At 44.9% G+C, this 144,179-nt stretch overlaps 2 protein-coding genes across 6 annotated transcripts; both read right to left on the bottom strand.

Annotated features, from left to right (window-relative positions):
* Nucleotides 1-10,040: 10,040 nt before the first annotated feature.
* Skil (SKI like proto-oncogene) lies at nucleotides 10,041-39,028 on the bottom strand. Of its 4 annotated transcripts, XM_076573941.1 has the most exons (7): nucleotides 38,860-39,028; nucleotides 35,582-37,298; nucleotides 21,671-21,768; nucleotides 18,752-18,984; nucleotides 15,854-16,083; nucleotides 15,408-15,632; nucleotides 10,041-14,439 (listed from the first exon to the last, which is right to left on the bottom strand). In XM_076573941.1, exons 2-7 carry the CDS (start codon nucleotides 36,668-36,670, stop codon nucleotides 14,281-14,283), a joined length of 2,034 nt encoding a protein of 677 aa, XP_076430056.1. In that variant the 5' UTR covers nucleotides 36,671-37,298; nucleotides 38,860-39,028; the 3' UTR covers nucleotides 10,041-14,280. The 4 variants fall into 4 exon arrangements, with proteins under 4 accessions (XP_076430056.1, XP_015856207.1, XP_076430055.1 ...); XM_016000721.3 differs by lacking the exon at nucleotides 38,860-39,028 and having other exon boundaries at nucleotides 18,890-18,984; XM_076573940.1 differs by lacking the exon at nucleotides 38,860-39,028 and having other exon boundaries at nucleotides 21,671-21,764; nucleotides 35,578-36,817.
* A 42,678-nt stretch (nucleotides 39,029-81,706) lies between these two features.
* Nucleotides 81,707-143,157, bottom strand: Prkci (protein kinase C iota). 2 transcript variants are annotated; one of them, XM_076573938.1, is made up of 18 exons: nucleotides 142,885-143,157; nucleotides 117,310-117,431; nucleotides 108,978-109,067; nucleotides 107,584-107,634; nucleotides 104,835-104,920; nucleotides 103,367-103,507; nucleotides 102,240-102,294; nucleotides 100,894-100,952; nucleotides 96,868-97,044; nucleotides 96,354-96,451; nucleotides 95,794-95,880; nucleotides 95,395-95,530; nucleotides 92,627-92,714; nucleotides 91,216-91,341; nucleotides 90,029-90,108; nucleotides 88,281-88,370; nucleotides 87,638-87,753; nucleotides 81,707-84,419 (listed from the first exon to the last, which is right to left on the bottom strand). In XM_076573938.1, the coding sequence occupies exons 1-18, from the start codon at nucleotides 142,983-142,985 to the stop codon at nucleotides 84,332-84,334; spliced, it is 1,791 nt and encodes a 596-aa protein (XP_076430053.1). In that variant the 5' UTR covers nucleotides 142,986-143,157; the 3' UTR covers nucleotides 81,707-84,331. The 2 variants fall into 2 exon arrangements, with proteins under 2 accessions (XP_076430053.1, XP_076430054.1); XM_076573939.1 differs by lacking the exon at nucleotides 142,885-143,157 and adding an exon at nucleotides 142,499-142,694.
* Between the last annotated feature and the right edge of the window lie 1,022 nt (nucleotides 143,158-144,179).

Below are 144,179 nucleotides of genomic sequence, written 5' to 3'. Positions count from 1 at the left end.
TTCTCCCATTATTCCAGTTAGTGTGGCCAACAGCATATGGCAAAATGGCCACATATCACTTGAGAGGCAAGGTTACGAAGATGTACAGTTAAACAGGTCAGCAGTGACGAAAATGGTGGAGTAGGAAGCTGTAGCCACTGGTTCCCCCGAAAGAAAGAGAGAGAGAGAGAAAGAGAGAGAGAGAGAGAGAGAGAGAGAGAGAGAAAGGAAGGAAGAAAGAAACAAGGAAACAAACAAAGAAACAAAGAAAGAAGCACTTGTCAGAACCAGCATTTTCAGAGCTCTGTGAAACAGGGAAAACTTTGCCGCAGCTGAGCAAACACAGCCAAGAGGGAAATGCCACCTTCAAAACGACAGGGAAGCCCTGTAGAGATTCCACATCTGGCCCATCCCCCTACCCATCATGGCAGCCATAGTCCAGTCCCTCCCTCAGACCAGAGGAGGAACAGACCTCATTGAAACGTGGTGTGTGTAACTGTTGTGATCTCAGAGCAGACACTTAGAAATTGCTTCTGTTAGAGGGCACTGACTCCTCATATAGGGCCCACAAGGGAACTAAAGTGGGGTGAGCACCCAGGTGGTACTTGTTCTTTGGGAGTCACCTGCGTGACTCTTTGTAGGTTAGGTATGTCAATCACTAAGGTGTGACTGTCTAAAAGCCTGTTACCTAACCCTTCTCGTGTGGCGCAAGAGACAGAGATAAGAGTACCTGAATCAGCAGCTTTTACAATGTCCTGGGTCAGACCCCTGAGAGATGCCCGAAGCGTCCCAGTCACTGTCCTAAGCCAGCACTCACCTGACATTCCAGGAACGGCAGAGCCTGCAGACACATCACCAGGAAGGTCAGCCCCACCGACCCCCCCAGCCCGCCCAACCCCCCCCCCCCCAACAACAACCAGAAGCTCATTCCTTAGGGATTGGTTTATGCCCTCAAGCAGTAGGACTTCTTCCTTCAAAGCACCCTGTAAAACTGGGGCTGAGATACTGATCAAGCAGACCCACCTTGACCAAGGCCACTTAGCTCTGCAGACCAATGTCTCAAGGCTGGACTGAGGAGGTCACTGACCTCTGCATCTGTACTTCCCAGTCTGGCAATCGCCATTAAGTCTCTGCAGTGGCTGGGAGATGGCTCAGTCCATACAGTGCTTGCTGCACACGCAGGAGGACCTGAGCTCAGACCTCTAGCACCCACGTCAAAAGCCAGGCATGGCAGTTCCTCTCTGTAGCCTCAGTGCTGAGGGGATGGAGACAGGAGGGTCCCAGGGGCTCAGTGGCCAGCCAGCGTTAGAGACTGAGGAAGACACCTAACACCGACACATGCACACACCCAGGAACAGGTGTACACACACCCCTCCATTCGTGGCTTTCTACCATTGTTTTAATGGGTGTGTTTGCATGAGTGTCTGAACCTAGTGCTGGGCCCCCCAGAGCTAGGGTTTGCCATAAAGTTAGCGTCTCTCTGGGGTGGATGTTTGATGACACTGTAGACGAGGTGCACAAAGGTAGACTACATGCTCACAGATGCCCGAACAGAAACACAGCTGGTAGAAACACTTGAGAGACCCCCTTGGTGCTAGAGCTACAGCCTGGTTGGTATAGTGCCTGCCCAGCAGGCACGAAGCCCTGGGTCCAGTCCCCAGCACCTCATAAACTGGGCCTGATGGTAAGTGCCGTAATTATAGCTCTCGGAGGTAGAGGCAGAATCGTAAGTTCAAGGTCACCCTTGGCTTCATAGCAAGTTTAAGGTCAGCCTAGGGTACAGGAGACCCTATTTTTGTTTTTTTCTTGTATTTTGTTTTTGTATTTTAAAGACTACCTAAGGACTGCAGAGGTTGGAGAAAAATCCTTCTGGCAAACAAGACATTCGAAGAAACTGTGTTTCTTAGGGAACTAGGAAAGCAGCACACATGCCCAGGCAAGACACACACCCAGAGAAGCCCTGAGAAAGCCTCGAGCGTTCATCTTGGGTGAATCCCAAACCTAAGGCAGCTGCAGGCTGACCTTTAGGATCTCAGCTGAGAGCTGAAAAGGCGCCCAGGCACTCCAGCTGCGGACTGGGGGACGCAGTTGGGCGGTTCTTAATCTGTTTTGGTTTTCTGTATTTCTTCCTTGTTTTCTGGATTTTTGTTTGTTTGTTTTCTTCTTTCTTGGCTTAGCTTCTGTTCTTTAAGAAAACTCATCAAAGCCTTAGTTAAACATGAGAAAAATTAATAGAAATTTCAGTAACGTGACCCACATGATAAATAATCTTTATGAAAGTCGTTTAGGGAAGATCAAGACAAACAAATCAGTGTGGCTCCTAAAAGTTAAAAAGAGAAAAAAGCCAGGTGGCGCACACCTTTAATCTCAGCACTTGGGAGGCAGAGGCAAGTGGATCTCTGTGAGTTTAAGGCTAGCCAGGTCTACAGAAGCTAGTTCTGGGACAGCCAGGGCTACACAGAAAAAATCCTGTCTCAAAATACAAACAAAAAGCCAACAAATTCTGGAGAAAAAGGTATCTGATTTCCAGAGTTACCAAATTATAATTTTTCACATACCCAGATGGAAACAAAACTCACTAAGACATACAAAGAAACAGGGAACTATTACCCATTCAAAAGAGCAACCATCTGCCCGACATAAAGGTGCCCGCCTTTAATCCCCGCACTCAGGAGGCAGAAGCAGGAAGATCTCTGTGAGTCTGAGGCCAGCCTGGGCTGCTCAGGGAGAACCTGTCTCATAAATAGAAGCAGTCACCAAAAGATTAATAGGAATCATCCCTAGAGAAACAAAGATATCAGAAGAAGACTTGATGTTATTATTTACCTTTTCATTCCTGTGACCAAAAGACCTGACAGAAACTCAATAGAGGGGTTTATTTGGGCTTCAAGTTCAAGGAAAGAGTTGATCCTGTGGAGAGGTAAAGGCCCCAGGAGCCTGAGTTGCATGGGCACCCTGTGACTGTCGTCACAAAGTAGACAAGTGGGGCTGGTTTCTAAAGGTCCTCCCCTCCCCCCAGCGATCCACTGCCTCCACCAAAGCTCCACACCCTATGGGTTCTACAGTCTTCCATAACAGAGCCGCCAACCGAACACCAAGTGTCCAAGCTTGTGAGTCCACGGGGTGTGTCACATGTTCAAAGGGGACAATAAAGTTGAAGCACTGATGGGCACACTCAGGAGAGACTGAACTTGTAGACAGGACAGCTGAAATGATAAGACATAAAGAGAAGCAGAGAGATGCTTTTGAATGTGGAGGAAAGACCATGGGAAGTGGAGAGGGAAGGAGGGAGGAGGTGTCCAGAGGGGGTGGAAGGTCAATAGCAAAGCCGTGCCCTAGAAATGAAGGAGGGAAGGAAACCTGACCAAACAGAAACCTAATGGCCTTCATCACCACCAGACTTGACCAAAAAATGCTAAAGGGAGTTCTTCAAATGGAAAGAAGAGGATGTTTTATATGTATGAAAATATAAAACTCACTAGAAAAATTAAGGGCACTTCAAATTCAGCACACTCAAGTACTGCAAGGGTGGCATGCAAATAAATCATCCATTCATTGTTGATAAAAAGCTCAAAGCACAAAACTATTAAAATTAATAAAATCTGCAATAATTTGTTGAGGGATATGCAATGTAAAAAATGTAGTTTGTTATCAAAAACAAAATGTATGTGATAGTTGATAACTTAATCAAATATTAATTTTTAAAAGTTTCAACAAAGATACCCTGTGTGAGTAGATTAAGCTGCACCCAACAGTCATGGGTTATTAAACAAAAAACCCAGAGTCAGGGGTGGGCCACCTCCCTATAAAGTGTTAACTAGGAGGCCCAGAGGCTCCCAGAATAATAATGCAGGCAGTTCTCATTGCTATTGGTTGTCTGCCAGCACTTGGTAGTAAGACCCTTTTGCTGAGGACACCACATACTTTTGTTTCAGGACATAGAGCAATCAAGCTAGAACTGGTCTGGAAACGTCCTTTCTGCTAGCTCGCCCTCATAGTGCCAGGATATGCTACGCAGACCCCTGGCAGAGAACGGCCATCAAAGTCTTGTTTCATGATTTGCACAGTTCTGACCACCTAGGCAAGACCAACCCACCGGGGCTAAGCGGCAAGACTGTCACGGAGGCAACCAATCACTTTGAGGTTAGATTTCAGGAAATTCACATCTGGTGCTGTAAGCCAACCAAAACCCAGTGGCTGGGAGGGGATAGGCTGACCAGGGCAGCTACCGTAGTTCTGCTCATTTGACATGGTGTACCTGTCAGATTGCTTTCTAAATAGCCATGTTTGCACTTGTAGGTTACTAATGCTGTTGTTGGCTTTGGCCAGAGAAACTTTTTCTTTTTTTCAGAATGGTGACTACAGAGACTGATAGCTGGTCACAGTGCTGATAAGTAACTGTTGAACTCCCAACCATAACGGGACATCCATATCCACTATTACCCCCTCTAAGGCTCAGTGAGCACAGTGGAAAAAAGAAACAGAGTAAGGGAGAGGGAGGGAGGAAGAAGGGCTAGGAGTGGAAGCAGAGTTCTCGCTTCCAGGCATGGTGTGGTGGAGCACTCCGGAGTCCACAGCAGTGATGGCCTACACGAGGCTCACAGGTGTGTTTGGTTTGTTAATTTATTTTTATGCGTATGAATGTTTTTCCTGCACATTTGTATGTGCACCACACCACTCCCTGACCCCTACCAACCAATAGAGCTTGAATGTAATGATTTCAGTTCTCCAATAAAAAGACACGGGGCGGGGGGGGGGGGGGGTGTCTGGAGAGCTGACTGCTTAAGAATGCTGCTGCTCATGTGTCTACCTGACCCCAAGATGCACCCCTTCTAGCCATCTCTTTCCTTACTCTCCTCCTCCTCCACTCCTCAACCAGTTCTCTCCCGTTCCCATGCCCACCTGCCCCCAGTCCACCCAGGAGAGCTCTTCTATTTCCCCTTCCCAGGGAGATCCAAGCATCCCTCCTTGGGCCCTTCTTCTTACCTAGCCTCTCTGGGTCTGTGGATCGCAGCATGGTTGTCCTTTACTTTGCAGTTAATATCCACTTATGAGTGTGTACATACCATGTTTGTCTTTCTGGGTCTGGGTTACCTCACTCAGGATGATTTTTTTCTAGTTCCATCCATTTGCTTTCAAATTTCCTGATGTCACTGTTTTCAATAGCTGAGTAACACTCCGTTGTGTAAATGTACCACATTTTCTTTATCCATTCCTCAGTTGAGGGACATCTAGGTTGTTTCAGGTTCTGACTATTACAAATGAACTGCTATGAACATGAGTGAGCAAGTGTCCTTGTGAAATGATAAGTGGATGAGGGGGCAGGATGGGAGGAGGGAGGGAAAATTTGTTAATCAATTTAAAAATTCAATAAACGTTTATATGGGTGTTTTTCCTGCATGTGTACATGCATGGCGTGCCTGGGGTGCCAGAACCCCAGGAACTGGAGTTACAGTTGTTTGTGAGATGCTATGGCAGTGCTGGGAATTGAACCTGGGTCCCCTTCAGGAGCAGCAAGCACTCTGAAGAGAAGCACAGGCCTCTCCCCAGGCCCCATGAATACTTGCTGCTCTTGCAGTAGACCAGAGCTCACTTGCCAGCACACACATTGTGTGGCTAAAACTTCCTGTAATTCTAGTTCCTGAAGATCTGACCCCTTTCCCTCTGGTACCTGCTCATTACCTCTCCTTTCCTCTCCTCTTCCCTCCCCTCCCTTCCTCCCCTCCCCTCCCCTCTCCCTCTCTCTTCCTCCCTCCCTCCCTTCCTCCCATACACACACACACACACACACACACACACACACTCTCACACATACAATTTTGAAATAAGATAAATCTTTTTACAAAGAGATAGGGTATCTCAATGGATAGCGCTTACTCATTTCACCTTTAAAGACACTGACTGAAAATGTTCAGGACGACTAAGGGGTGGCTCAACAGCAGACAGTGTCTGCACAGCACGGCAGCCCGGTTCAGTCCATAAGGCACACATGCAGACATGTACACAAGGAAGAAAGGAAACGGAGGAAAACCAAAATGTAAAAACAATCTTTTCTCACCACCATACTGTAAAACTAGAAATCAGTAACAGGAGAAATTGCAAAAACTTCCCAGTTTGTGGAAACCAAATATAGTTCCTAAAATAAAAAGTAAAAACAAACAAAATTCCAGTGAGTCAAAAAAAAAAAAAAAAAAAAGGAAAATTAAGTATTTTTCACTTGAGATAAATGAAAACAAACCGTTTGCCGGGACTCCCCATATGCAGCCACAGCAATGCTAAGAAGGGACGTTTGTGGCGATCCATACCAACATTTAAAAGGACTCCTTAGGGCAGCGAGGCCTGCCAACCTGAGCTTGATCCTCAGAACCCAGAAAAAAAGCGGAGAGAACCAATGCCACAAACATGTCCTCTATCCTCAAATGACCACCAACACTTACACGATAATAAGTATTTTTTAATCTGAAAGATCCCAAACAACCTAACATTTTATCTGCTGTCTACAAGACGATGACAGAGAGAAGCCTGAAATTTGTAGGAAGCACAGGGTAACACAGAGGAGAAAGGATTAAAAGGAGACCAGGAAAGTGACCTAAGAGGTGGGGACACCCTCGGGGCTGGAGAGATGGTTCTGAGGTTCGGAGCACTGGCTACGCTTCCAGAGGACCCAGGTTCAAGTCTCAGCACCAATGGTAGTTCACAACTGTCTAGAACTCCAGTTCCAGGGGATCTGGCACCCTCACACAGGCAAAACACCAAAAAAATTAAATAAATTATTTTTTAAAAAAAGGTTTGGATAGCCCTGTTAGAGGAAAAAAAAATCAATAAAACGTCAGCTGGACGAAGTAAAAAAGACAGGACTCAAAATGAAAATGTGTTCATTCCAACCAACACGACAGAGATACAAAGGATGGTAAGATGAAGTGCAGCGGCTGCATGGTGATACACTGGACAACCAGGAGAAAACTGTGTATTATTTATCCACCATTTATCCACCAAGGTGAAATCATGAATAGAAAAGTTTGAACAGACCAGTGGTAAGAAGACTGAATCATTAAAGTCTGTCATTAAGAATGATGAAGGACCTCAGCCACACACACACACACACACACACACACACACACACACACACACACACACGCACCATACTCATACACTACAGAGAGAGAGAGAGCATGAGGGAGCTAATAAATCCACTCAGCAAAGTGCCAGGCTACAAAATAAACATAAAACTCAGTTGCATTCCTATGCCCTGAAAAACAAAAGAACCCTATATGGAAATTAATTTAGTCTATGCATCAAAAGGAATTGTTTAGGGATACCTTTAACCAAGAAAGAGAATGACTTATGGACTGAAAACTACAAACAATGCTGAATGAAATTAAAGACCTAAGTGGAGCGACACCTCAAGTTCACATTCCGTAAGATTTAAAATTTCAACAGAATGGCACGACCACACAAAGCATTCCCTAGATTTAGTGCAATCCTATCAAAATCACAATCATTATAAAACGGGTATGAACCCAAAGGACACCAATTATCAAAGCAGTAAGAATGCAAATCTAAGGCCAAGCACGGTGGTACACATGATCCTAGCACTGGAGAGGCCGAGGCAGGTGGATCTCTGTGAGTGCCAGGCCAGCCAGGCCACGCAGTGAAACTGTTTTAAAAAGAAAAGAAAAGAAATTTATAAGACTCACAAGTCCTCATTTTCACACTTACTTCAAAGCTCTATGTCAAAACAGGGTATTTCTGGTGTGAGGACAGATACAAAAGAGCCAGAGATAGGCTTACGTGGTACAGTTGAGTGATTTTTCAAATACGGGTACCAAGACCATTTGATGGGACAAAGAGAGGTAGGGTTTTGTGTTTTGTCTTTTTTCAACAAGAGGGCTAGGAAAACTGGATATCCACATGTAAAAGAAGAGAGGAGGAAGGAAGAAGGGATTTTTGCACCATATACAAAAACCAAATGAAAACTGATCAAAAACCAAGATTAGTGACACTGAATTTAACAATTACTATGACACCAAAAAACACAAGTAACAAAAGTAAGTTGGGTTATTAAATTTCAAAACTTACTCATCAAAAGTATGATGATTCCCTGGGTCAACCTAAGATGCAGGCCTCAGACTGAACAAAAAGGAGCAAGCAAGCTGGGCACCAGCAGTCAGCTCTCTACTTCCTGACAGCAGACACAATGTGACAAGCTGCCTCTGACACTAGCTTTCTTCATGTGAAGGACTGTATCCCCTGAAAGTGTGAGCCAGAACAACCCCTTCCTTCCATAAGTGGCTTTTGTCTGGTATTTCATCATGGCATCAAGCAAAGTAAGACTACAATGAAAAAGGCAAATCAGAATGGTAGAAAATATATGCAAGTCATATTCTGACAAAGAACTAATATGTATGCTCAGCATGCAAGAGGCCCTGTGTTCAATTTTCAGCACAGGAAAGAAACCTTGACTATGACAAAGGACTCACACCATTCAACAAGGCACAACAGAAGCCAATTTTTAAAATGAATAAAGGGCCTGATGATATGTCTCCAAAAATATACAAGTGGCTAGTAAGAACAAGAAAGGGGGCTCAAAATCAGTAGTCACTTTAGCAATGCAGATCAAACCACAAGGAAACCACATTTCATATGCCTGTGGATAATTATTATTGATAAAATAAAAAGTCCCACATTCTCACATCTCAGGATGTAGAGCAGCTGGTGCCTTTCTGGTGGACATGTAAGATATAGAGCCCTGTGGACATTTCCAGCTCCTTGAATAGGTGAAGCATGAACTTAAAAAACACAACTTGTAAATTAAGTCAGGTAGTATTATTCAGAGCTACAAAGAAGAACAACCCAATAGCCACCAGCAGACAAAGGCATAGACAGACTATGGTATAAACATGTAAAGGAGTACTATTCAGTGGTAAAAGGAATAAATTTGGATGTGTGACATGTAAATACTGAAAGCATACCAACTGGTTAAGCCAGACACAAAGGACAAATATTTTCACTCCATCCAAGTACAGAAGCAGCAAATCAAACACCAAGTAAAGCAAAGGGCGTGATGGCTCAGTAACTGATAGTCTGGAAATAACGACTGCAACACCGAATGTGCCCAGTGGCACTGACACCCTTCAATGGCTCAGTGTGTCTACGTACGCCACAGAAAGGAAGATGTGCAGAAGAGTATCACTACCACACTCTACCACGACCTCGGGTGACTGCTGTCTTCTGGTACGTGTGCCTTTATGAAAACTCCTCCTGTTGAGTATGAGCTGGACTCAGTGACCATTTCTTTTCTTTGTTGGTTTTTGGTTTGGAGACAGGGTTTCTCTGTATAGGCCTGGCTCTCCTGGAACTCAAATTGTACACCAGGCTAGCCTCAAACTTCAGAGATCCATTCGTCACTGCCTCCCAAATGCTGGGATTAAAAGCATGTGCCACGGCCACTAGTGACCCATTTCTAACAAACAAGGAGAGGTAAGTGACTGTGTGACTTGGACTCTTGGTCATAAGGAAACAAGCACTGCTTTCTTCCCGGTCACTTATTTGGGTAAGTCAGGTTCCACGCTGCCATGCCATCAAGAGCCACGAACACATCCCCATGTGGAGGACTGCCGTCAACATTCACACAAGCTCACCTAGAGCAGGCCCTCCAGCCTAGTCAAGCTTTGATGACATCACCCTTCTGTACCCCAAGTCAAAACACCCAGCCCACCTACTCCTGGCTTTGACTCTCAGAAACTGTGGTGATAAGAAATAACATGCCAGGGACGTGGGAGCAACGTTAAAGTGAGGGTCCGAGGGGCACACCAATCAAAAATGCTCAAGTATTATATAAGTTTGTAATTCCTAATAAAATAATGTTCCATGTTAATCTGTGCATTATGAGTAAGGTACAGAAAGAGGAACGGGGCTGGAGGGACAGTTGGGCAGTCAGGTACACCGGATGCTCTTACAGGACTCCAGCTCGGTTCTAAGCACCTATCTACAGCCATCTATCTCTCTTGCCTCCATGGGCATCAGCCATTCACATGGTAAACATACATACACATGAGCACTCACACATAAAAACAGGTAAGTTTATTTAAAATTAAACGAAAATGTCCATCTTACAGGGACAAGAAAGTCAGCAGCTGATACTGAGACAACCTGAACCAAATCTCATTGGCATTAAAAGCTTTTATTGGGAATATCATCCACAATCTATACAAGTTATGTACAAGGCATGAAAATGGAAAACAGCACAAAATACAATTGAGGTATAAGCTAAGAGCACAGTATGTCATGTTTCAATAAATATAATCCAAAATTTGTAAACTAAGTAACCAGATAGATGAATATTTTTTTTTAGTAAAACCATATAAAATATTTATTTCACGTGAGGTAGAGGACAGTTTTGTGTGTCATATAATGCAACCAACCACAGCAATTTTAATCATAAAACTATACACATTGGCAAAATTACCAGTTGAATTATGCTCAATCTAGTCAATGTGCTTCAGTAGTTGCAGAAGGGACCTTTCACGTACTGCCTTCACAGGTTGGAAACTGAGGAATAACTGAGGACTGTTACGCTGCCTTCAAACTACCAAGGGAAGGACGCCAGCAGAAGCTAACGGCAACTACGTTTATCACAAACTCGAACAACGCAAACCAGGTCGCAGGTCCAGCAATTACTTTAGTAGGGTGTCTGCATGAGAAGTACTGTAAGTGTGCTGTGCTTTCTGTTTTTTCAAAGTGAGGTATCTATATTGAAGAAAAAATCTTATAAATTTCTTTTATACTAAACTAACTTTAAACACTATTTTGTTTTCTGGGCTTAATTTTAAAATGTTTTATATTTGATCACTTCCTAATTCCAAAACAGTAACACTATATATGACATTTAATTCTATTTCTAAACAGGCTTCAAATTGTATTATGCATTTTTAAAAGCCATTTAAGTGGGAAGATTAAAAAAGACTGTCCTTTTAAACAAGATACAATACAAAATACCCATATATGTTTTTCTCCCAACAGTGGAAATGCTTAAGTATCTTACACTAGAAAAAGAAAAAATTAAGTTCTGTTTAAATATCTCAGTCCACAAGGATAATATATAATGCAGCAGTTCCTATCACATATTGCTGATTGCTTCCATGAAACCATTAACAAGCAGACCTAAGAGCCAGAGCAGATGTACAGGAAGAACACACTTTGTCATCAGTTTGTAATGTCCGCCTTAAGGATTGAAGACACGATGGACAAATGAAAACCAGCGTCCTTCCCTACTCACTCAAGCACAGCAGAGCGCACCTTCCGGAAGCGGGTCGAAGCCCTTCAGAGGCGGCCCTGCAGCTGCTGTCCGGGAAATACCTCGGCCCCTTCCTACGGCTTGTGTCCCCTTTCATTTTGCTTTTCTGCAAACAAGCCACAGACACACGAAGGGACTGGTTGTTCTGAGGTGACTTTCAAAGGACACAGGAGCCTGTGAACAAAGTGTGCTCCCGGTTTCATCCACTCCAGTCTGCCTTATAATTCACTATGTACAAATGAGTTTTTTCATTATGCCTTCCCACCCCTGTACAAAAGATTTTACATATAAACAGGTTATATATTAAATGTTATAAAATCAGCTCAAGAAGCATAAAACATCCTTATTCTCAAAAACACAAGAAATTCAAGCAAAAGAATATATTTCAAAAATATTAAAGCCCAAGCCAAACCTAAGTTGTTGGTCAATCCTTCTCATGTTCAAAGTCTTGGTTGTGATTGGCAGGTAGTTAAGGGTCTCCCTGACAGCAGGAGCTCCCAAACTTGGACCACAGAGAGAAATCATCACCACACAGCAAGCATCACTCATCTCTCAGTGTAAAGCTAACACGGTCTTTCCTCCACTTGAGCAAACTCTACAGTCCACTCCTAAATACAGCTTTCCAGAGTAAATGGTCTCATTTTCTCCTAAACAGAATATGAAGTCTGAGGAAAAATCTGCTTGCCTAGTGAACTTGGCACAACACACAAGACCTAACACCAAAGCAAACTTTAAGTTAGCAACCAGCACACAAAATGAACATGCATAAAATAAGTTTCACATGGAAATTTAAGCAGCAGTCACTTCGGGAGTATTACAGAATTTCATTTTGTTTTTAAGCTATATGGTGCAATGTAACTTAAAGTTACTTTTAACAGTAGTAGGTATAATATTTACAGTTGATTAAAAATTATTTTTAAGGAAGTTCAGACAGAAAACTATGGCACATCCTTTCATCTTCTGGAAAGTAAAGACTATGCTATATAATGTCATGAGGCAAGTTTCACTGAAAGACTAGAAGAATTACATTTACTACAGTAGCACATAAGAACAGTCTTGAGTCAGAAAAATAAAGGTGTAAGTCTCCGTCCCACATAGCCAAGCTGCGCTATAACTAACTGATAACTAAGCTAAAGCTATTTTACAAATGTCTGCTTTTTCTTTCTCCATATCTAAATAAAATGACATACATGGGCCCTGTGCAATTCAACATCTGCTTCTCCTCAAGGAGGTTACAAAGTCAACACATTAAATTAGAAAGCTCACATAACGGAGTAAATCCACATTTATGTCACAACATATTTAGAAAGCAAACTCCCTTTTGGAAAGTAGAAAAGCTGCTTGTCAATGTATCATGAAACAAAATATGACCACAGCAGGCACATGCTAACGAGGGCTCTGATGTCCCACACCACTAGAGTAGTGACAGCCTTAACTCTAAGGTACTCCTGAGCACAGACGTCAAGTCTCTTCACGCAGTGACACGAGACAGCTTGGGAAACACAACACCGACGGCGCGGACGCTGCCTTCAGGAAACTCCCTAAAAGCCACCACGGCAGGTGTGGAGGCCCGCACCTGTGAACCCAACACTTGGGAGGCAGAGGCGGGAGGAGCAAGCCCTGCGATTTGGAGGGGAAGCAAAGACAAAAGAAAAAACACAATGTAAATTTCAAGGCAAGCATCAACTAATGTGAAACTTGCTGGTAAAAATGTCAGACTTTAATGTGCAAAAAAATAAAACAAAGTGCAGAGACTGCCCTTCCCCAAATCATGGAATTCTATGTCATCTAAAAATTATCTAAAATTCCTGCTAGTAGCAGATACTTCAATTGTGGATTGTTAACCTATCAGATACTATTAGCTGACTGTAAATTCCTGATTTTAAGATTAAAGAGTCATAATGGTCCATTCGTGCAAGTTTTAACATTTAAACATACAAAAGTCCAAAATAAACTTCAAGATATTTAATATTTTATAATTTAAAAGAAAAAATTCATTATATAAATCTCAGTAAGACCTTTATAAGACTACATATAAAAACTATACAAGAGGATTATGAATTACATAGGAACCAATGTACATCAGTGGAATCCATTTTCCTCATAAAGATGAGTATTTTTACACCACTATTAATAAAAGTTCAGAAATCATTTTAATTTTCTGAAGTCACATACACATATCTAGATATAGCCACTCTTAAACCGAAAGACAAATTACAACTGCTTCTTGTGTGCAGCATCAGGGCAGGGCAAAGCATGCCCCTCACCAATGGATGTTAGGGTGGTGGTACTCTCATTCCATCAGTAAAATTCCTCCTAGGAGGAACCTCATCCCACAGCCTGAACAAAATAAAAAGAGACTTGGTATATAAAAAAAAAAAAAAAAACGAGGAGATTCAGCCTGGCGGTGGCATCGCACACCTTTAGTCCCAGCACTTGGGAGGCAAAGGCAGGCAGATCTCTGAGTTCGAAGCCAGCCTCGTCTACAGAGTGAATTCCAGGACAGCCAGTACTACACAGAGAAACCCTATCTTAAAAAACTTAAAAAAAAAGAAGATTCTGTCGTCATAAGATATTCCGTAATGAGAAGGAAGACACAGAGTTGAGTAGCTCTGTATCATAAATATCACCACCGTATCTAAAAATCGAGCCTGAAATATGCGTAACAGAATCGACACAGCTATTTCCCACCACATATGCAGCTTTGAAAAGCATGTAACTGTTAGGCTTGCCTTAGAAAGACAGGCAGACCGTCTACAGCTGGAATTACACAGGCTATCATTACCAAGCTGACTGGAAAAGAACAAAGAAGCATACATTTCATTCATTTGGAAAACGGAAAAATTATGTACTAATAGAGAATCTCTTCACTTTGCTGCCCTACAAATGAACAGAGTATCTAGTTATCTTCATGCAGATAAAGTAAGACGACAGAACTCAATGTCCAAAGCAAGTGACAGACACAAAGCCCTGTCACCAATGCAGACGCGTCTCTCCTCCGGCTCCTACTCCTTGGTGGTCTTTGCTGATTTCACCATCTGTGCCTTCAGCTCCTTTATCATCAGCTCTAACTTCTGCCTCGCCTCCCGCTCCTGTCTCAGTTCATCCTGGAGCTCTTGCCGGTCCGCTTCAGCATGGTCTAGTCTCTGCCTCAGTTCTGCCAACTGGAGGATTTAAAGACGGTTAGTTTTCCATCACTTAGGATTTCCCATTTCATCATCTTACCATAGTTACAAAACAAACTGTCTTTGCTCTTTACAAAATGAACTGTTTTCATGCAATCTCGGGACACCTAGTTCTTCTGACACCGACACGCTAGGGAACCGTAGGGATGGGAGTGTCAAGAGTGTGCAGCACACTCACAGAGGCTTACGGCATCACCCCGCCCCTCTCCACAGCTCATCTTCATATTCGTGATTGTAGTGACAAAGTGACTCATGCTTGCTAACTGGAATAAAAGCTCATCTTACTATAGCAAAATAACAAAAACTATATTCTATTTATTTATTCATTTACGTGGTGCTAGAGATTGAACCCAGGGTCCCATGCATGTTAAGCAGGTGTTTAATACTCATCCATATCCCTAGCCCAAAAAGATGCAAAACTTTATACAGAGAGTACTAGACATTAGTAATTGAGATAACCAAATTACAGAATCCCAATTAAAACTGAAAATAATAAAGGTTAAAAAATCTTATTGGAGGCAGGTGTGGTGGTGCACATCTTAAATCCCAGCATTTGGGAAGCAGGCAGATCTCTGTGAGTTAGAGGCAATACTACAAATTGATACCCTCTCCCCATAGCCCCACCAAAAAAGGGGAGGGGAGAGAGAGAAAGAGAAGGAGGTAGGGAGAAATGGAGGGTGGGAGAGAGAAACAGAACTATCTTAGTGGAGATACACAGCTGCGCTTAAACCAGTTTTCCCTTCTGAAGGCCAGCTGGCTGGGCAAAAGGAATTCCTTGGCAGCAAGCATCCACACCTGCCACGCTAGCAGACCGGCCACGCTAACAGACCGGCCACGCTAGCAGACCGGCCACGCTAACAGACCGCCACGCTAACAGACCGACCACGCTAACAGACCGCCAAGCTAGCAGACCGGCCACGCTAACAGGCTGGCCCGCCCACTCTCACCTGTGCCGCGTACTCAGCCTCCTTGTCTTTCTCTAAGTTTGAGTCACAGGTGCATTTCTGCTTCATCACCTGCTCCAGCTTCTTCTCTAAGTCTCTCTGTTCAGTGTAGAATTCCTCCATCCGCTGAGCATGCTCATTCTGCAGAGACTCAAGTTCTTTCTGGAGACTCTGCTGCTCTTCAGTGAGCTCCTTCATTGCCTTTGAGCTGCTCAACATGTCCACTTCCTGTAACAGAGCCACAGTTCTTTATTTCCATCCCCTTAGGAAAAAGTAAGTCACAAGGCATTTAAAGCTCAGCTATGGTAGCCTGTGTATATAGAAGTGACTGACGTCAAGAACTGCTTCTTAGTATAAAACGGAACCACCGAGTCCACTGCGGTATCTCGTTCTGACTCTGTTATCATGAAAAGCTATCGTAACAATGACTATTTCTTAAGGCAACTTACCATCTGAAGCTGTTGCTTCTTCTGCAGAATTGAATTCAGCTTCTCCTGCTGTGTTACATAGGTTCTCATCACTTCTTCCATGATCTTCCCCTTGTCATCCTCACAAGTACCATCTCTGACCGGAAACGGAGAGACAGCTTCAGCAGCACGCTTGCTGACGTCTCTCACTAAGCCGCAAACAGGAGACTCAGATTTCTTTTTACTCATAGAGCTATTTGAGATCAGTGGATCTTTGGAAAGAAACAGAAGAAGAAGAAAAAAGGGTTACTACCAAGGGTAAAAGGTCACCAGAACAACCCCTAAGTGATTCACTTATTAATCAATTCAGAAGCAATGCAACACTCAAGGAAGGGATTAACAAAGGCGGTGCCACTGTGGACAGCGACGGTCACAGAGAAGCTGACACACGAAGACAGAAGCCCACGCTCACGGACTACAGACTTAACCTGCTCAGTGCAATCCACATCAAAACCCCAGCACAGAAACCAACTAGCTCATTCTAAGATTCATACTGAAACGTGAGCAATTCAAGGTTTGCTCAAACAACCTAGAAAAACAGTCATCAACTTGGGAGGGCTCATAAGCCCCAGCCTCAACTCTTCCTACAAGCTACAGAGATCACAATGTGTGGCTGGCCCAGTGCTTGCCACCTAAGTGTGAACCCCTGAGTTTGAGGCCCCAGCACCCTCGTACAGCCGTGTGCAGGGGCACACTTTTGTAACCACAGCCTTCCTAAGGAAAAAGGCAGATGCACAGGGGTCCCAGAAGCTCAAGAGACAAACCTCAAGGGCATCTCAAGGTGGGAGGTGAAGACCCACTCACAAAGTAGTCCTCTAACCTCCAAATGCCTCCACACACAAATCTATATGTGTATATGTACACAAGACACACTGTACACACATACACAATCACAACTCTGGTGCTGACATAAGACTAGACATTAAATCAGCAAAAAGGAACTCAGAGTCCAAGTGCTCACTTCAACAGCATGCATCCATGCTGAAAGTAGAAGGATTCGGAATTAGACATGGCCTCTGAGCAGGGATGACATGCAAACCTGTGAAGCATTCCCTATGGTTAGTGCAGAGTATAATGACATGGATGTATGATAATATAATGGAGCCTAGAATTCTGTGTGGTAAGTTAAAAAGATAACGAAAAAATTCAGAATCCAAGCCAGGAATTAGGTAAGTGACAACATACACCTGTGATCCAACACACAGGAGGTTGATGTTGGTCACAAGCTCAAGACCAGGCTGGTCTACCAGTGAAGATCTTGTTTCAAAACCTCAATTCTCCAGAACTCGAGTCCAGAAATAAACCCATACTTTTATCAATTGCCATTACTATTGTTCCAAGACAATTCAATCAGCAAAGAACAATCTTTTCGACAAATGAACAGCAATACTAACATGTAAAGAAACAAACAAAAAAGAAATGGGACTCCCCACTGTATATAAATATTAATTCAAGGTCAGGCGGTGGTGGTGCATGCCTTTAATCCCAGCACTTGGGAGCCAGAGGCAGGCAGGTCTCTGTGAGTTCAAGGCCAGCCTGGGCTACCGAGTGAGTTCCACAACAGAGAAATCCTGTCTCGAACCTCCCCCGCCCCCACCAAAACAGTATAACTATTAACTCAAAATGACCTAAATATTAGATCAAGGAATTAACTGTAAGAGCTGAAAACATTAAGTATAAATCTTCCAGGCCTTGGACTAGACAATGCTTTCTTAGGTATGACACCTGAGATAAGAAGGCAAATTAAACAAACTGAACTGTGTAAAATTGCAACCTCTTTTGATCTAAAGTGTCCAGAATAAGCACATCCACTAGACCACATAAGAAGCCAAAGGGAAAGGAGAATGGGGTGACTGCCAGAGGGTGCCAGGGACTCATGTGGGGGGCATGAAAATACTCTGGGATCAAACAGTTGTGACGCTTTCCACAACATTATTATACTTAAGACAGATAAATCACACACTTTTAAGTTCTATGGTATGTCAAAGGCACCTCACGGTTTTTCAGATTTAGTTTTTATATGCACGTGTGTTTTGCCTGCACGTGTGTCTGTATATCATGTGTATATATGTATGGTTCCTGTAGCAGAGATTAAACCCCCTGGAACTAGAGTTACAGGTAAGTTGTGAGCCACCATGTTGGTGCTGAGAATCAAACCCAGGTCTTCACTTAGAGCAACAAGTGCTCTTAATTGCTGAGCCATCTAATAAATAGGAAAGCAAACAATGCAAATGTAATGACACGTGAATTATTATCACCAGTTCAATTCAGAGGAAACGGAGTCACAGCATCAAAAGCTCGAATACCGGAGGCTGAGGACTTCCCCGCAAGGCCCTGAGCAAAGCAGCGGGCTCAGCGGCCCACAGCAGCCATGTGCACAGCTCTCCGGTGCCCTCGGCATTCTTAAAGGCACAGGACACACACAGGTTTGCTTTGCGATTCCAGCCTGCACCTGCACCACTGCCGTCTGTCTGCCTTGCTTTACTGTGTCAGCAGCCCCAGTCTGCATCTCCTGAACCACGAGTTCAATGTCAAATACTTAACATCAGGTAAACGGCATCTCAGTTCACACAAAGTCGGAAAACAAGACGAGGAACTGCTGAAAAATTCTACCAACAAGAGCACGGAGCAAGTGACAGGCATATGCACTGAAGCCATGCACTTCCTCTTTCCTCAGCCTCCACAGGCCGCCGCCACTCTAGAAAGCTCACCACTGACGTGTAAAGAAATCACCCTGAATTTTCCAAGTTAGAACTGTTTGAAAGTAAAAGCTGTGATTATATGGGGGAGGGGGTACCTTAAATAGGAAAGGCTTTTAAAATACTGATTAAATGTGTTTTTAACTAGCTGATTTTAAAGATAGAACTTCTAAATACTTACCTGAACGAGTGCATAAGTCTCTACTTGTTTTCAAATCCATTTTCTCCTGTTCCTCGAGTGAGACGTCTGGGTAAGACACTGTTTTCTGATGTTTACTACTACCACGAGTCTTTTCTGACTGTTTGGAGAGGAACTTACTTGTCTCTGTCTTGGTAATCTCTTTAGACTGGGATGCAGCAGATGTGAGTGAGACATTCGGTGCAACCACTTTATCACACATGTACAAGTAGTAGCTGAAAACAGAGGCAAAACAAAACACACATTACATATTATGCTTAAGCATAAATTAAGATGTGGCATCTTTCTATAAACCCAATTCTATGCTACTAAACAATCAATGTAAAAATACAAAGACTGGAGGTCACAGAAAAGATTTCTTAGAAAAAAAAGTCAGCACTTGCTGTGGGATGGTCTGTATGTCAAATTGCTCTGATTGGTCAATAAATAAAACACTGATTGGCCAGTGGCTAGGCAGGAATTATAGGCGGGACTAACAGAGAGGAGAAAAGAAAGAACAGGAAGGCTGAAGGAGACACTGCAGCCACCACCATGACAAGCAGCATGTGAAGACACCGGTAAGCCACGAGCCGCGTGGCAAGGTATAGATTTATGGAAATGGATTAATTTAAGCTATAAGAACAGTTAGCAAGAAGCCTGCCTCGGCCATACAGTTTGTAAGCAATATAAGTCTCTGTGTTTACTTGGTTGGGTCTGAGCAGCTGTGGGACTGGCAGGTGACAGAGATTTGTCCTGACTGTGGGCAAGGCAGGAAAACTCTAGCTACAAGCACTTAAATTAAGGACAGCAAAATTCTGAGGGATTTTGTTATTTTAAGAGTAATTTCAAAATACTAAAAAGATACCGAAGGAAAAAAAAAGTGAGTCTCTTCCTCTTCCCTCAAAAGCACTTCAGAACTGAAACCATGAAACACCAGCTATGATCCCTCACATTTATAATCCCAAGACCTGGGAGCTGAAACAAGAGGGCTGCCATGAGTTAAAGTTAGCCTGGGCAACATAGAGATTCCCAGGCATGCTTCCCCAGGCTGTACAGTGAGATCCCATCTCAAGACACGAATAACTATAGGCATGGAGTTCTTCATGGAGCATCTCAACAGCTCCGCTTCAGTGAGGCTTGCTGCAGAGAGTGAAGAGGATGTAGGCTATTCTGGGCACCTATCTGCTTACCCACAGGTAAGCAGTGTTTGACAGTGAGGCTGAATCAATGAGGTAACCCCAAGGACCTTCTTATACGCCTCAGAGAGAGAAGACATTCTTGAACTATTGCCCAGCTACCAGGCAATGCTTCCATCAAAACCTGTCTAAGTTAGGGTTTCTATTACTGCAATGACACACCACAATCAAAAGCAAGTTGGGGAGGAAAGGGTCTATTTGGCTAAAGGAAATCAAGACAGGAACCTGCAGTAGCTGATGCACAGGCCATAGAGGGGTGCTGCTAACTGGCTTGCTCCTCATGGCTTGCTGAGCCGTGTTCTTATAGATCCCAGGACCACCTGCCCAGGGATGGCACCACCCACCATGGGCTGGGCCCTCTCCCATCAATCACTAATTAAGAAAATGCCTTACAGCTGAATCTCATGGCGGCATTTCCTCAACTGAGGCTTCTTCCTCTCTGATGACTCTAGCTTGTGTCAAGTTGACACAAAACCAGCCAGTACAAAATCCAGAGCAATCTCTTAACATTCTTAATAAAACAGCAATGTTAAACTACAAAATTAAAGCTGAAAGTACTGACCTTTCTCAAAGTGGACATAAAATTACTCAGTAGGTCATCTGCAAGCCCTACATATAAATTTGAGATATTCACATAGTTTAATCTATAACCTAAGTAACCTTCCATGAAAAGACATGGCCATTTAAGTAACCCTGCCTACACTTTCATCTCCTTTGACATCTCCCTTTCCTTGTGCAGGACACCTACGCTACCACTCTTTATCTGCTCCTGAATACTCAGTATTCTGCTTCCCAGTTAGACACAGAACCTCTCAAGGGCTTTACAGCACCCTGAAGACTGGATGGAAACTATGATGGTAACTGTGTGCTTGTGTGAATTATAAAGCTAAGACTAACAGCTGGGATACACTTTTATTGAAATATAAACCCTAGATAGTTAAGGATGTGGTTACTATAAAATCTCTCCAAGTTTCAAAACCATTTGTTTTTAAAATTATCAAAGTATGGCCAGGTGCAGGGATGAACACCTCTAATCTCAACACTCAGGAGGCAGAGGCAGGTAGACTTCCATGAGTTCAAGGCCAGCCTGAACTACCTAAAGAGGACAGCCAGGGCTATCTAATGAGAACCTGTTCCAAACAAAAAAACAAAGTAACACACTCTTGTAGAGTCAGTTTACTTCTTTTTTTTTTTTTTTAAGATTTATTTATTTATTATGTATATAGCCATGTATGACTACAGGCCAGAAGAGGGCACCAGATCTCATTACAGATGGTTGTGAGCCACCATGTGGTTGCTGGGAATTGAACTCGGGACCTTTGGAAGAGCAGTCAGTGCTCTTAACCTCTGAGCCATCTCTCCAGCCCCAGTTTACTTCTTAAAGGTAAATAAAAAAAATTGATTGAAAGTAGAAATGTTATATTTCTAGGAAAACAAACAAAAGATTATTGCAAATATTCAATACAATTTATAGTTCATTTCATTTTAGATTCTTTGATTTTTTTTCCTAATAAAATATCTAAACAAGTTCCCTATGACTAAAAACAAGCAAAAAGTGTGTTCAATCCTAATGTACTTGTCTAAAACAATTCGGAATCCTCAAAGGTAATTAATTAATAAGGAAACCTAAAGGTAAGTGATTTAAGTTTTAATCCCAGAATCGTACCTAACAGATAGCTGTTAATAAATGAATCTCAAACAAGCAAACAAATGAAAACTCACTTACCTGGGGTGTAAAAACGAATGTGTCTGAGAAACATGGTCACCTTCCTGTTTTATAACCGGGTACCAGGATGGCAATTCCATTCCTGATGGTGTATCTGTCTGTAGGAGTACGTAGAAAGGAAAGTTACTGAGGGGAAAGATGATTTCTCTTTGTCTAGTGTGGCCCTGGCCATAATAGAAAGCATGCCAACCACTGGGCTTCACAGCCATCCCCTGAAGCTAATCTTATGCCCACTTGGCAGGGCCATAGACCAAGTGTCATATTTTTAAGACATATCTACTAAGTGCTCTACCACAGGGCTATGTCTCATCCTTAAAGCTCAGCGATCACCACTACCTGGTCCCAAGTTTTAATATGCACATTCAAATGACATGGCTTAACAGACACCATTTCATACCTGGGGAATCGATTTCAGACAATAGAACAGGACCCTGAAAACACACAGCACTTTCCAGAATTTTAACTAGACACTTGTCTACAGCAGTAAGTACTCTGGCCAATTCAATCTAAAACTACTGTACTTGCTAATAAGAATCAGTAAACCATATTCCTCATATTAAAAGCTTTTTAAAAGCACCTATAAATAAAGAAACGGGGATAATAACCAGTGATTTCATAAATATTACTGGCTGAAAATGTTACACACTCTGCTTAATTCTAATAACTGTCCCCTCCATTAAGAATGACCATTATCCCACTCACACTTTCAAAACAACTTTAAAAGAATGGATTATCTATGGTTCCCGCATCTTCCTTATTCTGGCTTGCTTTATATTTTACCCTCCTCACCTACTCCATTACAGTCATTGCCCTGCTCTTGTGGGAAAACAGAAAGCAAGGGTCCCTGACAGAAAAGGGAAAGAGGAGCTGAAAGGTGCCAGACTGAGGCAGATGCCAGACAGGATGTTGACAGATCCAAGAAAGTGAGTTCAAGGAAGGCCAGCCTAGAAGGACACCTGGAGGCTTTCCTCAACTCTTGCCTGAGAGGCTCCGACCCCTCCGACCCCATCTCCAACTCAGAAGTCCATGGAGAAGCTCACAGTGAAAACACAGGACCGTGGCTGTAGCTCGGTGGAGAGGACTTGCCTGGCATACGCGAGACTCTGAGTTCAATTTCCAGAACCACACATAAAAAAGTCCCTCACCCAAGGGATGATCGCCAACACTAAGAATTGGGGAAGCTGGTAATATGTCCCAGTATTTTAGGTTAGGAAAGAACACAAAGGAAAGATATGCAGTTCTTATTAAAAGTCAAATCAACTCTGAACGGTCTGGGGGCTGGAGTGGAAGACATCTTACTAATGGAGAAAACAATGTAAATGAAGAAACTCTGGAGAGACCAGACAAACAGCCCAGTGACCAAAACAAAAAAAGCCAAAACCAGAAGGACTAATTCCTAGAATAAACATTCTTTACACAACTTCACAATCCGAAATGACTTTAATGCCAATAAAAAAGTTTTTGAAAACAAAAAACAAAAAGCAAGGCTGAGTGAGGTGGCTCAGTGTGTTAAGAGACACCTGGCACTAAGCCTGAGATGCTGAGTTCAACCTCTGGAACCCATACAGTGGAAGAAGAGAAGTGACCCCACACATATGACATGGTACATGATCTCCCCCAAATAAATAAACACTATTTTTAAAATTCAGGAAAGTAGCCGGGCAGTGGTAGCGCACACCTTTAATCCCAGCACTCAGGAGGCAGAGGCAGGTGGATCTCTGTGAGTTCGAGGCCAGCCTGGGCTACAGAGAGAGTTCCAGGAAAGGGGCAAAAACTACAGAGAAACCCTGTCTCAAAAAACCAAAAAAAAAAAAAAAAAAATTTCAGAAAAGTAAAAAATGAAAACATGGTCATTTGTATTGCTGAGAGATCTGTATGTTTTCTAACAATTATTGGATGAGGAATTTAAAATACAAATAAGTACAAAATTATAGGGGTAAAGAATATTTATAAATCAATCTTTATTTTTTTACATGTGTATAAATATTTTGCTTGCATGTATGTCTGTGGATCATGTGCATACATTATCTGTGGAAGCTAGAAGACAGCTTGAGATGCCCCGGAACTAGAGTTACAGATGGTTGTAAGCCACCTTGTGGGTAGTGGGAATCAAACCCAGGTCCTCAAAAAGAGCAACCAATTAACTGTTGAGCTATCACAAGAAAAGAATACTTTAAAGGGGTTTAAGAGTTGGTTATCCATTGAAGACTTCTATGTAAATAGACTATTTTTTTTCTGAAAACTTTACAAAGCTGGTAAAATGGTCATAAGATTCAAATAAACATCACAATTCTGATGTATAATTCAGGATCTGGGCAGACTCAACCACTTATTTACAAAGTAAACCAATCAATTGTTTGCAGTTTCTCAGCCTACAGCAGATTAGAACTGACTTCTGGCAACAAATACTAAATGAGAAATGTCCACAAACAGCTGACAACCTGAGAGAAAAGAAAATTACAAAATATAAACATGAAAATTGCTATAGAGCAAGACAATCTGAGGGTGTTAGCATAGATCAGGACAAGTCATTCACTACAGTTCGATTGTGTATGACTCACATAGTACTTTAACTTACTATGGTTAACTGGTACTTAAGTCTTGAATTCAGATGACATCATCAAATTATATTCTGTATACTACTTAGATCTAAACTTTTGAAACACTTCCATTCATCTTAAATGTTTACATTTTTAGGGATCTGAAGCATGGCTCAGCTGTTAGAGCACTGGATGCTCTTGCAGACAACCTAGGTTCACCCCGACAACCAAACAGAGGCTCACAACCATCTGTGACTCTAGTTCTGGGGGATCCAGCTCCCTCTTCTGATCTCCAAGGGCTCCAAGCACATATGTAGTGCACTTACATCTATACATCCAAACAAAATATTCATACGCAGAAAAAAAATAAACCTTAAAAGTTAAAAAGGGGGCGGGGTTGCGCAAGCCTTTAATCCCAGTACTTGGGAGGCAGAGCCAGGCGGATCTCTGTGAGTTCGAGGCCAGCCTGGTCTACAGAGCGAGATCCAGGACAGGCACCAAAACTACACTGAGAATCCCTGGGGGGGGGGGGTGTTTAAGATGGGTGTGGCTGCACATACCTCCAAAAAAACACTTTGGAGGCAGAGGCAGGTAGAGCTCTGTGAGTTCGAGGCCAGCCTGGTCTATATAGTGAGAAGCCATCTAAAAAAAATAACAATAATAAAAGTTAAAAAGAACCAAATGGCACATTTATTTCCAAATTTTTTATATTTTTTTAAATTGTGATTCTTAAAAGAGCAGCTTAACAGACAAAACACTTGGCATTCCAGCTCCATTTGTAAGAGGCGTTGATGAGCATCAGTAAATTAACAAACCATGGGAATCTAAGACAGCGTGAATTAAATTAAATGTTTTGGTTAAACTCACTTTAAAAAATCTCCTTAATTGGTCTGATATATTAAACAATTCTAGATATGCTGCCCACTAAACCATTTTCAGACTGACTTTTAAAAGTTCAAATCACTCAAGTGGACCACATATTGAAAAGGGTTTCCTAGTATAGATACTGGAATCTGAAATCTTCAGAATAACTTGCAAAAGTTTTTCAAAAACTCTGATTTGGAATCTGACAACTTTAAGTATTAAGTTCATTTCAAAACTCTACTTTGACTTGTGTGATAATTTTATTCAATTTTATTTTTGAGACAGTGTCTCATTATGTAGGTAGACTAGGCTGGCCTTGAACTCTGAGATCTAATTGCCTTTGCTTCCCAAGTACTAGGATTAAAGGCTTGAGCCACCGTGCCTGGTGATGCCTTTATTTCAGCAATTTCTCTAATTCTGAAACATCACCTTAAGTAGCTGCATTTGTTTATTTATAAACATTCATTCTCAATTTCTATTCTTTATTTCCTATTCTCACATCAATCTACCAACAGAACCACAGACCTATTTCTCCATTTCTATTCTTTATTTCCTATTCTCACATCAATCTACCAACAGAGTCACGGACCACAGGTTCTGAGCAAATCCCATGTCCTAGACCGCTTTCTGCTACTCTGCTAAATCCCATGACTAAAAGCAATTTGGGGAAAGGATTTATTTGGCTCACACTTGCAGTTAGTAGTCCATCACTATGGGAGGTCAGGACAAGAACTTGAGGCAGGACTGAAGCAGACACCCACAGAAGGAGGCTGTTTACTGTCTTGCTCCCTGACCTCTGCTCAGCTCGCTTTCTTATATAGCACAAGATCTCCTGCCTATGGCTGAAACTGCCTACAGTGGGGTGAGACCTTTTACATCAATTAGCCGTCAAGGAAATGCCCCACAGGTAAGTCACACACAAGCCAATCTGATCTGGACAATGCCCCAAGTGAGGTTCCCTCAGATAACTTGAAGTGCGCCAAGCAGACAACTGAAGCTAACTAGAATACTCCCTTTAACGATTATCTGGTATTGTCTCTAGCCAATGTCTAAGTCCCAATTTCACCCTAGTAAGTGGCTATCCAGATTCTGAACAGTAACTTCAGGTCAAGCACATTTTTGCTTTTGTATTTCAATGCCTAGCACCATGCCTACCATGCAGTATTTGCTGAGTGACTGTGAATGACGGGGTAGCTCAGTGACTCAGGATAGCACTGTACAGTTATTGTGGCAAAGAGCTAGCTGCAATGGTTCCATGGCCGAGCATCTGTCTGCCTAGCATCTGTGAGGCTGTGGGTTCAACTCCAGCACCAGCAAAGAGGAGAGGAGGCCAGGACAAAGGAGGGAGCAGCACACGGTTACTGACCACCAACTCCAAAGACAGCCACATCGGGCACCTTCTCCTGCAGGAAGCACAAGGGAGCTGAACATGTTTGGCTGCATTTTCTCAGATGTACAAATGAAATAATACAAATCCTAAGAAAATGCACAATGCCAGCAGTGATAAAGTACTGCAAGTTAATTTTGCCTAAAATGCTGTGGTAAGCCATAAACACATCTAACAAATTATCCTAACTACATGTTAAAAACAATTAAGCACACATTACAAAACGAAACATTCACAGACACGCCAGATTTTCTCTCCTAAGCCTACATTTGTGTCAACATACAAATTAGGTTTTCGGAAAAAAGAATACAATTAAACGGAAAAGCAATAATGCTCCTGATCTAATACAAATTAGATATCAAAATGGGAGCCTTTTATCTTACCACTCAACGTGGGACAATTCACTCCTTTCTGTACTTAAACATTAAAACAATGTGCACTCTACAGTTGGCAGACAGAGAAGGACTTCATTTAGCAGTTTAAGGCAGTCTTTCTATTTTAAAATGCTTCCACCACTGAACATCCCTACCACCGTCGACCTCAAAATGAACAGATGGTACCCTTTCACACACAAGCAAAGTTTCAAATACATTATTTCAATCCAAAGGTTCTTTTTCTACTAGACACCAAAATAACACCTATGAAAGCAAAATTTAAAGGATCCCAAAATATTTCATTTTTAATAAATAAAACGGGAAAAAATTTCAAAGTTTCCCTAACCTTCTGCATTTTAACTCTGATATTTTATTCACACAGTCCTTGCATAATTAGATAGCCTAACAAATGATGCATGCTTACAGTTTCACAATGACATAATTTAAGGAAACTGACTTCATTTTTTAAAAAGAATTTTTGGTACCACTTTAAATACAAAAGCACATCTACCTGCTCAAAGCTATTTGTATTCAAACTGCACTGAAGTCTTTATGAGTATTAGAATAAACTTGGCTTTTAAGATGTATGCTCGATTTTAATTATAACATCAGATTAATATTATACTCTTTAATTTGTAGTGACGAACACTGATTATCTTTTTAAAAAGAGGGACAATGCTTTAAAATGTTCGTGGGACTTCCAAACCCCCAATAAAAATCAAAAGTAAGACATTTTTAAAGTTTTTAATGATTTTACATTTAAAATGTGAAACTATGTGTTAGCATTCAGATCCACACCCCTTGGGGACTCGGCCAATAAGCAGGCAATACCTAGGGCCGCCCAGCGTCCTGATGTCATCTTGTGTAAAGTCCCCTTTGAGAAAAAGCTCCTCCCCTCCCTCCGCCTCCCTCCCTCCCTCCCTCCCTCCCTCCCCAGGTGGTGTGTACCTCCTCTTCTTTCCTCAGCCCCTGACCTTCTCTGTCTTCTCCCTTCCCTCTGGCCCTTATAAAAACTTCACTTTGAGCACCATCTGCATGGTGGGGGTGACTTCCTGCCATACCCCTTGGCTCCACCCGCCAAGGGGCCGCCACGCCATATTTAAAATACAACAGTGTTTGTGTGAGTTGAATGTGAGTGTGTGTGTGCGTGCGTGTGCATTTTCAAAAGCCAATTTTCAGGAGACAGTTCTCTCTCACGTGTGTAACCTGGAGACTGAACTCAGGTCATCAGGTCGAGTGGCAAATGCCCTTACCTCTGTCATCTTGTTGCCCCCTCCCCCCAATCTTTTAAAAGCAGTTTTTTTTTAAATGCTACAGACATGCTAGGCAGGCGCACACCTTTAATCCCAGCACTCCAGAGGCGAGGCAGGTGGATCTCTGAGTTCCTTGGTATGAAGTGATACCCCTGGCACTGGGTCTTTCTACTCTACATAACAAAGACATTCACGTGGTCAATAAATGATTTCAGAAGTATACAAAGCACCTCCTGCCCAAGAGCTGCCAACAGCTTTTACTAAGAGAAACCCAATCCCTCAGATGGTATCCAGTTCCCTCAGGGTGGCCAGCACGCAGTGAATGAGCCTGTCAACAACAGGAATAAAACTGTGTTACGAGGTAGCAAATAGCGACTCAGGAGCTTTCAGGCTTAGGTTTCTGCCTCCCTTGTTTGAGAATGAACCTGATGCAAGACTGAAGCTCCCTGAGCTAAGCACCTGTATTAACTTATCAAGGGCTGATCCCATGGATCTAGGAGTGACATGAGTGTCTACTCACACTGAAGAGCACACTCTCCACAGCTTTTGACAAAGCCCAGCTGGAAAGCAAAGGCTACTACTATAATAAGTATGTAGTCATCATCTTAAACTTCATGTGGGTGGTTAGTAACCCAGCTCTCCTTTGCCACTTGAACTGGTAAAACTCTTGTCAAGAGCCGGGCGGTGGTGGCGCACACCTTTAATCCCAGCACTCGGGAGGCAGAGGCAGGTGAATCTCTGTGAGTTCGAGGCCAGCCTGGTCTACAGAACGAGACCCAGGACAGGCACCAAAACTACACAGAGAAACCCTGTCTCGAAAAACCAAAAAGAAAAAAAAACAAGAAAAAAAACTCTTGTCAAGGAATTAACAAAGAAATTAAGAAAATAAACTTTACACAGGATACTCCAAACATCAATGTGCTGCCCCTCCCCCAAGTGCTTTGTCCACACCAGTCAAGCATCCAGCACTGAGCCACATCCTCAGACAGTCAAGCAGAGTTCTCCTTTGTTTTCTGTCACTGTGACAAAACACTGACCAAGAGCAACTTGGGGATGAAAGCAGGGGCTTATGTCCCTCTTGCTTCCAACTCACGTCCATCACTGGACACTACGGCAGGCAGGAATCGCAGCCGAGACGGTGGAAGCAGGAAAGCTGACTGGCTCAGCCTCCTTGCTTCCACAAGCCAGGAACATCTGCCCAGGGGGGGCCTCCTACATCAATTAGCAATAAAGAAAATGGCCCAAAGACAAGCCACAGGCCAAAATGACTGAGGCAATCCCCCAATTCAGACGCCTTCAGACAACCCTGGCAGCTGAAGCCAGCTAGGAAAAGCAGCAATCTCAATGCCATAACCATATTTTACTGGAATATCTGTCAACATGTTTAACATGTGTGAATCTAAGGCTTTCTGCATGGACGGATGGGTACCAGAAGGGCAAAGGGGTGATGGAGCCTCTGGAACTGGCTGCAAATCACCATCTGTGGGAAACCAAACCTAGGTCCCCCGCAAAAGGAGTAGATGTTCGAACCCGAGCCAGCTCTCCAGACCCAAAATAATTCTTCATAAGACTTCAGAGGTGCTATCTTTTTCAGTGCTTCAACTTTCACTTCACTGACTCTGTATCTGAAATCGCTTTCTTTTTATTTGTTTGTTTTATGGGCATTGGTGTTGTGCCTGCATGTATGTCTGTGTGAGGGCGTCAGATATTGGAGTTACAGACAGTTGTGAGTGACCATGTGGGTGCTGGGAATTGAACCTGGATCCTCTGAAAGAGCAGCCAGTGATCTTAACCAGAGTCATCCCTCTCGCCCCTGAAATGGTTTTCTTTTCAGTAGTACATAAGTGTGGTACTTTTAGCCAATCTAGTAAATCTGGCCATTAACTGGGGTGTTTAGATCATTTACATTTGCTATTATTAATATCACTGCATTCCATCTACCCTCTTATTATTAGTACTCCATTCGTCCCCATTCTTTTAAAATTAAAAATAAATGTAAAGCTTTATTTTTCTTAGTTGAACACACATGCATTTAAAAACATGGTCTGATTTGAGCCTTCAAATACTGTTCACTATCAATACAAAAAGAAAATTGGCCTTACTATGTATAATATCCCAAATTTTCTATTTTTTTCTATTTTATGTTGGTTTTTTAAATGCTAATGACCTACTAAAATGACTTCACGCTCCCACCTTCTGTCCTTCTCCACTCACCGTATGAGGTGAACTAATGTGAACTAACCCTTTTCCGCACACTGAGATGGTACGCTCTTCACTCTTCCCAGGAGAACTGACAAAGCCAGCTCCCTGGGCAATCTCTGCAGGGCTTACTTCTCTCTTGGAGCCCCACATGAGAAAAAGTACACAGATGAAAAGTTGTAGTGAAAAGGAACTCAAAATAAAAAGAATCAATATCTAACTTTTTTTTTTTTTTTTTTTGGTTTTTCGAGACAGGGTTTCTCTGCGTAGCTTTGCGCCTTTCCTGGAGCTCACTTGGTAGCCCAGGCTGGCCTCGAACTCACAGAGATCCGCCTGGCTCTGCCTCCCGAGTGCTGGGATTAAAGGCGTGCGCCACCACCGCCCGGCTAATATCTAACTTTTTTTAGCATGTCTTTTTTTAAAAAACACTAACAATTCCATTTTAGATTGAAAAATTAATACATCCTATTTTTATTAAAACCATGGGAGTACTATTCCCAAAGCATACTAAAACTTTACAATAAAATCAAGGAACGCCTACTATTAAAATAAACTCTGAAAACTCATCACTATAAACTCCCTATCAAGACTCACTGTCCAAGAAAACGGTGTACCAAACAAACTCTGACCAATCCAAACATGTCTGTGCTGGGCTCCATTGTCCAAAACCTCAAGGTGATCTCAACCAGACTGGAAATGGGCACCATCTCCAAGGAACCAATCCACATACCTGCTTGGGTTGCAGTCTATCAGTCTATATAATTTTTAAATATTTCTGTTTCTTATGACAGACCTGATTCACATGTTTGGTAAATGAAGATGTTTGGGAGGAATTTCCATGTACATATTAATATTTCAGTAATCATTCAATACCATCTGATATTTCTATATAAAAGGGCTTTCAACTTCCAAAATGCTTTCACATTCATTCTCTTATTTGATGAGTTATATTAAGTTGTATATATAAACTATAGACATTTTCAAAGGTTAAGCCATTATTTAAAAAAAAAAATCCTGCTGGGTGGTAGTGGCACACGCCTTTAATCCCAGCACTCAGGTGGCAGAGGCAGGCAGATCTGAGTTCTATGCCAGCCTGGTCTACAGAACAAATTCCCGAACAGCCAGGGCTACACAGAAAAACCCCATCTTGGGGGAAAAAATCCTTGGGCTAGGAAAGTTTCCTACCCCAGTGGTAGAACACATGTCTAGCAAAGGCAAAGCCTTGGGTTTGATCAAAAAATTAATGAATACCAAATATTTTTAAAAATTGCTTCCATCATTAGGGTTATAACAAGAAACATGTTTCCTAAACATCCAGCACCCTGAAAGAGAGGAGAAGTATGTTCCAGTGATCACCGAAGAAACAAAAGTGCAAAACTAAAGGAGTGAAACATTAATGCTGTTTTCGGGGAGGGGGACCTGTAGCTCAACCCAGGGCTAGCATGTTCTCTACCAAGCAGGAGAAAAGACTTTCCAGTTGTTTATCCTTCGGACATCTGTCTGCATCACAGATAACCTAAACACCAATATTCCCTTAGTTGCATAAAGTAAAACTATACTATTGTGCTCAGAGTAGATGAGTCTGACTTAGAAAACTTTATTTTAATATACTGCAAGGGCATACACCACCCTTTTTAAAATTTTTTATGTGTTATGTGTATGAGTGTTTGTTTGAATATATTTATGTGCCTGCTGCCTTCAAAGGCCAGAAGAGGGCTTTAGATCCCCTGGGACTGGAGTTACATATGGTTGTGAGCTGCCATGTGGGTGCTGAGAAACAAAGCTGTGTCCTCCATAAAAGCAACCAGTGTTCTTCTCACTCCAGCCTGGCATACACCATTCTAACTAGTGAATTAGAGATGGTCAGTGCAGTGTTACAGTGAAGAATCCCTACAATTCTGTTATCAGCTAACTAAAAATGACCTCTTCTTACCTGCTTGAAAATAGTGTTAAGCATCACCCTTCAGGTTTGTCTGCCAATGGCGTACTTGCTTAGCCTTGTTCTAAAAGCAGAAACTCAGTTGGTCTGATTCTCATCTGTCTGAATACCGACTTATGAGGTGAAAAAGAATTAGGAAAACAGTATTTTGCATATTAGCTACGCATTCTAAAACACAACAACCATTTTTTTTTAAAATAAAAAGCACACCAAAAAACCCTATCATCAGAGTCTGGAAATACCTATTCTATAGTGCAACCTGAGCATATCGGAATTATATGCCCTTTTTTTTCTTTTGAGACAAGGTCTCATGCAGCCCTCAATCTCTCTCTAGCCAAGGATGACCCTCCTACTTACACTTCCCAAACACAGGGACTGAGGTGCCATCACCACCCCTGGCTGATGCAGAGCTGGGCTCAAACCCAGGGCTTTGCCGGGTCAGGCAAGCTCTCTACAACCAAACTATGAGCCCAGACCTATCATGCATATTTCTGATAACCTTAGAAAGGGTCCAAAATATTTTAGTTTCTACAAAGAATAAACTCAGTTCTCCTCTAAGAACACTTAACCTTATCCCACTTTATCTTAGAATCTAAATATAGCTAACTATGCAAATTAAATAGTTATGCAAATAAGTAGCTTGTTGATCATTACTAATATATTTCTGGCCTTTAAAATAAGTTGCTAGATTTCCAACAAGTGCCTATATTTTTAGGTTTCTTTTTATTTTAATCCCATACCAGTATTTTGACCACATAAACCATATCAAATTACACTGGTCACACTAAATATAATTTCCTTCATATAGAAGGTTAAAATATTCAGCACAGTCTCTGTGTTAAACAAAAGACTTGATTTTGTTTTAAATGCGCTTCCTCATCCATTTGGTTTGTCTGACAAGCAACAACTAAAGTTCCCTGACTCTCAGAATGCTGACACTCGCTCTCCAACCCTACTCCTTTCCCATGTAAGTACTTCAGTCGTGGAGTCCAGACAGATTGAAGAGGAATGCACGTGCTACGCTAAGCTCTAGTACTATTCCTCAAACGCAGCCTCTGCTGCTCCAGGGAACTGTCTAGCCTGGGAGTCAGATCTCCTTTCAGTAACACACCAGCCACATCTGACAGGAAGAAGATCCAGGTCACTTCCCTCACAGACCCTTCAAAGCTACCTCTCCATGTCTAGAAGAGGAGAGTTTCAATGTTCAGTAACAGCATTTGAAAAACTGCTTAAGCAGGTGTTAAAAATACAAAGCTCAATTTTTTTTTCTAAAAGGTTTGATGAATTTTCTTAAATTCCCCTAACTTTCATCAATTCATGGAAAAGTGGAAACAACATGGTACAAAACCTCCAGCAAACTCTGAAAAAAAAAAAAAAAACAAAACAAAATAACTAAGAGAAGAAGGAGGGGCGCTCTCATACCTTCCCAAAACCAAACAGAAATGCATCTGTGTTACTGTACCCCAAGGGAAGGGGTACAAGCTTTTTATCTTTTCAAAACAAACGCAGCGGTATTTCTCAGATGGTTTCACCCAAGCACAGAACAGGTGCTTCTAAGATCGCTTGTCAAGAGTAGCGAAGACCGGAGCAGGAGTTCCTGGCAAACACTACGGCCGCCGTCAGACATGTTAAGGTAGTGGCCTAATTAGCTGGGGAGACAGAAGCACCAAGGGAGCATCCTTCACTTTCAAATACAGATCCCTGAGCAGGAACTGCAGCGCTGCACAAACAGAGCCATATAGACGAGTCTCACACTCTGAAGTAATGGCATCAAGTCAGTCCTGCTCTAAACCAGTTAACACTGCGTCTGAAGAGTAAAACTTACCTAGTGCCCACCAGGAAGATTTCAGAGATAACTTTTGGGAAAGCAGCAAGGTACCCTAAGGAAAAGTCTAAATTTAATTCTCTCCATGTTGAGCAAACCACTGCCTTAGAAGACACTGAAGTTCCCTCAAAAGCACAAGCACAGAACACCCAATATTAAATTATAATTTAAGCCTACCTAGTTCTGCCGTGAACAACCTAGAGTTAGTTAATAAACTTTCTTCTGTAAATAGAAAGTGGTATTTCAAATGGGGGAAAAAAACCTAAATAGTTGAAAACTTTAAAGTTCTTAAAAGGTGGCCAATCTTCTGCCACAAGAATTCAATAAAATTATACATAAAAAACAGCTCCAAGCTGGGCGGTGGTGGCGCACGCCTTTAATCCCAGCACTCAGGAGGCAGAGCCAGGTGGATCTCTGTGAGTTCGAGACCAGCCTGGACTACCAAGTGAGTCCCAGGAAAGGCACAAAGCTACACAGAGAAACCCTGTCTCGAAAAACCAAAAAAAAAAAAAAAGAAAAAAGAAAAACCGCTCCAAAGTAATGCTCAATACATTTTAAAGAGTACTAGGTATATGACATACGAATTTTAAAACAAGCAGAAAAAGATATAGTTACATCAAAGCTTACCACTCCAAACCTTGCCTTTCACCCAGGCATTCAAATCTTAATTTGTTATCTTAGCCTGCCAGCCAATGCTGTGGAAAGGGTAACGCATAAATCTCTTGGCCGATAGCTTGTTATAGTAATATTTCGTTAATCTGAAATAACCTTTATTCTGCTTCTATGTCACAGTTTTTCAAAAGCATTCCTTTCTTTTGTATTAAAAACAAAATCCTAAACCAGGTGGTGGTGGTGCACACCTTTAATCCCAGCACTCAGGAGGCAGAGGCAGGAGGATCTCTGTGCGTTCCAGGCCAGCCTGGTCTACAGAGGGAGGAGATCCAGGACAGCCAGGGCTACACAGAGAAATTTTGTCTCGAAAAACCAAAACCAAACAAACAAAAAACACCATAACCCTGGTTACTAGTACCAAATTACTCAGCTAAATGCCTTAATTTGACTTGAGTACAGATCACTCCTCAATCTCCAAGCACAAAAACATCAAAAGTCACTGGTGTAGCTTGGAAAAGCAGAGTTCTGAGCCTACCACCAGACCACTTTGAGCTAGCTGTATCATTTGCAAATGGAGATAACAGAACACCAAAGTGCAAATGATTTTGAGTCCTAGGCAACAGATTTAGGCAAGAAGCCGGATGTGTGAAAGAGATCGTCCAAAGAGGCCACAATGCCTCCCAGTTTAGAAAGAGTCACTTGAGACTCGTTCTCTTACCTGTAAAATGGGAATGATTCTAGTTCTCTCAGATGAGGAAATATACAGAAAAAGACATCATGGCTAAAACTTCGAAAGCATGACGCTCACGGGTTTCTGTTGTTACATGACTTAGCTGAAGCATTACCTTCATAATACCAAGCAACAGACACAAAACCATTACCACTATTCAAAATCACTACCTAAAAAAAGGAACTTGCCTTTGATTGGGTTCTCTTTCCATTTCTCATGCTAAACTTCTCCTTCATTTCTTCTAAAATTATCTTCAGTTTCTTTTCTTCGGGCGTCCCTAGGTATTTTTGGTTCACATGAAGGTAACAGTGCCACTTGGCCGACTCGAAGCCCCAGTGGCAAGTTCTCTTGTCGGGGGACCTGTGAGAATGCATGACGAACGTCTGGGGCGCAAACATGCCACAGCACTCCAGACACTGGATACAGGGAGCGTCAGGCTGGACATAGAACTGAGGTGCGAAGAGGCCCTGACATTTGCCTAGGCATTCGTGCTCGACTTCAAAGGCACTGCCGGTTTCCCTCAACTGAGCCAGAGAGGTTTTAGCAGGAAGTATGCTACCATTTTGAGGAAAAGTCCGTGGCCGCAGTAAAGCGTTACAGAGTCTTTGTGCGTCAGTCAATGTGATCAGCCCACAGGATGGGGCATTGAATGGAAGTATTCCGAGGACCTTTAAGATATGAAGCTGGTCTGAAGTACACCTTGAACAATATATGTACAGCTCATCACACACTGTGTTTATCTGCTGGAGTGAAAATTCTCGGAGGACAGAATTCAAGACCTGGGGCAAGCAGAGTCTCTTTTCCCCTCCAACTTGAAAACAAGAAATAGACTCCCCTTCCAAAACAGTCTGGGTGAGCTCCGTGGAGCTATCGGAAGGAATGAGGAGAGGCCCGGGGAGAACCTGAGGAGACGGAAGAGGCAGGAACACAGTCGGAGACATGCTTTCCTGGGAATAGCGAGCGGAGAACGCTGCCGGTCCACCCAAAGAGCTCTGACTACTTAGATGGAACTGCGCCAGTGTGTGTTTCAGACTGGGGTTTAAATTTAAAGTCTCATGAATGGAAGCACAGTTTTGCTGAGCATGCTCTCCATCGGCCTCCACTGCTTCGTCTCCACAGTCGTCCAAATGTTCCTTCTTCACCTTGGTTAGCATTCTCCCATTGGCATGAATGTCTGTCATCATTTTTTTCACAGGAGGGCTGCCATCGTCCTCCATTCCATTCAGTTTTTTACTGGAACCCTGAACTAAGGAGAAACTGGATTGTAGGTTTTCCATGGCTACACTGGTGTTTTAAATAATTAAGTCTGCAATTGGCATGTTGCACCCAGTTGCTAATTTGAAGAGAAAGGGGCAATGTATACAAATACTTATGACTCCCTTAAAAAATGTTTAACTTTCCGAAGATGAATTTCCTTACTCAACAGATTTGTGCAAATTGGTTTTGGTTTAGTTATACCTTAGGATATAACCGAAAATAACACAAAATTTCTCATTTTGCTTCTAATAATAAAGAATATTAATCATAAGCTGACTTCTGAGGACAATCTTGTTTTCTTGAGTTCTTCAGATATTTGTATTAAAAGAATGCTAATTTCTCAATTCAAGACGCCCAACGTTCAGTGTGATGTTGAGTTTGGTGGTTTTGTCTTTTAGGCAGAGCACGTGGAGGTTTATGCCATTACTGTATCCTAAAACCACACCGACCATGAGTTACAATGGTGTAACATTTAATTTTTGCCAAGGACACCAAAAAAGAAGGGGTGAAGGTAGCTTCACCGAAAATGGTGGTCTGCTGCTGTCAACAAACTGAAGACTTGTCTAACCCTCCACTTCACCTCACTTCTATCGTTAAAAAAAAACTGCCCAGTTATCTTCAAGAATTACAGTTCTTCTTTTAATTGACCTGGAAGAAGAGAAAGGGGTGGGGAAAGTTACAATTGAATTTGCTCCAGAGGCCAAAGGGTCAATTTAAAACCAGTTCTTAATCTTAAACTCAGTTCACTTTACCAACGGTAATACTTGAGTGATTTCTTTCAATCTAACACCAGTGATCTCAAAGAAACTTCATTTACATAGGAAGCAACCCAGGAAGGGGGTAACAGGAGCACTAAGTAACATCCCTCCAAACGAGGGAGTACAAATTTAGAATACAAATAAACAAAACTCAGTTCGAGGTTTTCTCAACTATGCCATTTTAATTAAAAAATATTTTCTCTCACTAAAGAAAAAAAATCTGTAGTTTCAGCTCTCCAAAAGAAGCAGCTACATGTTAATATACCTACCATATGTAACTAAGTTAGTCTCAAGTGGATTAATTCATCTAGTCAATATAAGCTATCTTTCTGAATCGAAGGAAAAAAATTAAACTTTCCCTTTAAAAGGTTAGCGAATTTGCTTAATGGAAGCCAAAAGCTGTTAAGACTCCATGCCTGGAAATCTCCATCCTTGAGCAAGACTAATCCGGGACAAAAAAGCACAAGGCAGACAGACCTCACAAAGAATGCAAATGGAGGCAGAATGGGGAAAAGAGAGTCTTCCTCCACTTCCCTCCGGGGAGAAGAGCCAGTAAAAGCCGATAAATAAAAACCTTTGCCTTCTCAACTCCCAGCAATTCCTGTTCACACAAACCCAAAGGATTACCGCCGAAAGCCATCCAGCCGCCGTACGGTGACTTTCGCCACTCCAGGGACACCTCAGCGAAGGCGAGCCAAGGCAGAGGGCAGGAGGCATGACCTAGACCGGGGGCGCCCCACAGCCCCGCGCCCACGCGGACGCCCACCCAGCCTCACCCGGAGGAGGGGGACAGGAGAGCAGGGGACTCCGGACGTCGGGGGAGGTGCGAGGGGCAGGGGGAAGTCCAGGGAGGAGTCCTCCCAACCCCCACCCGAGACTGGGATCACCCCGAGTGCCCTCCCCACATCGCCCCGCTGCGGGGGCCGCCGGTGGAAATCCCCCGCGCAGCCGGTCCGCGGGAACTTCTCCGGGGCCACCTCGGCGGCCCAGGGCTGCGCCACCGCCTTCGCCGAGCCGTGGCACCCCGAGGGGCGCGGGCAGGTCGGGCGCCCAGCCCGGAAGCCCGCGAGCCCGCGCCGCCGGCCGCTCGGAGCTGGGGCCAGCCCGGGGCATCCCCGCCGAGCGCAGACGGCCGGGGGATGGCGGCGATGACCGGCGTCCGGGTCGCTCGGGTCCCGGCCGCTCGGGTCAAGTGCGGCGCTGCTGTCCCCTGCCAGCCGACCCGTCCCGGGACCCGCGAAGCCCGGGACCCCCGTGGGGCCCCCGCCGCGCGCCCCGTGCCCGCGACCCCGCCCGGGACCCCACGCACCCCCGGACGCCCCACTCCGGCCCTCCGCGCCCCGGGAGGCTCCACGGGGGTCCGCGGCCTCCCCATCACCCCCGCCGCCGCCTCGGCGTCCCCAGAGGCCGGCCGCACGCCCCTCGCGTCCCCTCGCGACCTGCGGCCGCACCTGTGCCCGCCGCCGCCGCCGCCGCCGCTCGCCCGCCGCCTTCGCTGTGCCGGCGCCGCTCCGAACCCCACACACATCGCTACACACAGCCTCTGACGTCACCCGGCCCTCGGCCCGCCCACGTCACTGCGGAGACACGGCTTCCCGCAGACGCCGCCGCCGTCTCCGGCCGCCCGGGGGACAGCGAGGGCGGCGGGCGGGGGAGGGGAGGGGACGAAGCCGGCGGCGCCGCGCGGCCCCGCGCCAGCCGGCCCCTCGGGCGCGCGCGCCGTCTGGCCTATTGTGGCTGCTCGCGGGCTGCGCGCCCCCGCCCCGCCGGCCCCGCCGGGGGCGCGCGCCCCCGCCGCGCACGCGCGTGCGCCCGTCTCCCTCCCTCCCTCCTCCCTCCCTCCCCCCGCCCCGCTCCCCTCCCCGCCGCGCGCGTGCCCCGCGCGGCTGGCCCGGCGCGCCGTCTGGGCGGCTGGCGCACGGCGCTGTCTGCGGTGCCCGGCGCAGACAGGATGTTCCCTGGGCCCCACCCCCGCCGCCCTCCTTCCTTCCCCGAGTCGCCCAGCCGGCTGTCTGGGGCCGCCCCCGCCACGCCCGCCGCCGTGTGGAGACGGGCCAGCCCCGGGGGCGCCCTGGCCGCTGGGGCCGCCGCGCGGCCGGGGTGGGGAGGGAGGGCGAGCGGGGGGAGGGGGCAGGGCGCGGCGGGCTGCACTGGGCGCGACCCCGGCAGCTGGCCGCGCCCGAGGTCAGCCTCGGCCACCACCCCCACCCCGCCCCCGCGGCCGCAGCTGGCCGCCCGGCCCCGCCCCGGAGGTGGCTGCGGGCGGCTCCCCGCCGCGCCCCCCGGGGTGAGCCCGCCCGCCCGCCCGCCGCGCAGACGCCCCCGCCCGGAGGCGGCGACCCCGCGCCGCCCCTCCTCCCCCCGCCGGCCGGCCGGCTGGCGCGCAGACGGCGCGGGGCCCCTCGCCCCCGCGGGGCCTCCCGCCGCGGCCGCCCTGCCAGCTGCCGGCGCTGAGCCCCGCCTGGGCGCGCCGGGGTGGCCTGGGCGGCCGCCATCGCCGGAGAGGCCGCTGCTTTCGCAGCGCCGGGGCAGACCCTGCGGCCCCGCGCCCTCGCCCTCCTAAGTGACCCGTTCTAATCCACCGAGCGCTCTGGTTTGGGGTTTCCAGGGTTTTCTTTTTCTTTTTTTTCCTCCAGAGACGTGGGGAGGTGGAGAAAGATAACCACTTGAGAGCTTTCGGCTGCCACCCCGGCGGGGCGGGCGGCAGGGGGCGGGTGGGGGGACTTCCTAGCCGACGTCCCCAGGAGAGTCAGTTCGAATATTCAGCTCCGTGGAGCTGGCCCGTCACATTTCGAAACACCAAGAAATCCCCTTTCCTCCACCCCACCGCAGGATCAGGAACTGAAATAGCGCAGTGAGTAGCACTGCGCAGACTTGGGGAACTCAGGCTTCGGCGGCCGCGCTTCCCCCCAACCCCCACCTTTTTTTTTTTTTTCCGCCCAGTTTCTATTTTACCGCTTCGGGCTTACTCATGTTTGGGTCCACATTTGCAGCTGTCCAATTGGGAGTACTTTGGTGCTCGGAGGTTTTTCTCCCATCTCTCCCCCACAATAGGTCTGACAAATGTTCACCTCTCATCACCGCCCCCGCCCCTGTCGGCCCCCATCTCCGTGCTCCCAGGTCATGCCCTCTCCCACCTCCTACCCTCCGCTCCCTGACTGCTTGCCTGTGTGAACATGAATAATTCCACAGCACTTCCCATCTGTTATTACCATAGAGACAGAAGCTCGGCACAGATAATGATGTTCTGTGCGGAGCCAGTGTGGGGAGAGCAGCATCTGGGAGTCTGGGGGAATAGATGTTCTAACCGCCAGAATATTCAGAGGCCCGCCTGGAGAGCCGAGGTGAAAGCCAGGACAGCCCTGAGACAAGCACCTGGTCACCTTGCACCTGGCTCTGTATCTAGCCAGAAGAAACAAATTTAGAAAACAAGATAACTGAGGTGTGTGTGTGTGTGTTTTAAGCGATTCTGAAACTTCAATTAATGCTAAGTATTTAGTAGTCCTCTTACCATCCATAAAAGTAATTACTTGCTAGCATGGCCAAAAGCCTAAGAAACAAAATTAATTGGACAATAGATAGACTTTTTAGAAAAAAATCAAATACAATTTCCCCTCTGTTCTTTCGCTCTCTCCAGGAATCTGTTTTTGAGAGAAGGATCTTTTGTGTCTGTGATTTTATGTAAAGCTGTTGAGGAACTAGTCCGAGCCGTGTGGCTAGCACCGACCAAAACCAAGCTTTGGGGGCATTTTCAGCATTGTTCTAAAATTACAAAATAAAATTCACGTTGCCCTTGAATTTCCAAGATCTCAGCCTAAAAGTACAGCTTGGAATGAAACACAGCCGGTCTGCATACACAGCAGACGGGTAGGCTTTTTCTAAACCACACCTTTGAAGACTACTTCAGGGTTTTCAGAATTATCGAAAAAATGTATAAATGTAAGATTAGAGCTGTGGATGTAGCCTAGCTAATAGAGTGCTTTTGCCTGGCCCACATCAAGTCTTGGGTTGAACCATAGTACTGCATAAACAGGTGACCCTGGCACTCAGGAGGTGGAGGCAGGAGGGTCAAAAGTTCAAAGCCATCCTCTGCTACATAGTGAGAGGCTAGCCTGCACTACAAAGAGACCATATCTCAAGAAAAATAAAAAATTTCAATTAAAGACACTGAAAGCAAACGATGATGGTTCACTATTCCAGAAACAGATCTGAACAAAGAAAAGACAGGCCTTAGAAAAAGTCATGGGGTTGGGGAGAGAGCTCATTTGTGTAGTGTCTACCTACACAAACATGAGGCTCTGCATTTGGTCCCCAGGACCTATATAAACCAGGCACAGAAGTGCTCATCTCTAACCCCAGCGCTGAGGGAGGGCAGAGACAGGCAGATCCCTGCAGCTCAGCCACCCAGACTGGATCCATAAGCTCCAGCCTCAGTAAGAAATCCTGTCTCAAAAAGTGAGGTGGGGAGTCTGGAGCGAAGACTCATCTGAGCCATGCTGTTGTTACAGAGGACCCGAGTGTAGTTCCGAGCGCCCACACAGTGGCTCTGTAACTCCACTTCCGGGTTATCAGGTGCCCTCTTCTCACTTCCTGGAGCACCTGGCATACAGTGTGACACACATGCCTACATGCAGGCCAGACTCTCCGAAAATAAGGTGGAAAATAATCAAGGAAGGTTTTGTAGTCACTGTCCTGTCGCTGTGAGGAGACACCATGACCAAGGCAACCCTTACAAAAGAAAGCATTGAATTGTGGGCTTGCTTATGGTTTCTGGGGCTTAATCCATTTTCATCATGGCAGGCATGGTGCTGGAGAGCTAGTTGAGAGCTACATCCTGATTGACAGGCAGAGTGGGAGATCCTGGTCTCAGGCTTTTGAAATATCAAAGCCCACCCCCAGTGACACACTTCCTCTAACAAGGCCACACCTCCTAATCCTTTCAAACAGTTCTGGCCCCTGGTGACTAGGCATTCAAATGTATGAATCTATGAGGGTCATTCTTATTCAACCACCACTGAAGAAGATACCCATTGCCAATCCCCAGCCTCTACATGCAGATGTACACACGTGCACATGCACCTGCATACAAGAGAACATGTCCACACACAAAAGAAAGAAAGAAATATCACAAGGTAATGCACATTATGGTTACACATATTGGTAGTCTTCATCAGCGTTGAAAAGTTAAGTACTGCATTTTACTCTGTCAACAAACACACATGCATCTGCCCAAGCATCCTGTATCTTTGTAATGATGGACTTCTCCCACTGTTGGCGAACCTTATTCCTATTAAGCCTAGACTGTGTTCAAGTTTTCTTGTTTTTTGGGGGTTTTTTTTCGAGGGTCTGATAAGGAATTTGTGAACTCTATCTTTAGTATATCTTTTATTAAACTGCACTGTTTTGTTTAGTCAAGGTAAATAAGTATGTATTTGAATAACTTGGTGTGTCCTGAGTGTTGTGGTATGAGAAGCATCGTGGTCTTTCTACACTAATGAAGTGCAAATAAAATTTTGTATTTATGAATGACAAAAAAAAAAAAGTTAAGTATTGGTCAGTAAATAACCATTAGATGGATCACACTTACCTTCATGGCTGCCCGCTGGAGCTGAGCATGATTGTGGTGACCACATGCCAGTGTTCTGAGAATTCAAAATGGCGGGGTGGGGCCTTGCCCAGGCTTTGGTTCTCTCCCATTAGATGGTAGGTAGAAGCAAGTGCAGAAAAGATCCAAGAGGCCTGGGACTAGGTACCTTAGAGTCCCCTCATCAGTAGTTGTGGCTGTCTGGTAGTGACGGGAACTAAGAATCTAGAGGCTACAAATGTCCTGTTCTCATGGCAAAAACCGAGTTTAGGGTTAGAAGGAATGTTAGGGCTAAAAGAAGGAGGTTGGGAACACCGAGGAAGGTAAATAAGAGGCTTAGAGCTGGGTAGGAGAGAACCAAGCTGACCAGATAAGAGGAAGGACAGAGCTGACCCGTGCTGACAGGCTGGCTGGCTCCGGCCACACCTGCCTGAAGCCCCCTGAGGAACACACTCAAGTCACGGTCTTCCTTTCATGCATTCCTGCTTCTAATGCAGATAACTGTGCAGACGACATCATAAGAAAGATTCCAGAAAAGAGGCCATAGGTAGAGAAGGAGCTGAGGGGAGCGAACCAGTGAACTACAGCCACATCTTGGTACCCGTGATAAGTGTTAACTCTCTGTAGACAGTGGAGGGAAAGGCCCATGATAAACTGTAAGCTGGCCGTGAAAATAAGAGGGAAAAGTGATAGAATTCTGCCCTTACTCCAGCTACACATGCTCAGCTCAGGGTCTTTCGTCTTACGTCATCACCGGGCACTGGAGACTACATGCGGGCATCGTGGTCACACAATCTGCACCTTAAAAAGGCCGGACGCAGACCCCACCCTCTCTCTCTGCTCTGCTTCCCCCCACCCCACTAGCTTTCTCTCTCTTTCCTCCCCAGGCCTGGTCCTTTTATCCCCCCTTCCTCCTTATAAAGCTCTCTGCTACTAAGTAACGGGGTTCTGTCGTGACGGTGACCTTTCCGCCTGTAACCAGTGCCGCCACCAGCACCATTTATCATTCTTTTCAAAAAGAGCATAGTCAAATAAACCGCTAGCAGACCCCACCAAGGACACCTGCATTGTTAGACTAGCAATGCCTGTCAGTCAATGACCAGGAGTCAAGGTCAACAGCAAGTCAGAGCTGGACAGCAGAGGGCCTCAAACTGTGACCTCTCCCTGACTGAGCATGTAGGTGTGAACAGTACCTGGTCACCAGTCTCTCGGGCTGGGTCAGGGTATGGACTCTTCATTGGCGCAGATTATGTTGTGCTCAGAGTGTTAACCAATCTGAATGGAAATTTCCTTTGTCTAGTTTGTGCCGTGAGAAAAAAAGAAGCCAGCGAGCAAGCGTGTGCCTTACACAGACATCTCAGTGGGTTTGGCTCCCTTGCCTGCCTCGAGCTAATCTAACCTTTGCTGGGTGGCCTCTTGGGCTGCGCTTGCTACCCAGAGCTCTGGCTCTGTACTCGTTCTTCTTAAGCTTCTGTCTGTGATAAAAACTACCTTGTAAACTTGCTCTTCTTACTCTCTGCGAATTTCATTCTTTGACTTTGGGAGACAAGAACTCGAAGGTTTGTGTGACCCTGAGCATTCCAGGACTCTGCACACCTGAATCAGAAAGTCCCCTTCACACTTGAGGACGGCCCTTCTCCCTGCTTCACAATGACCTAATCGTTTGGGGCAAGTGCTTCCCCTTTGTCTTAACTTACTGATGATTGTTTTTCTTGGCCTTTTAGCTAAGATCAAGTATGCTTATCTACCGAAGCTATGGACTAGGCTCTAAGTCCAAAGGTGTTCTCTCACTGAGACTTCCAGGATCTGGTATTCAGGAATTTGGATCTGGTATCCAAAAAAATTGGATCAGGGACACACATGGGTATTGATAGAAATGGAAACAGGATTAAGTAAGAGAAAAGCAATTCCCAAAATGGAAGTGGGCTAGAGAGGAAGGAAAGGTCTTTTTAGGTCATTTACATGTAGCACCCGCCTTCTCCAGATGCCAAGGGCTCCGGAATACCCTGTTTTATGTATCCAGAGATCTGTGGTGTCCAGTCCTACTCTGTCATTCTCTCATAAGAATCTTGATGCCTCTCCCCTCCCCCACTCTCCCACCACATTGACAATGACCTAGTAATATTAGTTAAAAGGAATATAAAGGTGAGAAAGGACAGGGAAGAGTGTGACATAAATCCTTTTTATTTTTATAATGGTGGTGGAAGAGAAGTCAAATGTTAATAAACAGTGATTTGGCTTTCAAAAATACACCTTTCAGTACTGGGTAGTGATGGTGCACACCTCTGAGCCCAGCAATCAGGAGGCAGGGGCAGGCAGATCTCTGTGAGTTCAAGGCCAGCCTGGTCTAAAGGCCAGCCTGATCTACAGAGCTAGTTCCAGGACAGCCATCTATCCGTCTGTCTGTCTGTGTGTATGTATGTATGTATACCTTCTGCTCTTTTCCAAAGAGAAGTCAGCTGTGGCCTCAAGTCCTCCCTCCCCTTCCTTGTTCCTTGCTCCCCAACGACAGCGTAAACCATCGGAAAGACTGCTCGAAGCAGCGCCAGTGCTGGGAGGTCCTCCACCATGTTCTTTTCCATCTCGTCCATTTCTCCTGTAGCTTTTCGTTTATCGATTGGTTGGGCTGACTTGTGAGAATGGTGTGCTTTCCTTCCTCACAGCACCCTCCCCTTCCTTCTCACCCAGGTTTCTTCAGCGCTGCAGTCCTCAGCAGTGAGAAATCCCTTCCCGTCACTGCCCAGGCTTCCTTCCATGCACGGCCTCTTCCCTTCTGCCAAGTCAGCGGTGGATTAACAAGGTCCCACTTCTTACTTTCATGCCTTAAAAACAAACAAGCGATGAAAGCCTCCTCTCCCTGAACGCTGCACAACAGGCTTTCCCTCCCCGACGTGCCCCCCCCCTCCGCCCCAGGTCTTAACTAAACATTATAAACTAGAACGGAAGGAGGAGAAAACAGACAAGGAATAGCCAAAAAGAGAAAATCTTGCTACATGTTAGACTTCTCCATTTTTTTAAAAAATTTTATTATTCTATGTGTGTGAGTGTTTTGCCTGCATGTATATCTGTGCATCCCATGCAAGCCTGGTGCCTGAGGGACCTGGAAGAGGGCATCAATCCTCTAGAACTGGAGTTGCAAATGGCTGTAAGCAGCCTGGTGGTGCTGGGAAGCACACCCCGGTCCTCTTAGAAAGAACAGCAAGTGCTCTTGACCATGGAGCCATTTCTCCAGCTTCCAACTTCTCAATTTCTAAACTGAAAAACAAAATCTAAAATTAGTGTAACAGTCACATTAAATGCAAGCTATTGTTAATTCCAGGGATTGCATAACTCTGTGTGTGTGTGTGTGTGTGTGTGTGTGTGTGTGTGTGTGTGTGTGTGTAGAAGCCTGAGGTCAACCTCAGGTATCCTTCCTCAGATGCCATTCACCTTGTTTTGGGGGTTTCTTCATTGTCCTGGGGCTCACTGCTTAGGCGAGGCCGCCCCAGGAACCTGTGAGCGCTACCTCCCCGGTGCTAGGACCACCACACCAGTGTTTGGGGGTTGTTGTTGTTCTTGTTTGCTTTTTTATTTGTTTGTTTTGTTTTTAGATGGGTTCTGGACTTCAAACTCAGGTCTTTGTGTTTATAAGGAAAGCACTTTATCAACCTAAGTATCTCCCCAGCCCCATAAATCAAACATTTATTCCTGATTTTTTTAATCTGAAAAAGAGTAGGGATCATAATTGGCCCCATGGCATTGCCACATTACAATATGCCACCTGTAGGTTGAGAGATGTTTTCCTCCTTCTCCCCTCCCCTCCCCCCTCCCCCTCCTGCTCCTCCTCCTCTTCTTCTTCTTCTTTTTGGTTTTTCAAGACAGGGTTTCTCTGTGTAGCCTTGGATGTCCTGGAACTCACTCTGTAAACCAGACTGGTCTTGAACTCACAAATATCTGCCTGCCTCTGCCTCCCCAGTGCTGGGATTAAAGGTGGAGAGATATTTTCTAATTCATGAAGCTGGACTCAATAAGTAACTTAAAATGCTTCACATATTCTTCCACAATATGTACTAGAACTTGACTCCTTAAACTAAAAGGAAGTTGAGGGAGAGTTCAGGTCATCTCCTGAAACTCAGCCACTCCTTAGTGGCAAAACAGGAGTTAGGACCATATGCATTTGACCAGCACCAGGGCCGTTCCTGTTTTTCATTCCCTCTCTTCTTAGTGAGTATTCAAATAAGTGGCAAGGACTGATTTGTATTAGGTAAAAAGACAAATACTGAAACTCATGGGTTGGGCACATATTTCATAGCTGTCTCAGGTTTCTATTGCTGTGAAGAGACACCATGACCACAGCAACTCTTGTAAAGGAAAGCATTTAATTGGGGCTGGCTTACAGTTCAGAGGTTCAATCCGTTATCGGCATGGCAGATGGCATGGCACCATGCAGGCAGACACGGTGCTGGAGAAGGAGCTGAGAGTTCTACATCTGGATCCACAGGCAGAAGAAGCAACTGTGTGCCACACTGAGTGTTGCTGGAGCGTAGGGGACCTCAAAGCCCCCCCCCCCCCCAACAGTGACACACTTCCTCCAACAAGGCCACGCCTCCTGCTAGTGCCACTCCCATGGGGCCATTCTCCTTCAGACCACACAGTCGCCCACAGAGATACGCGCCCTTAGTATGTACTTGTTGGTTGGTGTTTCTTTTTGCATTTTTTCTAACTGTTCACTGGGATGTATAGATATTGGGTTCAAGTGAGTGCTTGTTTGAAGGGCTAAGTTAATCTACGTGTGTGATACTTTATCTGAAAGTTGTTTGTTTTGTTTTTTTATTTTACAATAAAGTGATTTTCAAAAAAAAAGATGAGGGCTGGAGAGATGGCTAAGAGCACTGGCTGTTCTTTCAGAGGACCTGGGTTCAATTCCCAGCACCCACATGGCAGCTTACAACTGCCTGTAACTCCAGTTCCAGGGGACCCAACACCCTCACACAGATATACATGCAGGCACAACATTAATGCATATAAAACAAAAGTAAATTAATCATTTTTCAAAAATTTTAAGTAAAAATGAAAGTGTCTCACTATGGTACCCCAGCTGGAAGGCAATTTGCTATGTAGATTAGGCTTGCCTGGAAGCTGCAATAATCCTCCTGTCTCTGACTCCCAAGAACTAGAATTACAAGTGTAAACCACTCTGCCTGACTTATTAAATGCTTTATGTTTTTTTGGTGTGTGTTTTTGTTGTTGTTTTTTGTTTATTGTTGTTCTTTTTCATTCTGTGTCTTTGCATTTCCATTCATTACCGACACATTACAACTTAAAGTTTAAGAAACCATAAATTAAAAAAATAATTTAATTGTTAACACTTACATGGTGTTTCCTCTGCTAGGCTCTGTTTTGAGCACTCACATACAGTAACGAATTTAATTGCCATGACAATCCTATGAACCTGATGCTATTAGCACATTTTTTACAGAGCTGGATATTGGCACAGAGTTATACTCAAGATCATTCAGTTTGATAAATTGTTGGGTTTTTTTAAATTTATTTATTCATTTTACATCCCGACTGCAGTTTCCCCTCCCTCCTCTCTTTCTATTCCCTCTCCCCTCCCATTCCCCTCCACCCTCCCCCAAATCCACTCCTCCTCTGTTTCTGTTTAGAAAGGGTCAGGTCTCCCATGGGTATCAACAAAGCATGGCATATCAAGTTGCCTTAAGACTAAGCACCTCCCCTTGTATTAAGGCTGGGTAAGGCAACCCAGTATGAGGAATAGATTCCCAAGAGACAGCCTAAGTGTTAGGGACAGCCCTGCTCCCACAAGTAGACCAAGCTACACAACTGTCACATACATGCAAAGGGCCTAGGTCAGTGCCATGCAGGCTCCCTGGTTGTTGGCTCAGTCTCTGTGAGTCCCTATGAGTCCAGGTTAGTTGATTCTGTGGGTTTTCCTGTGGTGTCCTTGACTCCTCTGGCTCTTGCTATCCTTCCTTTGTCTCTTCAGCAGGATTCCCCGAGTTGGGTCCCATGTTTGGCTGTGGGTCTCTGTGGTTTCTGTGGGACTCTGTGGTTTCTGTGGGACTCTGTGGCTTTCCAGGGGTCTCTGTGGCTTTCCAGGGGTCTCTGTGGGTCTCCATGGTCTCTGTGGGTCTCTGTTCTTTTCCATAGTCTCTACAGTTTGATAGATTCTTACCATGGAATATGAGAATAGTTTACCCCTGTTTTTCATATCTGAATTATAGACAGGATAAATTTGGTGATATTTTTTAAAATGCTACAGGGCTGGTGCCATGCAAGCCCATTGACTTGAGTTCGAGCCCTGGAACCCACATAAAGGTCGAAGGAGGACCAGCTCCTCAAGGCTGTCCTCCGACGTCTTCACATGGCCATGGCACACACACCATACACTCACATAACCACACATTAATATTTTAAAGGATATGGAACTCTGTTCTGTGGTTTGAGGATCACTAAAATAATCTATGTCTTACTGCATTTTAACACATGCCAAATCCCCCGAAGCCATGTCAGTTTCATTGACATACAGATTAAACTGAAAATGTGTTTATTAGAAGGAAATAAGTGTTTTTGATATTAACTTTTATTACTAGTCTCGAATCCCCAATTCCAGGTATTCTATTTTGTTTTTGTTCTCAAGACAGGGTCTCTGTGTAATAACCATGGCTGTCCCAGAACTAGCTCTATAGACCAAAGTGGCCTCAAAATCCACCTCCCTCTGCCTCCCAAGTGCTGGGATTAAAGGTGTGCGCCACCACACCTGGCTCAAGGCAGGCCAGTGAGGAAACTGATGTTTTGGGCTCCTGAACTGCGTTCTTCACTGTAGTTTACTGCCTGTATCAGATAGATGAGTTAGTCACCTAGCAGCAGAGTCCTGCTGTAATGGACCACAAGATGAGGAAACCTCCATCAAAGGAGACCAGAGAGACACACTGTACAACTCAGAAGGGAACTCAGGGAAGGCCCAGGTCACCCAGAGACAGAGTGAGCACTGTGCTCACCTCCCGTGGGGTCTCTACCCAAGCCACATTCCCACCTGGTCCCTTTCCCTTGAGCCACGTAGACATAAACAAAGAGCTTCATACAGCTAAAGTCGATCTTGTCCCCAGTCACGGGGACTCAGAGCAAGACGCACACCTAGGCCACCCTAGGCCATCAGTACCTTGTCACCAGTGTCTGGAATGAACGCTGAGAAGCGCAGCCTCCGCCTGGCTGGTCTGTGGAGTGGAGGAAATAAAATCTCAGGAGCTTTGGTTTGCTGTCATGAGGTGGGAAAGTCGTAAGCCAGTTTGCCAAATGTGACCAAATGAGGCAGAGTTCAGGACAGAGAGAACAGGTACCATGAGTGTTTATGAAGTGGAGATATATCATTTATTCTAGAGTAGAGCTGATTTGTACCCTTGGGTGCTTCCGCTACCTCAAACTGAATCAAAGTGACTTTCTGCTATCTGTATCCTGAAGAATCCTAAGTAACTAAGGGGTCAGGACCCAAGAAAAACCTGGAAAGCGGGCATAACAACATGACGCTGCTGTGTGCTCCTTCCCCGACCGGCACTGGGGACCAAATGCAGGGTCTCCGGTGTGTTTGACAAGCCAGCCCACCACGCGGCTGCTCCTCGGTGGTGCCGCTTGCCTCTTGTCACGGATGAAGCCTGTGGACAGTGAGAGCTGTGCTGCCCAAGTGGAGCTCCTTGAATCGAAATGAATTCAACGAAAAATACCTTCTCTTCATCACACACGTCAATGTTCCACACCGCCCAGGGGCAAGCAGCTCCACTGCACGATGCACAGGACACACCGTTAGCCCCAGAAGCTCTGTTGGGGAACTCGGGTTTGGAGACGCCCACATTGAAGAAGAAGCGCGAGGGCTGGAGGGAGAGCTTGAAGCTAAAAGCACTTGCTGCTCTTGCAGAGGACTGAGTTTGGTTCCTGATGGTTTTAAAAAATAATAAGTGGCGCCGGGCGGTGGTGGCGCACGCCTTTAATCCCAGCAATCGGGAGGCAGAGGCAGGCGGATCTCTGTGAGTTCGAGGCCAGCCTGGTCTCCAAAGTGAGTTCCAGGAAAGGTGCAAAGCTACACAGAGAAACCCTGTCTCGAAAAACCAAAAAAAAAAAAAAAAAAAAAAAAAGATAAGTGTCACTCGTTACGTGCCACGACAAAACCCAGTATCAGAGCTTTGGGGGCCAGAAGAACCAGGCCCGGGGGAGATGCACGTGCAGAGAGCAGAGAGAGAGAGAAAGATGGTGGGGGAAAGAGAGAACAGAAGAGAGAGAGAGAGAGAGAGAGAGAGGGAGGGAGGGAGGGAGGGAGGGAGGGAGGGAGGGAGGGAGGGAGGGAGGGAGGGAGGGAGGGAGGGAGGGAGAGAGAGAGAGAGAGAGAGAGAGAGAGAGAGAGAGAGAGAGAGAGAGAGAGAGAGAGATCTGTGTCCGGCTCTTAAGGATTCTTGTGCACATGCGCAGGCAGGCTTACCAAGCTACGCCAAGCGTGCGTGCATAGCACGCAATCACCAGCGCGCACTGATGACATAAGACACAAGACCCCTTGCAGTCCTGCAGCTGGAGTGCGGCAGAATCCCAACAGTTCCTACAACTCCAGCTCTGATGGCCTCTTCTGGCATCCACAGTCACCTGCGTGCATGTGCACATACATACAAACACAGATATATGCAAAGATAAAAATGAAACCTCTTAAAAATAAAATAAATATGAAAAACCTGAAATCTTTTATATTCTATGCCAAAGGCAAAAGAAATGGGGTGTTGTGTTTTAGTTGAGCTTCTTTTGGTTTTCTTTGAAAAGTGGGTATTACAGAACCACTATGGGGTGCACTAACTGACCCAGCACCACACTGTGGGATAACTGTGCACTAACTGACCCAGCACCACACTGTGGGGTAACTGTGCACTAACTGACCCAGCACCACACTGTGGGGTAACTGTGCACTAACTGACCCAGCACCACACTGTGAGGTAACTGTGCACTAACTGACCCAGCACCACACTGTGGGATAACTGCACTAACTGACCCAGCACCACTCTGTGGGGTAACTGTGCACTAACTGACCCAGCACCACACTGTGGGGTAACTGTGCACTAACTGACCCAGCACCACACTGTGGGGTAACTGTGCACTAACTGACCCAGCACCACTCTGTGGGGTAACTGTGCATTAACTGACCCAGCACCACACTGTGGGGTAACTGTGCACTAACTGACCCAGCACCACTCTGTGGGATAACTGTGCACTAACTGACCCAGCACCACACTGTGGGATAACTGTGCACTAACTGACCCAGCACCACTCTGTGGGGTAACTGTGCACTAACTGACCCAGCACCACACTGTGGGATAACTGTGCACTAACTGACCCAGCACCACTCTGTGGGGTAACTGTGCACTAACTGACCCAGCACCGAAAACTATGTCCTAACTCTAACTCCATGCAGTAACTTAGAAAAATGAAAAATGTGATGGTGCTGGGACTTAGGACCTCTAAAAGCCAGGTGGAGTTTTAAGCCCATTGTGAGGTACTAGAAACACCACAATGTCTACAGAACCTGTGGGGGGTGTTTAGGTTTTTGTTGGACACTAGGCATGCAGGCTCCCATGTTTGGGTGCTGATGGCTTCATAAGGAGAGAGGGAGAGACCAGGGAACACATGTATGTCCTCTAGTCTCTTCCCAGGTGGTACTCCTCATTGCCTGAGAACTCTGCCACCGAGAAGGCCATCTCCTGCCTCCTGCTCCTGAGTGCTGAATTAGGTGTGCACCATCCCATCCACCTGAAACCAGCCTGTGGTGTCGTGTTCTTAGTAACAGGGAATGGATTAATAGAGATGGCTTTCTAAGAATTACTAGTAAAACCAACAAAAAGGAGAAGAAAAGGGGAGGGAGGGAGAGGTGTGGGGTGGGGTAAAGTTACTTTTCTGTTTGTTCCGTGTGCCCTGTGCTCACAGGTGGGGAGGCCAGAGGTCAGTCTTGGGTGCGGTTCTTCTGGTGCCATGCATCTTGCTTTTTGAGACAGGGTCGGATGCTGATCTGAAACTTGCAGAGCAGGCTACCCTGGCTGGCCAGGGGCCTGGGATTACCTCTCTCCCCCTCCCCAGCTCTGGGGTTACAAGTAAGCGCTACCATAAGCTTTCTTATGAGTTCCAGGGTCCTCATACTTTGCAGGTGCTCTCTCCTGGGCCCTGCAAAATCACTTTAAAGAGAGAAAATGATTTTCTTCTCAGAGTGAAATTTAACCCATTGCATTAACAAATTCACAAAATGAATGTACCCCTCAGAAGAGGTGAGTCAGTTTGCAAGGTCAGGAATGCTATCTCAATTGTGGAACTTCATGAAACAGGCCCAGTCTCCTCAGAAAGCAAGTTATGTGTTTAACTTCCCTTATTCTAACTCCTTGGCCACAAAGCAGCCTTCTGATTGGAATGGGGCTTCCCAAGCCACTTGTGTGCAGGGAGATTCCACATTAATGCAAATGTTCTAGTTCCTTCGCTAACTATAAACAAGCCTGTGACGTGAGGCTTGTGTGTTCACGGTGTTATGAGTTTGGTTAATGTGAACCTCGTCACAGACCAGATTCCATCTTGTTTGTTGACAAAAAGCGGGTGTCTGTCTGAACCTACAAGGCAATAAGCCAGGTTCTAATTAACTCACGTAATGCCGGCTTGCTCAGGCCCCTGGCAGGTGGCCAAAGACCTCCCCACCAACGCTGACCTGTCACAGGGACATACCATCAAATTAGTGTTTCCTAACACAGCAGAAGGGGTGGGGACTGGAGACTCTAGATGTATTCTGGAAGGTCCTGATAAGAACAATAACAGCAGGGAAGGACCATCAGATCCGTGGGTTAACTAAGGATGCAGAGTGTGCACCCCAGCTACTCAGGAGGCTGAGGCAGGAGTTTGCTGAGCCCAGAAATTTGTGGCCAGCTGGGATAACATAGCTTTAACAAGAAGAAAAAGGAAGAAGAGGAGGAATGTGGGGGGAGAGAGAGAGAGAGACAAAGAGGAAGAGAGAGGAAGGATCAGCAGCAGCATTCTCGTCTGGAAAGGCTGGGGATCGAGCCTCCTCAGCCTTTGTAAGGAAGGTGTTTGCTGAGACCTGACTTGGTGATAGAGTGGGATAGCCCACGTTTTAAGTGCACATGTGCAGGTGTGTCCATATGTGAACGCTAGAGGACAACCTGAGGAGCCATCCACCTTGAATTTCTGAGACAGGTTTCTCACTGGCTTTGAACTCGCCAAGCAGTCACTGAGTCCCAAGGACCACCTTTGCCTCTCCCTCCAGGGCTAGGATTTCCAGCCCACGCCACCACACCCTCCTTAAGAAAAAACAAAACCAAACAAAAACCACAACTGGAGCCTGGAGATGGAACTCAAGTTCCGATGCTCGCAAGGAAGTACTCTCCCCACTGAACAAACTCCCCAGGCCCGTTTTAAATATTTGAGACTCACTGTGCTGCCCGGGCTGGCCACAAACTCCTGAGCTGGTCTCCCAGACCTCAGCTTCCTGAGGAGCAGAGAGAACAGGTGTGCACAACCACACCCAGCTAAAACCTGACGTTTTTAAATAGAGAGCGTTTCATCTGGATGTCTTCTCACCCCACCCCACCCCACCAACCCCCCCCCCAAAAAAAACCATCTATCGAGTTTCCAATGCAACATCTTTCAAAATGAGATTTCCCCCAAAATTCCAAGGAACATATTAAAAATATGAGTTCCTAGGATGCCAGAACTTCCAGATTAGAACCTCTGGGGTCAGGATGCAGGAATCTGCACTTTCTGTTAGCTCCAGGTACCCTTCTGTCCCCTCAGCTTGAGAGACTCAGCAACCCAAGTAAAGGGTGAAGGAAAGGCAGAGAAAGTTCTCGGCCTGTAGGGACGGCCCCGGCCGAAGCGCAGATCCTCCAGACAGGCCCCTGGGGCTGGCAGAGCTGCAGCAGAGAGACGGACTTACCTGAGGGCGGGCGGCTCTACCTCCGAATCTGTCTGAAGTTATGTTGTCCTGACAGCAGCACTCTGTACTCGTTCACAGAACCAGAAAGGTGAATAAAAAGAGCACCCGGGTCTCATTCTCCCCGATGCTCTGGATTCTTCCCTCCCTCACAGCAGTCAAGCTGCCCTAACCTTTTCTTGGAGTAGAAAGCGGTCTAGGGATATGACCATTTCCCCAAATAATACTGAAATTCATTCCTAAACAAGTCCATAGAAAAACAACGAACAAGCCAGGTATGGTGACGCATGCCACTCGGGAGGCAGAGGCAGGTGGATTTCTTGAATGTGAGGTCAGCCTGGTCTACAGAGCAAGATCCAGGACAACCAGGGCTACATAAGAGAGAAACCCTGTCTCAAAAAACCAAAACTAAAACCAAAAAAAAAGAAAAACAAAGTGTTCAAGCTAAGCTAAACATAAAAAGAAAAGACTGGAACAAGGTTGTGAGGTTGAGGTTCAACCACATATGTAAGTTGATCAACAAAGTCACACTTTGGGGCTGTGGTTTATTTGCCTAGCACATGCGACACCCTGGGTTTGATCCCAGTATAGAAAGGGGGGGGAGATAAAAACGTTTATTTCCTTCATGTTTTCTCACATGGAAAAAAAAGGAATATCATATTCATGGTGTTGTTTGGTAAGTGAAATAGGACTAGAAAAATACAAGGCTGGACAGATATCCCAATGAGTAAGAGTGGCTTTCTGTGCACACACGAGGATCTGAATTCCCATCTCAGCACCATCTGAAAATCCAGATGTGGTCACTCAGATTCCTGTAAACCCAGTGCTGGGGGGGTGGAGACAGGAGGATCCATGGGGGTTGCTGACCGCCTTCAGGTTCAGTGAGAGACCCTGTCTCAAAGGAATAAAATGGAGGGTGATCAAACACAATACAGACATCTTCCTCTGACTTTATATCTGCACACACGTGTGTATACACCGTCACATACACACAAATTAATTAACATGAAAACTATAACAGTAAAAATCTGACAGGACAGGGATCAAAATTAGCATTTTTCCATACCCTCTGACTCTGTAGTTGTGCTTTCGGAATTCACCCTAACAAAGCCACAATACTGGCATTTTTTCCCATGGAGAAAATCAGAGATGTATCATACAGAACACATCACTCCAAATGCTCAAGACTCCTCCTCTAACAGAAACCACCCTGGCCACACAGTCTCTTGCTGAATGAAGAATGGCATTGAAACGATCAGGAAAAGGGTCCTGAACCATAGGCTGACCAGCCTGGACTTTACCTGACCCAGAAAGCCTAGCTGAATGGTTGGTACTGGTTTGGTCAGCCAACCAGACTTTCTCTTCATGACCTTATCAAGTCAGTTGGTCAACTGGAGTTGATCTCTCTCTCCTTTCTTTCTCTACTCGTGTATATGTTCATATGAGTCTGTATTCTTGTGGGTAAAAATTGTAAGCGTATGCATGTGGAGGCCAGAGGCTGACTTCAGCATCATTCTTCAAGAGCTATCCACCAGCTCTCCCTGGACCCTGGCTACCGTACTAGACAGGGCTGGCTACCCAGGGAGCCCAAAGGACCCACCTGTATAGTCTCCTGTGGTGAGATTACAAGTCCTGACATTTTTATATGGGTGCTGCGGCTTGACCTCAGACCCCATGTTAGTTTAAGAACGCCGTACCCACGGAGGCATCTCCCTAGCCTGAAGTACACCTTTTTAATAAATAACATATGTTTACTAATACACAAGTAAAATACTTACCCAGGCAGTAAAATAGTTACTTGTAAATGTGCTAATATATGTATAAAGCTTTCTGAGGAAGGTACTAGCAGCCCTGTGGTTCTGCCCATCAGCCCCTCCATATCTTATTAGCAGTGGTGGGTGCTCAGCATATGCTTTTGATGGATAGCATGGGAAATATGTGTGGGACAATGAAATCTACTCATGAAGTCCACTGTCCTGGATTTTTACATTCACTCAAATTGCCTTCTGTAGGAAATCAATGTTGGTTCTGTACTCAAATCAGAAGCTCAATTTCTAATGAATAGATTTCTTTACATAGGTAATATAGATTTTTAAGAAACCACATGGGCTCATTAAAAGTTAATAAAAATGTGAAATTAATACCCTGAATTTCCCTCAGCCACTTTGTTGATTTTGAAACAAATCAGTCTGTCAAATAAAGCTCTATATAATGTTTACCTCCTGTGCTTTGGTCTCCCTCTCTTGGAGGGACAAGGGACAGAGATTCGGTATTCAATATTTAAATATCTAACATGTTCAAAAATAGATAGAATAAACACTACCTAATTTTAAGAACGTGGAGAACTTGCTAATAGGTGTTAATATTTACTCAGCTGTAAGCAGTTGTCTGTACTGAGGCACACTCCTAGGGCCATCCATGAAATATACACAGTAGACATCACACCCAGCCAAAGTAAATAAAAAAGGAGTGTCCAGTTCCCTACAGGCCTCTGTGACCTCACCAGCAGTGCCACGCCTGTTCAGTGTCCCTTGAGAGCTCTCCCTGACCTGAAGCTCCTCTGCTGTCCCCTCTCCAAGTTCACCTTCTGCTCCCCGAAAATACCAACTACCAGAAACGGGACCGCCAATGGTCAGGTGTGTCAAACTTCTGCCCTTCAGGATTGGCGTGCGTGCGTGCGTGCGTGCGTGCGTGCGTGCGTGCATGCATGCATGCATGCATGCATGACCCACTGGATGAAGCATGCAGAATGGGGGTGGGATCAAAATCACTATCAAATATTTTCCTCAATCACTTCTCCAAGATTTGTTTTTTGTTTTTCAGACAGGGTCTCACTATGTAGCCCTTGCTGGTAGAACTCTCTCTCTGTAGACCAGGCTAGCTTCCAATGCATGGAGATCCTCTTGCCTCTACCTCCTTGTAGAGTAAAATATCCAAGTCTACTTCCAGGTTTGAAATCTACCAAAACCCACCAATCCCTGAGCACAAAATCCCACCAGTCCCCAGATTTGACTTGAAACCTTGCCAATCCCTACCTTGGAAAACTCGTCCCCACAAGAAACCCATATAAGCCCACCTCCTGCTCAGTTTTCTGCTGCTTCTCCCCAGCAGGGGCAGCCACCCTGCTGGGTCTCTCCCAATAAATCTCTTGTGTGAGGTTTGGTGTGCAGTGTGACTTTGTGGTATTCCTTGGTTCTGGTTCCCTCAGAGCTGCAACACTTACACTTCTGAGTGCTGGGATTAAAGATGTGTGCCCGATGCGGGTTCCACCTTACTTTTCCTCTCTCTCTCTCTCTCTCTCTCTCTCTCTCTCTCTCTCTCTCTCTCTCTCTCTCTCTCTCTTTTTTTTCAAGACAGGGTTTCTCTGTGTAGCCCTGGCTGTCCTGGAACTGGATTTGTAGACCAGGTTGGTCTTGAACTCACAGAGTTCTACCTGCGTCTGCCTCCAGTGCTGGAATTAAAGGCGTGGGCACCGAGCTCAGCCTTACTCTTGAAGCAGTTTCTCACTGAACCTTGAGCTCACTGATCAGTTTGATTGACTGGCCAGCAAGTCCCAGGAATCCTGTTTCTGTCTCCCCAGGTCGGACTTGCAGGCAACTCACCTTGGTGCCCAGCTTTTTTTTACATGTGTTCCAGGGATCTGATTTTGGGGCCTCCCACTGTTGTGGCAAGAACTTTACCCACTGAACCATCTCCCTAGCCCTTCCTTGCTTTTGAAATCTTAGCAAGCACATTTGTGGGGAATGGTATTTGATTCATCAAGGATGTCCTGAAGAAAGGCCAGCCACTCCTCCAGACATGCTAGTTTCCTGGCTGGAGTCTTTTCCCAGACCATCCAAGAGGTTCATACATAAAACAGAGAAAGCTCCTGCCTGAAGAGGATGCTGTCTAAGGAAAAGCTGCGTGTAATCTGTTGGTATTCCCTGCATGAGGGCTTTGTGGGAACTTTTTTTGGGGGGGTCGGTTGTTTCTGTCCCACTGGTACTCAGAGGATCGCGATTGAGCCTTTTCCTCCAGAGTTCCTTAGCTGTGTAGCCCTGTCACACACTATCTTCCAGCAGGTTACATGTTGATTCTACCCAGGGACGGTTGTAGTTCCGACAAATAAATTTTCCATTGCTCATTTCATCCACAAAGAGTAGAGAAGGCGAGGTATGGGGGAGGGAAATCCAAGGCAGAAGAAAGGAAGGCTGGAGATGCTGGTGAATGTGGGATCTGCGTCCCTCTTGCATGGAAATGTCAGGACAGTGTCCACCTTGGAAACATTAAGATGGTTTTCAGGGGTGGGGGTGGGTATCTCCAGAATGTCAAAGGAAGATTGTATCGTAAGGGTCTCAGAAACAAACAAACAAAACAACGTATTACTTACTATTTCCGTTCATGCTCTCCATATGATGTAATGAGATAATCCGGTCAAAGTACTTCAGGGTGGGGGATCATAAAGGGACTTGTAACTGGAACCGGAAAGTCTGCAGGCTCTCAGTGGCCTATCACAACCTGCTTTTCTTTATTTATATGTGGTACTAGATCTGAATTCTGTGTCCCTACATTTAAACCGTCAAAGAGACTGATTGGATCCGACTGTAACTCGCTATACCAGACCATTGCTATGTCAGGGATTACTAAACGCTGGGTCACCTCTTTCCAACCTATTGGAAGGACAGGGTGTGGGCATGGAAAGCTCTTCAGTTCAGAGCTGAAGATGTGGTTCAGCGGCTCAGCATTTGCTTAACTTGTGCAAAGCCCTGGTTTTGAACCCTAGCATGGCAAGGAGTTTCTCTGGAGGGAATACACCGGACACATCCAGTTACTGTGAAGGAATTAGACAGAGGAAGGAATTCCTCACTCTAAACCTTCAGGCTGCCTAGCAGGGCCAGAGTCAGTTCTCAGCTCCACCGAGTCTCAGCCCGACCCCTTTGAGCATGAGACCCTGTGTGGAATGGGGAAATGTGTATAAGCGTTTTAGGTTATTTGGTGTGATTCTTCAGGCTTCTATGTTATAAAAATCTGCCAGAGCAAATTCTCCAAAACCATGTCCTCTGTGGAGCTTGGTCTGGTTCCTTTAGATGGAAATCTCAATCCGATATTTGGTCTTGATGATACAAAATTTGATACAGTCGGTCTCCTGCAAATCCAACACATGAGCAGTAATTTCTATCTGGTAAAACCACAAAAATCTGAAAACCCTAATTTGTTTGCCGTGGCTTCGACCCACTTTCTGCTATTTCTCTAGGATTTTTGGGAGACTCTCAGGATTTCTTTCTGGCTTTTTGTTTTGTTTTTGCTTGTTTGTTTGTTGTTGTTTTCATTCATGTGACAGGCAGAGGACAACTTGCTGGACAAGTTCTCTCCTTCCAGCGTGTCGATTTGAGGGATCAAATTCGGGTCATCAGGCTTGGCAGCGGGCACCTTTACCGGAGAGCTGTCTTACAGGACCAGAATTGTCTTCAATGAAGTGAACACCACTCACGGGTGTGTGAGCAGGTTCCTGCCTCTTCCTCCCACTCTAGTCCTTACCCTTCGCTCCCATTCAGAAGCCAGGCAGGCCTCTGTGACCCAGAAATCTAGATCTGCTGCCCTTTGCCTGGGTCTAAGAGATGCCCTTTGGAGCCAATCGATGTGGCCCGAGGCCAACCGTCCCGACTGGGAAGCCCTGCTCTCCCCCCCAGGAGAGACTTCCTGTGCTGGCCGACAGCCTTAGTGTACAGATTCTTATCACTAAAACCAACACAGTCAGGCTCCCAAGGGACAGCTTCTTTCCTGGTAGAGTGTTTCCTGCCCATTCTTACTTTGTCGCCTTGATAAGTGTGCTAATTTTTTTATTCCACCTTGACTAGGCAGTGGAGTTTTGTAGTGACTATCAAAGAGATGAATGTGCTCAACAGCTGTTCTTCCAAGAAAAATATGGATTTAATTCAAGTATAACTTTATGTGTAAGCAGGGATCATGAATTTGGGCAGAAGACATAGCCTGGGGCTGTGCTGTCTCCAGCCTGTTTCTGTCCCTTTCTCTTTCCTCCTCCTCCTCCTCTTGTCTCCATCCCTCCCCACCCCACCCCTCCTTCCACTTCCCTCTTCCTCCATTAAACCTGACTGCTTTCACGTAGAGGTTTCTCTTTGATTTGCCCTGTCACCGGCCCAGGCAGGCATTTTCATACCCAGCAATTAGTACCAACCGCAAGAGCCAGCTACCCTGGATCTTCTTGGCTCTTCAGACCTAGGCTGAGCCTCAGGCCAACAGAACAAATTGTCTGACAGGACGGAGAGGCCTGGACCCCGCGACAGCTTTCCAGTTCACCCTGGGGGTAACACTCGGTGGAACCAGAGTGCCAGGCCACACTAGCTTCTCTGTGCGCTGTAGCTGGAAAACAAGAGGTCTCCATAAACTCGTGTGAAGTGCCCATGCTACTTTCAGTGGTTAACAAGGATTCAGTAATATTTTAACATTTCTTATTAGGGTTCGGTTTCCTAACTATCTCTTGAAGACTTACGTGTTTGTCTGCTTTGTTTGTTTGAATCACACTGCCCATGCCCAGGTTTCTTGGGGCTCTTAATCTACCTGCCTTCTTGTCCTTCCCTTTCATTTACTGAAGGGGCCATGGTCCTGTAGAAGTTCCTACAGTCTGGATAGTTCTGCAGGCTGCATCTTTGTGGTGTCAGGTACCGTGCCCTGGCCCCCTCTGATTTCCAGGCTAGTGATATAAATATAGAGACTTTCCCTCGTGGATCCAGCCCAGCTGGCCAAGTGCTTGCCTGATGTTCATGAGCTCTGGGTTCTGCTCTCAGGACTGCAGATACTGGTGGGACAGGCTGATCCCAGCAAGCAGAAGCTGGAGGAAGTAGGATCAGAAATGCAAAGTCATGCTCAGCTCCACGGAGATTTCGGTGCCAGCCTGGCATGTGTAAGACCCTGTTTCCAGAAAAGATTAGGGACCTTGTCGGGCTCCGTGCACTGTGAGGAGCAGGAATATCTAACTTCAGTGGTTTTCTTTGCCTGTGGGTTACAAACGACACACAGTGACTGCTGCCTCTCCATTTTGTACCACTAAGAATGATCAACGTGCTCAGGTGTGGTCAGCCTGAGTCCACTATAAAATTCCCGGTTAGAGCCCAGCAGTGGTGGTGCTCGCCTTTAATCTCAGCACTCCAGAGGCAGAGGCAGGCGGATCTCTATGAGTTCGAGGCCAGCCTGGTCTACCCTGTGAGTTCCCGGACAGCAGGGGCTACACAGAGAAACCCTGTCTCAAAAAAACAAAACATAAACAACAACAACAATCCCACATCAGTTTTCAACAGCAGATTCAATAGTCACTGATGAGCATAACCTGGACCCAGGATTTCCCGAGTGGCCACATCATTTGTTCCTTCTTCACTGCTTACCTAGAATTAATTTTTTTAAAACGTGCTTCCTTATCATTTACTGGTTGCCATAAAAATAATTGTTGTTCTTATTTCAGGAAAGGCAGACTGCTTGGCTCTTTCCTTTTGTTTATGGGTTTTCAAAGTCTCCAAGCCTCCAAGAATGACCAAAGAATTTTTTAATTTGGGTTTTTGTTGTAGTTGATGTGGAGTTTTGTTTTATTTTTATTGTGTGTGCTTGCGTGTGAGAAACAAGGCACCTGTACGGGCCAGACAACATCTTGGTGGGGGTAAGTGCTGCTCTTCTACCATTTGGGTGCTGGGGCTCAAGTTCAGATCATCAGCCTTCACCTCTACCTGCTAAACTACCTCAGAGACTCCATTTTAGTGCCCCCAGCCCGTGGGACGATGGCCACATTCTGGGTGGCCTTTCCTCCTCAACTAAACTTCTCTGGAAACAATCTCATCCATGTGCAGAGGTCTGTCTTCCGTGTGACTGGAAGTCCTGTCAGGTTAACGGTCAATACTAACCATCACATGTGCCCTCAAGGCCTAGCGCCTCCCAAAATGTCTCATGAGAAGGCTTTGCTGTGATTGGCTGTGTTTGGTCCTTGCCAGTACGCCTGGCTGCTCGGGAGGGCGAGGCAAGGGATCCCGAGCTCTAGGCCAGTCTGCCTGGTTTATAATGAGACCCTGTTCACAGAGGGAAGGGGGACTGGGAAGAGGGAGGGAAGATGAGGAAGGGAGGGACAGACAGACAGAGGAAGGGAAGAAGTAGGACGGGAGCGATGTCACCCTGGGACCCCACTGGACTCCTGTCTTTCTTAGATCTGTGCATGCTGTCCTCCTTGGGCTGCAGTGACCTCCTCCTCAACACCTCCTCCATCCTGCAACCCCTCACCATCTCCACTTCCGAGAGACTTGGAACAAACCTCCGAGCTCTCGCTGAAATTTCAGAGACCCAAGAAGGCACCAAGAGTGGCGTGAGCCCGCCCTCGTCCTTGTCCCAAACGGCACCTTCCCGGATCTCTGCAGTGCGGCATTCACAAAGAGCCTCCCCGTTCATTCCCTGGAGCAGCTTGCCTGGGGGGCACTGCAGAGGACCCTGGGGGCTCCAGGGCGTCCTTCTTACCTTGTTAGCATCTGTAGCGCTGGCTTCTGCTGCGCTTGCTGGTCTGTATGCTGTTAGTTACCTGTATCTGCTAACATTTCTTTGTTGAGGGCATGCGTGCACACAAATGGTCGTCAGAGGATAACTTCAGGAGTCAGCTCTCTCCCTTCACCGTGTGGTACCGGAGATGGAACTCAGCTTGTCAGGCTTGGCAGCAAGGCCTTAACCCCTAGAACCATCTCATCAGTCTGTAACAGTTTTTGTTATAACTGCTTCTCTCCAATCACCAAATTCTTCTCCCCAACAGAGCGTGACAAATCGGGCCTTGACCTCATCAAAAGTTATTTCCAAGGTGGCAATCTCCAGAGTGGTCTGTGTACAGCCCAGGGGTGTACACAAGAATCCTGGGGTGGTCTGTGCACAGCGCAGGGGTGTACATAAAGGTCCTGGGGTGGTCTGTGTACAGCCCAAGGGTGTGCATAAAGATCCTGGAGCAAGTAGAGGGAGATAAGGCCTTGTCATATATTTTCTCTCATTCTTCCTTGTTTTCAATCACGGGTTTTCCGGGCGGTAGTGGCTTGTGCCTTTAATCCCAGCACTTGGGAGGCAGAGCTGGGCGGATCTCTGAGAGTTCGAGGCCAGACTGGTCTATAGAGTGAGCTCCAAGATAGGCTCCAAAGCTACACAGAGAAACCCTGTCTCGAAAAAACAAACAAACAAAAACAAAACAAAAATCAGTCACAGGTTTTCTAATGCACATAAAATATATTTACAAACATACAATTATAAATTTGGTATGGCATTTTCAGACTTTTAAAAGTAATGGTCAGAGGTATTTGGAGGCAATACTGGTCAGCAAAAGCATGGGCTATCCATGCGAACTTCTGTGACTTTAAACCTGTAAACGCACGTGTGTGTGTGTGTGTGTGTGTGTGTGTGTGTGTGTGTGTGTGTCTGTGCACACTAAGCAAGCGCTTTACCAAGTGAGCTCCAGCTCCAGCCGGCAGTTCTGAGATTTAAACTACACGAAGAGCACACTTAGAAGTATGTATTAAATGCCGTGTGTTTACTCTTGTTTCCGTGCGTGTGTGCTTTCGTGTTCCTGCGCATGTGTGATGCACATTGAGGCTGGAAGGTAACCTCAGATGTCATCCCCAGGGAAACGTCCATCTCCGGCTTGGAGATAGGATCTCTCCCTGTCTTGGAGCTTACCTATGAGGCTAAACTGGCTGGCTAGCCCCGGGGATCTGCCTGTCTGTCTCCCCAGTGCTGGGTGTACGGATGGAGGTGACAATGTCCTGGGGACTGAACTCGGCTCTTGAGCTTGCATGGACGCCCTTTGCTGAAGAAGCGACCCTCCGCCCTCTTCTATTTGCCTATAGCAACTATGCCTTGATTTCCCGTGAAACATCGGACCAACACGGCCAGCAAACACGGCCAGCACTTTCTTTCTTTGCCAACAGAAAACCCCAGAATTGATGAACTTGAAATATGAACCCTGTGTCTTAAACGTGTTCTTATTGGCTAGACACTTCCCTTAGTGCAGAGTCTGCTGAACAACATTCTCGTCCCTCTTCTAGAAGCTACTGGCTCACTCCCACCGCGCTGTTCCCTGCCAAGTGCACCTTTAAAGAAAGGGCCAAAGGAGTCTGTGCAGTCAGATGGATACCAGAGAGCTTGCCTGTCCTCCGGGAAGAACAAAAAATGAAGGTTATCCCTGCCGTCCTTAGCCTTCTCACACCCCCCACCTGTGTCCTGTCTGGTTTCCCAGCATGCCTCTCTACTCGGGCTTCTCTGCATGAAGTCTATCTGTAGTCGATTAATTACACTCTGCATTGATTTCGCACTTCTAAGAGAGTCATATCCTTGAGACCTCTAATATGAATTAGTAGAATGTTTCCCCCTTGCAAATGTGATGCCTGGAATGATCCTGGTCCTCGCAGGCATCTCCACTCAGGCAATATCCCCCACACACCTTCCTAACTTTCCCCCAAAGACCCCACAGCAAGAAAAGAGAACGGAGCTCAGGTCATGTTTCTTTAACAGGGCACCGTTTATGCACCCTGGCTGTCTTGCTTGTAGATTTTCATTTTTGCATCCTGCTAAGTGCCTTGAAGCAGTGTTGTTCCTCTTAATTAGTTCATGTTTCTAAGGCACCACTCCGGTCACAGTGGCTGTGTCAGGGCTAAGTGTGAACAAGCGGGAATCCTCACTCTGTCCATGTCCTTTATCCGCACAGATACAACACACATCGTGAGAGATTGGGATTTGGAGGAGGCTTCAGCGTTCCCCCACTGGGCTGCTGACCCACGCGTCCGGGAGGATGGAGAGTGGAGTTAATGTGGTTTTCTAAGCCAGGTGAGGCGGGGAGTGAGACAGGAGCATCATCCCCTTGGTGCTGCTTCTGTGGCTGGTCCTGCCCTTCCTGAGACACAGCAAATAACCTCTAGCTGATCTTCCTGTTGTGGTTTCTGTTTCTGGATGATGTGTGGATGGTGAGTACAGTGTAGCTTCATTCCCAGTGTGTCTGAGAAGGAAAAAAAGATTCATTTTAAATTATAGCATGTTCCATTAGATGTTGAATAATGCTTTCCCAAGAAACATTTTAAACACCGGTTTCATTTCCTTCTGCTGGCGTGCTCACAAGACTGGGTTTATTAAATTTCCAGTGTGTGAAGAATTGTGTTACACACCCTTATTAAGACATCTGATTTCATAACTGCCTTTACAAACATACACATTAAGCTTGGCTTTTTTTTTAAGAAGGCCTTTTAATCTTTCTTATTTTCATGATTTTAATAAAATTTCTAAACTAGGTTGACATTTAAAAAAAATAAGAAAACTGATTGGAATGAAGGAGAGAACATGAAGATTTTTAATTTATTTACCAATGAGGATTTGTAAAAAATGTGAGTAATAATTATTTAAAAAATAAAAATATATTAAATTTAAGCCAAAAAGCCATTTGATGTTTCCTGTCAAATTCCCAAAATGGCTGTTGCCGCCAAATAATTGACAGTGATGTCAATGTTATTCTGATTGCTCCATATTCTCATTCTAAGGCCAGAGCAAATTACTTTCTCTTCTAACTGCTTCTCACTGGAAGAAAATCCTCATTTTACGTTGATACTCAGGACTCCTGAGTGTTCCAGCAGGTTCCTCAGCCAATGTAAATTTACATAATTCATCTTCCACTTGCTCTCCTATAATTAGTGTAGCTGTCGCCAGGGAGCCACGGGCTTGTGGGCAGGTAGCTATGGGTACAGCAGGCAGGCTTCAGTCAGACGCCGCCTCTTAAACCATCCTGTCTGTTGTTCCTCGCATTACACATGCATGAGTCAGGTCCTGTGAAGGGGAATTTTTTTTCTCTTTTTTAACAGCTTTCCCTTTGCAAATTTTGACTCTCCTTACCAACTTACAATTTCTTCTCCAGGTCCCGTTTTCCAGATGACGTAAATAAGGCCCTGAAGAATTTCTCCATCAGGTCAACGTTTAGGATGTAAATATGACATGTCTCCTTACAGCTTTCATGTGTGCCGGGCGTGATGATCCACGCCTTTAATCCCAGCACTCGGGAGGCAGAGGCAGGCGGATCTCTGTGAGTTCGAGGCCAGCCTGGTCTACAGAGCGAGTTCCAGGACACCTGGGGCTACACAGAGAAACCCTGTCTTGAAAAACCAAAAAAAAAAAAAAAAAAAAAAGTAAGAAAGAAAGCTTTTGTGTTTTAAGCCAGATAGGTTATTATTTTATAGTTAGTTAGGGGCCTAAAGATGTGGCTCAATGGGCACAGTGCCTTCCTAGCATATACAAGGCCCTGGCTTCCATCACATTAAACAGGGCATGGTGACATACATCTATAATCCTAGCATTTAGGAAGTGGAGGCCGGAAGATCAGAAGTTCAAGGTCATCTTCAGCTATGACACAAGGATTTAAGGCCAACCTGGGCTACATGAGACCTTATCTCAGAATATCAGCAACAACAAAGTATATGTAATGCTGCTGAAAATACAGCCAAGTCATAAATCCAGTAGCAAGGGCTGGGTGTAGCTCAGTAGCTGAACGCTAGTGTATGTAAGGCCCGGGTGCCACACGCAGCACTGAGTGATCTTCAGAATAGGACAGTAAATACCTAGCTTTCTCTTTTTCTTCTATACCTGTGCTTAAATGGTCTTAAAACATTTGATACCATGATTAAAAGAAGAAAAACCAAGGTAGGCTTGGTGGTGCAAGCCTTTGATACCAGCATTTGGGAGACAGAGGCAGGGAGATCTCTGTGAGTCCAAGGCCTTTCTGGTTTACATCATAAGGTCCAGGACAGTTAGGGTACACAGTGAGACTCTGTTTCAAAATAAATGAATAAATTAAAAGAAAGGAAAAGAAGAAAAAACAAAACTTTTTCCTACTCTTACATACAGTTAATACGGTACTCAACACAGATCCCCTCTGGGCACCAACAAGTGTGGTCCTTGCCAGTAAGGGACCAATCAGTTCTTCACACACCCACTCGGTTACTTACGGTTTATTTCAACCCTGACAGGATCTGCTTGGGATTAGGGTTCAGCCCCACAGGATTAGGACTCAGTCTGCTCCTATTTCAAATGCCAGCAGCAAACTCCAGGTTGCAGCCCAGGCTTCTGACGGACTGGACGCAAACTGTCTATTAGTTTCCTAGGATCAGTCATGTGTTATTCCAAACTCAGGCTAACGCTTTGCTCCCCTATTTATCAGAAGGACATTGTAGGTGCCAGGGATGTGGTTCCGTTGGTGCAGGGCTTGCTCAGCACACACAGAGCTTTGCATCTCATCTCCAGCACTGCATAAAACCTGGCATGGTGGGACAGTGGTCTCCACACGCCAGGAGTAGAGGCGGGAAGATGTGAAGTTCAAAGTCCTTTTTGGCTACACACTAGTTTGAAGCCAGTCTGAAATATACAAAACCCTATCTCAAATCAATAAATACATAGGAAAATAAATAAAGAAGGATGGCAATCGCAAGGAATACAGATAAATAAATAGCCAGGGGAGAGTGGTGCACAGGGCGGGGCCTCTCTTGTGAGCTGGGGAGTATGGGAAGGCAGGCGGTTGGGGCATGACGCCGAGGACATCCTAGACGCCTTTGGGCGCTCAGCTCCTTAGATGCTCCCTGAACCGTTGGATTTTCTTGGAGACTCCATCATCTCAGCAGGATCGGTTCCCTCCTTGGACACTGGTGATCTGCTCAAGGCTGAGGGCTAGGCTGAAAGTCCAGCCTCTGATCATGCTGCAGGAGTCTCTGCCATGACATTATCATAGAAGGGGTAATTCACAGTGAACAGGAACTGGTTCCTCACAGCTCCCAAAGTGGCCTGGGGTGGGGTGTTCCTGCCACATCATTCTGTAGTGGAAGGGTAGGGAGAGGCCTGAAAAGACCTGTGAGAAGGAACTTGAGCCGGGTGGTGGCGGCGGCGCACGCCTTCAATTCCAGCACTCGGGAGGCAGAGCCAGGCGGATCTCTGTGAGTTCCAGGCCAGCCTGGTCTACAGAGTGAGATCCAGGACAGCCAGGACTACACAGAGAAACCCTGTCTCAAAAACCAAAGAAAGAAAAGAAAAGAAAAGGAACTTGATGTAGTCATTAGATAAACCTTCTTCTTCCGTAATGTCAAGAATTCAGCCCTACTGCACCATGGAGTAGCTTCTGCCTTTTGGGGGGATGCATTCAAACCATACCATACATCTTGGTCTTTTTGTCAGCTAGCCCCAGATCTCTGCCATGTCATTAGCATCTGTTAAGTTTCAGAACTGAAATGACTCGTAAACGCCATGTGTTTAAACTTGGTCATCAGCCTGTGTCACTGGGTCCTGGAGCCTGTGAGAAGTAGGGCCTAGGAAGAAGGACCTTGGGAGAGTGTCCTAGAAGAGGGTACTGGGACCCTGCCCCCAAGGGCTCCTTCCTAGGTGACCAGACCTCCTCTCCCGAATACTCATTATCCTGATATTTTGTCTTGCCACAGACCCAAAGGCAGCAGAGCTCTGCATGGGGAGTGAGACCTGTAATTGTAAGCCTAATAAACCTGTCCTCCTTTTAAATTGACTTTCAAGAGGGCTGGGGAGATGGCTCAGTGCTTAAAGCATTGGCCAGGCAATCGTGAGAACTGGAGTTTGGATCCCCAGATCCCACAAAACCACTAGGTGGGCACGGAGGCCTGTCTCTAGTTCTAGCTTCAGAAGGCAGAGATGGGAGATGCCCTGAGCAGGGTGCCTAGCAAGACCACTCATAGCTGGAAGCTCTGGGTTCGGGTGAGGGGCCCTGCCTCAGTGGACAAGGGAGAAGAGTAATGAGAACTGACTCCTGACGCCAACCTCAGGCGACAGTCACATGCACCACGGCGCCCTTCACTTGCGTGCCCACTCACACAGCACGCACACACACATGCACACACATGCGTGCACACGTGCACATGCACACAAATCGGGGAGAAAGAAGGCTTGAGGATGTAGCTCAAGGACCTAGAGCTTGCCCAGCATTTACAGGCCCTGAGTTCAATCCTTCGCATCCTAAAATTTAAATGAAAAAAATTTAAAGGCAAATCAAATGCAGGCGGAAAGAAGGTCAGGCGGAGGTGAGAGAAGCAGGAGATGTTGTCCTGGGGGAGGCTCTGCAGAGCCACATCCTGGGCGTGGACAGCAGGACAAGGGCTCAGACTCCCAGCGCTGCCATGGAAAGGCAGACGTGAGCCAAGAGTCAGGAGGTCGTGGTGGCTGAATCGGAGGCCTGGAAATGTTGGTGAGGTGGGGCCGTGCTCAACAGGCCAGGTAAGGAGCTGAAGAAGGAAGTCAGAGTGGGACCTGAGGGACCTGAAGTGTGGTGTCACGGTCCCCTGGGTTGTGACTTTCAGGCCTGTCCACCCACTGCTGTAACCTTAAACTTACGCCACTGCCCTTCGCTGGTCAGTGCCAGGCTTCTCCCCACTCCGCTCAGTGGGAAGACTCTGCTCCGGTGTGCTGCAGCTGCAGGACGCCAAATCTATGCACTCCCCCTCCCGGGCACACGCATGGCTGACATTCCTCGGCCTCTCATGCTTAGGAGAAGCCAAAGCCTAGGTGAAGCCGGTTAGTTCCAGGCCTGGACTGTCACGCTTCTTCGGGTATGCATTCCAGCCTTTCCACTTCCTGGAGACCACAAGCTGGCAGCCACTGTTGGTCTCAGCTCATGGCTGTCAGCGGAAGCAGGCATCTGTCCTGGACTCTGAGGAGAGGAGGAACCAAGCCTGCATCCCTTATGGGTCTGTGTGTCCATCTGAGACTCACCCTAGGTCACTCTCAGAGTGCCTGCAGGTTTTCCAGGGCCACAAGAGGGTTGTCATAGAGAGAAATGCCACAAGGCACTATCTTACGTCTTATGTATATGAGCCCTCACGGACACACAGAGACTGTTTTCATAGTAATATTGCTTGTCTTTTATTTATTAATTATTGTATGGGGCAGGGCGCATAAGTGCCATGACACAAATGTGCAAGCCAGAGACTAACGGGAGGGAGTCGGTTCTCCTCTTCCAGCATGCAGGTCCGTGATGAACTCTGTCCTCCTGTTTCTGCACCAGCGGCCCCTCAGTCGGGCTCTGTCCTCCTGTTTCCGTACCAGCGGCCCCTCAGTCGGGCTCTGTCCCCCTGTTTCCTCACCAGCGGCCCCTCAGTCGGGCTCTGTCCCCCTGTTTCCGTACCTGCAGCCCCTCAGTCGGGCTCTGTCCTCCTGTTTCCTCACCAGCGGCCCCTCAGTCCGGCTCTGTCCCCCTGTTTCCTCACCAGCGGCCCCTCAGTCCGGCTCTGTCCCCCTGTTTCCTCACCAGCGGCCCCTCAGTCGGGCTCTGTCCTCCAGTTTCCGTACCTGCAGCCCCTCTGTGCTCTCCCGCACCGTGTGTGCTTCTGCTCCCTGTAAGGAAAGAATGAAAACAGCAATTGGAAGTGACTATCAGAAGTGACTTCTGCCAAATCAAAATTAACGCAGGGGGAGTTTGTAAGTCTCTCCATGTTTAAAAGGAGGCAGCTGGTCCTTTAGGTCCCAAAGCCCAAGAATCATGCAATGTGGAGAACTTAAATTGTAAACACAGCCATGGGATGAGCTAGCATAGGATGTTAGTCTCAAGGATGCAGGATGGTTTTGTTGGGTTTGTTTGTTTGTTTTTCGAGACAGGGTTTCTTTGTGTAGTTTTGGTGCCTATCCTGGATCTTGTTCTGTAGACCAGGCTGGCCTGGAACTCACAGAGATCCTCCTGGCTCTGCCTCCCGAGTGCTGGGATTAAAGGCGTGTGCCGCCACCGCCTGGCTGCAAGATGGTTTTTAAAGGAATTCAGAAGTGACAAAATTAAAAGAAAATTCACAAATAGAATTAAGGCAATTCCATTTTCCCTCTCCTTATCAACCTGACAGTTTACCCCCCTGTCATGGCGGCAGAGGCTGTAGGAGATTGGACATGTTTGTAAAGCCAGAACCCTAGGAGGCTGAGGCAGGCGATCTCAAGCTCAGGGCCAGAACAGGACACTTTTCAGGACGGCCCTGAAAAGAAGGAAAGGCGTGGGCAGGGAAGGAACCGTGAGTGCAGCAGAGAGAGGGAGGCAGGGTGTGTGGGGAGGTGGGAGGGGGTTCCGGTTGGAATGTCTATATTAGATGTCACCCACGTGAGAACCCCTGAGGCCTGGATGCTGAACCAAGGCACAAAGCCTCCATTTCCAACCCCGCGACTCCAGCCCTGGAGCAGGTGAAACTTTTCTGGACTCTGAACACTGGCCTGGAAGAACTCCACCCCTCCCTCCCTTCCTCCTGCGCCCAAGTTCCGTGGGCTGATAGCAGAGACAAATGCACTGCTTTTGAGAATAACTGTGGGAGGAAACAGATGTCTTCTGGGTCAACATCTCTTCTCTGAGCAGAAATGAAGTCTGTAGGCCAAGGCCAAAGAGCAGGAAGTCTTGTTTGCCTCCAGAAGTCATCTCAAGAAGTCACTGGATGGTGGAGGCAGAAAGATGGCTCAGTGTTTAAGAACACTGGCTGCTCTTCTGGAGGACCGGGGTTCAATCCCAGCACCCACATGGCCGCTCACAACCGTCTGCAACGCCAGTTCCAGGGATCTGATGCCCTCTTCTGTCCTCTACAGGTACTGCAGGCACACAAATTGTGCACAGGAGGACGTGCTGGCAAAATGCTCATGCACAAAAGAAAGTGAGAACTAAACATTAAAACATAAAGATGTATTTTCAGAAGAAGCCACACAGGATGGAGGTACTGGAAAGAGGGGGACTTCCAAGAGCCAGTGTTCCCCAGATGCTCCACCTGCATCAGGTTCCCATCCCAAATCCTGAGCCAGTGTTCCCCAGATGCTCCACCTGCATCAGGTTCCAGTCCAAGAGGCCTTGCAGCATTTCTGAGAACCGTATCTATTGCTGACGTAGGAAGCATCTGCCATTGAGGGTTTTCAAGTATATTGATCTGGTAATGTAGCAAAGGCAATCTATATCCTGAAATAGCTCTGCTCCAAGACTCACAAACAAGACAAAAACTAACAGATCCTAAGGTCACAGCACAAGGCAAAACAGAACATTGACAAGGAGTGAGAATCCGGCTACAGTTTTTCAGGCGTCTCCTTTCCATTGATCTCCATGATTTCACCTGGGACACCCGGGCCTTGGCTGAGGTCTACATTTGCCTCTGTGCTGGGGAATGCCACAGAAACCCACAGTGACTCACTTTCCTGGCAGAGGCAGGTCCAGCCTAGGTCAGCATTTGCTGTGTGGGTGAAGCTTTTCCTTTGTGCGGTTTCTTTCCCCCAAGCATTATCAAAGTATCCAAGCCATCTGGGTGGTCTGCTGATACCGCTGCTTCCACAGCTCGGGCCAGCTGGAGCAGCGGAAGGTTTCCTACCCCGCTCTGTCCACGGTGGAGGCCTGAGACAGTGGGGCCTCTTTGCAAACCCAGCAAAGACATTTGTCATCCACTCGTTTCTTTATTCATGTATAGGTAATTAGGGAGTGTCTCTGTGCCAAGCATTATTCTAGGTTCTGGGACTGCAAGAGAAAAGAAAATAGACAGGGCCAGTGAGATGGCTCAGCAGGTGCCTGCAGCCAAGTCTGCTGACCTGAGTTTGATCCCTGAAATCCCAGTTGGTGGAATGAAGAAGCCAGCCCCCACAATTATCCTCTAACTACACACACACACACACACACACACACACACACACACACACCCTGAAATCCCAGTTGGTGGAATGAAGAAGCCAGCCCCCACAATTATCCTCTAACTACACACACATACACACACACACACACACACACACACACACACACACACACACCTAAATAAATAAGACAGAGTGAGGAAGTAGATGAGTCAAGAAAATGGCATGGTTGCTGTTCTGTGTGAAGGTGACAATACAGAATTGCACACGGGGAGACGAAGAAAAGATGCCTTGACCATACAGTGACAGAAAACAGTGGAGGGGACCCTAAGGACTACAGCAGGCAGGGTTCTCAGGGGACGTGACTCACCTGATCAGTTGTGTTCCTGAGGAAGGGTAAAGAGGGTGACACTGTGTGGTAAGGTACTTTGGTGTCAATGAATGTGGCTGGAGGGAACGTGGACTTTGCTGTTTGGAAGGTTTGTGTGTGTCCTGTTTGGCACTGAAGCTGTCAGGAGTGGTAGGCCGTGGGGGAGAGCAGTGTGAATTAGGTACCAAATCTTGCTCAACTGAGAGGAAACAGGCAGGAGTGGGTTTAGGAAAGGGCAGAGCCATGTAGTAGAACACGTAAAGGGTGTCCCACAGAGGTGGGGAAACACCAGTATGCTGGGGGAGAGCATGTTGAACCCTGGGAAACATCCTGAAGATAAACAGCCTCTCTAGAGAGACAGCAGCAAGGACACCTCAGAACACACTCGGGGACCAGGGAAGGGCGATGGGTAAGCTGGGGTGCAGGTTCCCATTTGCCCCAAAGAGGGGCTACTGGCCATAGGAGACGTGTTAGGGGAGGGGGGGTTAAGCTTGGGGAGGCCTGAGCAGAAAAGAGGCTTCAGGGCAGCAAGGCCACGGAGGGAACGTCTCAGATGGACAGATGGACAACACAGATAATCTGCACATGGGCATGACTTCTCCGATCTACGGAAGAGAACCTAGCACTCACCCATGTGGCACCCTGGTTTCTCAGAGGCCAGTAGCCACCTCGGTTCCTCTAGTCAAGGGAGCCAGGGTCAGGTGAGGCAGCCGGTAACAGGACTGTTGTGTTGAGTGTGCTCAGGCCTGGTGTGGACATGAAAACCACGGGCTGACCAAGGTGTGCTTCGTGGGACTATTTCACAGGAGGCCCACACTGCTTCAAGACCCAAGTGTGGGCCAAGACTGGCAGGACTGAGTCCATGCAGACCCGGAGGAAGGGCTGATGTTTGGACAGACCCTCAGGAGTGGGCATCCAGAAGTAAACGAGGTTAAGACTGTGCTCTCCACTCTTGGAGAGAAAGACAAAAACTTAGAGAAAATCTGAGATGCTCTTGTGCGAGTTACTGGCCATAACTGGAGCCATATTGACCCTGAGTCAGTTACAATTGCCTGCTTCTCCATGTGTACGGGGGATAACAGTGTGTGCTAATGTCTGGGATAGTAGGCCTAGTACTCACTCCAAGATTCAGTGGTCCTGGGGCCGACAATACTTGTCAGTCTCTTCGGGATTAAATGAGAAATGTGCAGAATGTTTAACAAGTCATACGGCACTGCAAATGCACATGGGCTAGCCTGCTCCAGAAGGTAAACAGAGTCTGGCCTGGTTAGTACTTGGGTGGGAGGAAGAAGTTATGTGGAATGGAATAGAAGTCACAGTGTCTGTGATGACAAGGGCAAAGTAATTCTACCGAAAGCAGACTTCCTGCTGAGGTATAGAGGATTCCTTCTGAAGGTCATTTCAAATGGCATCTTGATCTGAAATGCTCACTTTTAATATATCTCAGCATCCTGGTCATCACTGTAGCTCACCGGTTCACAGCTGAGTAAGACTGTTGGTGCTCCCCAGCCCCAGTAGGCTACAAAACACCTTCCATTACCTAAGAGCTAGCCAGCAGGGAGGAAGCTTCCCGGTCAGTCCCAACGTGATTTCTTCATGTCCTGTAACCAAAGCGTGTGGTGTCTTCAGCAACAGCATCTTACCTTTACTGTCAAGTTCTGGTGGGCAGCCAACACCAGTGGTAATAGTGTGGATTGTTTGGGGGTCCCCAGGATGCCTTTAACCAACAACTCAAGGAGGAGTGTCCCTACACCTGCCTTTTCATTGGTCAACCATGACTTCTGGGAGAAGCATAACCCCGTGTATGGTAACTCCAATTCAACTCTTTGATGTGCATGCGTCGTTAGTGTTAGTTATTCCCCTCGCCCCCTTCTGCCTACCTGTTATCACTCTCGTGTGAATCTTAGTGTCAAATCTTCAGGTCTGTGTCTTTAACTTGGAGCAGTTGTAGAATGCAGGATACTAGAAAGGGACCCCTGGTGGGGACGGAGAGGTCATGGAGCGCACAGGGAACATGAGGGGGAACAGAGGGGAACGGGAGGAGGGTAGGTGGGAGTGGTATTAAAATCCTCCCTCTTATACTGGATTACAAAAGGCCATTTTCTCTGTTCCTGGCTCACACTGGTTTTGAACAGTTCTACAGAGTATTTACAGATGTACAGTATTTACAGAGTATTTACACATGCCAGGCCCTGATCAGCTGTAATCATCTGTAGTGATATTTCTACTTGGGTGGCCCTTGCGTGAGGAATGATGTCCTTTGGGAAAAGTTGGGTGTCTGTAGCAGCTCTGAAAGTCAAATACAGGTCACAAAACACCAGGCCTTGCTAATAAAATACAAGCGCTGCCCTCTGCTTTAAAAGAGGAAACCTGTACTGCGTTCGGGAACCCTCTGTAAGTGGGCGTGGTTCATATTTACCACTCACTCTTCTCACAAGTGCAGATCATAAAGTGCTGTCAACAACACAACAAACCTGACAATTCCTTGATGAAAAACCTGGGAAGGAGAAGGTGGGAAGCTGTTCAAAGCAATTTATGGCCTATTTTACAATCAGTTCTTTTGGGCAATGAAGGAAATAAGCGCTTTGAATTGAGGAGTGGCAGGAACGATTGTCAATGGGGCTAGAAAGAAAAAAACATCATTTCTTGGCAGCTGGTTTAAACTATTCCATGCACCACACAAGCATCTCACACAGACTATTAACACGGGGGCCAGCATGGTAGCCGAGGGTAGCAGCCAGGCAGCCTGGCAGTTCCATCCCCGAAACATAGAGTGGAAGAAGAGAACCACCTCCTGGAAGTTGTCCTCTGACCACAGCATGCAAACTGACACGCTCACACCCACACCTAGCACACATACAATATGGGAAAGTAAAAAATTAAAACCCCAGGCAATGCTTCTGAAATCACGAGGGTTCTTTTTCTTTCTCTTTCCTTCTTCCTATCTTTCTCTTTCTTTCTCTCTCTCTCTCTCTCTCTCTCTCTCTCTCTCTCTCTCTCTCTCTCTCTCTCTCTCTGACCCCTGGAATCGGACTTGTAAATGGTTGTCGCCTCCACGTGAGTGCTGGGAGCTGAACCCAGGTCCATTGTAGAGCAGCGAGCGCTCTTAATACTGTGTCATTTCTCCGGCTCAAACTGGATTGTTTTTTGTTTGGCTGGGTCTTTTCCTGCCAGTCCCAGGGATTAAAACCAGGGCCTCATGCAAGCTATACCCCAAGCTAAAATCAGGTTTAAAACTGACAATCGGAGTGTCTGAATTTATGGGTTAAATTTGTAAAGGACATCACTTTAATGTCATGTGACATTTGATACAGAAACTTCACAATACAATTCCTTGGATTGTTTTAAACTGAATTCCTGTGTACATCAATAACCAAATCAGCTCTATATCTACCTATCTACATACCTACCTACCTATCTCTATCTATCATCTATCTGTCATCTATCTATCTATCTATCTATCTATCTATCTATCTATCTATCTATCTATCTATCTATCTATCTATCTATCTATCTATCATCTATCGAGACAGGATCTCATGTAATCCAGGCTGGAGTTAGAGGTATCTGCCATGGCTGCCTCAGCTCTCCCTGGTTTTATTATCAACTAGAAGTATTCTTCATAGAAAAACATGGTGTAATTAAATCCTCATATATATTTCTTTATTGCCTAACACAGAGGAGGTTCTCATTTACAATTATGATTAATATAGAAATTACAATATCTAGATTAAAGATGGCAAAAAAAAATCGTATTGAAGCCAGACTTCCAAATAACGCAGATTTCACTCTGAAGAGCAATTTGATTAGTATGTTGACTTTCAATAAAATCGAGACACAGATAAACACCAATAAATCCAGAATTTATTGGCCCCTGGTCTGCCAGCGGGTATGAAACACTTCGCAGGGTAAACTCTGGCCATCATCAGGCGAGAGACTGACCCCTAGTGGTGGTGAAGCACAACGTCATCGTTCAGCCAACCAGGCCCAAGGCCGTCAGCCCCCATTTTCTAGCTCACGCGGCCCCAAACCACACTGCTGGAGAAAGAACATTTTAATCCAGGAAATACCTGCTACATAAACACATGCATATGCTTAAAAAAAAAAAAAAAGCTTTAAGCCAACTTTTCTGCAACACAGTCGTTCACAATATCAAACGAAAAATCCCTTAAGATTGCACTTCCACTCCCGTGAACGAGCCTCCAATCAGACTTGCAGGACCACGGTGGAGGGCCAGGTCGGAAGGGACTACCAGGTACGGATTTACACACCCCTCCCCACAACACGCACCAGAACCCCGGGAACCTGCTAGAGCAGGAGGGATCCGAGCAGCTGCGCCAGCAACACTCCACAAATGTGTGCGGCTCTCCACCTTGACCGAGAGGTCCTTTTTACAGTGGGCATCAGTTAATGTGAACTCAACATTCAGCGTGCTAAGAACAGACGATAAATGTGCTCGGCCACAAACATCTGACATCGGATCAATACCCCAACCAATCCCAAGATCAGCAAACGCCGCAGATGAGGAGGCGGGAAGAACGTTAAGGCCGGGGGGGGGGGGGGGGGGGGGGGGGGGGGGGATGGGGAGGCGTGCTGCGAAATGCTCTTCTGGACGTGACATGGCTATTGTACTCGAACTCACAGCTTTAACTCACCTGCTTGTAAGACCTGTACAAGATCAAGCCAGTCAAAATCCCGAACCGGATGCGCGGGCACGGGTCGGGGAGGGCGGCTGGCAAGGCCTCGCCCCAGCCCAGGAGCTACTGGCGGCTGGTGGGTGCTGAGGGAGGGTCGGGGAGTCATTTTTCTTTAGGGGTGTGGTTACTGGTAGGTTGCCCTGTGCTACCTTGGATGGAGCCATATGCATATGGGCCCCACTAAAATGGCTTATGAAGCAGAAGGCAGGCAAGTAGGCAGCCGTACCTGCGGGGAGGGGTCTAGGTGGAGGTGGAATGGAGAGTGCAGGGTGGATGTTCGAAATACATTGTACACGTGCATGAAATTCTCTAATAAAAAGACATTAAAAATCTCCCAATTAGCCAGGCGGTGGTGGCACACACCTTTAATCCCAGCAGAACTCTCTGTGAGTTCGAGGCCAGCCTGGTCTACAGAGCGAGATCCAGGACAGGCACAAAGCTACACAGAGAAACCCTGTCTCGAAAAAAAAAAATCCCAATCAATGCATAAGTTATATTTTAAGCTTAACAAAATATGCAAGGTTTAGAAAACCATCAAGGCTGGCATGGACTCTGACTTCAGTGCTGTTTCTCAGCACTTGCCCTGTATGTATGAAGCTGCCCTGTATGTGTGAAGCTGCCCTGTATGTGTTTAGCTGCCCTGTATGTATGAAGCTGCCCTGTATGTATGAAGCTGCCCTGTATGTGTGAAGCTGCCCTGTATGTATGAAGCTGCCCTGTATGTGTGAAGCTGCCCTGTATGTGTGAAGCTGCCCTGTATGTGTGAAGCTGCCCTGTATGTTTGAAGCTGCCCTGTATGTATGAAGCTGCCCTGTATGTGTGAAGCTGCCCTGTATGTGTGAAGCTGCCCTGTATGTATGAAGCTGCCCTGTATGTATGAAGCTGCGGGTCAAAACAGTAAAAGTGAGTCAAACTATCCACAAATACATACCCTTCTGTACATCAAAAAATCTGCTTTAAGTAAAACTCCAGTGACAAGAAAAAGGTTTGCGTAAGATTTCTCCAGGCTAGGTAGGCTACAGCTCAGAGTTAGGAGTGCTTGCCTAACATGATCAAAGCATGAGACACCCTACCTATGAGTCCATTAAAATTTAAAGTTAGGCTAGGTTAGGGAGCTGGGGAAGAAAGCCATAAAGTGATTGCCTTACAAATGTGCGTACCTGAGCCGGGTGGTGGTGGCGCACACCTTTAATTCCAGCACTCGGGAGGCAGAGCCAGGTGGATCTCTGTGAGTTCGAGGCCAGCCTGGGCTACCAAGTGAGTTCCAGGACAGCCACCAAAGCTACACAGAGAAACCCTGTCTGGAAAAAAAAAAAAAAAAAATGTGCGTACCTGAGTCTGAGTCTGATGCCCTGACCCAAATAAAACTGCAAGAGAGGTGCTATGTGTTCGGAATCTCCAGGGGAGATGAAGGCAGGAGGGTCCATGGGGCTCACCGGCCAAGTAGACTAGCCCACTTGGCCAAACTCTGAGTCTACAAAGTGTCTGCCATAGAGCAACAAGAAAGTCAACTCATGAGCTTCATGATGTTATGTGATAGCAATCACTATGGTGATATTTTATTTGTACTAAAATGTGATTTGTATGTTAATAAAGTTGTCTGGGGGTCAGAGCTAATAGCAAGCCATCACAGAAGCCGGTTGTAGTGGTACACGCCTTTAATCCCAGAACTTGGTAGGCAGAGCTAGGCAGATCTCTGTGTGTTCAAGGATACAGCTAGCATTGGAGACACCCGCCTTTAATCTCAATACCAACCATAGAAGACCTGGAGGTCTGTACAGACAGGCAATGACGAGGTGGTCATGTGGTTGGGTTTACAACCAATGAGAAGGCAGAACAGAAAGTCTTTATAAAGACAGACACACAGGAAGTAGGTCTCTTTCGGAGAGGTAGGACCACTGCAAGAGGAAGGGTAAGGTTTTTAGCTCTTAGCTCTGACTTCTTGGCTTTCTTCTTTGGATTGGTTCCGTGTTTCTTATTTAATAAGACGGTTGGTTACATCTACAAATCACAGCCACACCATGTGTATTTACTACATTTCCTTGGCCTTTCTCACTGCAAGTGTGTGTTTCCTATCAGTGTCAATGACAGAGGTTCGGCTTGATTAGCCTTATTTAGCATGACTCAATGTGGTGCAGCAGATTGGTGGCTCCGCCTACTGGGACTGTGTAGTCTCATGTCTCTGATTCCATTCTTTCCTAGAGCAAGTCTAGGAAAGACCCCAGCTCCACCACATGCCACACTGCTTGGTGTTGTTCAGAAACAAGCTGTCAAAGTTTCAGGGACTGGAGATCTGTTTCACCTTTTAGGGGACAGCTGGCTGTCCCAGTGACTCAACGTTTCATGCAAAATTCCCCTAAAACTCCAAGGTCCTTGTTGGACTGCCTGGAAATCTCACTAGCACTGAGTGTTAGTGATGCTACCTGACCTCACCAGCACTGTCTCTAACTGTTCAAACAAGGGTTGCAATCAGGATGAACTCAAGGGAAGGCTTTCACTGTACAGTTCCATGCTTTCTGTGGATAAAGGCACTGAAGATGTAATTCCCAGGGAGAACGGACAGTTATGGTGGAGACTACTCATGGACACCAGCTATTACCCCCAGAGTGGAAGCACCAGCCCTTCAAACACAATAGATGAGTGTGAAGCCTAATTAATACAGGAATGACCCGCTCTGAATGTTTGGGTAAGCTTCAGTTCTGTGTTCAGCTGATTTCTTGCTTTTCACATGAAAAGACCTACTGAGGAACAGGTTTAAAATGTACTAAAATCTTTCAATCCCCCCAACAGAATGTTGTCTGAATTATAGAAATTCTGGAATAGTCTAGTTTGGGAACTTTTTTTTTTTTTTTTTTTTTTTTTGGTTTTTTTTTTTGGTTTTTTTTTTCGAGACAGGGTTTCTCTGTATAGCTTTGCGCCTTTCCTGGAACTCACTTGGTAGCCCAGGCTGGCCTCGAACTCACAGAGATCCGCCTGCCTCTGCCTCCCGAGTGCTGGGATTAAAGGCGTGCGCCACCACCGCCCGGCGGGAACTTTTTTTTTTAATGTGGCACTTGTTAAAATTGGTGCACTCCTCATAGGTATTAAACATTTTATTTAAAGGTTTTAATGTAAAAAAATTATACAAATACAGATTACATTATAGTGAACAAGGCAGTATTCTACATGACACAAATTAAAACAAATTTCTAAACTAAATGTACCGGCACTGAGGACACATGGAACTAGACATCCAATCCAGCTGCATGTGATAAAACTATCTGACCACAGCTTATGCAAAATAAATGCTTTCTAAGACACCAAATGCTAACCACTCTGCCCGTCCATACCGTTATCCTGATGAGTATTCTGACAGAACTTTTACACGACATACACAGAGCTGGCATGGCACGTTAGGACTGAAAACCAGAACTCAATTAAAGACATCTACAATAATTCTGTATAAAATACACACAGTAAATCTTATTTAAAAAAAGATTTAAAGACAAAGACCACCATTAATAATGGTTAAAACCTCATCATAGAAAAATGCTCATCATTTGTACAGTATTGGCAGAAACCAGACAGGTTTTATTGGGGTGAGGGTAGGGAAGATATGTAACTTGAATTAATCCATCTAAATTTGTTGACAAATGTGCATGATAATTCACTGATTATCCCTCTTAAACTCTTTCACCACAAAAAGCAGACTCACACTCCAGTGAGAAATAAGGTCACATACATAAAAAGAACAGCTTGAAGAAAATGTTTCTCAAAATGAAATACAAAATCTCAAGAGTATTACGGTAGGTCCAATGATGTGCATTTTTAAACAAACTCTCAGTGATTATTCTATATTCCAAAATGCCCCAAGGAAAACAGCACCACTTAAAAGGTAATAAACATACCGACACCAGAATTCTCTACAAGTTTATGATGCGAACACTGCCTTTTGATTTAAACTAAGTTCTAAGTGTTAGGGAAACATATATACCTCTCAAACATGAAAATGCACAAAAGCAATTGCTTTCTGATGTGCATTTCCTGCATTTATTTGGCTGCCCCACCCCTACACATTTATTTATTGCAGGGGAGGGGTGTGCATGTGCCATGTGTACCAACTTGTGGGATCTGGTTCTTTCCTTTACCACGTGAGTTTCGGGCATCAGACTCAGGTCACGAGGCTTGGCAGCAAGTGCCTTTCCCTGCTGAGCCCCCTCACTTGTCCCTTATTTGGCCTCAATCAGTGGAGGTTTTCAATGTTCTCAGCCTTAAGTTATTTGAAGAAAAGAAAATACATAACACAAACCTGGGGAAACTTACACTTCTAATGAAATGTAGCGTTCCCCAAAAGATAATTTTCAAATGCCTACATGGTTTAAATCATTATAAGCAGAACACTAGAGAGCATTCCTAAAATTAAATTTTACTGATTTGATAACTGTAGTTTATTTAGATAATTATTTTAAAGTTCTTTATATAAAAATATTTAAAATAAACAGCAGAATGATGCCAAAAATGGTACTTTTTTAAATAAAATGTTGCTAACTACTACTATTAATAAAAATATTGTGGAGAACTAAATAACTCTGCCCCTGAAATGCATTCTATTATGATTACATTTGTTACCTAAGACATAAAAACTCAGGAAGAGCTAGAAGTGTGATGTGAGTACACATGTGTTATACTCAAGTTCTTTTACTATTGTTCTTGATTTCACTGCAGACATCATTAACAGGTCTCAAAAGTACAAGAAATGTACTTTGAGGAAGGAATCAAAAGTAGTTAAGACATTCTGCTTAGAAGATAAATTATTTTCCTATACACTAAATAATAAAATATGTATGTACATTCTGCCTCCCCTGAGTGAATGGAGTGCTCTTCTAGTTGGGTAAGAAGTGAGTGTCTCCTCACTATTTAAACCAAATCTCAAAGTCCAACTGTAGGATTAATTCACAATAAGAAATAACACACCATCACTGCTCTTTCTGCAGCTGCTTTAAATGTCTATTTTCCTTTATATGTACTGAGCAACTGTCTATTCATGTGCCTTCCGGGTCTCTGAACTACATGTATCAGCATGCTAGTTTTCACTGAAAAGGCAAGCTCAGAAGCTAACCCCTTAGTCTGAAAAAAAGAATTTTAAAACACAAAATAAATAAATCATTGTGCCAGTTTTTCAAACATGGCTACTAATTTATAACCCAATTCTTAGTAAAACTAGTCAACTGTGTATCAATTTGATAACTGTTCCTTTAAATAGCAATAATTATCCTAGTAATGAGAACATTTATAGGAGGATTCTTAAACTCAAGGAATTCTGAAACTAGGAATACAAGATGAATTGTGAATTACCCTCCATTACACAATCAAGCCTTCAGCTGACTTAACACAAGATGACACCAGCTGTGGGAGACTGATGACGTCATCCCACTGTGTGTCACAACGCAACAGAGACTCTTTTTGAGAAGCTGTGGTATTTCCTTTAAACAAAAGACAGCTTCCTCACTCATTCCTAGGCCTCTGGAGAGCAAGTGTAACTGAAGTCTGACCTGACTGTGGGGAAGCTAGTTTCATTTTTTTTTCTTAGCTCTACTTAGCTCTATGATTCCTGTCGTCTCTAACAGGATAGTGAGAGTTCTCAGACGTCAACTGTGACCAGGCTAACAGGTTGATCCATGCACTAAATGACAGTAAGCAAATGAGAGCTTGAAAGGAAGGGTCAGACACATTCTTCTGCAGACATCAAAAGAGGGTTGATATACTCAAAACCTTCAAATTCAGACTGATCAATCTTCCTCACGATGTCACTGTTGAAAGAAAAATAAATTCATTGTCATCATAACCAGGACTCTTTCAGCCTTTACACAGTGAGATACAGGTACAAAGAAAACAGAGGGCTAAATGACCTTAACTGTGGAAAGAGAACAAGCCCTTAGCTTCATCACAAAGTCACTTCTAGAAGAACCAGGAAAACCAATAATCCCACAAGCAGCCGTTGAGCCAAGAGGACGCAGAAGCAGACCGAGGGTCTTTAAAGACACAGAGACTATCACAACCCCTGAACTTGTGCCCAGTAGCACTCTTGATGGAGGTGGACAGCCAGGCAGATGGGGAAGGGAAGGGAAGAAGTGGGCCTAAGGAAAGGGCAGCAGAGACAGGAGACCTGGAGCAGAGGAGGGCTGGCACTGTGACCCACTGCACACCTAGCCTAACACAAGCGAGCGCAGAACTGCCAACACTCCAGTACCAAAGGGACATGCCACACTGCCAAGCACCAAGTAGAGCTCTCTCCTTGAAGGAGCAGCATATACTGGAAAGCCCTAAGAGAAAGCAATGTCTGCTATATTGCGCGCGCGCGCGCTCGTGAGCTCCCGTGCACATGTGGTCGACAGCAGGTGGCTTCCTTGGTCACTGCCCACCTTACATTTTGAGCAGCGTTTCTCACTGGACCTGGAGCTCACTGGTCCGGTGGCTGGGTAATGAGCTCCAGGTCCCCAGCATCTCTGCATCTTCAGTACTAGGACTGTAGATTGTGCTGTCACACTCGGCTCTTTACACGGGTGCTGGAGATCTGACCTCAGGTCCACAGGCTCGCATGGCACGCACTTTACCAAGTGAGACATCTCCCCAGCCCACTGTCTGCTAATTTCCTACAGTGTAAGCCCAGTCCTGTTCTAACCACACAACAAAGGGAGGCGATATCGAGCTGGAGAAATCATACGTTCATCATACAAGCACGTGGATTGGAAAGACTGGGAGGTCTGGAGAAATGGAGAAACCATCGGCGGTGGAGCCGGGAACGGAAGGGTGCTAAGGGGGAGGTGCTACTGGAAGGACGGCTGTGCTACATCTAAGACTCTGACGATCATCCCCGCTGATCAAAGGTCTAGTCGGAAAAGTGAGAAGATCTCAGTCAGTAAAAATGACAGAGGAGATTAGAGACACAGCAGGAGAGAGGGAGAGCGTGACACCCACCATCAGGGAGTGGTAAGGGATAGACTGACTGCTCAGAACACCCTTTGTGTTTTAGTGAGATGGCTAAAGGGAAGGCAGGGACAGAGGTGGAGGGTGCGGACAGCTGTTACCTGGGCGGTTTCTGATTAGGGCTGAAGAACTGAACAGTCCTTCATGAAGTACACTGACTAGGATGCACAGTAAAGAAGGAATCGACTAGCGGGCTGGTCCTATGCCCTTGGAACAATGTGAATGAGACTGGATCTAGGATTAAGACAACAGGAGAAGAAAAGAAAGCTCAGGTCCAAGCACTAAAGCAGAGACCTCCCCAAGCCGCCTCAGCGTGGGCACTGGAGGACGTGGTGGGGGAGAGACCTCCACAAGCATGGCTGAATCTGGCCGACAGGATGGGTGGTGGTGTGACAGGCAGACTCAAGGTGTGACATCAACCGAGGGGCAGCACAGAGAAACTACAAGGTCATCAACTAAAAACAACTCTGGTTTTAGACTCCAGTTATCGAGGTGTTTTCTGACAAAGTTCAACAGATGGAGGTGCTCAGGAGCACCACGGAGGGGCAGTGGGCGCTGCTCAGAAAGCACTCTCACTTCCTCTTCACAGGACCTTGTGAGGCAGACGACATGAGGAGGAACAGGTCAGCAGAGAAGTTAGCAGTTCCACGGAGTGGCACAGCCAGGGAGAAGGACATGGACTCGAGTGTCTCTCTTCTGATTAACCCCACGCTATTCTGATTAACCCCATGCTCTCTCTAACTCAGTTCGGTCTCAGTGAGCTTTTTGTGAAATCAGGCTGTGATCATCTATGAATGACACAGGCCTTTTGCCCCACAGCCATCTGCCCATTTGGTTAGTAGTCACTTAAATAACTAGCATCCACCATGCAGGGCCAGCTGAAGTCTGCAAAGTACAAATGAAGACAGCAAACAGAAGGCTGCCGTGTACAGAACCACACAGCATCCTGGTCTCCGGATGACACTGTGCGGAATGCCACACCTTTCACAGACATCGGGGAGATGAGGACTCACCGAACAACGCTCTGAAACCTAGAAATGAGGAGACCAGCCTGACCTGCCAAAGTTTAAGAAGCAAGTCACTCTACTAACGTCTGGAAGACAACAGAAGGCAGGAACGCTGGCCACGCCGACAAGAGTCTGCCAGACACCGCTTCTTCCTTTACTAAGAACACGACAAGCATTTCTCTGACCATCTGAAGACGGAAAGAACGAAGTGACAGAGAACATGGGGCCTCAGAGGAGGCGGCGAGTCCGAGGAAAAGCAAACTAAGTGTGTCTTTAGGCAGGAGGAAAGTGCTGGAAAACCAAGGTGGTGACGCAAGGGGAGCTGGAACCGGGGAGGGCGGGACACAGGCCAGGGCTAGGAAGGAGAGGGTGGCCTTCTGGGAATGAGGGCTTTCCTGCAGGAGGAAGAGAGGCACAGTCCTGAGACACAAGTTGCCTGAGGTCATCTGCACGAGAGAGAGAGAGAGAGAGAGAGAGAGAGAGAGAGAGAGAGAGAGAGAGAGAGAGAGAGAGAGAGAGATCGCGAGCGAGCGAGCGAGCGAGCGAGAGAGAGAGAGAGAGAGAGAGAGAGAGAGAGAGAGAGAGAGAGAGAGAATATCAAAATAACCTCAAGTTCCTCTAAGATGTATCTGTAAAAGATGTGACACCAACAACTCTTCCGACCCCTGCTGGCTACACTAGAGCCTCGTGTCACTTTCATAACAGTGTAGCCCAATGTAAACTACAGGCCCTGGCCAGTCAGCCATGAGTGCAAATGCTGACACCTGTGTACCTCTGCTTAACCTCTCTGAGCCTTGGTTTCTCATCTGTAAAGTGAAGATGACAATACCCACTTTCCAAGGCTGTTGTGAGAATGGGATAATGCATACAAAGCAAGGAGATATAACCATTGCTAGAGTGTTAATCAGCATAATGGATCCAAATACTCAGCAATGGAATGGCTAATATATAATATTTTCATAAACAATTAAATAGCTTTGAGATTTAGATTTCAAAAGAAGTTTAAAAACATTTTAGTGTGCAGAATTACTTACTCATCATCTGGAGTGAGCTGAACTGGTTCATTAGTAAACTGGGAGTCAAAGTTATCCAAACCAAACTCTCCAGAAATGTTTGGTTTAAAGGGCGGCACCACCTGCTTTTGCTCCATCTAAAAGGACACACAGATGAACGCTCAGGTCTGCATTCATGAACACTGACTACGCCTCTACGTCTGACTCTGTTCTCTAAGTCTCACCAGGCATGCTGCTGTACAATTCCAGCAACAAGCAACCAGGGCCACATCTCAGCAATCTGAACACTGATGTGGGCCTCCGTAATATTACATACTGCTCCAGTACATTAATATTCTGTTTTATTTCTAAAGTATTTTGTTTCTTGTCTGTTGTTTGTTTTTCAAGACAGGGTTTCTCTGTGTAGCCCTGGTTATCCTGGAACCCACTCAATAGACCAGGCCGGCCTGGAACTCACAGAGATCCACCTGCCTCCGTCTCCTGAGTGCTGGGGGTAAAGTTGTACGCCACCACTGCCCCGCTCTCTTAAAATTTTTTATAAGTACCATTGAGTAGTTTTAAGTTATTTAAGCTATCATATCTTAGCTTTTCAATAACTTATTAATGTAACAAAAGTTGGTCCTTAGTTACAATAAAACCCAAGCAAGGAAAAAAATTTACATACCATGTCCCAGTCCACGTTTCGGAAGAATGGGTGTCCTTGGATGTCAGCAAATCCAGTTTGAGGATGACAACCCAATCGTTCCTTTGGGTCCTATGGCAGAAGCAGTGTTTCAAGAGGTAGATGAGTGAGGTTCCTACCTGATGATGCCTTTGTTTGAGAAAATGAAATGTCTAGCTGTTTCTAGAAAGCCCCCTACCAGACCCAAGTGAGTCATCTAGAGTTCACAACAGGGAAAGTTTCCTCCCAGCTCTTCATCAGCTTATCAAGGCAGTAAGTGGAGAATATGACACCAGACATAATCCCAGCACTCAGGAGGCAGAGGCAGGCGGATCTCTGTGAGTTCGAGGCCAGCCTGGTCTGCAAAGCAAGTTCCAGGAAAGGCACAAAGCTACACAGAGAAACCCTGTCTCGGAAAAAAAAAAAAGAAACCTCTGAACGTTACCACACTTACATTTAGCTCAGTGTTATAGCCTATGCTCAACCACAGCAACAAACCCTATTTGTCTAAAACAACAACACAGCAATTATCTGATCACTGACTGAGATGGAGGCTGGACCTACCTCACAAAGCCTTGGCTTTTATTCCTGCTGTGAATAGATAGAGGCATTTTATTTTATACATTAGCATCTCTCAATTTCATTTCTCATTGTGTGAAACATAAGCTTTCCAGTTTAAATCTTCCCTCACATAAAATAGCCATCCAGGGACCAGAGAGATGGCTCAGTGGTTAAGAGCACACTAACTGCTCTTCCAGAGGGTCTGGGTTGGATTCCCAACACTCACATGGCAGCTCACAACCAACTCTGACTCCAGTTCCAGGAGATGTGATGCCCTCTTCTGGCTTCCTTGTGCAACAGTAGTGCATGGGATACACAGATATGCATGCAGGTAAAACACTCCTGACACACAAAATAAAAAAAATAGCCTTCTAAACTAAGTGCCAATTTCCAGTTTTATTAAAGTTCAACCTTATCTGCTCAAGGAGGTAAATATAACCCATTTTCTACCTTCATTTATTTGAAATAAAATTTATGAATCCCAAATTCACAATCTTAGATCCTAAACCCTTCTGGCGTACTAACAACTCCAAGCAATCAAGTGATGTTACATTTTAAGATGCCATTTCACTTCCTCTGAATTTTATCTAAATACTGGGTTCTTAATATGAAACGGATAGCAAACACTACTGATCACATGCTCAAAAAAATACATGGTGATGAATGGGTTTTATGGATAATGATACACAGAAATAGAACTGAAAATGCAATTATAGCTAATCCTAAAGCCTCCATTTTTCCTCCACTAACATGATATTATGTATCACTTACATTAAAAGCATCAAATGCAGTATCTAGTTGAGGGCAAATTAAATTGGCCATGTGGCAAGGATAAACAGGTCAGGATTTGATAGTGTCTCATTGGTTATGAAATAAAATTCCATCATAACTGAAAAGTTACATAATCACACTGCCTGAGCCTCCGCTCACCAGGCTGCACATCCGCTCACCAGGCTGCACATCCGCTCACCAGGCTGCACATCCGCTCACCAGGCTGCACATCCGCTCACCAGGCTGCACATCCGCTCACCAGGCTGCACATCCGCTCACCAGGCTGCATATCCGCTCACCAGGCCTGAGCCTCCAATTACCAGGCCTGAGCCTCCGCTCACCAGGCTGAGCCTCCTCCGCTCACCAGGCCGACTTACACAGGTAAAGAAATCACATTAGATTTTACACACAATTCTTACCTTGTTGAGAAAACTCTTCAGTACACTTGCTGCTTTTACAGACAGAGAACGTGGTATGCGAATTTGCTTTTCCAAAATAACTAGAAAGATAAGAATGACAGTACAATTTTCAGCTTTTTATGTGGCCTGGACGTTTAAGTTTTTTCTTTAGATTCTGAGCTATTTAAGGTGTTCCAGCAGAAAACCATTATCTACATAACTGAAACACTTTATGTATTTTCCTAATCCCTTGACCCTCCTTCTCACAGCTGGCCTCTTATCTGAACACTGTATTTACTATTTACAAACATGTTTTACTTTTCACTATCTAACTGTGCCTCAGTGTTTTCCTCTGTAAACAGAAATAGAAACAATACCTGCTTCAGTGTTCTTATGACACACGAAAGTTAATAATGTCAAGTTCTTGCAAACGTAACACAAAATTGCACTAGGAAATGTGAAATTATTCTCCAAAGCCACTGTCAACTCCCCACACACACACACACACACACACACTAGCAGTCCTGAGAGCTCCCGCTGCTCATACCCTCATGAGCACTAACCAGTTATTATCAGACCAAAGTCTCTGTCAAATGCATAGGCATGAAACTGTAGCACATTAACACTTAGTGTGTATTTTTCTAATTCCTAGTGAGCCCGAGGGGCTTCTCACAGTCTTAATGGCCCTCTGGTTCCCTACAACATTAACCATCTCTGCATCCTGTGAGGTTTTAACTACTAAATGCAGAATTTTGTGGCCATTGTCACACTTTGTGGTAAAGGTCCCTGGGCGTGGCTCCTGCTTCTGTTCCGTTTGACTGTTAGCAAGCAGTTCTCACTGTGAGCGCCCCGAGTCCTTAACAGCGCTCTGAGCTCTGACATCTTCACACTCTACTTTTCTTGAACTTGGGCACGAAGCCGAGGGCTCCTGCACCAAGACTAGTCTCTCTAGGCAGTAGATTCCCTGCTTCAGCATCCAGGACAGACAAACTCAGCTGCGTCGTTAGGAGTTTGATGTGGGAAGGAAACTGTGAATGGAAGTGCAGACTAGAGAAGCAGGGAGGGTGCATTTAAAAATTATCCAAACTATCACAAAGTCAGGAGTGCATGTCCAAATTATTTTTTTTCTTACTCAGAATTATAATTTGAAAGCTGTAATTTTGCTCTAGGTCATTCACAGAGAATCTCTACAAAATACTGGGAATTACCTTGGAATAGATAATCCTCTGTATTTTGATCGGGGTTATCGGAGCTCCCAACAATATCAAACGGAGACCTTCCCGCCATCATCTCAAACATGAGCACTCCAAGAGCCCACCAGTCAACACTGAAGCCTTTGGAAAGAAATTTTAAATAATAAATCTTCTCTGTATTCATGAAAAGGCAGCAATCAGGAATTTATCATGAGATGAAAATGTAAACATGATGAAGAAGTAAATTCTAATTAGATTATAAATAGAGTGGTAGGCACTAAGAACTACAGAAATACTTGGTCCAAGCCTAAAAGGAACATCTATGTAAGAATCCCTCCTCCCAAGAGAGGGATCGTGGTGAAAGAGGGTGGAGACTATAAATGCAGGAGGTGCTGGACCAATACAAGGGAACAGAGCTTCCAGACCAGCAGGGCAGCTCTGAGCTCACAGCGGCTGGGAGAGCACCCACAAGTCCCGGGAGACTCCAGTCAGGCTGAATGCCAGCACGTAAGGCAGGCAGACACGAGGAGCTACGGCGAGCGAGAGCTGCTGGGGAGGGGTTTTCTCTAAGAGAGCTGCTCCTTCTAAGCTGACCGTGCTCCCGTGGGCAGCACAAACCGGACACCAAGAGGGAAAAAGAGAAAGACACAGCTGGATGAAGGGAAGTCGAAGGTGGATTTGGGAGGAACGGGAAGTGGGAAGGTAGGATCAAAACATATTGTATGAAATTCTCAAAGCACTAACAAAAATAATAAATATAGATGAAAAAAAATTAATGGAAGCCAGATGTGGTGATGCACTTTAATTCCAGCACTCGGGAGGCAGAGGCAGTCAGGTCTCTATGAGTTCAAGACCAGCCTGGCTACATAGCAAGTTCCAGGACAGGCAGGGTCATGTAGAAAGACCCTGGCTCAGGAAAAAAAAAAAATGTAGTGTCTGATGCCTGACAAGCACCCAGCCTCCATCGTTTAGACTCCTAGGGGAAATACCCAGGAACCTGAACAATCTTCTAGAAGTTCAAGACACTGGCTTCACACAGCTGATGGTTTAAAAGTATGTGGGACTTCCTGGCTACTGTGATCTAGGCATATTATTCAAACTGTTCTGTACATCAGTTTCCTCATTTGTAAAATGGGTCAGTAATGCTGACCTCAGGTTTATAAGAAAGCTTAGAGTTAACTGTTTATAGCAGTTCTGGCCATGCTCAGTGTTTGTCACTAGTAAAGTATTTAAATGTATACTCCCCCAAATACCAAACTCTTTTTGGCTTTGGTTTCAGAATCTGAGGGTTTTCATGTAGGTTAACAGAATCAAGAAAAGCTTATATTAATGAGTAATAAAATGCTATAGCATATTACACTGTCATTGGTACCATATTAAACCACCAATATAGCAATAGCTAAAATACCACCTATTTATTTATTACCATAATCTTCTCCTCTTAAAATTTCAGGAGCAATGTAATTGGGAGTTCCACAGAAAGTGCTAGTCGTATCTCCAGGCCGTAATCCTTCCTTTCATAGGGGGAAAAAAGCAGGAAAAAAAAGATACAAAATTTACCTCTTCCATTTCATCTGTCTAAATTCAGCATGTATATGCAATACATTAAACCTAAAAAACATCACTAGAAACAGTTACTTTATTATGAAAACTGTCATTGTTACTAAATATCGTAATGAAAACTTATTCACCCTAGATGTTGTTAAAGTCAGTTTAGCAAGAGGCAGGTGGATCTCTTCGACTTTGAGGCCAGCCTGGTTGACAGAGTGAGTTCCAGAACAGCCAGGCCTACACAGAGAAATCCTGTCTCAAAAAAACAAAAACAAAAAGCAAACAAAACCCCACAACAACAACAAAACCCAAAGCAAACCAAACAAAAACCTGCTTTTAAAATAATATTTGTTGGGCTGGAGAGAGGGCTCTGCGGTTAAGAGCACTGGCTGCTCTTCCAGAGGTCCTGAGTTCAATTCCCAGCACCCACATGGTGGCTCACAGCCGTTTGTAATGAAATTTGGTGCCCTCTCCTGGCCTGCAGACAGAACACTGTATGCACAACAAATAAATATACAAACAAATATATACAACAAAATATTTGTTAAAATTCAGTACAAAATCGAATTCACGTGACTAAAATTAATCATCTTACACAACTGTTGTCATGACAATGCTCTGCTGGTCACTTTTTCTTTTCTTTTTTTTTTTTTTTTTTTAAGATTTATTTATTTATTTATTAAGTGTATACAGTGTTCTGTTTGTATGTATGTCTACACACCAGAAGAGGGCACCAGATCTCACTACAGGTGGTTGTGAGCCACCATGTGGTTGCTGGGAATTGAACTCAGGACCTCTGGAAGAGCAGTCAGTGTTCTTAACCTCTGAGCCATCTCTTCAGCCCCCTGGTCACTTTTTCTGCGGAGCATTTCTTCTGCTTTGGTGAACAATTAAGGCACAATACACACACAAGTCAAGTAGAGAAAATACTCAATAATAAATGGAACAACCATTAAGAACTGAAACAAATATACATTTTTGTATACCTATTAACATATTCTTTAAGAATAAAAATGAACATGTTAAGAAAATGTCATGGTCTTCAATCATGAGATCCTAACATTTCTATATCAGAAAATATATCCCACACACCAGTAACTAATAAACAGAGAAAATGTTAGATTAAAAATTGAAACTAAAAAGAAAAAACTAAGCATGGTGCTACACACGTAATCCCAGCCTTTTGAAGACTAAAGCAGGAGGATTATTAACTCAGGGACAACCTCAACTACACAGGTTTTGAGACCTTGTCTCAAATGAACAAAACCAAACCCACCCAAACAAACAGGAAATAAAACTAATCCAACAACCAAATATGTTACATGTACCCATCTACATGGTTTAAGTATGGTTAAATTCATCTGGAAAAGGGAAGGACAGAGAGTTATAAAAGAAAGACTCCTTGAAGGCTAGGGAGATGGCTGGGGGTAAATTCTTGCCAGGCTGGCCTTGAGCTCAGGACCATCCTGCTCCAGCCTTGCAAAGGTGAATCATCATGCCTCTGCCTCCTTGTACAATTGGTAATTCTAACTAATATTCAAACAGTGACTCAAAAAAAAAAAAAAAAAAAAAGAAAAAGAAAAAGAAAGAAAGAAAGAAAGAAAGAAAGAAACCACTGTCCTAATTTGCAGATTAATACTTTTCATATTTTTATTTGCTCTTGAAACTTAAAAGAATCCACTATTATTGTGATTAGTTAGTGTTTTTCAAGACAGGATTTCTCTGTGTAGCCTTGGCTGTCCTGGAACTCACTCTGTAGACCAGGCTGGCCTTGAACTCAGAGATCCACCTGCCTCTGCCTCCTAAGCGCTGGGATTAATTTTTTTTTTTTTTTAACCAGAGAGAAAAAAAAAACACTCTAGGGGGGTAAAAATGGCAGAACAAAACAGTATCCTGAATGTAAGTGAAGGATACATGAGTCCACTGACTAAACCTTTTCCCTATTTACAAACAAAAATTTATGTAAGAGAATAATTTAAGGTGTATCATAGGAAAAATGGTCTTGAGTTTTATACATTATGTGAAAGTAACATTAAAGCCTCAATACCATTTGAGTGTTTATGAATGTAAGAATGTGGAGTCCTGCTCTGGTGCAACCCTCCAGGTGGATGAACACAATGCACACTCACACACCTGGGGTGTCTTGTTGGAGCAGTGTTACTAAGTAGAACAGTTCTCTAGACACATCGCGGGAAAAGACCAGACCTCCAAACGAAACAGTGCTGCCAAAGACTCAACACCAACACAGACAAAGTGAAACGCTTACTTGACTTTTATCATACTTTATGTCAGAGATTTGAAATTTAAGGACAAAAACAGACTCCCAAGGAAAATCTGCAAAGTAGGTTCAGGGTCTACTAAAAGGTGAAAGATTGGAAACTGATATAAAAGTACTGTGTTAACATAATGAGGACTGTAGGCAAATTTTTATTTCCAACTTTTCTTCAAAAGCATAACAGCTTTCAAGACAAAAAGTTACAATCAATTAAAACAACTAACCCTACATAGCACACATATCCCAGATGACATGGAATTTTGCGGATGGCCAGGGTGTACATTCATCCTAATCAAGGCAGTGATCATTTCCTACCCAAATACGAAGTTCCTTAACTGACAGTCACAGCTGTCTGGAGGGTCTCTCACCTTACACATGCCATAGTCCGTGAGTTTAATGTGTCCTTCAGAGTCCAGCAGCACATTGTCCAACTTCAAATCTCTATAAATGATCCCTCGCTCATGAAGATAATTTAGAGCTAGACTGATTTCTGCAGAGTAAAACCTTGAATTGAAAAAAAAGTATGATTTTGTTATGAACAGCCACCACCTGAAAACCCTAAATATACAATGGACACAAATAGCAGATTATAATATGTAATAGGCATATTACAATCTACTATGTAAATTAACTAGTCCAGTCTCCTCATGACTTACACAGAATACAGGGGCAACAAGGTAACTTGCTGATGGACTGTTTTTGACTAGCAGCCCCGAAAGGTCAGGCAGCTCTAAGGAAGAGATCCAACTCAAACAAAGCTCACTTACCTGGCATGCTCTTCAGGAAGCTTTCTCTGTCGCTGCATGTGGAACATTAGGTCCCCTCCATTGACATACTCTATGACAAAGAACAACCTGAAACAGGGAAAACCACACAGAGCGAGTCAAAGCGAGTCAGACAGCTCAGGCATTTTCAATAGGACAGCGATCGCCACAGCAGAAAGGTGTTCTGAAGGAGTCAGTCCTCGCCTAAAACTCAGCTGCAACAAGAGGCATGGACACAGGAAAGCAGCCCAGCACGGCACAACTACACCGATTCCACTCTTGGGCTAAGGAGCTATTTACTAGGTGAGACACGTTTGAATGTCACCTAAGGTAAAGAAGACATTATGTCACAGATGAGAATGTGCAGGCCATCAAGGGCTGGCTAGCCATGCTGTTTCTTAGGGGCCCCTTCCCCCTCTCCCTCTCTTTCCTTGTTTCCTACTAGTGACTGGTGTCAGATCGGTATTGCTGATTGTAGCAGGAAGTTCTGAAGTGCTCCCACAGGAATTACAGGAAGCACATGAAATGAAGCCCAGTGACATTCTGTCACCTTTTAATCTTACCTGCTTTCTGTCTGGAAGCAAGAATGCAGCCCAACAAGAAAAGGGTGATTGGATGCCTGCTCAAAAACATGCTTCTCTGTCTGCACCCAGTCAATATCCTATTTCAAAGTTCAAGGAAATCTATGTCAAATGAAATGACCAAAACTCATGATAAATTTGTTCTTAGTAAGTCAATGATCACAAATGTTAACTGATTAGACTAAATATCAAAACCACTTACTGTCACGAAACAAAACTTATATAAAGAGAAAATACCATTAACAAAATGTCCAATATTATGAAACAGTCTTGAACTCTTAGAAAGCTCAAGTACTTCCCTTGACAATAATATGCCTTAGCCTTGACTTTATTTTTACCTAAGGCCTGTTCTTAGAAAAGTAGACCAAAATAATAATACAGAAATGCTGAAGTGGTGCGCTTTGGTTATGTCTGTGTATGTGTGGTACTCTGGATTAAACCAGGACCTCCTGCACACTGGGGTTTGTCTAGAAGTAGAAAAAACATCACCACTTACCTCATCATCATTGACAAGCTCTTTTTTCACAACTTTCATTGCATAAATGCGATCTGTTTTTTTTAATCGAACCAACAGTACTTTGGCATAGCTTCCTCTCCCTATAACTCGAAGCAAATCGAAATCCTGGAGACCCAGACTTGATGACGCTTTACCACTTTCCCTGGTGTTGGTCGCCTGTTGAAGACATTTAACCAACAAAGTTTTACCTGGAAATGTTTTCCTCAATATTTTATATTTCTAACAAACTGTTCTAACTACAATGATTTTAAAGTATTTTCATAACATAAGATATTTTAAGTTCTGAACTCTTTTCTTATCTCTCCTAAAACCTTCGATCTTTAAGAGACAGGATGAGCTTGTGAGTTAAAAAGGAGAAAGAATGGACTTGAAATCTAAGCAATGCTAAAGGATGCTTTAAAGAACCTGACAAATTTTAAGGACAATCGTGTGTATCTGTTTAGTTTTCCAAACAGAATTAAAGTTAAACAGAATATCAAGATGGAAGAGTCTGCTAAGAATCTGGTAAAAGTTAGATAAATGTAAGCTGAGCTGTGAGGGGACACACTCCTCACAGTATAGGAGATGCTACAGGCAGGACATGAGCACGAGGCACTACAGTTGACAGATTTGGTATTAAAGGGATGGCAAAGTAATAACCTCTATAATTCATTCAAAACTAGAAATTTAAACTTCTGACAATTTATGTAGATAATTAAAGATAATCTTTTATAAGATATCTGCAAATCCAAAAAGAATACCTTCAGGGACCATGCCGATAGCTCAATACTGCAAAGTCACCAACATGTAACCACAAATGTCCCACAAGAATAAAGCAGGAATCCTCTGGTGAAAAGTGTCAAGGAAAGAAAAGGAAGATAGGAGAGGGAAGGGGAGAGGGGGAGGGGGGGAAATAAAAGCTCCAGATCTGACTCCTTGGCTTCTGCAGGCACCTGCACTCACACAGACACACCGACACAGACACACACATACAAATAATTAAAAACAATAAAAACAAATTGTTTAAAAAGAATGGTCATGGGCCTGGAGAGCTGGTTCAGAGGTTAAGAGCTGTCGGCTCTTCTAGAGGATCCTGGTTCTTTTCCCAGCACCTACATGGCAGCCCACAGCTGTCTGTAACTCCAGTGCCAGGGGATCTGATGCCCTCTTTTGAACTCCACAGGCACCAGGCACACATGTGGCACACAGACATATATGCAAGCAAAACACTGATACACATAAAATAAATATATCTAAACCCAAGAGCTCAGTTTAATTTAAAGTGCATCTTCTGGAAAATGATCAAAGTATCAACAGCTTGTATTAAATCTTAAGGCTACAAGGTATATAAACCAATAATATCATGATAATCTTAAAAACAAGTTTAGAAAAATCATACGTGGCCACTATCTCCACTCAAAGGACTGACTTAAGACACTGACTAGACCACGCAGAGAAGAATGAGGAGCAGCTAGATCTCTCACACACTGCTGATGGGACTGTGACCATTGTCTCTTGCAGTGGAATGTACATACTACTCATGCCCCGAACTCGTTTATTTACTTATATAATTAATTCTTTGGGGAGTGAAAAGTTTATTTTATGTAGTACTAAGAACTGAATCCAGGACCTGACATATGCTAGGTAAGTGTTCTACAACTCAACACTTTTCCAATCTTTTTTCCGTTTTGAAACAGGTCTTCACTAAGCTGCCGAGGAGGCTGGCTCTGTGTTCAGTGGCCAGGCAACCCTTTACCTTACCCTCCGACCTCAGCCTCCTGAGTGGCTGGATGACATACACGCCTTCATCAGCAGGGCCACTTGCCATGTCATATTTATATATAAGATTGTTTCCTCCTAACTTATCAAAATAATTCCAACTGAAAGGGAAAACTGGAGTGGGACAGATAAACCGAAATGATAAAATAACTGAAATACTGCTCTGTGTAACATGCATCTATTTTACATGAAGGAAGTCAGAGACACGAACACTGTATGAGGCTGTTTCTACAGCGGGAACAAGAGCAAATCGAGGCAAAGCTATGTGAGGGGCACAGACAACGGCTACTTTAGCAGAGGGGGAGGGGGACTGCCAGTGAGCAGAAGCTTCAAGACAGGCTCTGCAGTGAGGGGGGATCTTCCTTTGGAGAGGCCACCACACAGTGCTCACTGTGTGGAAACTTCATCTAGCTATGTCTCGTCGTCTGTCACTTAAAAGGCATAACAACCAAAGCAGTAATAATGATGACAACGATAAAATGCCAACGACCGTTTCTAAAAGGAACAAAAAGGAGTCCACGAGCACCGAAGAGCAGATTAATACAGGTCCAGAAGAACAGAGGACTCATTCTTTATTACTAGGGTGTTCTTACTTTGTCTGACTCATTCAGTCTATGAACAAAACAAGGAAGATGTGGTCACAGTGGCAGGTGGGTTATAAATGTTAACAACCTTAGTAATGTAGAAGTAAATATATAGCCTTAAAAAACAAAACTGAAAGAATAAGGTAGATAAAACAGAGTGCAGACATGGGTGCAGCTGGGCTGGACAGGGCAGTGAACACATCTGGAAGGGAGAGAAAGAAGGATCCTCAGATATGCAAGGAGTTCCAGGACAGCCTGGGCTACATGAGAACTTGACTCCAAAGAACAGAAGAAAACAAACAAAAGGTACCTGACTAAATCAGAGCAAGACTCTAAGATGTCATATTAAAAACATGGGATGGCCGGGCGTCGGTGGCGCACGCCTTTAATCCCAGTACTCGGGAGGCAGAGCCAGGCGAATCTCTGTGAGTTCAAGGCCAGCCTGGGCTACGGCGCAAAGCTACACAGAGAAACCCTGTCTCGAAAAACCAAAAAAAAAAAAAAAAAAAAAAAAACATGGGATGAACAGATGCACTTCAGAACTCTGCCAGAGTAAAGCGAGTGAGTGACAAGATCATCCACTCCTGTTCAGTTACTTTAACTGGGTAGTGCTTATGGGAGGGGACTTTGCTACCATGTTCTGTCTGCCACTTCTGTTTCAAATTTCCGTAATAAAACGTTGGAAGATTAAACAAGAAAAGCCTAAAATAACATACCCATCAAACACTAGAAAGAGAAAAGAAAAAAGGCAAGGACTGATCTTCCATGGCCAGAAATACACACGTTTGAAAAACAGAGATTTAGGTACTATTCACACAACTGGAAGAGGCTAAAAGGGGCTGTCTCCAAGACAACACATGGAGCAGGTAAGACATGAAGTTCTTTTTTACCAAAAGCTTTTCTAAAACTACTTATTGTTTTAATTAATTTCTGTTTTAGAACAAACTTCGGCTGGAGAAACAGCAGCTCAGCAGTTAAGAGCACTTGACGCTATTACAGCGGATCTGAGTTCAGCCCCCACCCAGGCGCTCACAGCAGCCTGGAACTGCTCCTCCAATGACTTGACACACCCTTCTGGCATCCATGACCACCTGCACATCTGTGGCATTTTCTTACACAGATACACATAAAAATAACTATTAAGTAAATTTTAAGTATTACAGGAAGGGTTTGCCACCCAGACCTAGCACCCGAAGTTGGATCCCCACAAGCCATACCCAGGTGGAAGGAGGAGAGTATCAACTCCAGAGTTGTCTTGACCCCCAATGCACATGGCAGCACGCCATCCTATTTCTATACACCACACACACAACAGTAACAATTATATTTTAAATGACAATTAAAACATTTAACCATTTATACTTTAAGCAAAATGCAAGTGTCTACATTGTGTTTCAAATAATATTTTCAAGTACTAAATGCTATTCCTGTATAATTTTTGCTTATCTATCTAAAGTGAAAATAAATTTTCAAATTATTTCATAATTAAAATTACTTAATTAAGCAATTAAATCAAAATAATACTGTAAACTCATTAAATGTCTTCCTTGTATTTTACTGTTACAATATAATATGTAATCAAGTCAAAGTATTATAGTCCTAAAAGATTATGTCTTTCTAAAAAGCTCAGTGATGCTGTACACAGTAGGACAAATTATCTTACCTCCTTTTCTTCACCAACTTGGTCCAAACTTTCATGACTTGAAGGATTATATGGAATTACTAAAAATTCAAAACCAAATATTAAAAAAGAAAAATAACCAACAATGAATTTGATAAACATTTTTCTTTTCATGTTTTTTTCTTAGTTTTACATATGAGTAAGTAATTAATTAAAGCTTAACATTTGTCCCAATTTATCTATTAAGAGCAGTGAAGGGGGCTGGAGAGACGGCTCAGCAGTTAGGAGCACTGGCTGCTCTTCTGGAGGCCCTGAGTTCAATTCCCAGCACCCACATGGTGGCTCACAACCATCTATCGTAGGATCTGATGCCCTCTTGTGACATAAAGTCATATATGCAGACACAGCACTCATACATAAAATAAGTAAGTTAATCTTTAAAAAGTATGGTAAAGAAAGATCACTTTTTAAAACACAAGAGTGGTGAAGGCAGAGAGGAAGCGCCACTTGGCAGTCAACTCCTGCTTTTTTCCTCTTCATTGTGAGTAATTTGTCTTCTACAGAGGACTATAAATTCTACTACAATGCTTTAGTACCCCAAGACGGAGACGGCAGGCCTGGGGTTTATATCCCATCTCATCTCAAGAATGCCTGACTATCACAGAGATGAAGAGATGACCAGGTCAGGGCTTCTGCTCCTCAGAGCTGATGGGAGTCGGGAAGTAAGAGCCCTCAGCCCAGACTTTCCAAGCTTCTTTTAGGACCAAGCGACCAGTCTGACCTTCCAGAAAATGCTTTTAGCTTCAGAATTCCCCAAATACACGCTTAGGACTTGTTCCTGTGTGACACTTAACTCACGCCCATGGTCAGTTTGCTATGCTGTGCCTCGACATTTCCAGAATAAGGATCTGAATAGAACAAAGTTGCTTCCACAGTCAACACAGCTCCAAATTCAGTTTTGTACTTTCTCACTGTGGAAAAGAAACTTCTGAGGATTTAGAGATCCTCAGAAGAATTTGTTTGAACTAAGAAAGTCAACTGTTAATTTACACAGTTGTTTTTTCAAATGCTAAATATGTATATTAAAATATTGTGACAAGTTTTACTATCACAAAATATGCTTAGGTACATTATGTTTTTAAACTTAGGCTTAAAAAAAAAGTTACCACAGTGGAAAGGAGGGTCCTGGGGTCAGAGGGCTTAAGGTGGGGGACATGTGGGAGAAAACCGGGAAGGGGAAGTAGCAAAAGTTTTACTTGAAAATGCTATAAGAAAACCTAATACTCTATATGATAATTCAAAAAATAAAAAAAGAAATGAAGTCTAATATGAGAAATTACACTTAAAAAAGCACCCCAAAGCAGTCTCCAACTGCTACTCACCCTTACCTGTCTGTGCATGGTCTGGATGCATGGATGACTGGTCCATTGGCATCATTGGTTCCTACAAACATTTCCAAAGACACAGTAATTTAGAGATTCCTTTTAAATCCTCAAACCTCTATAAATCCAGAAATGACAGTATTTCAATGAGACGTATCATACTAAAACTTAAATGTGAAAAACTTAAGTGCTGTGAATTACATTATTATAATACATAGCTATATAAAGCCGCACAATACTCCTATGAATCACATAATAACACAGTTTACAGAATAAAAGAAGAAAACTATCTACTGTGATCCCACTTCTACATTACCTGTTCTCCCCGAGCTCCCTCTGAAACCTAGGAACAATCTCCCAAGTTACTCTCTGACCTCTAGATGCTGTGGCACATATGCATCACAGCTGCATGAAAGAACACTCACACGCACAATAACAACGAAGAAAACAGGTAACGAAGGGGACTAGAGAGACCGCTCAGCAATGCCTCAGCTCAGTGCCCAGCAGCCACACTGGGCAGCTCACAACACTTGGAACTCCAGCTCCAAGGGATCTGACACCCTCTTCTGGCCTCCAAGGACAGAGCACACACAACAAATGCTCAAATAAACACATACACATAAATAAAAACATGTATGAAAAAGATGACCAAATCATATTGTTCAGTGAGAAAAATTACTTAGAAAGGGATGGACATCAATGACATCACTTTACTAAAAGTATGTAAAAAAGAGACACACTCAAAGTAATAAACAAAATTATTAAATACTTTAAATGACTAAAAAGCAATTGTTTCTCCTACAATAAAATTCTAAGGAGAAAAACAGGTGGGAGAAAGGAGGAACCAGGAATTTAAAAAGTATAGAAGAAACATCAATCAAGAACACTTTGAATCCTGATTCAGAATGAAAAATTCTAACTTTTATCAGACAACTAAAAACGTGAATACTGCCTGGATGACATTTGATATTGGCTATTTCAAGACTTCCAAGGTGTACGTATCTTAAGTGGAATGTAAAGAACTCCTACACATTGTATTTCCCAAGATGTGGCTCTATAATACCTTCCTGCTTTAACCCTGTTAAATGAAGCATGCTACACACATACATAACAAACAAAACCCGATGCCTTACCGGTGGCAAAGAATGCCGCCCACACTCAATTGTGACAAGCTTGTGGCACTTCTTATGAACCAAAAGTTTGCAATTGATGCACTTGTATCCTTGTCGTCCAAGTCCCCAGATTCTGTCTGTGCAGATGGCACAGTGAGCACGCTGCAAAGAGGAAGTTCAAGAACTTTTATCACAGCCAGGCAGTGGTGGTGCAGCATACCTTTAAATCCCAGCAATCAGGATGCAAAGGCAAGTGGATGGCTGGAGTTCCAGGCCAGCCTGGTCTACAGAGTAAGTTCCAGGACAGCCAGAGGTATACAACCTGTCTCAAAATACAAACAAACAAATAAAAATCAAACCAAAAAAAAACAAAAACAAACAAACAAACAAAAAAAAAAACATAGTTATTTCCCAACAGCTTGCTCATTATGCCTTCAACCTCAGCATTCATAAGGCAGAGGCATACTGATCTGTAAGTTCAAAGCCAGCCTGGTCTACATAGTGCCAGGCCAGTAAAGGCTACATAGTGAGACTCTGTCTCAAAAAAGCAAAACAGGGCAAAATCAAATGAAACAAAATTTTCTCACATGATTTTTCTTCAAAGGCTTCTACTGAAGATCAGTGGGGGGAAAAATGAAAAACAGAAGACAGTAGCTTTCAGAGATATGAATATCTTCACAAAAATTTCACAGTAATGAACACAGGAAAAATGGCTAATAAACCACATAGCCTTCCAGACTATGCAGAGGGCAAACCCTGCTTTCCTAGAGAACTCAGTGCCCAAAGCCTTGGTAATGCCAGGGTCACTGGCAATAAGAGTTTGGGGATCTTGTACATTCATTTCTATTGATGAATTCAGGAAATAATATTAATTGTAGAAATGAAATCCATAAAAGTACAGTTAACAGAAGAAGTTAAACCAGGCACTCCCACACTCAGGCAGACAAAAGGGACTGCCATGGGTTCTTGGCCAACTGTAGCAACACGGTTAGAACCTGTGTCGAAAAAGGCAACATCAACAAACTGCCTGCTCGCAAACTCCAGCTTTGTACTTACTGGCTGAAACATCTAAGACAAGACTTAACTTCATTTTTCTTATCTATAAAATGGAAATACCGTACCTGTTTCACAGGGCTGTTGTAAGGATTTAGTGCGTCAGCACAGGGAAAGCACTCAGGAAACTGCCTCGTACACAGTAAAGCTAGCCAAGTGTTTGCTACTATTACTGCTTTCTAAATAGTGAATTAAAGGGCTTTCACAATAAACTCTGATCATCTCTGCCTTCTTTGAATTATACTTAAACATAATTTCCTTTAACTCTAAAAATTCATGTTTTTCAGGCCGCCGCAGACCCGAGGCCTTCCTGCTTGCTTGCCTCCCTTAGGAGACTCAAGACTTAATTAATAACAAACCATCTTTCTCTCACAGGAAGGAAAAAACAAATACAAATAGATGTCTCAGAGCATTAGAATCCAACAAAATAAGTTACCCTGTTGAACCGTTTGGCTTGAAAAGTGTGGCCATTTGCACAATAAAGCTTTCTCCACCGGCGGGCCCCTCTTCGGTAAATGGATTCTGAAGAGAGATTCAAAGTTTAAAGAGAGTAAGTCTGAATAAAAGCTACTTAACTACACCTGACTTTTCCGTATTTATTGCTGGAAAAAATACAGTTACACACACTAGAAACTGAAACTGTAACATGGGTTCACTAAAGGACTAGCTAGAAACACACACCAGGGGCACCAATTGGAATAATTAGTACTGCTTTATTTTAAAGAGATTTTCCCCTAACATCTGAAAAAAACTGAAGCTCTTGGATAAGCTAAAGAAGTAAATACTTGTATCCTTTGCCTGCTTTACAAGCTACCACTTACTCTTTTGTTAAATGTTTATATATATATATATATATATATATATATATGGGATCAGATGCTCTCTACTTCTCAGGCATCTGCACCGATATGAACACGCACAATTAAAAATAAAATAAAATATTGCTATTTTTCCTTATGGCATTACATCAAAGAGGCATACAAATGTCAGAATGACAGTGCTCACTCCAAGGAGTAACTGTGCATCTCTTCTTCACTGTAAAGGTGCATTTTACTTCATGGAAGTTGTTTGTAAGTGATATTTCATAGAACTCCATCGACAACAAACTTTTAACCTTTTCCGTTTGTTTTTGGTATAATACTGGATGTTGAACCCAGGATCTCACACATGTTGCATAAGCATTCTACCACACAGCTAGACCGAGGTCTAGCACTTCAAAAGTTTTATATATCTATTATCCTTTTTAATTTTTTAAACATTTATTAGAGTTTTGTGTGCATGTATGTATGCATACCATGTGTGTGCCTAGTCCTCTGGAGGCGTGACAGGGGAGCTGGATCTCCTGGAACTGGAGTTAGAGATGGTTGTTGGCCACCATATGAGTGCTGGAAACCAAACCCAGATCCTCTTGAAGAGCAGCAAGGGCTCTGAACCTTTGAGCCACGTCTCCAGCTCCTAGAAACACTTGTTCTTCTTTTTTTGAAACAGGGTTCTCTGTGTTAATAGTCCTAGTTGTCCTGGAACTCCCTTAAACCAGGCTGGCCTCAAACTCACAGAGATCCTCCTGCCCCTGCCTCCTGAGTGCTGGGATTAAAGGCATGCGCCATCACTATTCCTAAAACACATCGGAAGACATTCTAAATAATCAAACCTAATCCATTTGTAATTTTGGCTCTCCATCACTATGACATGCACTGTGTAGTAATCTCTGGAGTCTACTAGGCCCTGAGATGTCTACTGGTGATATTCCTCACTGGTACTGACTAGTATGGAACATTTCTAAACTACTTTAAAGCAGAAGGAGCACTGACTTCACTATTTCAAGTTAAGATAGAAAGTACCAGCCACCATGCTCTTAGCAGTCTTTTTTCTGCTTGCAGAGCTGGGGACACAGTGTGCCAGGGCCTTTCCCTGCAATGGAAGAAGCCCTGCCGCGTGCCTCCTGACCCTAACACAGGGGCTTCTGCCTGTGTCTACACTCTCTGGAGAGACCACAGTCATGGTTATCCATTTCCTCTATACTCTAGTTCAATTTTTACTTTCCTGGGGAAAGGTGGTGTCAGACTTCCACCACTAATTTTAAAAGGTAAATGAGCATGCGGTGTATGGGAAGCCTAGAAACGGCATTTTACCCGGAGAGCGTGTTGCCATAACCTACAATGGAGCTCTGCACAGGGTGTGCTACAGTGTCAACTCTTCCACCATTCTGGCTCTAGGCAGAGAAGACAGCCCTCTCCCCAGCAGCCTGCAAAGACAGGCAGCATGGCGCTAACTCTGGTACCGCCAGCTGACTACAAACCCGCGTCCTCACTACCACCTCCTGCTCGCCATTCCTTCTCCCCCATCTTCCTGTGTAACACATGACATCATTCTAACTTTACAACTCTTTGTTTTCTCTGTCCACTAAAGGGCATTAAGTCACAACACTAGAAGCTTAGACTTGGAAATTTCACATAAGTCAAAGTAAAACATTCACTACTTCTTTGCTCCTGAAGTCATGGATACGTGCAGAAACCATAAATGAAAATGAGATTCTATAACAATTCCTAAGAATGTGACATCTACAAAGCTGTCTAGAAGTCAAGTGTCAAGGCAATCATTCTCACATTATATGGTAAGCACAAGAATACAAACAAATGAATGAAACAAGTGGGTTATTAGATTCAGAAGTCATGCATATGTGTACACACAAACAAGTACAGAGGTAAACAGAAAATGCTAAGTACTGTTAAATCTGGGCAAGTGATATGTAGGTATCTTTTTTCAAAGATGTTTCAAAATTTCCACAGATTTGAAAATATCCAAAATTAAAAACCATGAAGCCATATGACTTAATTGTCCTTTTATATGCACAAGAGATAATTATGTAAGATGCAGCTAGATGAATTCCATTTGGCAAAAGCAGAGCTCAGGCAGCTGCTAATATGTTCTAAATTAGACTGAGGAAACAGAATGAATCAAACAAATTAAAAGTTCATCTCTTAAGGGAAGCATGGTGCCACACACCTTTAATCCCAGCACTCGGGAGGCAGAGGCAGGTGGATCTGAGTGGAGGCCAGCCTGGGCTACACAGCGAGTTCCAAGATGGCCAGAGACCTTGTCTAGAAAACAAACAAAACAACAAGTTCTGTTTCTTTTCATTTTGAGTAACTCTTTCAAATGTACAGAGTACTAAAAACACTCACTGTCTTCTCCTGGGCAAGGCATTCCAGGACGTTCTGGTACACAAGGAAATACTGAAACAAAATTCATTAAAATTAATTAATAGCATAATCACAAAATACTAATTAAACAGAATTAAAATTGATCCAAAATTCAAAGTGACTTGTGATTCCCAAGACAGAAAGGATTTTGTCACATGGCCCAAACTAGTCTACTGAAGGCACTCACTTTTGCCAAGCCTGTATGCAAAGCAACTTCCTGTGGAAACAAGTATGTCTACAGGGTAGCATACTGGAAGCCTGGTTTACTAATTCTAGTCCCTGTGAATAATTATCTTTTCTTCTTCGGGTCCTTAAAGAAATTAACTACTACTTTTTAAAGTGCCTGTTGTAAGCCGGGCGGTGGTGGCGCACGCCTTTAATCCCAGCACTCGGGAGGCAGAGCCAGGCGGATGTCTGTGAGTTCGAGGCCAGCCTGGGCTACCAAGTGAGCTCCAGGAAAGGCGCAAAGCTACGCAGAGAAACCCTGTCTCGAAAAACCAAAAAAAAAAAAAAAAAAAAATAAAGTGCCTGTTGTAGAGAACTTAGCTACAACAAAGAACTAAATGACAAAAACCAGAGTTTTTAAAAGATGTGTACTCAATTTAGGAATGAATGAATAAATATCAGAAACAGTACCCAAACTCCCAAAATATTAGCTTATATTCCAGGCTATACGTTTATAAACATACCAAACAAAGCATGTTTATAATGAGGAACATCGTGTTCACTGACTGTACTTTGGTGAATTAGGGCCACAACTGAGTAAGAGCACCTGGAACAGGAAACAGTTTACCAAGCCCAGGACTCTGCTAGGCAAGTCCTCTACAACTGAATTAACTCCCACTCTCTCTCTCTCTCTCTCTCTCTCTCTCTCTCTCTCTCTCTCTCTCCCTCCCTCCCTCCCTCCCTCCCTCCCTCCCTCCCTCACTCTCTCACCCTTTTTTAAAGGCATGATCTCACTATGTAGCTCAGACTGCCCTGGAACACAAGATCCTCCTGCCTCTGCCTCCCAAGTTGTAGGGTAACAGGCAGCTGCTAACTGCCTGCCTGAATAACTGATTGTTTCTCTAACATTTTGTACTAGGAAAAGGTGGTCCTTGCCCCGCCCCAACCACACACCCACACACACTCTCTCAAGCTGTGCAGGGATGAAACAACGGGAGATGAGGAGATCACACTTTAATATCCTGGAAGACTATGCACAGAGAATGCATTTCTCCTAGACTATAAAAGCAGAATCATCTTAGCCGCTCTAGCACAGGAAAAAGAGACTGGAGGACAACTACCTAAGGAAGAGGGCACACATGATAATGACACCCACGCTGTCTTTAGTCACGTTTATGCTGCAGCTTTGGAGAGTCAACAATGGCTCTTACCATGGATCAAGAGTTCAGAATCCTTGTTCAGCTCATAAAGCCGGAAAGCTTCTTCTAATTCCAACTGAGAAGACACTGTACACGGATCCCCTAAAAACACAAAAGTACAGCTCAACCTTCACCCTGAGTACGATAACTGTAAGCACACTCTATAAATAATCATGGAGGGGTATTTACAGGGACAGATGTTTAGACACTTCCTTAGACATTCCACTCTCTCAAGTAGATGACATCACATCCATTTCTAGTTGTACAGAACGAAACACGGGGCCCAGACACCACATTTCACACATTTTCTAACCAGGTTCTGCACACAGGCGCACGCACAGGCACGTGCACACACGCACGCACACACACACCAGCAAACCCACTCTGACGACCTTCAGGTTGGCACAGCTCACTTGGATGGGTATGGTTAACAGCCAGGCTGCTGCCTCCTCCTTGTCCCCAGTATTGTGGATGGAGCCCAGGACCAGGCCTGGCAAGCACTCTAACTCCGAAGTATAGAGCCAGCCCCACCCACGTTTTATTGTTTGGGGATGGGGTCTCCGTAAATTACTCAGGCTGGCCTCAAACACACAATTCTCCTGCCTCAGTCTCCCAAGTTCTGGGACACAGGCCTACATCATCAGGCCTGTTTACTCAAGAGAGGAGTAAAGGCAGCTCCACTGCTCACTATGCATGGCTGGAATCTCTCTCCTCAGAGTGACTTTGTCACAGATTTCTTTCACATCGCAACCTTGCTCAACTAAGTCTCAGGAAGGAAACCACTAAAGCACTCCGGACTAAGTCCCGCTTGAGCCACCTAAACATTTTTCTAAGATTCGTTCATCTGATAAGTGTTTTGCTTGCATATATGAAAGTGTGCCACCGTGTGATGTGGCAGTCAGTAGAAAGGGGTCAGATCCCCTGGGACTGGAGTTCCAGACAGCTGTCCACTGCCTTGTGGGTGCAGGGACTTGTGGGTGATCTCTGCAAGATCAGCCAGTGCCCTGGACGACCGAGCCATCTCTCCAGCCCCTGCTTTCTCTTTCCTTTTTTCTATAAAACATCTTTTACTCTTTGAGAATTACACACATCTAAACAATGCATCCTGACCACGTGCGCTCCAAGTCCCCTTCCCCCAAGGAGCCTCGATGCTTCCCTCCGTTCTTCCCAGGCACTCCAACATGTCTCTCCTTTCATGACTCTCTTTGCTAGGCGCCCTCTGAGACTGCCTGCTGGAATGATGTCTGGTCTTGCTGACTTGCTCTTGTGTATATAATCACAGCTGCGATGAGTTCATGGGTACAAAGGCCATGTCACAGCCCAAAGACGGCATTCCACAGTGCTCCTCCCATCCTGCACCGCTTACGCTCTTTGCGCCCCTATTCTGAGATGTCCCTCCTCTGACATGTCCCCTGAGCCTTTGGTGAGAAGGACGTTACAATGTCCTACTTAGGGCAGACACCAGCTTGAGCTACTCTTAAATGGAAGTGCTGAATTTCAGTAACCCACATGGACGACAAGGAAATACTTCTCCTGACTACCCAGCCAAAGCGCTGAGTCACCCTGCAAGTCAAGAGGTGGCACATAACAGGACACTGACATTCCTCAATGAACAAGGCACTTAGAGCCAAGCTGGGGCCCGAACTGGGTCCACCTTACTAGTCCAGTGCTCCCTCCTCCATCTGTCTAACCTTCAGTCACATGCTGCGGAGAACCCAGCTTACCATCTGGGAGAGGAATATGAGGTCATTTCCTTTCTACGCTATCTCAAAGAAAACAGTGTCTCCTCCATTCTTTCCTCAGCTCGGCTGCTGAGGCCTTGCTCCCTTTTATCTTCTCTGGACATGTGTAACGTTGGCCCTGATTACTCAGAGCCGTGAAAAGTAAGACTCCAACTCACTGAGCTGTAAGGAAGGTAGTGAGTGTCACACAGCAACAGATAACCAAACCGGAAACTGGACAAAAGGAAGAGGAATTACATGGCCTTCTCCATCTGCTGACAGGCAGAAGATGGCAGTCACGGCCTGTTGGTGAGGCCTGAGAGCAGAGGAAATGACTTGGGAAGTGGACACACGAGTGTGGCAACACTGTCCCTGAGGGGAATCCAGAGAACAGACCTAAAGGAACATGGCTGCAAACAGACAGAACGACTAGGTAGGAGGCCTCAGATGGTTTCTTTTTAAAAATAATTTATTATTTTTACTTTATGCACCTTAGTGCTTTGCCTACATGTATGTCTCTGTGTGAGGGTGTCCGATGCTCTGGAACTGAAGTTATGGACAGTTGTGAGCTGCCATGTGGATGCTGGGACTTGAACCCAGGTCCTCTGAAGAGCAGTCAGGTGCCCTCAACTGCTAAGCCATCTCCCAAAATGGCTTCTTTCAACATCCTATGTAGATATGGGTACAGAGAAATGTCAAGAATGAACTTTAGGTAAAAAAGTATCTAAAAGACATTTCCCTGCCAAGCCTTGCTTGGTTTAAAAATAAAGCTGCCCCTCCCTTCCACTTCTACCTATAAGTCATAAAAATAAGAAACACTCTCAGGGCAAAGATCGGATGCACGGAGCCCCAAGACTTCCTAATAAACTCTGTCTGTGGGGCTGGGCATGTGCATCTGCAGTGCAGCTGTCACAGAGGCTGGAGTTACGGGCAGTCATAAACTGCCCCCGTGGGTGCCGAACTTGGCCCTCTACAGAAGCAGTATTTACTCTTAACTGCTTAGCCATCTTGCCAGCCCGACATCAGGGTCTTAGGTAAGCATAAGAGCCTCTCAAACCTCATGTACATGGGATCTTGTCTAGAAGAGATTCTTGTGGGTATGTCTATTACCTAACGGAACAGTTATAACTTGACTCATTGCTGTGGGATAATGCTTTTTTTTTTTTTTTTGGTTTTTCGAGACAGGGTTTCTCTGTGTAGCTTTGCGCCTTTCCTGGAACTCACTTGGTAGCCCAGGCTGGCCTCGAACTCACAGAGATCCGCCTGCCTCTGCCTCCCGAGTGCTGGGATTAAAGGCGTGCGCCACCATGCCCGGCGGGATAATGCTTTTATATGCTGGTTTAATAAAACACTGATTGGCCAGTAGCCAGGCAGGAAGTATAGGCAGGATAAGCAGACAAGGAGAATTCTGGGAAAAGGAAGGCTGAGGCAGGAGACACCAGCCCACCGTCCAGGGAGCAGCACACAGGTAAAGCCACGAAAAATGTGGCAACATATAGATCTACAGAAATGGGCTGAGTTTAAGTGTAAGAGCTAGTCAGTAGTAAGCCTGAGCTAATTAATAAATATAATTAATATAAGCCTTTGTGTGTTTACTTGGGTCTGGGCAGCTGCGGGACCAGGCGGGCCACAGGAAAACTTTTAGCTACAAATGGCGCCCACACATGGTGGCAAGAGTTTCTACCTAAAACCTGAGAAAGCTTTAAAAAAAAAAAAAAGATTATAAAACGGAGCTAAAAACAGCTTCCTAGTTGTATCTCTCTGGCAAGCTGTGAGCCACAGTATGGCAGGTTCACAGCGGCGTGTGGGCTTGAGTGCAGTGTAGTGGATTTCTGCAGTGGTACACAGTGGCATCTCCAAGCCTCACAGTGCACTGCATCATGACAGATTTAGCTTTTGCTAGTACAGAAAAAAAAAAAAAGGTTTCTGGGCTACATGCTGCTGGGTGGAAACACAGACCCACTGTGTCACATGGTCGGCAGTGAGCCTGGTTCCCAGAGCTGGTGTTAAACATAGTTCCCCCATGTTGCGAAGCTGAGGAGGGCAGAGCCAGCAGCCAAAGCTGCCATTTCAGTCCCAGTAATATTGCAGTTTAAAGCAATAGATTCACAGTGAAACAGATTCAGATGAAATAAACCTCTAAACAGTCTACAATATATATAAAAATATATGTAGACTTGGAAGAGAGAGGAAAAAGAATATAGACAGTTATATAAAGAAATAGAAAGTTTTAAAAAATAAAGTCTTTAAAGAGAAAGTAAAAGCATTATAAAAAAAAATAAGCCACGTAAAGATAGATATCAAACAGAGATTCTGGATTATGTTATCTTTGGGAATTTTAACTGCTGAACGCTGGTCCTACATAATCCATATTGCTCTCAGCATATGTCTTCCAGGATCCTACTAGGAGGCCTATTTAACCCTGCTCACAGCGCATTCAATGCTTCGAGCTGCAGAAACATGAAGCAGGGATTCAACTGGCACTGGCAAGGCTGAACCAGAGGTTGAAGCCACAACTCAAGGAGTTTTGGGGATACTGGATTTTGAATGTATTAGCTGCTTCCTGCAGTGAATTTCTTATGTGTGTTATTACAGCTTTCCCAATTGATTCTTTTCCCAAGAACTTCTAACAGTGTGGTTGATCATTTATTAGGCACGATTCCCCCTACAAGTTTGGGGCCTATGGATGACATCCCTTTGACTATGTTTGAAAACAGTCACACAAAGACCCTTTCCCCACACTCAGGCCTTTGTTCCTCTTACTCTAGCATAGAGTCTGCTTTTCTGTAATTGTTTTCATTAGCAGACATCTGGCCAGGGCCATCTCCAGACAAAAGAATTTCATCTGAGATACTTCTCAAACATCCAAGGACAGACTGCTGATAGATGAGCACTAGCATGCCCTGAACTCACCTCTCCAACAGGTAAGAGAAACTAACCTCACTAACCTTAAATCCTTACTTTCACCCGGGCTTATTAACACAAGGCCCTAACTTAAGTGATTTACTGCTTGCAATTACTGGGATGGTGATTGGCCCTCTGCTAGTTACTGATATAGGTAAATATTCCCATTGACTCGCTGTAAGCCACAAAAAATATAGAAAGTAGGATTTCAGCTGATTATGGCAAAGCTAATACCTGGAAGAAGCCAAGGGCCTTCCTGAGGTCAAGCTGAGGCTCAAGGAGCCTTGGTGATATTTGGCTTTTGATCATCAGTCGTTTCCTGCTATGAATTTCTTGTGTGCTATTGTAGCTTTTCCAGCATTATTTGGGCACCATTTCCCCTCTACTAAAGGAATATTGAGATAACCTGCGCTGACAGCTATGCTCAGCCAGAACCCCAGTTCAAGCCTCCCTATAATTATCATCATTGGCAGTATCCGGCCAGGTCCATGCCCAGACAAGTCCATGACTCTGTACTCTCTAAGAACAGACTTAAGCATCCAGACTACTCATTTGAGAAGGCCTAGCGGATATGCCAATTAAGCTTAACTTCCTGCTTTCCAAAATCTTACCTCTAGTTCCAGATCTCCCTTTAACTATCACCAGAGGCATCCAGCTGTACACAAGTTGCCTCGTGACCAAGCACACTTTCTCCCACCCTGCAGAAAAAAACCAGCAGATAGCCTGGACAGATAGGAGCCACAGGAAAAGAGAAGACAGTTTTATTTTCTCCCATTGACCTAGCAACTAATAGATTCTTAACATTAAATGTGATCTACCAATCACATTTAAGATTATAGTTGTGTACATAAGATCCCTCTTCTTAGATAATACCCGAATTTAGCCTTTAGTTAATTCATTAGTCATTTCCCTTTTGGGTTGCCAATGATAATTAACAATTACTGCCCCTCTATGTGATTCTTATCACCCCTCCATTCGACCCTGGAAGCCTGGTGGTCATTGCCTGAGGAAAATTCTTACCTACCTTTATGACCCCGTAGAATTCAATCCTGGTGACCTTGCTCAACCAGGGGATTGCTATTGCTTGGGTTTATAACTAAACTACTGAGAGACTTGGGAAGGAATGTGGAGAATTTAGAGACGAAGAATGGAGAGGAATAAGGAGGATTTTGACCACAGAGAACATGTGGATGAGATGGAAAATGAGGACGAGTCAGATGGGGAAGTACTAGCTGGGTAAGAACAAGATGAGAAGGACCAAGATTTAAGGCAGAATCAAGACAAGAGAATTAAGATAGAACTTAGAGGGAGCAGTGGATAAATATAGAGAGAAATCAGGCAAGAAAGGAGGTAGGCATGAGAACAGAACTGAAGCTGGGTAAACAGGAATGTTATCCCAGAGGAATTAAAGTAAGTGGACGATAGAGCTCGGTGTGCTGAGATTCTATTTCCCAAAAATAGTCCTGACCACTGTCCGAATTCCTCTCTCCTGAGCCCCTGGGATGTATAATATTAAGGCTGGTCCCGATAATATTATACAAGACTGACCCAAAGAGACAACCACCAAGGCCAGGCAATGATAGGTGCCAAGCTTTGTTTCTTGTGCAAATTAAGCTTAAACCCTCCTCTTTTATCCCATAGCCTAGGTGTTATCACTAGATCTAAGGGTTCCCTTTAGCAACTGACTCAGAGTGAAAGTGCTTTTGCAAACCACATGCTACATGCTGTTACCCAGGTTGCCTAGTAACTGAAAATACTTCCCGTCCGGCTGGAAAACAGCGCTGCTGAGATCGCTGAACCGGCGGTGACAAAGGGAAAAGACAGTTTTACTTTACTCGTGCCTTATACTGACATACAGACTCCTCACCTTTCACCTAGTCACTTCTGAGAATACAGTCTGAGCCCATAAATTCCTCCTTAGATCCCCTAATTGATTTTAGCCCTTAGCTGACCCTACCAGAGAACGTCCATTAGTCACTCCTGCTTTGGGTTGTAAATGAAAGCTGACAATTACTGCTCTATGTGTGGATCTTACCACCTCTCTCTATGACCCTGAAAACTTGAAGCCTCACATTGCATTGCCAAAGAATTACTGCCTGTAAGTGTATATAACTGGTACCCGGTGACACTTGTAGAACTGATTTAGAAGAATAAAGTGAATGGACTGAAAGAGCTCCGTGTGTGCATATTCTTTTTTTTCTTTTTCTTTTCTTTTTTTTTTTTTTGGTTTTTCGAGACAGGGTTTCTCTGTGTAGCTTTGTGCCTGACCTGGAACTCGCTTTGTAGACCAGGCTGGTCTTGAACTCACATAGATCGGCCTGCCTCTGCCTCCCAAGTGCTGGGATTAAAGGCGTGCGCCACCACTGCCTGGCTTCTTTCAGTATTCTTAAGATTAGATTCTCAGCTGGTTGTAGAGTTCTTCCATGGACCCTGGGGCTGGACCTCAATAGCTCTTGTTAATTCAAATGTAACTTTTCTAGTCCAAAACCCCAAAGTCTTCTAAAATTCTTCAAAGAATAGGTCTTGTCTGTCACAGCAACAGTCCCATTCTTAGAGGACCTGGGTTCCCAGTAACCACATGGCTAACAGCTGTCTGTAACTCCAGTTCCATAGGACCCAACACCCTCTTCTGGCCTGTTCAGACACTGTATGCACATGGTGCATAGAGATACACGTAAGCAAAACACGTATACACATTAAACACACACTCACACACAGACACAAAGAAAAAACATAACACTGCAACTCATAATCATATATATTGTCAGTTAAAAATAAAAAATTTAAAAGCTATGCAGAGAACTAAAAATAAAGTAAAATAAAATCCTATCTGTCATTCCCTGGCCCGTGCAAGAGTATGTGGCAATGATGGTTACAAAATTACTAGCCACCTAAAATATTTTGCTACTGAGGCCTGATAGCTCACATTAGGAGACCAAAGAAGGGGGTCACTGAAAGTTTCCTGTCAGCCAGAGCCACATAACAAAACCTGCCTTATTTAAAAAAAAAAAAAAAAAAAAAAAAAAGCCCATTAGGGGCTGGAGAAGCGGCTCAGCAGTTAGAAGCACTTGTGGTTCTTGCAGAAGTTTAGTTCCCAACACCCACACGACAGACCACAACCTTCTGTAACCAGTTCCTCCAGGGGATCTGATACCCTCTTCTGGTCTCCTTAGGCACCAGGTACACTTGTAGGCAGTAGATGGTGAGAAGCCTTAATTCAATGTCTTCAAACTGAGGAAGCCGCCCATTCTATCATTCTATCAGCCCTGGTCCTTAAGAGCACTCTGACTAACACACATGCCCAACTGTGATGAGCCTCTGAGTTTGAGGACAGGCAATGTCCATCCTCAAGACAGTTCACAAGGCTTTGTGAGTACAAGTCACTAACATCACCCTGAAGTAAAATGATCACAATCACTATGACTGCTTCTACAACATTTTCTTTAAGGTATATTCAGTTAATAACAGGTAAGCTATTATATTAAAATATAAACATTTATATTAAAAAACACGACACACTAATGAAACATTTGCCTCCCTCATTTTGAAGAGGGAAAGACAAAGACTGTGTACTTTGATTTAAATCTTGCCTCTTAATCTAAGGACTCAAGCACAGCATTCCATTTCCGCTTTATCTTTCCCTCCTGAATTTCTTAGGGCTCTTACTTCTCTTAAAGCAAAGGCTCACCCAGGCAGCATCCCTTCTCCCAGTCACTCACCTTCCTCATCTATCCATTTCATGGTGAAGGGCTGTTCATTGTCAAAAGAACACATATCTCGAACCTCACTGCAAAGTCCCTCAAAGGAGATGGAAGGCTCAAAGTGTGTTATCATAATGTCTCTGCAAAAGAAAAAGAGTTTTATGCTTTAAAAGTTTTATGTGTAAAGCCATTCTGATCTACATGTGACTGAATACCTGGCTGGTGACAGACTAGTTATTCTGTGTGTACATGAAACATTAAAACGTTAATGAAATAAAGTTACAACCTGAAAAGCACTGGAGTTATGCAAAACCTACCTCAGTGCGCTGCTGTCACGGAGAGAACCACCCTCACTGCTCCAGCACTTCCGGAAGGCCTTCCAACTCCACAGCCACTCTCTAAAGCATGCGCCTTGGATCCATCTAGAATCTGTTTCAAACTCCACCCCCAGATTTTCCTACCCCAGAAAGTCTACCATTCATCCCTCAGCTTGTCCTTCTGTTACCCTGGCTTCCTTAGCCTTGACTTATAAAATAACCCACCATAAATCTGTCAATCATTCTTTGTATCACATGATTTCTACATCTCTTACCTCATCTTCAGCTTTTCCCCAAAGAACATGTTTTCTAAAAATAGCTTTAAAGCAACTTCCTTTAGTATAGGTAACCTTCTTCCCCAATCACTGGAATATATTTTTATTAATGAAAGTGTTAATATAAAGTAGTAAATAATATATACTAATTGTATTAGCACTAGATGAACAATTTAAATAAATCCAGTAAGCAGCTCTTCCCTGTAACTTGACACTTGTTAAGTGTTTTCGAGCAGAGGCCTGGTGTTCCCCTAGGCAGCCCTGGAGAGGTCTCCAGAGCTCTCACCTCTACACAGCAGCAGCTTTCACACAGCACTCTGGGGGGGACCAGTTTGAAGGTTTTTATAAAATTAACGCAGTCCACGTCCTTCCTGCTGTAAATCCAAGTGCAAAGTCTCTCATGCGGTCAAGTTAACGTCCCCAGGCAGGTGGGTGGTCAGACGCCGGCTAGAGTCACCTGGGAAGGGAGCGGCATGAGGACCAGTCTAGCCAGGCTGGTCCGTGGACAGGCTGAGGGATTTCACGGCTGCTGAACTAACCGGGGTGAAGAGAGGAGGTGGGACAGACTGAAACCTGAAGCAGTAAGCTCAAACAACTCTTGCCCTCTAGCTTGCTCCATCTTGGTATTTTACCATAGTAAGTGGACAGAAAACGAGGGCACCAGGGTCTACAGGCCCACAGGAGCTGTCCCGGGCCACCTCCCGAGCTACTTCTCTAACGGGCAAGTAAGCATGTGCTTTTACTCTATCTACTCTCTGTCCCAAGTGGAATACAATCAAACTTGGGGAAGGGAACGCAGAAACATTTCTTCACTATACTCCCAGAGGGCAATGCAGATCAGAGGACAGGATGAACACTTAACTGTCAAAACAGCTCTGACCTCAGAATAGGGAGAGAGAGATTATTCTGGAGCCAAATATGAGTGCACGGCCAGGGGACACAGATTCGAGCTACCCCAAACAACATTTTCATGAAGTTCTCACAGCAACAGAACAAAGGAAATCTTCAATCAAATGCACTTTTCTTTTTTTTCTTTTTTCTTTTTTCTTTTTTTTGGTTTTTCGAGACAGGGTTTCTCTGTGTAGCTTTGCGCCTTTCCTGGAACTCACTTGGTAGTCCAGGCTGGCCTCGAACTCACAGAGATCCGCCTGGCAATGCCTCCCGAGTGCTGGGATTAAAGGCGTGCACCACCACCGCCCGGCCAAATGCACTTTTCAAACACACCGGTGGAGCATCCGAGAGGTGGCTTACAGCAAAGAGGACCATCTCTGCTATCGGCCTGGATGCTAGCTGATGATGTTCTTAGCTTTCTGGATAATGAACATCAATTCAGTTAATACATTCCAAAACGTTTCACCCATGAGACACAAGGATGTTAAGTCAGACACAGAGATGGGCAAGGGAATGGCTATTTAGGGAGCTAAAACAGCCCAAGATAAATTGTTCTTAGGTTCTGGACCTGCAACATCACAACCTCTCCAGTCACAGAAGTTCTCATCGGGTGAACAGGCTTGTAGAAGATTTGGTGGAAGGTACTGTTCTTTCCAAGAACGTTCACTCACACAATAAATAAAAGGAAATGACAATAAACAGGAACTGTGAATAGATATGGGTAGCTGAACACAGAACACAGAGGCTCTTTTTTAATTAACACAGCAGCCACGTGTTATCTGCCAAAAGAAGTGACAGCTACAGTGTTAAGGAGCTACAGCAGTAAGCAGAGACCCAGGCAGAACAGAAATCGAATGGCCCTCAGGACCTGACAGTCTAAGTATTTCACACGCTCTGCCTGTCCCCTGCCATGACTTTTCATAACAATATGCTTCTTGGTGCTCCACCTAGTATTCTGAACACTTAAAGTCTCCTTTGTCTTCAATCCTAAGACACAGGAAGTTATTTCTACTGAAACTTTTTCCTACAGAGGACACCAGGAGAACATGGTCCACACAATCAACAGGCAGGGCTCACAGAGGCTCAGGGACTCTGAAGAGACAAACACGAGCCCTGTGAGGGCTTGAGCTAGGTCCTCTGCACATACCTTACGGCTGTGTAGCTTGGTGTGCTTGTGGGACCCCCAACATGGGAGGGAGTAGGGGTGTCCTTGATGGTTTTGCCTGGCTTGGGACCCCTTTCCTCCTACTGGGTTACCATGTCCAGCCTTGATATGAGGGTTTGTGCCCAGGCTTATTAGGCCATGTTTGGTGGATCTCCTTGGGAGGCCTGATCTTTTTTTTTTTTTTAAGGGAAACAGAGGTGGAGTGGATCTGGGGGAAGGACTGGAGGGAGGAAACTGAAGTTAGAGTGTAAAGTACAAGAGAAGAATAAAAAGTTTAATTTTATTTCATATATTTTGATCATATTCTCCCTTCCCCTCAACTCCTCCTAGATCTGTGCCTTGCTCAGCCATCAGAGAAGCTTCCTCCTGCAACAGATGGGAACAAATAGGGACCCACACAGCCAGACATTAGGCAGAGAGACCTTGGAACACTCAGCTCTAAACGGGATGTCTCCATCAAATCCCTCCCCTCAGAGCACAAGGAACGAGTGTCTCTGCATCTACGCATTTCTCGTGCTTTTTCATATTTGACTTGTTTATCTTATATTTTATTATTATTCTTTAGATGTCTGTTTTCTTTTTCCTTTCTTTTTTTTTTTTCAAAATAGGGTTTCTCTGTGTAGCTTTGGAGCCTGTACTGGAACTCACTCTGTAGACCAGGCTGACCTACAACTCAGAGATCTACCTGCCTCGGCCTCCCGAGTTCTGGGATTAAAGGAGTACGCCACCACTTGGCTAGATGTCTACTTTCTAAGGAGAGACAGAAAGAGTATGGATCTGATGGGAGCTGGGGGCGGGGGGAATGGGAGGAGTGGGAGGAGGGAAAACCATAATCAAAACGTACTGTATGAAAAAAAATCTATTTTCAGAGAAAATAAATAATTTTTTCATATACATTTTAATCATGTTTCCCCTCCCCCAACGCTCGCCAGATCCTCCCCACCTAACTTCACGTTTTCTCTCTCTTTTCAAAACAACAAAATAAAAAGACCAAAAATCAAAACAAAACAAAACATGAAAAACATTAAGATGAAATACTAAAACAAAAAGTCCACAAAAACCAATCATGGAGTACATTTTGTTTGTCCAGCTCCTCCTAGGCATGGGACCTGTCCTGGAGTGTGGCTGATATATCCCATGGCAATACTCCATTGGAGAAAACTCATTTTCCCTTTCCCAAAAGTTATCCACTGCAAACAGCTTCTTGGTTAGGAGTGGGCTTTGTGTCCACTCCCCTTCTCAGTGCTGAGACTGTGTGTCTCTATCAGTCCTGTTGTATATGAAAACATGAGTTCCTTGGAGCATCTACCACCTCTGGCTCTTACAACCTTTCTGCCTCCTCGTCTACACAGATCCCTGAACCTTGAAGGATCTTGGAAGTGCGTGTTCCCAAGTCTCCTCCTCTCTGCATTTTGACACAAGACATTCTCGGTGATGTTCCAGAGGCCGTGACCCTTCTGTACCTCACTCTATCTCCACACACGTGTCTGGTGTGGTTACAAGGGACGGCTAAGAATCTAGATCTTGTTCTCCTTCCTTCCCCCACGGGGTCACACCGCCCCATGTGCATAACTACTACAGACACTGGTTCATGGCCAAGCCCCACCCTTCAGGTCTTGGTTACAGTCGAATCTTGACAGCCGTTAATTTAAAGCTCAGTTTACACAGAAAGAGAGAAGCACTATCAACACCACAGTCTATTTCATTTGCCAACCACATAGTATCTTAAAACTGTAAATCTGTCTGACATTCTTCTTAATGCGCATACTGTTAACACATCTACAAATAAGTAATGAACAACTAAAAGCTAAACTTCTTGGATGAGTAAATGTATTCCTATTACTATTTGGGTTTTTGTTTGTTTGTTTGTTTTTGGAGACAGGGTATCTCTGTGTAACATTCCTGGCTGTCCTGGAACTCGATTTGTAGACGCGGCTGGCCTTAAACTCACAGAAATCCACCTGCCTCTGCCTCCTGAGGGCTGGGATTAAAGGTGTGCACCACCACCACCTGGCTTCATGTTACTATTAACACAACAGGGGTCAAGTATTTTGTACTGTAATTTAAAAAGTTCCTATAGAAAATCATTTTCCATCAAATACACACCTTTGACAAAGGAATACATTTTTTTCAATATAAACATTCACAGAACATTTTGTATTGTTTCTCTCTCTCTCTCTCTCTCTCTCTCTCTCTCTCTCTCTCTCTCTCTCTCTCTCTCTCTCTGTTTTTCGGAGACAGGGTTTCTCTGTGTAGCTTTGGCGCGCCTTTCCTGGAAATCACTCTGTAGCCCAGGCTAGCCTTGAACTCACAGAGCTCCGCCTGGCTCTGCCTCCCGAGTGCTGGGATTAAAGGCGTGCGCCACCACTGCTTGGCTCTGTCTTGTTTCTTTATGATCCGGTCTCAGCCCTGGCTATCCTGGAACTTGCTGGTAAACTACACTGGCCTCGAACTCACAGAGATATGCCTGCCTCTGCCTCCTGGGTGCTAGGACTACTGGTGTGGGCCATCACATCTGGCTTTATAAGACAATATGCACACGTTTAAACAATCATATCATATTCAAACTTTGTAATGGTCAATCTAAGCGTTAAGTCCATCTGACAGATTTTAAGACAAAGCCCAGGGTCCCGCCAGTCTATGGGAGTCCTAGTCTAAAGAAGGCTGTAACTGAGGCTCCTAGCTGCTCTCCTCAGCACTAGCACACCCCACTGTGAAGGAAAACTGATGGTCTCTGTGGCTGTCATTAGACCATCTCCTGTTATCAGCCCTCTAAGACCTGACTCCGTGCCTACAGACACACAGATACACCCACTCTCCAAGCGACCTTATGGAATATGAAGGCCCTAGTTGCACAACTCATTCTGTGAAGGTCTGGGGTGCTGAGATTTCAGTGTCAATGCCAGGGCAGCTTGACTTTTTCTTCTACCTAAGCCTGTCCTCTGTCTAGACTGTGCCCTCTCGAAAACTCATGGTGTAACAATATCTCCAGTGTGGTGATAGTAGGAAGAGGGGCCGTGCTGGGCACGGTGGTGCAGGCCTTTAATCTCACTATAGAGGCAGGTGAATCTCTTTGAGTTCAAGGCCAGCCTAGTCTACATCGAGAGTTCTGAGCAAGCCAGAGCTATATAGTGAAAACTTGCCCAAAAGCCGCTAGGGGAGAAGTGGGCCTCTGGGAAAAGTGGTTAAGTTATGAGGATTTCCTGCCCCTTCCTGTGCCCTACTTCCTTGGAGAACAGAGCCAAATGGAGCCACCCTGGATAGAGAAATCAGACCTTTAACTAGACACCCAAGCTCTTTGTGCCATACCTTGCAGCTTCTGGACTGAGCCATGACTGTTCTCTGTGGACTGTGCTCCTGGATACACAGACAGATTCCCAGCGCCTCCTCCTCCCTTCTCTTCCCTAACTGTTTCTCCCAAATAAACCTCACCCACGCTCAGAGCCTCAACTATGGCTTTCCATAGCAGATGCCACACAAGGTATGTCTTGTTTGTTTCAGTTTGATTTAATGGATTCCACACCTGAGAGACCTCCTCACACACAACAGGAATGAACTGATGTCCATCTGTCCATCCCGGAGACAGAAGTCCAAGATGAAGGCACTGTAGACTTACTGCCGTTTCAAAGACTTGCAACTTCTAGTTGCGTCCTCAAGAAGGGCTAGTCTAGGGTCACTTCACCAAGGCACTAGTCCCTTCCACCAGAGGCAAGGCAACTCCAGTAGACCCCCACCTTCTAAAACATGTGGATTCTGGGGGGACACAAATATTCAGACCACTGCAGTATATTACCCTAACAACTCCACCAAGAACTTCTACAGTTGATAAACACTTTCAGCAAAGTGCAGGATACAAAATTAACACACATAAATCAGTAGCCTTCCTATATACAAATGGCAAACTGACTAAAAAAGAAATACCTTCCATAATAGCCTCAAAAAAATATTTGCACTCCTGTATTCACAGCAGCATTATTCATAACAACCAAGCGCAGGAAGGACACAAGCATCTCTCCACAGTGTGGGGGTAAGTGTGGTATACACATACAACGGGCTATCCTTCAAACCAAAAAGAAATTATACACAGTATGTAACATGGACAAGCCCTGAGGACGTACACAAACAAGTCAGGCACACACACAACTCTAGGGCTATGGCTCGGTAGGTACTGGGTTTGTTTAGCCCACAGGATGTCTGAACCTGACCCCAGCACTGGGTGTGTAGACCAGGCTTGGTGGGGCACACCTGTAATCTAAGCAGTCCAGAGGCAAAGGCAGGAGGGTCAGAAGTTCAAGTGGGAACCTATCTTAAAAATAACAGCATGCCTGGCAGCAGTAGCGCACGCCTTTAATCCCAGCACTCGGGAGGCAGAGGCAGGCGGATCTCTGTGAGTTCGAGGCCAGCCTGGTCTACAAAGCAAAATCCAGGACAGGCACTAAAACGACACAGAGACACCCTGTCTTGAAAAAACAAAAAAACAAAAAAACAAAAAAAAAAATCGTGGTTCTCCTTCTAATGACATTAACAGAGAGCTGCAGCCTCAAAGCACTCTGTTTCAAGGTACCTTCCAGGTTACTAGTCGGCCACAATGGCTGGGAAAATGTAGTTCAGAATTAAATTAGAAGAGAAAAAAAGGCTTCTAAAGAATTTTTGTGGGGGCCGGGCGTTGGTGGCGCACGCCTTTAATCCCAGCACTCAGGAGGCAGAGCCAGGCGGATCTCTGTGAGTTCGAGGCCAGCCTGGGCTACCAAGTGAGCTCCAGGAAAGGCGCAAAGCTACACAGAGAAACCCTGTCTCAAAAACCAAAAAAAAAAAAAAGAATTTTTGTGGCAAAGAAAAAAACTAAAGTTATCTTCACTAAAAGCAAATTATCTTTATTGAAAAAATACTATCAGCAACAAAATACGACTTCCTAAACTGCAGAGATGGCTCAGTGGTTAAGCACTAGCTCTGGGTTCAATTTCCAGAACCCACGTGGTGGTAAACAATGGTCTGTAACTCATTTCCAAGGGATCCAACACCCTTTTCTGGTCTCCAAGGGCATAGTACACATGTAGTGCACAGACATGTATGACATACATACAGTGAAACACTCATACACAGAAAATAAAAATAAATCTTTAAAACGGCCTCCTCATTAAATTCCACATAGAAGAATTAAAGTCAATACAGACACAAGCACGCACGTGTGTACACACACACACACACACACACACACACACACACACACACACACGAGTTTTCTGAAACTTTACTTTTCTTGAGTTTAAAAAAAACAGCAGAACATTAAAACTGAAACTTATTTTTTGGCTTTTGAAGAAAGTCTTGCTACACAACCCAGGCTGGCTTTGAATTCTTCATCCTCCTGCCTTAGCCTCCCAAGTGAGAGGATTGTATCTAGGATCATGACACCTGGGGAAATATCTGTGTAATATTTAAAAAGCCACAGTACATATTTCTTAAGAGACTAAGAGAGGGGGAGGTTTATCAACTGCCATTCCTTAAGTTCCAGCCATGAAAGCATTTAAGGAACGCTTGTGTCAACAGTTCTCTACTCAGGAAAGCACTGTGTTCACAACACCACACCCCAATCACCAGACCCCAATTACAAACCAAGTTCAAAATGAGCTGAGGATGGCATGCACTCAGAAGGTACAAACAGTGCACACACAGGATTGTTCTGGTTTTGCTCTGTCCTTAGCATAAATTATTTTATTGATGGTCAACAGATCAGTGTTTTACCGCAGAGTCCCTAATTGGCAAATTTAAATACAGTTTTACTTAATTTTTAAAGGAAAAAAAGGGGCATCCTTAATATTGTTAGGGGCTCCAGAAGACAACTGTTTAGGGATCCAATGATCTTGTTTTCTGAAGTATAAAATCTAAAGCTTCCTCAGGGATGATTTTAAAAGTAAAGCCAAGAAGAAGCAACACTGAGTTCTGCTATTTAAACATAAACTTTTCTTCTGAAATACACAGATTATTTAGAAAATACTTTATTTGAACTTTATTTGAATAATAATTACCTGGGCAGGATTACCCACAGATGGTAGAACCACTGGACAGAGAAAAGTCATGTAATCTCACAGTTAGTAATTATTCAAAAGCCCATTGATGCCTTCCAAGTAAGACAACAGACAAGGGGAGATGACTCATAAGACCCAAGTTCAAATCCCCAGACCCACCTAAAGCAGGTCAAGGTAAGACATGGGAGGGGAGATGGGAGACACCTGGAAGCTGGCAGGATCTGGGGTACATAGGAGTGATCAAGAGACCCTGTCTTTCTAGGCATGGTAAAGCATGCCTTGAATCCCAGCACTTGGGAAGCGCAGGCAGATGGATCTTGTGTGAGTTCAAAACCAGCCAGGTCTACATAGTGAGTTCCAAGATAGCTAGGGCTGCGCACGCGCGCGCGCGCACACACACACACACACACATACAGAAGGGGGGGCACCTGTCACCAATGAGGTTGAAGGTTACTACTGATACCCAATGTTGTCCACAGATGTATTGTGGCACATGCCCACATATATGCACACACACAAAATATATAAAATTTGTATACATATGCACTAAATACCAGGGCTCCCAATTAAAACACAACAACTACAAAAAAAAAAAAAAAAAAAAAAAACCCTATTGTACATAAAAGGTCCCAGAAATCCTGATACAATAATAGAGGGGGACTTCAGCACCCCAATCTCATCTTTAGAGAGGTCATCCAAATTAAAAGCAACCAATAAACTTCAGTTAAACTAGACTACAGAACAAACGGACTTCACAGATGTCCAGACTAGCCCGTCCAACAGAAAAGAAACACATTCTCAGCAGTCTGCACACCTTCCCTAAAATGGACCATAATCTAGACCACAGCAAGTCTTAGAAAAGGCAAAAGTATTTCTCTTTTTTATATGACATGGAAGAAACCAGAAATCAGCAGCAAGAGAAATTACAAAAACTACCCAATTACTTGAAGACTGAACTGTAATATACTCTTGTATGATCAGTGAGATACTGAGGAAATCAAGGTGATGTTTAAAAATTCCTCCAATCAAACAAAACTGAAAGCACAATTTACCAGAACCTCCAGAAAATCCCTAAGGCAGTCTGCAGCCATGAAAACTTACATCATAAATCAGAACAATGTGGCCCTACAGCAGCATGGTCTGTGCTGATATCCAAGACGCCTGTTACCATCGAGGACTGGGTGGGAGCCCGGGGTCTGGGCCCTCACATGGGGCCCGAGGGCCACCCTGCAGCTGGGTGATACTGATCTGAGTGGCCTATGATGCCATCCAGGCATATGGTGGCATTGGGTGGGACCTGGGATGCTGCTGAGGGCCATGTCTGGGTCTGTGGTCCTACTGCAGTGAGGTCTGTGTTGATGTCCCATGGCCCTATGGTGGTAACCCCATAGCTGGCCATATGGATGTCTGGCTCTGGGCTGCCACCTGTAGCCAGGGCCATGCTGACCTAAGTAGACTTCACTGCCACCCATGGCCAGGGTGTCGACTGGGACTGAGCTGCTGCCAGGGGCCAGGTCTGGATCCATGGACCCTCCCACAGCCAGGGTCTGTGTTGATGTCAGTGGCTCCTGTTACTACTGAGGGTGGTGCAGATGCCCAGATTACCAGAAGCCATACTGGTGCCTGAGGGTCACGCTGCCACTAGGGCCATACAGATTGGGGTAACCTGGACTGCCACCTGGGGCATGTCCATGGCCCTACTGCACCACGGTCTGTGCTGATATTCATGGCTCCTGGTACCACTGAAGGCCATGTGGATGCAGAGGTCTGGGCAGTCACCTGGGTCCATGTTGTACAAGGGCCACCTTACAGCCAGGGCGATGCCAATCTGAGGGGCCTGTGCAGTCACCCGGGGCCACAGTGATATCTAGGCCCAAGAGGCTGCTGAGGACCGTGTCTGGGTTCTACCACAGCTGGGGTCTATGTTGATGTACATGGCCCAGGTTCTCACGAAAGACCAAAAGGGTGGCTGGCTTCTGGGTAACCACCTGTAACCATGTTGGGGCTTCCAGGGCCTTGCCGATCTGAGAGGCCTGCGCTGCCCCCTGCAGCCATGGAGTCGTCAAGGGCAGGGTTACTGCGCAGGGCCACCTCTGGGTCCATGGCCCCACGGCAACTGGGGTCTGTGTTGATGTCCTTTACCACCGAAGGCAATGCAGACGCCTGGGATATGGGCCGACCCCTGAGGTCACATTGGTTCCTGAGGATCAAGCTGCTGTAGGGGCCAAACAGATCGGTATGGGGGAGCGGCATATTGACATCCCGGCCAAGCTGTAGCTGGGACCATGACTGGATCCATGGCCCTACAGCAGCCAGGGTCTGTGTTGAGGTCCGTGGCTCCTGTTACCATTGACTGCTTAGGGTCACTACCACCACCTGGGACCATGCTGTTGCTGGACCCATGCTTATCTGAGAGGCCTATACAGCATGGCGACATCTGGGCCCAAGCTGTTGCTGAGGGCCATGTCTGGCTCCGTGGTCCTGCCACAGTTGTATTGATGTCCATTGCCTGTGCTACCACAGGGGCCCATGTGATCCATGAGTTGAAGTCCAAAGGCCTTGCTGAGTGGCCCCCGCCCGCCCCTCATGGCCCAGGGAAAGTTGATCCCATCTCTCACCAGCCCTGGGATAATGGACTCCAATGACTCTGGCATGGGAAAGCTGGCCCCACCCCTCATAAGAGAGCTGCTGCCCCCCCAACCCTCACCCTCACATTTGGAAAGGCTGTCCCTACCCCTCCCCACGGGCCTGGGAGAGTTGGCCCCGCCCCTCACCGGAGGGGGTGGTCCCAGCAGCCTGGACTGATCAATTCAGCAGCCACCCAGGCACATATCCAGGGCTTTGAGGTAGTAGCATACTCCAAGATCTACCATTGCCATCTATGACTTGCTGGAGTGTGTGAAGGGACTGGGCCTGAAGAGCCATGACCTAGGTCTACATGGCTCAGGGCAACAGCAGGATGTCCAGGGAGTTTCTGTGGGGGTCCAGTGTAGATGGTGTGCCTGAGGCCAGAGGCCTTGAACTTGACCAACAACACATTCATTACACAATGAACATTTGCAAGAAAAGCTGTTTGGACAAAAGGATGTACTGCACGACACACAGCAGCTCCCAGGGCCACTAAGACGAATGAAGAGGTGATGGAGAGGCAAAGGTGGAGGAGCCAAGTGTCTGCGGGTTTTTGTTTTTTTCTTTCCTTATCTGTTTCTTGTTGGTTTTTTGTTTTGTTTTGTTTTGTTTTTTGAGGCAGGGTTTCTCTGTGTAGCTTTGGAGCCTGTCCTGGAACTTTCTGTAGACCAGGTTGGCCTCTAACTCACAGAGATCCTTCTGCCTCTGCCTCCCAAGTGCTGGGATTAAAGGTGTGCACCACTGCCCAGCTTGTTGGTTTGTTTTAATAGAAGTTGATATTCTTATTTGTATTTTTTATTTTTCTTTTTCTTGTATTTTTAAAAAATCTTTATCTTATTTTTATTTCTTTTTTAGTTTGCCTGTGGGAGGAACACTACAAGTGTGAAGAGTGGATGTGAAGGGATAGGGAGATGGGTGAGACTGGGGTGCACGATATGAAATTCCCAAAGAACCAACTAAAAAAAAATTGTTTAAAAAAATCAGGACAATCTCAAATACATAACCTAATGATATATGCAGGGCTTTTGAAGGGGAAAAAAACCACAGCCAAACATAAAAGCAGAAAACAGACAGCAACAAATAATAAAGATGAGGACATAAATTAATAAAGACCCAGAAAATAATATATAGAATCAATTGAACAAAAAGTTGATTCTCAGAAAAAATAAAGATTAACAACCTCTAGACAAACTAACCAAAAGACTCAAATTAATAAAGCTGAGATAGAAAGGAGCATTGTTTTTTAAAGACTCCAGTAGAAATCCAGAGGATAATTAAAGAATACTTTGAAACACACACTCAGAAAAGTTGGAAAACGTAGAAGAAATGGCTAACTGGACACATCTGACCTAACCAAATGAAATCTAGAGACGTAACAACGTCACCACAGACTGGAGCAGTGATAAAAGTTCTCCCACAAAGAAGAGCTTGAGCCTATCCAACCTCTAAGGAAGGGCCACCCTCCACTCTCAAAATCCGTTCACAGAATGGAAAAGGAAGCCAGTGCTATCCTGATAATCACACCAGATAAGGACACAACAAACGAAGATTACAGACCGCTTTCCCTGATGAACACAGACACAAAAATCCCCAACAAAATACGTGTAAACCAAATTAAGGGCACAGAAGATCATATACCATCACCAAGCTGGTTCCATTCCAAGGATGCAATATTGGTTCAACACATACAAATTATTAACTATAATACAATATATAAGTAGAATTAAGGGCAGAAATCACATGATTATCTCAATAGATGCAAAAACGGCCTTCATCAAAGTTCAACACACCTTGAAGATAAAGCCTTAAGGAGATGAGAAGAGAGGAAACGTATCTCAACATAAAGCCTGCAAACGGGGTCTGTGAAGACAGCTCAGTGGAGGTTTGCCACGCAAGCACGAGGGCCTGAATTTCAGGACCCAGCACCTACATTAAGAAAATAAACAAGGGCTGGAGAGATGGCTCAGTGGTTAAGAGCACTGGCTATTCTTCCAAGAGACCCAGGTTCAATTCCCAGCACCCACATGGCAGCTCACAACTGTCTAGAAACTCCAGTTTCAGGGGATCCAACACCCTCATACAGACATACAGGCAGGTAAAACACCAATGCTAATGAAATAAGAATAAATAAATAGTAAAAGGAAAACAAACAAACAAATAAACAAACAAAAAAAGCCAGGCAGTGGAGGCGCACGCCTTTAATCCCAGCACTCGGGAGGCAGAGGCAGTTGGATCTCTTGAGTTCGAGGCTAGCCTGGTCTACAGAGTGAGTTCAGGACAGCCAGGACTACACAGAGAAATACTATCTTGAGAAGAAAAACAAAAAACCTGAGCATGGCAGCAAGCACCTGTAACTGCAGCGTTGTGGAGATGGGGACCAAGGAGAGAGAGGCAGAGGGGTCCAAGGGTTCGCTGTCTAGCCAAAATGGCGAGCCCCAGGTTCAGTAAGACCCAGTCTCAAAAATGAGGAGGAGAGCAATCAAGGAGGATAACCAACATCATCAGCTCCACGTGCACACGCATAGGTGAGCACACCCTCATACACACACACTTACACATACACCACACACACAAATAAATAAGAAAGGATGGAGGGCTGTATGACTAACCTACAGCCAATGTTATACTAAAATGAAAAGCACGACAAACATGCCCACTCTCCCATTCCTACTCAACAGTATTCAACCTTTAAGCCAGAGCCTAAGGGGGAAAGTGGCGGTCAGGAAAGCAGAGTCAACATCCTCTCATGATAGCATTCTCACAGCAAAGCAGGAGGACTGAAAACAACCAGGAGTTTTTCCGCATACCAGTGAACTTGGCAGAAATAAATCTGTAGGAAAAGAAATCCCACTCACAGTAGCTTCTAAATAAATAATGAAATACTCCTGAGAAAAATTTAAGTGAAAGACTTCACAGCCAAAACAAAGGCCCTGAAGATGACGTGAGAAGATGGAAACGCCTTCTGTTTTCATGGGTTGGCAGAATTAATAAAGAGAAGATGGCTATATTACCAAAAATCATCTCCAGTTCAACAGAATTCCCACCAATTCCAGTTACATTTCTTCATACAACTAGAAATAACAATCCTGAAATTCCTATGGAAACACAAAATCCCGCAGACAGAGTGATGATGGAGGTAGGACAGCACCTGTCTCTGAATTACATACCACGGAGCCACAGAAACAAAACCACAGCACATCAGCAGGACACCACAGAGAACACAAAGGAGCTCACACAGCACTGCCACTAATTCTTGACAAAAGGGCCAAAAGCACACAGCAGGAAAGGTCCTGGGCCTAGGGCTCAAGGAACACCACAGGAGGAGGCAGAGGGGGAAGATACTAAGATCCAGAGGACCAGGAGCTGCTGTGAGACTGTTTCCTAGAAATGACAGGGAAGCTAAGCCCACCACACCTGCAATAACATGGCTGACCAAACAAGGCCTAAGGACACCACCAAGAGACATGCTGACATGGAGGAGGGGTACCTTGCCCCAACCCACTGAAGACAAAGAACCACAGGCAATTAAGGACTGCTGAGACGGTAAAATTAAGTCTTCCCAAGGATAAGCCCCTAATTGGTTATCCAAAACAAAGTGGTCAGCCCGAACCCATATACATACAAGGAACACTAAACAGACTCAGCAGATTCTATTTACATATTTAGGCATTTATATACCCTGAGACCTGCATATGTGTGTGTTCATGTGTGAGTGGGCGTGCATGGATTTGAGAAGGAGCAAGAGGTGAGGGAAACAGCAGTGGACGGAGGGAGTAAAGAGAAGGGGGATAGATGATGTAATTATACTTTAATTTAAAAATAAAATTTTAAAAATGGTGCTGGGAAAATTGGTTTCCACATTTAGTGTACAGTAATATATAGTACATAGTAGAGAGCTAAAATAAGATCCCTATCTGTAATTCTGCCTAAAAATCAATTGAAAGTGGAGACCAGTGAGATGGTTCAGCAAGTCAAAGGGCTTGCTCAAAGTCTGAGGGCCTGAATTAGATCCTCAGAACCCACATCGTAAAGAGAACTAACTCCTAAAAGTTGTCTGCTGACCTTCACACATCCACCAAAGCATGTGTGCCCCTTACACTTACACGCACGCACGCACGCACGCACGCTGCATAGACAAAAAAAAAATAAATGTAATCATTTTGAAATTAACTCAAAATGGATCAAATGGACCTTAATGGCAGACCTGAAACTCTGGAAATGCTACAGAAAAAGACTTCAAAATATAGGCAAAGCAAGGACTTTCTGAAACAGACTCCAATAACACAGGAATAATCCCAAGAAATGATAGGCAGGAATACATGAAATTAAAAACCTTTTGAGCAAAGGAAACAATCGGCAGAGTAAAGACAGCCCGGGGGGGGGGGGGGGGGAGCAGGGGAATCTGTGGCTATTATGTGGAACTGAATGGTGTTGTAAAATAAAAAAAATATAAAATAATAATAATAAAAAAAGACAGCCCAGAGAACAGGGAAAAACAACTTTGCTGTTTGTTGACAACGCATTGGTCAGGAGAGTAATATCTAGAGTACAGAAGGAACAACAAAAATTTAAACGTCAAGAAAATCACCCCACCAATAAATGGGCTAATGAACTGAACAGACAGCTCTCAGAAGAAATCAGAAGGACCAATAAATTCATGGAAAGTGTGCAACATGCTCAGCCATCAGGAAAATGAAAACTACTTTGAGATCCCAGGCACCCAGTCAGCATGGCCACCATCAAGAAAACAAGCACAGGGCCAGCGAGATGCTCAGTGGTGAAGAGCACTTGTTGACCTTGCAGAGGTCCTGGGTTTGGGTCTCAGCACCCACACGGTTCCAGAGGATCTAACAACCTCTTCTGACCTCCATGGGCTCATGCAGGCAAAACACTCACACACATAAAATACAAATAAATAAATTACCCAGCATTCAGCAAGCAGAGGAAGGTGGACCTCTGTGAATTCAAAGCCAGCCTGAGCTACAGAGCAAGTTCCAGGACAGCCACAGCTACAAAGAGAAACCCTGTCTCAAAAAACAAACCAACAAACTAATTAATTTAAAAAAACAAGTCACAACACACTCTGTCAGGGTGTGGGGAAGAAGCAGCCTCACACTGCTAGCGGGACTGTCCACTGCTGTGCTGCCATGGACATCCATGGTGTGCTCCCTAACAGCTCAAAGCCCACTACCACAAGTGGGTACGGACCTAAAGGGGTGCAAGTCAGCACACCACAGAGACAGCAGCACATGCACGTTCACTAGTGCACACTTACAGTGGTTATGAGTCAGAAAAAGGGAGGGGGAGGGGGGAGGCAGCCCAGGTGTCCACTGTCTTAGTTAGTGTTCTACTGCTGTGAAGAGACGCCACGGTCACGGCAACTCTAATAAGGAAAACATTTAATTGGGGCTGGCTTACAGTTTCAGAAGTTTAGTCCAGCAACATCATGGTGGAAAGCAAGACAAGATGCAGGCAGACATGGTGCTGGAGAAGGAGCTGAGAATTCTATATCCTAATCCACAAGCAGCAGAAGAGATGGACACTGGGCCTGGCTTGAGCTTTTGAAACCCCAAAGCCCACCCCCAGTGACACACTTCCTCCAACAAAGCCACACCAACCTTTCAAGTAGCACCACTCCCTAATGACAGAGCATTTAAATATTTGAATCCATGGGGCCAATTTTATTTAAACCACAACATCCATCAACAGATGAATGAATAAAGAAAACATGGCACATAGACATAATGGAATTTTACTCAGCCATACAGAAAAAGGAAGACATAACACCTGCAGAAAAACAGACAGAACTGGAAATCGCTGTTGAGTGAAGTAAGTCAGACTCAGACAAATACCTCATCATTTCTCTCATATGAAGACTGTTTTTTAATCGATTTATGTCTGGGGAGTGGTGCGCATCATCAAAGTAGAGAGCAGACCGTGAGAGAGAAGGCAGTGAATAGCAGGAGGGGAATAGCAGGAAGGGGGAGGGGACAGCAGGAGAGGGGAGGGGACAGCAGGAGGGGGAGGGGACAGCAGGATGGGGAGGGGACAGGAGGAGAGGGGAGGGGAATGGCAGAGGGCAGTGGGGGAGTCAATGAGGAAGAACGACATATTTATAGGAAAATACCATAATGGATCAATTCTGTTAAATATTAAAATTAAGCAAATAGGCCGGGCGGTGGTGGCGCACGCCTTTAATCCCAGCACTCGGGAGGCAGAGGCAGGCGGATCTCTGTGAGTTCGAGGCCAGCCTGGTCTCCAAAGCGAGTTCCAGAAAAGGCGCAAAGCTACACAGAGAAACCCTGTCTCGAAAAACCAAAAAAAAAAAAAAAAAAAAAAGCAAATAATCTGGAGAGAAGGCTTGGTGGTTAAGAGTACCAGTTGCTCTTTTCTAAAGGACCAGGATTCAGTTCCTAGCACCCACATGGTGGCTCACAACCTGTAACTCCAATGCCAGGGGGTCTAACACACTCTCCTGACTTCCATGGGCACCAGACATGAACATGAGACATATACATACATGGAGGCATACATCATGCACATAAAATAAAAAAATCTTAAAACTAAATAGCCAGGCAGTGGTGGCACACGCCTTTAATCCCAGCACTCAGGAGGCAGAGGCAGGCGGATCTCTGTGAGTTCGAGGCCAGCCTGCTCTACAAAGTAAGATCCAGGACAGGCACCAAAACTACACAGAGAAACTGTCTCGAAAAACTAAAAAAAAAAAAAAAAAAAGAAAGAAAAAAAAAAGACCTGAGGAGATCCAGATGTACCGGCCCTCTTGGTTCCTGGATCCTGACGCTGGAGGTAGACTGAGCAGAGTTCTCCTGGACTGCGCTCCACCTCTCCCGAACCCTGTAACCTGTCCTTTTACTTGTAAGTTACCCCACGAAATAAACCTCTCTAAAAAAAAAAAAAGCAACAACAGTGAAATTTAAAAATAGACAAAAAAACACAAAGTGAACAAGCACATAAAACGAGTTCTTTGAAAGTTATGCCCAACTTTGTATCGGTGTCTACTAAGCCTCAATCTTACCTATAAAGTGAAAATAATGACAAGCTCCCTGAGCACTGTTGCGAACATTAAAAAAAAAATATATGTACAATATAACCACAATTCCTGAAACTGTAATATAACTGTAAAAATGTTAACATTTTTAAAAGTAGCTGATGAAATTTCTCACCCCTAATTATATTTCATTAAGAGAAAAGCATTGCTCTAATCCAACACTGTCCCAGCCAAATAGTTAAGAAAAATAAGATGAAGAAGAGCAGCAAGACTGTCAGTCAGATGAATGACATCATCCTCCAGACTCCAGGACAGGTAACCCAGAAATGGTTATTAGTAAATGGCAGTTCCGTTTAAACACACAAAAACTGGTAGTAACCCTGCCATGGTAGTGCACCTCTTTTTTTTAAAAGATTTATTTATTATGTATACAGTGTTCTGCCTGCATGTGTCATGCAGGCCAGTAGAGGGCACCAGATCTCATTACAGATGGTTGTGAGCCACCATGTGGTTGCTGGGAATTGAACTCAGGACCTCTGGAAGAGCAGTCAGTGCTCTTAACCACTGAGCCATCTCTCCAGCTCCTAAATAATCTTTTTTTTTTTTTTTTTGAGACAGTTTCTTCTCCATGTAGTTTTGGTGCCTGTCCTGGATCTTGTTTTGTAGACCAGCCTGGTAGTGCTCTTGTTTAATTCCAGCAGATCTCTATGAGTTTGAGGCCAACCTGGTCTACATAGTGGGTTCCAGGCCAGCCAGGCTGCACAGCGAGACCCTATCTTTAAAAAACAACAAAAAAAGCAGTGACATAAAGCTGAGCACAATGGCATGCCCTGTAATTCCGGTTGCTAGGGAAGTTGAGGCAAGAGAATTACTTGAGGCTACGAATACTACACCAGTCAAGGCAATGCAGAAAGACTCCAATTAAAATTTAAAAAAGGATACAATAAGCCTATGAGAAAGATACGGTTTGAATCTGAAATGTCCCTCACAGGTTCACTGTTTGAATGTTTAGTACGTAGCTATAGGCACTGTTTTGTAAGGTTCTGGAAACACTGGAAGGTGAGGCCTAGCCAGAGTAAGCAGGTCACAGTGAGACCAGTGCTTCTTGGCCCACTGTGATATCAATAGCTGTCCTTTGCCTCAAGCATCTGCCACCATGATGTCTTACTCAAGTACATGGGGCCAAGAGATGATGTGCTGAACCCTCTGAGACCATGAGCTGACACAACTCCTTGCTGAAATTGTTTCCACCATATTATTATGAGAGGACCCCTGAGAGCATGAGCCAACACAACTCCTTCCTTAAGATATTTGTCACAGCAATGCAAAATAGGAGGAAATAAAAGTTCTCATTTGTGAAAGCAAGAAATCCTTGGTAAAATGCACAATATTCAACCAAAACAAAAACCCTGGGAATAGAAGATTAAATAAATAAGACTTCACAAAGCACATCAAACTCTATCCTGTAATAATCAAGTTGTGGCATGTACTAAGCAGATCTCTCCCCAAATCAATGGCACAGAACAGTTATCTATGCACATTGTGAGAAATACAGTGTGTAACACTTATTTCAAACCAGTAGTGAAAGACCTTGCTGTGGATATCTGTATGCTGTGAATGTGTTGCTCTGGTTGGTTAATAAAGTGCTGATTGGCCAGTAGCCAGGCAGGAAGTATAGATGTGACAAAGAGAGAGGAGAATTCTGAGAAGTGGGAGACTGAGTCAGGAGACACTGCCAGCAGCCACCATGAGAAGTAAAATGTAAAGTACCCGTAAGCAACGAGCCACATGGCAATTTATAGATTAATAGAAATGGGTTAATTTAAGATATAAGAACTAGATAGTAAGAAGCCTGTCACAGCCATACAGTTTATAAGTAATATAAGTCTGTGTGTTTATTTGGGTCTGAGTGGCTACAAGACTGGGCGGGACTGGAGATAACTCCAGCTACAAGACCTCTTTCAAAAAATGTTAGTAGAATTTTAAAATATAAGTTGTATCACAAAACTACTGATGACTATACCCCAAAATATAATATTGAGAAGGTGATTACTTAAAACCTGCACAAAGCTATAGACTACCTGTAAATGAGAAGTGCATCTACTTAAGACAACAAACCTAGAAGCCACATATAAGGGGGGGGGGGGAATAACACAGATTTAATTACACAAAACTAAAAATCTTCAGATAAACAACAGACTGAGAAATGCCTAGCAACTTTAACAGACAAAATGCCAATGTTCCATCAATAAATTAGAAGGGAAACAGGTTGGAAAACCAGCTAAGTTGGTGAAATGTTTGCCTGGCATGCAAGAGACTCTAGGTTAGAGCACCAGCATGGTGTAAAACCATGGCACACACCTGTTATTCCACCTCTAGGGAGATACAGGTAGGAAAACCACAAGCTCAAGGCCACCCTCTGCTACAGAGTATGCTAGGTGCCAGGTTGCTCTACATGGGATGCTGTGTAAGAAAAGAAGGGGCCAAGGGAAGGAGAGAGCTATGAAGGGAGAGAGGGAGGGAGGGAAGGAAGGAAGGAGAGAGAACACACAGAAAAATGTGTTCCCAAACACCTTGTAATCCTCAGGCAGCACAGACTGGAGGATGGAGAGTTCAAGGCCAGCCTCAGTTATCAGTGAGTTTGAGGCCAGCCAGAGACTATCAAGGAGGGGAGGAGTAGGCACTGGGGAGAATTTTCTGAACAGTTGTTTCCTTCGGTTTCTCCTTCAGCCTCTCAGTGTGCATGTGCTTCTCGGGCCTCACCAATTTCTCCAACTCCTCAGCTTCAGTCCTCAATGCCAACAGGCCATTCATCCATCTCAGTGTTACCAAAGTTAAGACTTCAGAGGGTTCTTTTCTCTTTGGCCACGCTATGGGCCAATTACCCCATGAATTTGGATCCCACTCCACCATTCCCACCTCTTTTTTTTTTTTTTGAGACAGGGTCTGACACATTCCAAGCTATGACTATGTAGCCCAGGATGAGTTTGAGAAGTCCTAATCCCCCTGCTTACTAAATACTAGGATTACAGACAAGCACCACTACACTTGGTTTAATGCAGTGCTTGGATGGAACCCAGGTCTTTGTGCACACTAGGCAAGAACTCCACCAGCTGAACTACATCTTCAGCTCGAATGTTGAAAAGTACACAGCTAAAATAATTTTGCAATACTCTTAAGAACAAGACCTGATGGGACTTGTTCACAGCAAGGGGAAAAATGCAAACAGCTCTACATTCCAAATGTGCAGAGTCAATCCTGAGCTGTGGACACAGCTCAGTAGGAGGGCGGCTCCAAGAATGGGTATGATCCCCTGCACTGCCGAAAACAGTTAATATGCACTGAAGGAACCCTCTGGACTGTAATCACCAGTCAACAACAATGGCTTAAAAGGTGCTTTTTACAAGCTTTCTGCCAAACTCCTGTATGCGTACAATGTAAGGAAATGAGTAGCCAGACATTACCTGGTTAAATTCTATTCCTCAAGTACCTTTATATAAGGATAAGCACACAATGGCAATCACTAACCAAAAAAACCTGTTTCTCTTCCTCCAACAGCACTACGTAACAACTGAAAAGGGCCGCTGACTGAAGAGTTCCCATGTGGGGAAGGGGTGCAGACCACAAGACAAGCACTCTTAGTCGTCTCCAGTCAAACCAGATGGTCAGTGCTTTAAAAATTAGAAAAATCTCCTACTTTTAAAAACTAGGAAAAAGTCAAAGTGCATGCCTCTTCTATCTAGGAGGACAAGCTTTCCCCCAAAATCAAACCTAACAAACTATTACATCGGATCCATGCTTGAAAGGAGAGGGAAGGGCTGGAGAGATGGCTCAGAGGTTAAGAGTACCAACTGCTCTTCCAGAGGTCCTGAGTTCAATTCCCAGAATCCACATGGTGGCTCACAACCATCTGTAATGAGATCTGGTGCCCTCTTCTGTATACATAATAAATAAATAAATCTTTAAAAAAAAAAAAAAAAGAAAGGAGAGGGAAATTCACTCACTGGAGACATTCATGGATTCAGCCTTCACTGGAAAGTCACACCGCTAGGACGAAGCAGTGTGGAGCTGCACAACAGAGGTCTTTCAAAGAAGCGAATGAAAAGAAATTTTTCTTGTTGCTGAGACAAAATTTCACGTACCCAAGCATCCAAAGTGAAGAGCACCTCACTCTCCGACCCTCCTACTTCTACCTCCTAAGTGGTGGGTCACGGTGTCCCACAGGGCAGGTCTATGCAGTGCTGGGATGGACCCAATGGCCTCATGCACAGTAGGCTAGCACTCCACCAACTGGGTAGTTTATCCCCAGCCCCCCAAAACACTTTCACATGCAAACCCTCCTTTACTTAGCAATAGAAGGGAAAGGAGTCTACTTTCTAATCATGTATGGGATTTGTTATCCAACTTATTTATTAACTGTCCTTGCTAGTGACTCATTTTGGCCTCATCGATGTTAATAAGCAGCTGTCTGTAATATAACCACCAGTTTAGTTTATTGTTAATAAACATATAATCTTAATGGCTGAGTCAGAGAACAGAAAATGGTACAGTTTAGAGTACTGAGGTTGTCCTTAGAGGAAGCTTGGGGGGAAAGTAGTATTAGGATGTTTCTATTGATTACAAAGCACTAAAGACATGCAGTTAGTTGTGTCTTTAGTAAAATTTCCTAAATTTTAAAAGATAATATTAATTAGAATGGCTTCAAGAAATTTTAATCAGAAAAATCATATATCCATATTCTCGTTCTCTTTTTTAATAATTGGAGCACTAAATAAAGAAAATCCCCACAGAATACCTGTGTTTCTAGAGTTCAACACACTGATTCTTTCCAAAGAACTTTTGGAAATTATTTACATGATGTACCTATTTGCACTTGTCAAACTAATAAAAATATGGGGGAAATGAAAAAGCATCAGTCTCTTGCTCTTTCACTGAGTCTCTGGAGGTAAGGTATAGTAAGTAAAAACTAAAAACAATAGCTAAACAACCAAGATCTGAGAGACACAAAAGACAGGAGACGGAAAGTATATAGTTAGAAAATTATAGGCAGGATGGTAGTGGTGCACACTTTGAATCCCAGCACTCTGGAGGCAGAACCAGGCGAATCTCTGTGAGTTCGAGGTCAGCCTGGTCTACAGAGCAAGATCCAGGACAGATACCAAAGCTACATGAAAAAACCTTGTCTCAAAAAACCAAAAAAGAAAATTAAATACACTATAATTTTCACCTTTCAGTGGAAGTAATCAATAAATACTATCTAAAGATGGTACCTCAAGAAACATAAATGCAACTCTTCTTAGATTTATTTCTATTTATATATATATATGTGTGTGTCACATGTATGGGGGTGCCATAGAGGCCAGAAGAGGGTATAGGGTCCCATGGAACTAGAGTTACAGGAAATTTTGAGCCACCTGACCCAGGTACTTCAAACCCAATTTGGGTCCTCTGGAAGAACAGCAGGTGTTCTTAGTGGCCGAGCCAGCTCTCCAGCCACATACATGCATCTTTTAGAACAATAAGTGCAACCTTCAGAAGAACCACAAATTAGCCATCAACAGCAGAGCCTGTGGAGACTGGACAGTGAAAAGCCACACTTTATTTTATACCTGGTCACAATATGTGCTTTCCTATTATGTGCATGGATTCATATTGACTCGTTTGTTAGCCTATCAATAATCAGTTTCTTTAAAATCCACTGTATTTCATCTGCTACACCTTAAATAGCCATGAACTGACTGTCAGCTTTGAAAATAGAACCCACTCTAAAGCAGTAGTTCTCAACCTGTGGGTCACAATCCCTCTGGAGGTCAAAGGGCCCTTTCACAGGGGTCATATAAGACCATCGGAAAACACATTTACATTATAATGGATAACAATAGCAAAATTACAGTTGTGAAGCGGCAATGAAAATAATTTCATGGTTGGGGATCACCACGGGAGGAACTGGGTGTGTTAAAGGGTCACAGCATGAGGAAGGGTGAGAACCGGTGTTCTAAAGTAAAATATCTCTCAAATTATGACACAGTTGTGTGGTTGGTTTGCTCATGGAAGGAGGGCTGTGATTCTTTCAATCTTGCAAAGTTTGTTCACGGCTGACCATGAACCAAAATGGCTAAAGCAGTTATTACAACAACTATCAACTTTTTAAAAAAATTCAAAGAAAAAGTAAAGAAAAATGTACTTGGGAGGATTGTTTTAAAGTCAAAACCTCTCTTACCTGTGCTTTAAGTAAAAGCAACAATGTCTACTATAAGTCCTACAAATTAGTTCTGAAGTGAGTCTGACATTACAGAGGCTGAATGATAGCAAGCCTAAGGCCTTGAGCATTAAGACATGTGGAGCTCCAGTTCTCTTTGAAATGAAAACAGGGAAGCAATCTGGAGGTCTGATGTCTGCACTGATCCCCTCAGGAATGTAAAAGCACGCACAGCACTTTTAACCTTGTGGTACTTGAAGTTTTTAAAAACAAATTATTTCTGCCTAGACAAGCAGTTGGGTTTTCTGTTAATCCCTACTCTCCAGTCTCTACGCTCACGCTGGCCTTTCACCTCCTAAATGATCTCAAGCCACAAACCGAATTCAAAGGAAGGTCAGAACTTTACGATAAGTCATGATAGAAAATTATTTAACACAATGATCTTAGAACTGGATTGCTTTTGGCAGCCACATTAGTTTAGACGTTTGGTAATCAAGTAGTCGAGAAGATTTAAAGCTCTGTCGTCGCACCTTTCCGTATCTCACCCTAACGAAGGGCTTCCAAAACGTGGATCAGCACATTTGCCACTGAACTCTGACAATATCGAAGGAGCCAATGCACATCCTTTAAAAACAGCAGCGACTTTAGTATTAAGTTTCACTACTGTACTGGCTATACGACCGTAGTCCAGACTCACTTCATCAACTCTCCCACGGCGAAGGGCAGAAATAAATCTGATTTACAAAACCGGAGGCTTCTGGCCTGTCGGTGATGAAAAGAGCCAGCTAACCGGAGCAGCCCAGGCCCCCGAACCCGCCGCAGTGGGCGAACAGAAGGTCCGCTGGAAACCCTCAACCCACCCAGCCCCGAAGTGTCGCAGACCCCTCCGTCAGCTCATCTGTTCTCCCCCCCTTCGGGTGCACCTACTCTCTCCCGCCGACTCCTCCCAGGCGACCTCCACTCATCCGTCCCGGGCGCCACCAACCGCGCCCCTCGCCGCCCCCGCGACCGCTCGGGCCGCGCCGCCCAGACCCTGGCCGCCAGCGCGCGCCGGGCCCGCCCACGCCCCGCGCGGCCACTCACCCGCGGTAGTAGGCTTTCACCCGGACCTGGTGGGAATGGTCCCCGCCGCCGCCGCCCGCGACCGTGTGGGACATAGTGCTGCTGTCCCTCTGGGTCGGCATCTCCTCACTCCCCCGCCTCGCCGCCGGAGGCCGAGGGGGCCGGGGCAGGGCCGGACGCCGCGACGGCCCTGGCCGCCCGAGTCCGCCGGGATTCCGTGGCCGCCCGCCTCGCCGACCCGCCCGCCGAGCCCGCGGCGCCGAGCGCAGGGTCGCCTGGCCGCGGCAGCCCGAACCCCGACGCTCCTCCCGCCGCGCCGCACAGCACGCCTCCCGCCGCGGCCCCTCCCACCACGCTCGCTCCCAAGGCCGCATTCCGCGGCAGGGCGGGCGCAGGAGCTGCGGGGCCCCGGCGCTCTCATCCTCACGGGGGAGGAGCGGGTGGCAGCGGGAACGGGGCCCGCCGGCCTACCCCCAAGACGCTCGGAAATGGGGGGACTCTAAAATGCAGCCTGAAAACGGAAATTTTCCCATAAAAGAACCTAGGAGGCACACACGCGCAGGGTTGATCCCCCCACTCTTGTACTTGGTCGCGTCCGCGCCTAGCCCGCTATGCTTCCTGGATGGATTTGCTGCGCGGGTTTCTGGGACTTGGAGTCCCGGTGGGATTCTGGGACTTGTTTCTTAAGTATAGGGAGCCGAGTCTTCTGACTCTATCTCTTGTTTCCCGGGATCGTAGGCATGGAAATCCTGAAAACAGCTTGAGTAACTGAGGGCACTGGAAACTTGGCTTCCTCACGATTTAGATTCTGTTTTCAAGTAAATTCTTCATGCCAATTTCATCGGTCACTGAAATTAAACAGTCCCATTTTGGGGAACAAAATTTGATAACCTGCTCAAGACACTCTTTTTATTTTTTCAAAACAGAGTTTCCTCTGTGTAGCTTTGGCTGTCCTGGAACTAGCTCTGTAGACCAGGCTGGCCTCGAACTCACAGAGATTCACCTGCCTCTTCCTCCTGAGTGCTGGGATTAAAGGTGTGTGCCACCACCGCCCAGCTCATTCTTACATGGGGAGACTATAACATAGGTAGCAAAAGTATTAATGAATGCAACGAAAGAAGAAACTCAACTGGGAGATATCACCGAAGAGACTTCTTCAGGACCCTATACCCAGGCCCCCTATATACCGCCATTCTATGGACCCAAGTGCCCAGTGATTACTTAACTAGCTTCTCATTGGCATTTGTTTTACTGACTCTAGCTAACCGAGAATTAGAATTAATCAGTCCTTGCAACTTACTTTCAGACTTCAAGTC

Source organism: Peromyscus maniculatus, chromosome 6, assembly GCF_049852395.1.
Source record: "Peromyscus maniculatus bairdii isolate BWxNUB_F1_BW_parent chromosome 6, HU_Pman_BW_mat_3.1, whole genome shotgun sequence".
Classification (NCBI taxonomy): Eukaryota; Metazoa; Chordata; class Mammalia; order Rodentia; family Cricetidae; genus Peromyscus; species Peromyscus maniculatus.
Note: the sequence above shows the minus strand (reverse complement) of the source record. Positions and strands in the feature narration are given on the sequence as shown.

Excerpts from the sequence above, each read along its gene's own strand:
- Skil (XM_076573941.1), bottom strand. The coding sequence starts at position 36,670 with ATGGAAAACCTACAATCCAGTTTCTCCTTAGTTCAGGGTTCCAGTAAA. Across the intron at positions 18,985-21,670 it reads CATTCGTTTTTACACCCCAG|CTACTACTTGTACATGTGTG; the intron begins GTAAGTGAGTTT and ends CTCTGTTTTCAG. Across the intron at positions 15,633-15,853 it reads AGAAGCAACAGCTTCAGATG|GAAGTGGACATGTTGAGCAG; the intron begins GTAAGTTGCCTT and ends GCTCTGTTACAG.
- Prkci (XM_076573938.1), bottom strand. The coding sequence starts at position 142,985 with ATGCCGACCCAGAGGGACAGCAGCACTATGTCCCACACGGTCGCGGGC. Across the intron at positions 117,432-142,884 it reads GTGAAAGCCTACTACCGCGG|AGACATTATGATAACACACT; the intron begins GTGAGTGGCCGC and ends TTTCTTTTGCAG. Across the intron at positions 87,754-88,280 it reads GAAACGTGGACTGGGACATG|ATGGAGCAAAAGCAGGTGGT; the intron begins GTATGTAAATTT and ends GTGTCCTTTTAG.